The sequence below is a fragment of the Thalia democratica genome, chromosome 7 (assembly GCF_965202585.1).
Source record: "Thalia democratica chromosome 7, ktThaDemo2.hap1.1, whole genome shotgun sequence".
NCBI classification, from domain to species: domain Eukaryota; kingdom Metazoa; phylum Chordata; class Thaliacea; order Salpida; family Salpidae; genus Thalia; species Thalia democratica.
The window spans coordinates 41,872,226-42,016,404 of NC_139171.1; the positions used below are offsets into that span (position 1 = coordinate 41,872,226).

General features: G+C 25.6%; 3 protein-coding genes across 4 annotated transcripts; 1 reads left to right on the plus strand and 2 right to left on the minus strand.

Moving 5' to 3' along the window:
- Window positions 1-11,716: 11,716 nt before the first annotated feature.
- On the minus strand, window positions 11,717-76,996 carry LOC145841037 (sodium channel protein type 4 subunit alpha B-like). The gene is made up of 46 exons (XM_082948393.1): window positions 76,867-76,996; window positions 75,748-75,904; window positions 75,040-75,158; window positions 73,080-73,175; window positions 70,816-70,944; window positions 68,629-68,747; window positions 68,059-68,189; window positions 66,451-66,784; window positions 64,077-64,212; window positions 61,962-62,807; window positions 60,697-60,844; window positions 59,621-59,764; window positions 56,096-56,137; window positions 54,616-54,785; window positions 54,050-54,240; window positions 51,858-51,934; window positions 51,439-51,548; window positions 51,103-51,266; window positions 46,815-46,882; window positions 46,699-46,729; window positions 44,394-44,536; window positions 43,390-43,539; window positions 42,753-42,941; window positions 42,382-42,540; window positions 38,733-38,906; window positions 38,509-38,640; window positions 38,310-38,412; window positions 37,909-38,063; window positions 36,622-36,705; window positions 33,403-33,558; window positions 32,980-33,153; window positions 32,773-32,880; window positions 32,599-32,681; window positions 31,925-32,185; window positions 31,188-31,296; window positions 29,483-29,687; window positions 28,915-29,039; window positions 26,827-26,971; window positions 26,425-26,532; window positions 24,780-24,892; window positions 23,782-23,976; window positions 23,573-23,690; window positions 19,554-19,699; window positions 18,958-19,149; window positions 14,973-15,145; window positions 11,717-12,885 (listed from the first exon to the last, which is right to left on the minus strand). The coding sequence occupies exons 1-46, from the start codon at window positions 76,974-76,976 to the stop codon at window positions 12,771-12,773; spliced, it is 7,137 nt and encodes a 2,378-aa protein (XP_082804519.1). The 5' UTR covers window positions 76,977-76,996; the 3' UTR covers window positions 11,717-12,770.
- Window positions 76,997-102,494: 25,498 nt separating this feature from the next.
- LOC145840273 (vesicle transport protein SFT2B-like) lies at window positions 102,495-115,856 on the plus strand. Of its 2 annotated transcripts, none has more exons than XM_082947471.1 (5): window positions 102,495-102,589; window positions 108,720-108,821; window positions 113,710-113,871; window positions 114,521-114,556; window positions 114,767-115,856. In XM_082947471.1, exons 1-5 carry the CDS (start codon window positions 102,521-102,523, stop codon window positions 114,893-114,895), a joined length of 498 nt encoding a protein of 165 aa, XP_082803597.1. In that variant the 5' UTR covers window positions 102,495-102,520; the 3' UTR covers window positions 114,896-115,856. The 2 variants fall into 2 exon arrangements, with proteins under 2 accessions (XP_082803597.1, XP_082803598.1); XM_082947472.1 differs by lacking the exon at window positions 102,495-102,589 and adding an exon at window positions 103,331-103,420.
- A 6,356-nt stretch (window positions 115,857-122,212) lies between these two features.
- On the minus strand, window positions 122,213-137,896 carry LOC145840431 (protein FAM98A-like). Its single transcript, XM_082947692.1, has 11 exons — window positions 137,772-137,896; window positions 134,398-134,543; window positions 133,916-134,050; window positions 132,502-132,587; window positions 132,318-132,437; window positions 129,812-130,018; window positions 129,304-129,403; window positions 129,167-129,243; window positions 126,291-126,369; window positions 125,527-125,613; window positions 122,213-122,659 (listed from the first exon to the last, which is right to left on the minus strand). The coding sequence occupies exons 1-11, from the start codon at window positions 137,816-137,818 to the stop codon at window positions 122,442-122,444; spliced, it is 1,302 nt and encodes a 433-aa protein (XP_082803818.1). The 5' UTR covers window positions 137,819-137,896; the 3' UTR covers window positions 122,213-122,441.
- Window positions 137,897-144,179: the final 6,283 nt, after the last annotated feature.

Genomic DNA, 144,179 nt, shown 5'->3' on the forward strand with positions numbered 1-144,179 from the left:
GGACAAAAAGAAATTGAATTTGCTGGATTTACTATTACGAAATCTGAAATTAAGCCACAAGAAAAGTTCATAAATGCTATAAGGGATTTTCCTACACCCAAGTCAATAACAGATGTGCGGTCATGGTTTGGCTTAGTGCACCAAGTTTCACATTACAACCAATTGACATCTTTGATGACTGTGTTTAAGCCGTTATTAAGTCCTAAAACTAAGTTTTACTGGAATGATGAGCTAGATGATACATTTTACAAATCAAAAGAAGCTATAGTTGCTTGCAGCCATAAAAAAGGGAATACAAATTTTTGATTTGGGAAAGCCCACTTGTATACAGCCAGACTGGTCCACAATTGGTTACTTTTTGTCGCAGAAATATTGCTCTTGTAGCTCTCCTGTGCCAGGATGTTGTCAAACTGGATGGCGTATTGATTTAGCAGGCTCTCGCTTTCTTAGACCTTCAGAATCACGTTATGCTGTGGTATAGGGAGAAAGCCTTGCAATTGTATGGGCACTTGAGCAATCACGGTATTTTACACAAGGATGTGATAATTTGTTGGTACTGACTGATCACAAACCACTGGTGAAATTGTTTGGAGACAGAACACTTAATGAGATTGCAAACCCCCGCCTTTTCCGGTTAAAGCAGAGAAGTATTTTATGGCGATTCAAAATTCTACATAAACCTGGTAAACCACACCTTGCTCCAGATGCAATGTCACGTCATCCAATGGAAACCATTTATAAAACAAAAGATGAAGTTGAGATAAGTGCTTCAGAAATTTTAGCTGGGACACGTTTACCAGACAGTGAGTGTATCATTGCAAGTAATAAAGTAGGTGACAATTTTGAAGCTGTGACTTTTGACCGAGTTAAAGAAGAAACTTTGAAAGATAAACAAATGATGAAGCTTATATATTATATTCAAGCTGGTTTTCCAGAGACCAAAGACCACCTACCATTAGAATTGCATGAGTTTTGGATAGTTCGCTATTCTTTGTTTATGATGGATGGGGTTACCATGTGTGGTGATCGTAAACGAGAATTTGATCATTATAAGCTTCTATCACCTAGCAGTATATTTCAGGATGATGTGTGTAGAATTGTTATTCCTCCATCATTAAGAAAAGAGGTTCTTAGAGTGCTGCATTCTGCTCATCAAGGAGTCACTGCGATGAACGAGCGAGCAAAATCGATTGTCTATTGACTGGAAAACAAATGACATTTCAAGGTTGTCGGAAAAATTGCAATAGTTGTAACTTAATTGCACCAAGCAATCCTCGCCTACCTTCAATTGAACCATTGATTCCAAAAGTTCCTTTTAAATCAATTGCTTGTGATTATTTTCAGTTCAAAGAGTGATATTATTTTGTAGCTGCCGACAGACATTGAAAGGGCTACGTAAAGCTTTGCGTCGTATTTTTGTCACTTTTGGTGTTCCAGTTGAAATATCTTCTGATGGAGGTGCAGAGTTTTCTGCAAAAGTTACCAAAAATTTTCTGAAACGATGGGGAATACACCATCGTATGTCATCTGCATTTCATCCAGTGTCAAATGGTAGGGCGGAATTAGCAGTAAAGGCCTCTAAGCGATTATTAATGGAAAATTTTGGTTCAAATGGTGAAGTAAATAACGACAGAATTGTACAAGCTTTACTTACGCAGAGAAACACGCCTGATCCAGGATGCAAACTATCCCCTGCACAGATCCTTTTGAGATGAAATTTAAAGGATGCCTTACATCAGAAAGAGTGTTATGGCTTACAATAACCCGCAGATCTTAAACATTTAGCGTAACGCATGGAGTAAAAAGGAAGAAGCTCTTAGGTCTCGTTATGTTAAGTTTCTCTAAAGTTTAAGTGAGCACACAAGATCGTTGCCACCACTGAATTGCGGTGATCATGTTATAATACAGAATCAAGCAGGTAACTTCCCTAACAAGTGGGGGAAGAGTGGAATAATAGTTGAGCTAAAGGACTATTATCAATATGTTGTCAAGATTGATGGATCAGGTCGCTTTACTGTACGAAATCGCAAGTTTTAAAAAAAGTTTAATCCTCCTGTTTGCAAATCTCGAAGAAGTATCCTTTATCTGATAAAAGCAAACATACCACTGCAGAAGTTTGTCTTTTCTGGCGATGATGAGAAAAGAGATTTAAAGAGGAAAGTTTTGAAAAGCTGGAGATAACTTTGGCAAGATTTGCAAAACAAAACCAGCTACCTTCCTTTCACCTGAGGACTCAAATTGCCAATCCTCTACAAATTAGAAAAATGGTTTATTGTTTTGTTTGATCCTAATGATAAATCTAGGGTATCTGAAAGAAATTTTGTTGACGATTGAGTGTTTCCAGAAAACGAACTGCGTCGTTCCGGTCGTTTAAGAACCCGGAGAAGGATTTATGATGCCGAAAGTGGTACATATAAACCTGTTTAAACTGCTATCTAAATTAATGATTCTGTACAATTGTAACTTTCTTAATTGCAACATTTTAGTGGTTTCCGTTCTTTTTGAGTTTAATTTCGTTGATTTTAGCACAGAAAACTGTATTTAAGTTTGCAATTTTTGTAAATGATTTGATTTGTTAGCTAAATGTGTCGTATTGTTTAAACGTATTGTTTATCTCCTTTTATAAGTTAATTTAAAGTAATATATATTTTTTAGTTCTTATGTTACTAAACAAGATTCGAAATTATTAAACACAAAATTTAGTTAATTTTCGTTTAGTTTTATTTTCTTTCATTTTTCTTTTTGTTTAACTGATTATTTTATTACTAAAGATTTAAATATTTAAATGATAAAAAAAAACTATCTGTGATAGCTCGTAAGAAACTTTATAAGCACGTGGTGTACGACTCGATAACCGAAAGGTTCCTTTGTACACTAAGTCCTTAGACCAAACTTTTTGAGCGCTTTTTTTATCGTTCAATAAACAATAATTAATTCTAAATTGTAAAGGGACGGAAAGAATTTTAACTCTCTGCAAGGTTACAAGTTTTAGACATTATTATTTTCCGCACAATTGAAAAGTTAAAAAAGTCAATCATTTAGAATAAACTACATAATTTACATTTTCATTTAACAGAAAATAATTATGACCAAAACTAAAAGTTTTACCAAGACTTAGATCTGTTCAAATTTGAACCTTTTTAATATACGTTAAAAGAAGTCTTGCCAGAACGATGTTGTTTTAATTCGTTTAGGGATATTCTTCTGAACATTTATTCAAGCCAGAGCAGAGCCTTTATAAAATAAATTTTATTAACTCTAACTTCTTAAAAAACTTCTTCTTTATTTATCTAAAACCAGACAATTGACCTCTACGATCTAAATTTAATAAACTGTAGCATTCAGAACCGATAAATTTTCGGCATATTTATAGTTGCCAGTGTGGTGTACGACTCAATTACTGCGAGGTCTTTTCGTGTAGTAGCAACTATGTAGTGAGAAACGGAGACGTGTTAGTTTTGCACGAAGGGTCATTTTTTTACTAAGACACTTTTGCACGAAGGGTCATTTTTGCACAAAGACACTATGCAAGAAAAAAATTTTTGCATGAAGGGTCAATTTAGCACGGACGCTCAACTTTGCACGAGTGACATTTTGCACCTAGAGTAAAACAAAATAAAGTTTGAAAAAAAATCTTTTTTTTAAATAGTAAAAAAAATACCGATTACGGGTTATGGGTAACAAAGACAGTGAAAAATAAACAAAGATAAATAATAATAAATTAAAAAACTATAAAAAATTAATAACAAAAACAAATATCGACGAAGGGTAAGGGGTAACAGTGATAGTTAAATAAATATATCTTTCTTGGTTGAGTTTATTCACAAACTAATTACAAGAATGATAAAGTCTGTTATACAAAACATAATGAAAGCTAGGTAAATATTTGTACATCTCCCCCCAGATTTTATCTACAAAGGAGATAAAGCGATACATTTAACTAGCGAAATAAAATAATTTCAAAACAATTTGTAACAACTTAAACAAAGATTTTATGTCTAAAAATCATCGAAATTGAACTCAAGTTGAAAAAAACATTTAAAAGTTACGATTAACTTAGTTCACTGTTAAATAAAAATATTAAAAAAGACTACAATTTAAACGAACAAACTGTAAAAAAAAATTTGAGACTTAATCTTTACTTTTCTTCACTCAATTGCTGAATACAGGCATTCAAAAACTTAATTTCTTCACCGATTTGAATATTTCGAACGAAACTATATGCCATTCATCTAACCTTGAAACCTCACTCAATTCGCTGATAAACATCCCTATCATTATTTCAACTTCAAACTGAGTAGAAGGTGCATTAGTGATTGCGGTAAACACTGAAGAAATACTGCTACACGCGTTTTCCAAATACTCGATACTAACCAACAGTTCGACATTTTGAAAGTCAATCTCTGCGTCCTCATCCAGACGGCTGTTAGACAAGCCTGCTACAAAGTCAACTACAAACTTTATGACGTCACGATAGAACTGAAATTCATCAATTAGACCATAAAATATTATTTTACACGAATCTTTTGAAAAGCATCATAAAGTCATACACAGAAAAGCTGCGAATAATCCGATAATTTCACACACTCATCCCGGACACATTGTTGTTCGCAAAAAAACTTTAGTGGTCTGTTTGCTTTTATGTAGAAAATATAAGTCAAGAAAATATAGATCAAAGCAAATCCGAGCCATTCCAGTTCAACATCTATTTTGAAGAAAACCATAAGTACAGAGGCTTACACAATGCTTATGTAAATAGAATCTTCTTTCTGGGAGTACAGAACACCAAAACTTTTCATAAAATCATTTTTCTCAACTTTACCAGAAAAGACAAACTTCTACAGTGGTATGTTTGCTTTTATCAGATAAGGGATACTACTTCAAGATTTGCAAACAGGAGGATTAAATTTTCTTAAAAACTTGCGATTTCGTACAGTCAAGCGACCTAATCCATCAACTTTGAAAACACATTAATGGCAGTCCTTCACTTCCACCACCACTCCACTTTTCCCCCACTTGTTAGGAAAGTTACCTGTTCGATTTAGTATCACGACATGATCACCGCAGTTCAGTGGTGGCAACAATTTTGTGTTCTCACTTATATTTTCAAGAGACTTAACATAACGAATACTAAGAGATTCTTCCTTTTTACTCCATACGTCACGCCACATTTTTGAGAACTGCGGGTTATTGTAAGTCATAACACTCTTTCTGACGTAAGTTAATGACTTCTTAAAATTTCGTCCCAAAAGGATCTGTGCAGGGGATAGTTTGCATCCTGTGTGTAAAAGTACGTTTTTTTGTCCCTGTACCTCCTTTTTCTTCTTCGCGTTTTTCCGCTCGAACATATTTTTCCTACGACCTCGGCTGCAAAAGCCATCAAAGTTTTGTGTATACAATCCACCAAATAGAAGTGCATTTGACTCATCAACATAATTTTGGTGACTTTGATAAACTTTTTTACGGGACTTTATTCAGCATTGTTTTCAGGCAAACACTCAATATACCTCATATTTTTACTGCTCAAAACAAATTTATCAGTTGATTTATTACATATGCTACAAGTTATTTTACCACTTGGTTTTTCTGTGGTTTTCTCTAAGGATTTGTATAAATTTGGTGTATACAATCCACCAAATAGAAGTGCATTTGATTCATCAACATAATTTTGGTGACTTTGATAAACTTTTTTACGGGACTTTAACCAGCATTGTTAACAGGCAGAACACTCAATATACCTCATATTTTTACTGCTCCAAACAAATTTATCAGTTGATTTATTACATATGCCACAATTTATTTTACCACTTGGTTTTTGTGTGGTTTTCTTTGAGGATTTGTATGAGAAAACTGAGGCTGTAACAGCAGGTTTTGACATTGCATCACGTGCCATCTCTTTTCCTTTAATAAAACCGATTGTCTCATTGACATTTTTCTCATCTAGATTTTCCCATCCTAGCACCTCTGTTCGGATATCCTCATCGGCTAAACCTGTTACCATGACATCTTTTAGGATTATGTCTGTAAAATCTATCATTTGATTACAGCCATCCTTTGGCCATTTACATGTGTACCAGCATGTACTGGCTCTTCCCTTTAAACGGGCAGCAAATTATCTAGTATTTTTAGTCAAATCCTGTCTTGCACTAAGAAAGTCTGATCGTCGTACAACAACTGAAACAGGAATAACTGCAAGCTGCTTGATCATCCTTAAAAGCTCTTGCTCACTTAAATTTACTACATCTTCATGTCCCTTCAGAAATGCATCGCCTAGATTTTCCTCACAGCACTGGTACAGTTGACGGCGTTTTTCTACATCTGTCATCTCCATGCTATCTTTAAAAATAGTCCACTTTTGTACAAATATGTTCCAATCCTCTTCATTGCAGTCTCTCCCTATTCGAGGACGGTCCATCTTTGGAGGCTTTGATTTTGAAGAATTTGCATTAATGTGAACATTGTTGTGAATGATAAGCAAAGAGGCAGCTACAGAAGCATCGACGTCTGGTGTTTCATATGTGCAACTCTCAAGAGGGCATTTAATCACAGGAGTTGTTGATTCAATTCAGCTAGACCAGGGTTTCCCAAACTTTTTTTAAAATGGCCCCTTTAAAGAGTTTGATAAAGCAATGGCCCCCTTCAACATATAGGTTACTCATAAACTACGATAAAATACACATAAGACCTTTTTATTTTTCTTTTTTCTTTGCTCTTCATCTGCAACTCAAGAATATCTAGTGTAAGTTTCTAAACTACCATAAAATACACATAAGACTTTTTTTTTGCTCTTCATCTGCAACTCAAGAATATCTAGTGTAAGTTTCTAAACTACCATAAAATACACATAGACCTTTTTTTTGCTCTTCATCTGCAACTCAAGCATATCTAGTGTAAGTTTCAAGTTATGGCCTCATGGCCCCCCTGTTGCTCTTTTACTGCTCATGGCCCCCTGAGTATCTGTCATGGCCCCCTAGGGGGCCACTTGGCCCATTTTGGGAAACCCTGAGCTAGACTTTATCATAAATAAATATATCTATCTTGGTTGAGTTTATTCACAAACTAATTACAAGAATGATAAAGTCTGTAATACAAAACATAATGAAAGCTAGGTAAATACTTATACAATAGTAAATTAAAAAAAAAACAAAAAGAAAAAGAAAAAAAAAAAGTCACATGGTGGAGTTGTTTTTTGGTAGTAACACCTGTGGAAAAACTCCACCTTTTTCAATTAGGAATGCCTTTAATCTGGTAAAGTTTCTATCTTTACGGTCAGTACTTAAGGTATAGGCCCACATATCTTTGTTAGACCAAAACTGCCGAATTATCCAGTATTTTTCAGCTTCATTAAAAATGCTATGATCAGTCAAACGTTTCTCAAAATATAAAAATTGTTGTTTTGGATCTCCAATATCAAAGGTAAATCTTTCTAAATCTTTTAATATTTTATCTTTAAAATTTAAGTTTTGTACACCTTGTTGGTTTGTCAAGTAGAAGGTGCAATGTCGGTGTCCGGTCACCAACTGTAACTCTATTGGCCTGTCTTAAGTGATTACTTTTATATATAGATAGAGCCAAGTTACTTTTTATGGGAACGGTTCAAAATTGCACGAGGTTACTAAATTGCACGAGATCAAAATTGTACGGGTGCACAAAATTGCACGAGAAGATACTTTTGAACGAAGACAAATTTGTACGATGGCACAAAATTGAACTAAGACAATTTTGCACCAAGGGTCAATTTTGCACGAGAGTAAATTAAAAAAAATAAGAAAAAAAAAACTGAGAAAAACTTAAAGATAGATTTATTAAAAAGCAAAAAGAAAATAATAAGTTACTGACCGAGGGTAAGGGTTAGGGATAACAGTGATAGTAGAAATAAAAAAGTAACTAAAAATCAGTAAGAAAAATTAATTAAATAAAAAAAGCTACCGACCTAGGGTAAGGGTTAGGGGTAACAGTGATAGTAAAAAAAAATTAATTAAAAAAAAAGTTCAACTCGTGCAAAAATGTCTGCTCGTGCAAAAGTGTCTTCATGCAAAAGTATCTTCGTGCAATTTTGTACGTTCGTGTAATTTTGACAGCTACCCAATTTATATAGAATAAATACAAGAGCTACAGAGTTATAGATAGTTTGATGTTATTTTTTACATTAATAAAAGCAATAAAGAAATTTTTAGATACAGGTTGTCACTATCAAAGTTAGTGTAAAAAACAGCTTACAATAATAGTTCAATAAAAAGAAAAACATTAACGGCCAACACACAAAAATTGCTGAAAACTAAAACACAATTTAATAACAAAGGGCGAACTTGTTACAAAGTAACGCTGTGCGAAATTGACCCTTAGTGCTAAAGTGACGATGTGCAAAAGTGACCCACTGTGCTAAATGTGCTCCCACATCAACAAGGTACGCACTTTGAGAAGTAAGCATCCCGTAAGATACACACTTACTCTACAAAATGAGCTTGATCAGAAAAAAACTATGATGCTTTATTAAACGAACGAACACGTTATTCTATTATAGTTGATGCAAATATGTTGCATTTTTGAAATACAACTAAGAACTTGATAGTTTTAGTTTATTTAGCTAGCTTAACTGTTTAATAGCTTTATTTGTTTTAAAAATGTTTTATCTTATCATAACAGCTTACAAAGATTTCTTAAACTCGTATGTTAGTGCACTTTCACAAGTTTCTTAGACTTAGTTTAAAACTAATAATATATGCTAGTTTTATAACATAAAAGTAATGTTTAGACTATAAATGATGAAATATATTTTAACGTTTTAATTTAGTTATAACTGTTTGCCCGTATCGTGTGTAAGTGTAGTCTTAAGCAATAACTTAGATAAATTACTATTTGTTTTAAAATTTCTACAAAGACTCATGTGTAAATACTGTTATACGTTTTATTTTGTTAAGTTTATGTTTTACAATCTTATTCTGCCGTACAGCGTAAAAGTCATTTTTGTAAAATATATTTACTGATTCAGATTTTTTACTTTACAACTAAGTTGGTATTAACTTTTAAATGATTCATATTTGATACACACATAATAAAAAAGTTAGACTAAAGTTGTTCAAAATTATTTATATTCTTTTATTTTAAGTAGTATTAAGTTTAAAATATGGTTTAAAATTTTTTAATTTCATTCCAAACTAAAAAAAAATGTTTTACTTTTATTGTCAGCAGTTAAATTGTCTTTAAAAGTTATAATGTTTTCGGAATCTTTTTCAAACTTTTTTTTTTTAACAGCGTATAACTCAGTGTGGATATTCGGACCTGCTAGTATAAAAATAACAAATATCAAGGTAATATATAAAAGTCTGAAAAACCAAGAATGATACTAAATAATTTATTCCCTAAATCGTCCGTAACTTTTTTTATAAACTTAAATATGTACATTTTTATTCTACTTAAAATAACTTTCAATTAGCTTTTAGTTATATTTAGTTTTACTTTCATTTTATGTCAAACTTATTTTAAAATTTGTTTAAGTTTATTTTTACATTAATAGATATAATCGCATGAATTTTATTGCTCAAAATATATACTACTATACTAAATAAGTATTATTTTTGATTTTATTAAAACGTATTTTAAAATAATATTATTTCAACTGCTAGGTTTAAAAAAATCATAAAACTAATAACGAAAACAAACTTTAATGTTGTATTTCTTTATAAACACCACAGTCATTAAAGTTTATGAGTCTTAAGCTTACAAAGTTTTAAAGTTTATGCACTTCTCTTTAAATATTTAAATGATGAATAGCACATGTAAAATAATAATCATAAGGCTATTCAATTAAGAAAGTAACTTATTTTTTTCGTATATTTTTTACACAACGTTGTATCAGTTAGCTTTTTTATGAATGGCTCTAGGTTTTTAACTGGTTTTACAAAGGTAAGTTTATGATAATTTATACATTGAAAATAAAAATTCAATACAAAAGTTACCTGGTACCTGGAATTTTATAGTCAAATGTGAAACTGTTTTCGAAAAAATGTTGTAAATTAAGTTAATTTTATTCTAGCTGATTTAAAACATGTAATCTTAATTACTGTAGAAAGTACGCATGACAACTTAAAGTTACGAAAACATAATACCAGTTATCTCTAGATTTATACAAACATTAAACTATGGCATCTTTTTTGACAACGAATGATTTAACTATCGACCGAAAAGAGTTAATACTTATATTTACGCGCGATGCTGGTTATTATCTGACTCCGTGCGCGTTATATATATTATCGGTGATGTTATTTAAATGTTTAGATCTGACTTAGCTAAGTTATTTAGCTAAGTCGACTTAATGAATTGCGAACTAAACTTAGACTATCTTTTAAACTTAGTTTAATTAAATAGTTAGATTGTTAGAATGCTTAACTAATTGTATATAAGAAATCGAGTCTAGAAACACAAACTGTATTAGAATGAATATAAACTGCGATATCATGATAACAAAATATACAAATAAGCTACTCCAATTCACAAGTTAATATAAAAAACAGTCACCTTCGTACAAGAAGTACGAGGCGAACACAATCTTTTAAGACGATATGTTGTTAATACAAGATAAAAACTAGACTGCCCCAGAAACTCGCGTTTTACTCAACTTTAGCATTTTTTTTGAGAGAAAAGGAAGAAAGAACAACGCAAGTTGTTACAATGAGAACCATGAGCCACCCTGCTATGTTGTTTGTTCCGTTTTTGTGCTTAGCTTTTATTTTATAGTACAATGTTTTACTCTAAATCATTTATATTGAATAAGAAATAATGATACTTTTTAAACTAATAACATTTCCTTAAATTTTAAAGTTTAGTTAAAGGCTTTAAATCAGGGTTACCCAAAGTGGGCCATGACAGATACTCAGGGGGCAACGAGCAGCAAAGGGGGAAGAGGGGGGGGGGGGGGGGCATGAGCAGTAAAGGAGCCACAGGGGGGGCCATGAGGCCATAACCTTAAAACTTACACTAGATATTCTTGAGTTGCAGATGAAGAGCAAAAAAAAAAAGGTCTTTGGTGTTTTTTATCGTAGTTTATGAGTAATCTTGTTAAAGGGGGTCATTGCTTTTTCAATTTCTTTAAAGTGGCCATTTGCAAAAAAGTTTGGGAAATCCTGCTTTAAATCACTATATAATCTTATTAGTAATACTATTGAACAAAAATATTTTTTCAATTTCTGCAATTCTCGTTAAAAAATACTTAAACAAAAACATTGTTTCAATGTATTTTACGACTAAATGTTAAAACTTATTTAACAAAACTATTAAAATAATCAAGTGGCTTGTGGCGTGTGGGTCCTAATGACGAAATTTAAAACCGTTATGCTTGTAAGTTATATGAAGAAAACCTGCTAGTCACACACATAGTCATACACATAAAAAAAGAAAAAGTTTTACACTTAATTGTAAGAATATTTCGGTTTATTGTTCAATTAAAAGGAGTAACAGTTATTACACTGATGAAAAGTTTAAAACTAAAGAAGTGTATAAACAGCTCGAGAAAATGTAAAATTTAAAGTAAAATTTTAAAAACTACATAAAAGTAAGTCTTTGGTTTAGAAAAAGGTTGAAGCGTGAAATTTACTGGCCAAAATGTTGATAAGAGCAGAAAATTGTTAACTAGTTTTGTACTAAACAGTATTGTACTAAAAAAGGATTAAACAAATAATTCTCGTAAAAACATAATTTTACAAAAAAGATAGTAGGCTAAGCTTTATACTTATGCTTTTGAAAAAAGTTTAGAAAAAAGGTTAGAGCTTAAAGTAAAATAAGCTTAAAAGCTAAATTCAGTTTAAGTACAATAATAAAAAAAGAAAAAACTATGATAAGTAACAACTTTATAGCTAAAAACTAAATAAACATGGTATATAAAAAAACTTTTTGATTAGATTAAACTTAAAACAAGCTAATTTTAGATTTAGTAGACAAATTAATAATTTTTTTAATTTAATGAATAGTTGTTAGTTTGAAACACTTCAATAAAATTTAGTTGTAAAACTATCAGGGTTAAATGGTCAAGTCATCACGATTTCTTTCATAATTTCTTAAATTGAAAAAAACCTCATAAAACTTTATGGTTTACAATTAGAACCAAAACAATTTTTTTGTATGTAGTTTTTACTCTGTTTAGCTCGATGACAAACTTGATTTTTATTCTTAAGTTAAATTAAGTTCATTCTAGGTTTTCCGTTGTTATTGTCAAAAACCTTAGATGTATAAAGAGTAGCAACAAAAAAATTTAATATAATTAATTGAACAAAATTTTATGACGTTATGAAACTTGATCAATAATAGCTAGTACTAATTTGTAAAAGAAAACTTACTTATTAAGTTGGAATAGGTTAAAAAAGTAAGAAGTTAGTTTTAAGATGTGTGATTCTCTTTAGCAAACGCTTTATAGTTGATAAATAAGAGCTAAAATCTCTAAAAAAGTTTTCTTTTTGTGTTATTAAAGTTTTCAATTTATTATATTCCAAGTAAATTCCTTTTTAATATTCAACAAAAATTAAAGCACCTAAAAAAACTAGCCACTTATGAATAATTTAAACATAAAAAAGAACTTCTACTTCTACTACAGTCACTAATCTGAGGCTGTTCATTGCTTAACTTTATAAACCTTAATTTTCAATATAGTTGTGACACTTGGTACTTTAATTTAATAAAATCTTAATTAAAGCCATGAAAAAAAGTTATAACTTTAAAAACTATTGATCAAAAATGTTGTGGAAGTTTTGTTAAACTAATTAGAACGTACTTTGTGTTTACTCATTAATCATATTTATACTAAAAGAGTCCTTTTCAAAATAGTTATTTTCATCATCTTCTTCTTCAGAAACTTCATAATCTTCATCATAGTACTCATCTTCTAAGGCTTCACTGAAAAGACAACTTAAATAGTAACAAGTTGTGTAAGTTTTTATTGAAAAAAATTAAGTGATCCTTTTAAATAAGTGTCTTATCAATTTAATTATAAGTTAGTGTTTGTATATGTTTTTGTTCAGTACACAATATTGAAAGTTGAAAAAAATTGTTTTATATGAAAAAAAAAAGTTAGCTCGCCCGAACATAACGAGTTATGTTGAATAAATAAGAATTTGCTTAATTTCTTATCTATTTTAAAAGCTTAAAACTCGAAAAAAAAGCTATTAAAAGTAGTTTTATCGTTGTTATATAATATAACGTTATATAGCATGAACGAATAAAAACAATAGTAACACAAGTCAATGTTTTACCTTTTTAATTGCACTTAAGCAGTTATTATCTTACAACTGAAATTATTTTGTTTTATAATTTATACTGATATGAAATAGTTGTTAACCTTAAACATTTTTTTTATAAAATGGGACTTTGTTATAAAATTTAAAATTAAAATTTGAACATTTTTAAATACTACAGAGACATCAAAACGACAAACCTTATTAAACTATATTATCGTTTACAATAATGCATACATACTTTAATAATTTATAATTTTAACGATTATGTACCGAGCAGTTGTCTTATATCATTTAAGTAAGATAGTATTTTCAGTTTGCTACTTTTAGTGTGCCTAATTTACAATTGGAATTATAAAAATATTTTTTACGCAATTTTATAGCAATTTTTTGATTTTAATGATCTAGAACTTTCTACCAAAAATATAAACTTTTATTTAAAAAAAACTTCGTGATTGGTGGAGTGCAGGTATTTTTAAAATTAACTTTGTCTTACATACGTTGTATACGCGGGTTTAAGAACATGACTTAAAAGAATATATCACTCGTTTATAGGAACTGTTTATGTAACCATTAACTTCAGTTTAAAAAAAAAGCATTGTAGCTAAAACTTCTGGACAAAAGTTGTTTTCATTTAAGTAAATATTTAGAGCCTGATAAATTAACCCCTAGAAAGTAGCTTTTGGACAAATCAGTTTGAAACTAGAGTGTTGTTTCTCTTTTCTACTTTGAAAAACGACCAGAAACCTCTTTATGATTTAAACGAACTCAAGTGAATTAAGACTTTTACTAATGATCATTATATATTAACCAAAAATTAAGCACAAACCAATAGACCAAGATGTTGAACATTTTACGAAAGTACTGACAACACTAATGATTTCGATGGTTCAAAACATGATATATTTTTAATTGTACTCAACCCATATGATATTAAGTTTTTGTCACACATTTTAAAAATAAGTAATTAAAACTGCGTTTCCTATATACTCACTGTTCATCCTATGTACCAACTGTGAGTTAAGAGTTTGTAAGATCAAAAGTAGCATGCTCCTAACTTTCAATGTATACTATCAGCATAATTTACTGACCTGCATTAGATAAAGCTCTTCATTTTAAAGTTATTACTACACAAGTCACTTTAAATTTTAATAAATTATTATTGAAATCGGTCTTGTGCTTACAAACTTTGCAATTAATTGGAGAACTTAACGAATCGTGTTCATAGACGAATAGTAAATTGTTTAAATATTTTGTTCTTTATTTATAATCGATTTTCAACTTTTTCAACCTAACAGCTTAATATAGCTATACAACTTACTTATTTGTCACTGATGTACGACTCAATAACCGAAAGGTTCCTTTGTACACTAGGTCCTTACACCAAACTTTTTGAGCGCTTTTTTTAACGTTCAATAAACAATATACTTGTCTGATAGTCTTTTATAAACACTTTTAACGTGTGCTTCATTATACTTTGTTTAACTAAATTGCATATAATAAACAAATATAATGTAATAAAATAAGACGAGCTTTAAGCTTAAGATAAAGTTTCTGTAGTCCTACTTTTTGTAGCTTTGTAAATAGAAATATCTTATAACTTAGCTATATTATATCTATAAACTAAAATTTATAAATTAACTTTTAAATGTCAAGTAAAAGTAATAATCTTAAAACTAGATAATATTTCAAATACTTCAAAACCTAAGTAACCAAAAATAATAAACTTAAATTATATAAAAAACAGACCAGTATGATTTCCAAGCTCTTTGTATGGTTACGCAAGCATTCCACATTTTACAAAACTCTTCTGAATCTATCATTTCTTCTTGTTCAACTACGGTGTTTCCCTTTACTTTTTCTTCGAATCTCCCTTTCCAGCCTTCTTTTAGGGTACTCAATTCTGGAGAGTCTCCTAAAACCTGCAGTTAGATAAGTTTTGTTAATTGTTATCGTATATAAATTGCCATGTTCTTTTGCGGTTAAATGAAAATCAGTTTTCAAAATTAGGTTTGTATGTTAATAAGTAATGTTTAATATATTTTCTTATAGTATTTTTGTTGTAAAACCGCCTAAGACGATATTTTGTGAAATATTTATTGTAGGGTACTTATAAAAAGTGAGACCTTCTAGTTTCTAGACAGAAAAACTAACTACTTTATGAGATTATAATAAAAACATGTATTTTTTTATGGATAGTTTCAGGATACTTTTACGTAGGTAATCTCTGACTCTAAAAATGTTTACATCACTTAAAATGATCAACGTGCTAGAAATTTACGCACTTAATATCACAAAAAAAGTTTTTATATTGTACTATGCAGGGTCATACTTAATAATACTTAAAAATATTAAAAATTATGATTAGTAATTTACCGAATCCTAAGGTTCAGATCTGGACCCGGCCGGATCCTAAATTTTTGGACCCGGTAAATCACTTTAAGCTTTTTAAATTATAATCAATTATTTTTCAAAAAATATATCAAGTTTTAAAGTGTATGTAAGTATAACAAAATTAGATTTGAGTTGGACGTAAAACAAACAGGTTATAAAATAGCAAGCATTTTCAAGTTTGAAACAAATGTAAGTTACTATAATGTTAATAAAGCTATCTTTCCATTTGCGTACTTGTGTGTTTAACTTCGGTTTTTCTTTTTTGATTAGCGTTGAATCTAAGCTAAAAAGCTTACTTCAAACACACCTCCAAAAGTTATTTTTAGTTTTTGAGTTTTAACACGGTATACATTTATGCAAGTGATCGAAATTGGAACTATAAGATAGCAACTCATCAAAACGGTTGTCCCGATGTCTTTCGTATGTAGAAGATGATCTGGCCTACAGAGCAGGTATACTTGTTTATGACACTTGAGTGTAATTTTTCTGAATATTTGTTTTTGAACTTTATTTGTAATAATGCTGGTATTATTTTTGTTGGTGTTTTTTAAAAACAGACATAATTCGTTTTAAGTAACTTAACGAATAATTTCTTAGGTAGATAGGCAATATCATTGTAAAAATCCTCGTCAGTACCCTGTTTTATCTATACGTTTCAGCTATTCAATAAAGACTCATTGTTTGTGGACGATCGTATAAATTTGCTATTAGCAAAGGCACCAAACTTAGTTTGCTATTCAGCCATTCTTCTAAAGCGTGTGAAATTCTAAAAAAAGTCTGGATAGATTTTTACCACGAACTAACAATACAAAAAGCCTTGCGGCTTGTTCAAGATGTGGATACAAAGTGAAACTCAACTTATGTTATGATAAAGAGACTGGAAAAGCTAAAATCAAGTGTCCAGAATTATGTGGCTAAGTATAAACTCGATTCTCATTTGATTATTACAGCTGAAGAATGGAAACTGATTAGTCATATTACTCTACTGCTCGAATCTTTTTTATTGTAACAAAAAAGTGTCGTAAAAACAATGCACTGCTCTCAAGTGTGATACCGCATGCACGATCACTGACGAAGTTTGTTAACTTTTATGAAAATTTAGAAGAAGTATCAAATGTTTGTAATAATTAAGCCAAAAAAAAGAGAGGCTAGCGAAAGACGGTTTTATAACAATAAAAACAACTTAGACCTGAATGACAACAAATTACTGTTAGTCACAACAGCTGTTGATCCACAATATCGACTTTCCACTTTTCCTAATATCTTAAAAATAATGTTAACTAGCTGCTAAAATTAAATTTTAAAACTCATATCTGTTGTGAGGCTGATCAAACAGGTAATTCTCCTATATTGCCGTCAGAGAAACCAAAACCACAATCCTCTTCAGTTTTTGATTCGAAGAAGTTTTAAACTTACTACTCTTTGTTTAAAACAGAATTGAACACAGCTGCACAGGAGAACGAGCAACAGGGTTCTATTGATGAAGAAATTGAAGCAGAAACTAAGGGCCTTTTTGCTACAGAAAACTTAAAAGTGGAAACTAAGAGGCTAAAGTGTTAAATTGGTGGAACTTAAAACATAATTCCCATGTCTTGCCAGCTTTGCAAGAAAATATCTTTATGCGCGCACCATCATATTTTGTTTATTATAAAAGACTGTATTCTGAAGCTGGTAATTTGTACGAGCAAAAGCGTAATCGATTGCTTCGAAAGACTGGCGAAAAGCTTTTATCTCTCCATCACAACTTTTAAAAACTAGAATAGTTTTTTTTTGTAGTATAAGAGTGTAGAGACATCTTTTGCAATTGTAGTTCGTTTTATATTTTTAAACAGTTGCTTAAGTTAATTGGTATTTTTATTTGAGAATGGTAAAAGCGTAATCCTACGTGGAATTTAAAAACTTTTTATTACAATTTTAATTCCTATTCTTTTTTAGTCCTATACTATAGTTGATACTATATTTCAATTTATTACGGCTCCATGTTATTTTCAATTGTACTTTGTTTTATAATTATAAACACTTGCGAAGGTTAATGTTCTAATTCGTTTATGGTAACAATAAAAATTTAGTTTTTATGTTAAACGTAAAATACTTTAACTTTTTTTGTGATTTGTTGTCTGCTTTAAGCATCTATTAAAGTCGATAACTTATTTATTTTACATAAGACAAAAAAAAAAGAGTTAACAAAAAAGCTAATTGTTAATATTGCTAGAAGGCATATCAAAATATTTAAACTAAGTTTTTGTGTATATAGCTTGGTACTTTTGTTCTTTTTAGCAAGACGTTCGTTTTTTTTTGTTCGCTTATAAAATTAAATATTCTTACAATAAAAATGGATTTATTTATTAAACATGTTAAAATATGGTCCAAACTGTTGTAATAAATGAATAATAAGATAATACATTATTATAATTTGTAAACTTGTATGGTATTTACAATACAAGCAACTTAGATCTTTAGGTTTCCAATTATTAAAGTATACGAGTTCGAATTCTGCCGGATCAAAGTTTCAAAATGAGATTTGGGTTTGGATTTGGCCGGATCCTATTTAAAAAATTAGATTCGAATCCGGATCTGGCCAAATCCTAATTCAAAAATAAGATTCGGATTCGGGTCCAACCGGATCCAAAATTTTTGGATTCGGTAGATAACTATTATTATCAAACTTAGTAGCGTGTTATTTTTTAGTACATGTATGACGTCATAAGAAGAGAAAATACCTGATATAAAACCAAGTTAAAGTAAGCTTTTTTTTTTGAAAGGTAATATTTCTTAAATTTTTTGGAAACATTAGCCGTTTGTAAATTTAGTGCGTAAACTTTTATCCAGAGGTCATTTTATGTTTTCTTTAACAGAAAATCGAGCTTGCCTAAATGAAAAAATCTTTAAAACATCTAAAATTTTACACACGATTTTTGTGATATTTTCATAATGTATTTTTTTTCAACTCGAAAACTCGAAGGTTATATTTTTATAAGCACCTTAATAAACGGTTTAAAAACTTTACAGACATGTTTCATAAAGATTTCTGTTTTTTAAACTTATCTGATATTTTATTATTTTTTTTAAATATTTAATATATCTATCAGTTGGACATATAACAAGGTTTTTCTATTTTCATTACAAAGTAAATGTATTTTCATTATTATATGCATGTATCAATAAAAAGATCGACTAAGGTAAAACACAGTAGTTTAGTATAACTTCTACTTATTTGCCAAATAAACTTGAGTATATTTGTTAACTTTCAAACTTTTTGCTTTAATGTTGCTTAAAATAAATTATTGTATATTATTTATAGCTAAGAAAAAATTATCTACAAGAAAAGCGTAACTTTAACCTTTTTTACAAGGCTAACAATGACTTCAAGACAGTGCACTCTTCCATCTTTAGTAAACTGCATTCCTGATTTTGCAATAAAATGTAAATTTGGTATAGGTACTCGTAAAGGCGGATCTGTGCTGTGCAATAGCCTTTTTAGTTGATTAAAATGAACGTATTGTGTCATCCGATCGTCATATTTTTGCCATACCTGGTCAAAATATCACTAAGAAAACTATTTACTAAATATAGGATAAAAACAAATAAAACTTTGTAAGTGCTAGACTAAGACTTTTACAAAATATATAAAAGTCAGATGTTTACAAACAAAGGATATATTTTTTCTTAAAGGACAGCTAAGTTAATTTTGATAAATAAACGAAATGATCAAAAAAGCATTTAAAATATTAATCTGAGAGTCAAAATCTAAGAAGAAGAATTTGTCAGAAATTTATTTAAACTGTTTTCAAGAATGTGGTAATTAAAAAAAACGCATGACAACTTATTTTTAGAGTAATTTTGTTAATTCAGTTTCACTACAAATTCCAACTATTTTTTTTGTTTTTTTAGATTTCATAAAACATTTAATACTATAAAATATTTTAGTTTTAAAACCTCAAAAAATTGCTCAAAATCATCTGCAGTAAGTGGTTCAGTACTTTCTCTTGTTGCAACTTCAAAGTTTTCAAGAATAACAGCTATATACATATTGACAACGACAAGAAAAGTCACCATTACAAATGAAACGTAGTATATGCAAACTATAAAAAATTATATATTAGTTTTTAATTTCCAAAATTTGACAACAAATTTTTACAGTTGATAACTGAAACATGATACAAAGTTATTTCAAAATGACGTTGTTCAACACAAACTTTAAAACAGTTTAACAACGGTAATATTTTAGAACTACCTGTATTCATAAAAAAAAAACTTAAGTAAGCGTTTAAAATAAAAAAAAACTAGAATTAAACGTCTTAGCATCTATATAATTGGTTGTTTGATTGTTATCTACATATTTAATTCTATATACTTAAAGTATTTGATAACGTTGAATGTTAAAAATTTATATTGGTTAAATTAATAGGCTTAGTTATCGGAGTTATAAAATAAAATAAAATTAAAATTACCTCAAATATTTACATAGATAGTTTAGAATTTACTTTTTAGAATTAAGTGCTTTTCATATCTTGTGTTTAAATAACAATTTTAGCGTCTATTCGATTAATAATAAAAACAAACGTTAACTGATGTGTGCGAAAAAACACTTAAGTTAATTGCGTACTAACTACAATCTTTTACCAAAATAACTAGTCAAATGTTTTTACCATATAAAATAAATAAAGTTGTTTTGTTTATTATTTAAGACCTTAAACAGTTTTAAACAGCAAGCAACTGAATCCAATTGGCGTAAGGCTCGATAGGCGAAAGGTTTTTTCGTACACCAGATCATAGAACCAATAGTTTTAAGCATTTTTTTGTCTACTAATAAACATTCTTCTAATTAATCATCAGAACTTCTGTGTATATATCAATCATCAGAAACACTAAAAACTTCCAAACTTATAAGTATCATCACAACTTAACTAAAATTAAGTGTTAACCAGTGTTCATTACAACCATCATCAACAAAGTTGAGATGCTTCGCGCCATCAATAACAAATAATGAACTTTACCACACCATCATTAACAACAGTATCCGAGTATCTGATGAGTCCTAATAAGGACGAACCGGTCGTAGGTTGTCTCGGATACTGTTTTTGTTGGGCGTGTGGTAAAGTTTATTATTTACTAAAATTAAGTAGAAATATATTTTTACGTAGACTAGGGATCAACAACATAAATCATTGGCAGTAATATTTAGCTTTTTGATAACAAATAGGTTGAAACGGTTAGTATTTACTTTATGGTGATTTTTTACAATTTTTCTTTTATATTAAGTACACTTTTTCATAATAACACGGCCTGTTAAAGAGTTTTTTACCAAATCCGGCCACTAGAAAGATTTTTTTGTTAAATCTGGCCTACGGACTATAACAGGTGCCCAAATCTATCGTATATAATTGATTACTGTTAACGAGTTTGTTAAAGACTTATTTTTTTCTTTTTGCAGTTGAACAAAACTCAGTTGCTGTACTTAATTAAATAACATTACAAAAAGAGAACTAATGTTATCTTAAAGCTTTAAGTACTTCTAAATAGTGACTAGTGCTTTCATTGTCACTAGTGACTATATAAAATGAGGGTGGGTAACTTTTTTTGTCGCAGGATCAGATTAACTAGAACAATTTTTTTCGCGGTTCAAAATTGTTAAAAAACTCTTAGCGGGCCGCATAATTTTGAAAAACTGTACTATAGGTATCCAAAAATATCTAAAAAGTAATTTGCAATGAAATCAACATCAACCAATTAACTTCATTCTAAAAAATATGTGTCGGGCCATACGTTGCATAAGTAACTCTAACCAAGAGGCACCAAAGGCTTAAAATATAAATGCTTAAAGTCTTGCTTCTGCAAAGGTCTGGTTGATGATATGCTTAAAATTACAAAGAATCGAAAAGGTTTGTTCTAATCGCCAGTAGAAAAAACAGTAGAAGTTGACGAGAGTATTAGCGCTTGTACGACAAACTTTGCAAAACTTTCAAAACTGACAAACAAAGAAAAACAATTAAACCTGAATTCGGTAGTAACATATTGACTTGTAAAATTATTCACCAGTTATACGATCTTAGCTTATAAGACTGGTGTTGAACAGAGGTGTTTTTTATCCGTGTGGAAAATGTATGTTATAGAACCAAGGCGGAGAAAATGAAACGATTAAAAAAAGCAAAAAAAAATAATGATCAGATTGCAAAAACTACGGACTCTATGCGTCACTGTATAATAAGTATGATGAATGTTATGTTGGACAGAATTTTAAGTCTTTCACAAAGGTGATACTCTCACAGGCATAGCTCGAAAAATATTATTACCATAAAGGTAATAATCGAGCTGCACTTAAGTTGCACTATGCCAACAAACATCAAACATCGAGCAAAAACTTTGAAACTAAATTACTTTTCTCGACATAACAAAAAAATACAGTTTTAAGATATAGAATATAGAAAGCAAATGGTTGAAATACTTACAAAAAAGAAAACAATACAAATCTTTTATCAAAAATAATACCATTTTTTATACAATAATTTAAAACCTACTTTTTATATTAAGAAATTTTTTATTTTTAGTTGTGTTTTATAGTTTTGAAAAATTTCTTCCAATAAACTTATATAAAACTATTGTCTATTGCTTAATTGTTTATAATTATTAACAAAAATTAGTTACACAAAGTTTTGATTTTCTATGTCTTTAAACTATAGTATTTGTTCTTAGTTTTAGTTCAGTTAACTTTTTTTTTTAGATTTGAAGTTCTAAGTTTATTTATTCAGAAAACATACACAAAAGCAGTGTTACAAGAAATAAACGACTTTGAACATATAAGTAGTTATTAAAAGTTCTTTTTTATTTAAAATATAATGCTCGTGTAAATTTGGGCGATATGCTCTTCGCCAAAATAGAAACTATGCACGAAAGTGCTTATAAATTAAAAATAAGTGAAACTATTTTATAGAGTTTTCTAATAATATCTGCTGATAACTAACTGTTATTTTAAACTTAAGCTTTTCGATTAACATTTTAAATATCTACTATTTTGGTTCTGATTATCTTTATTATAAAATCAACTTATTCACTTGAATTAAATAAAATGTTCATAAAATATTATGTTTTCTTGAAATATTATTGAAAAATAACTTACAAACATAGATGCTTAAAAAAATTCTAATAAAAAGATCACTACTTTTAGTTCAACGCGATTTTGGCCCTTTATTACCTAAAACTATTTTCTCATTTCATTAAAGAATCCTACTCAGTAAACTCATTTCTAAACACATCTTTCTGGAGAGTTACAAATTTCAAGCAACACAACGGTAAGTATTATTCTATGGCCTTTCTACACGTGAGCTTTTTCCACATATTAAAGCTTTTAGTTTAAATTATAATATGAACTAATACTTTCTAATTTTGAAAAATTTTTTTTTTTTAAATTCTTATAAAAAGATCACTACTTTTAGTTCAACGTGATTTTGGCCCTTTATTACCTAAAACTATTTTCTCATTTCATTAAAGAATCTTACTCAGTAAACTCATTTCTAAACACATCTTTCTGGAGAGTTACAAATTTCAAGCAACACAACGGTAAGTATTATTCTATGGCCTTTCTACACGTGAGCTTTTTCCACATATTAAAGCTTTTAGTTTAAATTATAATATGAACTAATACTTTCTAATTTTGAAAAAAAAATTGTTTAAAAAAAGTAGTTATTTATATTATTCTAACAAGTAGTTATTAAGATGTTGTTTAATAAAGAAGAAAAAATCAAGTGATTTGCTTAATAATTCAAAAGTTAATTAATATTGCTTTTGCTTCTAAGTTTTTATAAACCTTTGTACTATCGTAACACCTAGTTAGACTCATATATCACTACTACTTTTGTAATGTCTAAAATTTAAATTAGATACAAAATTTTTTATCACCAAAAAATTTAACTAAATAAAAATATTTTTTAGGTTCAATTTGATAACTATGTACTTACACAGTACATATGTGATAGTGTCCAATTTGCTTTTGGTGCAACCGTTGTCGTCACAAGAAACTATATCTTGGCTAAGTGCTGGTCCTAAAAACTGATCCCAACCCTCAGAAGTAGAGAGCTATACAAAAATAAAATATAAAAACTTTATTCCATTAACTATAAATATCATTTGAAATAAAAATTTGCTACAATTTGCTAAAAAAAAATACTTGAAACAGCACAAGAAGCGAATTCCATATGGTTTTAAAATTCAGAACATCATCATAACCAGCTACATTTTCAATTTGCTGAAAGTTGCTCATACCAATAATCGCATAAATGAATATGACCAGAAAAAGAAGAAGTCCAATATTAAAAAGAGCGGGAAGCGACATCATCAAAGCAAAAAGTAATGTTCTTATTTTCTGTGTTAGCAGAATAACATATGCTGTTATATGTTTTATATTCAAAAGTTAAATTTTTTATATAATCATTTCGTTATTATAATATAAATTACTTGCTTGTACTTTTAATCAAAAAAAAAAAACGTACTTTGACAAGCAAAAAAAAACTAAGTATTATTTTTTTAAACTATATTATCAACATAAAAGATTGGTACATATTAGCGAAATAAAACTTAGAAAATGTCAACTAGTTTTCTTTTGAAGCTATATAAAAAAGATAAGTTGTACAAACCTATTTAATCTTGTTTTGAATTAACAGTACTAATGAAAATTCAAAAGATTAATACAAGTGTAATGGTAAGTAATACTTAAACTAATTATTTTGTACAATTTTTAAAGTTTATTTAACTTAAGAGCATAAAATTGAATACACTTTGTATATATTTTATTATGTACAAAAAAACAAAATTTGGACGTAGTTCTATATCAAAAATTATTTGTAAAGGGAACTAAAAAGTTTTTTTTTTTAAGAAATGTGTTATATCGTTGTTTTATTGTTATATTTAAGAATGATAAAATAATGTTTGGTTAAATACAACGTAATTAACTTTAAAACTAAAAAATATAAGTACCCAACTACTTTTTCTACCTTATTAAAATTTTGTGATTAGATTTTTAAAAATTATTACAATTTAAATTTCTATAATGCTTTTTTGGAAACTGAACTATCAATACTTAATTATTAAAAAAGGTAATTATTTACATAGTGTTTTTTTACAAAAAAAAATTAGATAGAGAAAATAGTTTATGTAGTTAAAAACTACTTTGGCTTCACGTATCAGTCTGAGAACTCTAGTAACTCTGAAAATTCTTATAACTCTGAGAATTGTCGGTTGAATATTGAAAGATTTCAGCAAGTCTTGTCCAAGTAAAGCAACTAATTGAAAAAATAAATTCATTTTTTAATTTAACTCTCATTAGGATAAATTTCGAAAACTTTTGAGTTTACAGTAAAAAATATACAAAGTTCTAATACAGAGATCGACAAACTGCTGCCTGCGAGTTACTTTTAAGCTAAAAACTATTTTGAAAAAAAAAAGTAAATTTTTTGAAGTAAAAAGTTACATTTTGTCTTAATTTGAAAATTACTTATTACTAATACTCTTTTATTACTAGTTTAATCATATCTTTAGTTAAAAATAGTATTTTATATTTATTATTTTTATCAATCTTTGAATTGCGACGTATTTCTAAGCTTGTACAAAACAAAAAGAACTGAGCGTTTTTACTTGGGTTTTGAAATGTATTCTTAAGTTATTTGAAGTATTTACTTAAGCTTGTTAAGATAATATTTATACCAAAGTTGCTTTTAGAAATATTTCTTAGTTTATATATATATATTTTTAAATTACATAATCCGCAAAGACGCAGTCAACAAATCTGGCCCGTGAAATAAATTTTAAGGTAAATCTAGTCAACTGACCAGAAATTTTGACCACCCCTCATACATAACAAAAAAAGTTAAAGTTTTTAAACTTTAATAAGTAATTAAAACACTTACAGCGGTAAACAATTGAACATTGCTTTAATTACGTTATATTACTATTTCCTTTTAAGTAGCATTTAAATTTTTTGTTTTACAGTTATGAGCTTAAAATATACTTTAGTTTTCACAAAACTAACTTAGAGTAATTAAGTAAAGATAAATTAACACTTACAAAAAACTCAGTACTTGATTAAATTCTCAAAATAGTTTTTTTGTACATTAAGATTCTCAAGTTATTTTATAAGCTGTCAAAAATAAAATTAAAGCTTAGTCTAAAAATCAGTGATCATAAACGAAAAAATAATCATTCTAAAAATAATTTAAAATCAACATACTAAAAAAAGTATAAATAATCTACAAAACATCTTTGAATAAATGAATATTAAAAACATTAAAGCTAAATTTATGGTTAAAAGTTAATTAAAAAGTTTAGTTTTTGTTTTAAAAGTTTTTGGAAAGTAACAAAGTTTTTCTATATTGTTTTTTGTGGCTCATTTAACGTACAATTGTTAACAATATTATAACTGGACTTATTTTATTTTCCGTAGGGCTTAATTAATACTTTAAAAAAAATTACTTTTTCTTAAGTTAAAATTTTGTCAAATAAGTAAAAGTTTTCAATATAAACATTTGAGTAACAAATCATTTTCGTTCAAATTATTTACTTAAAAACTGTATGTTTTTTTATAAAAAATGAAATTAAAAGCAAAGAATAAAATTTGATATTAAATCATTCTACTTTAATTTGTTTAAAACTTTTGAAGTAATAGTTTTAGTTTTTTTTTTTTAAACCGAATTTTTAAAAACGGTTGATTTTTAATTAACGGTGTTAAAAAGATAGTTTTTTATTAACAAAATAAAAATTCAAATAATACTTATTCCATTATTTAAACAGTTTCTGTACAAAAAAAAGTTTAAATTACCTATTAAAGATAGCAATACAACGATAAAATCAAAGTTGTTCCAGGAAGTTTTAAAATAATGCTGTCTCAATCCAATTAGCTTTAGTCCAGCTTCTACCATAAAGAATCCTAAATTGTGTACATACTTTGTTTTACTAAAACATGACTAGTGTTTTGATTGTTAGTTAGGACGGCAATACGGATTTTAGAAAGCTATTCAAGTATTTTAACTGCGCAAGTTTCTTGCCAAATTGATGAGGTTTAAGTTAATCAAATTTATATAAAAAAAATTGAATTAAATAAAGTTTCATTTATATTGTAAAAAATGTATAATACTATCTGTTCCGATGTTTTTTAACAACAGTTTTTTAAACCAAATTTGAAAAATTTACAAAAGCTTAACAAAATAATCTAATAGCTTACCAAGAAATACATAATTAGTACACTTTAGAGCTTCTTCTTTTAAATCATCCATTCCAGTGTGTTCAAGAGCCATAGTTACCATATTTAAAACTACCAAGACCATTACTCCCATTTCAAATCTTCTATCAGTCACTAAGTTGTAAATCTAAAAAACATTAGTTGTTTTTGCATTGCTAGTTTGCATTTGTGCATTTAATTACTATTTAGCGAATTTAAATTATTCAAAACAAGTTTTACTTTTTACATATATGTTTTTATTTTACTTTTATGTTATTGTTGTTTTTTTTTTTATTAATAAAAATCACAATAGTTAAAAAGTAAAGCTTAAGATTTATAGTGCGTAAGATTTAAAAAAAATAAAGTTTACCTAATGCCTGATAACTTCACTTTTGAACTTAAAAAATTATCAGAAGCCTAATAAAGTAAAAACCATTTAAACATTATAGTTGTGATTTAGAAAGTTATGATATTGATATAGTACGGTTACTATTTATAATTTGAGTCATATAAAATAAACTTCACACTTTCAAAAATAAAAGATCTATTTAGTTAAGCAGCTGATTAAACTAATTACGAGTTTTGCTATAAAATAATTTTCAGCAATGAAATGATAATAATCAAACTAATTTTTGGTAGTTTCTTAATTTAGTTTTCGTTATTCTCACAGCTATTTTTTTTACAAATATGTTTAGTATAAATACGGAAAAAATTAAATTGTATATTTGCTTAATTTGAAAAGGTTTAAATGTTTCTGATTTAATTAAATCCGTCGTTTTAATCTTTGGTTGTGGTAAAAATTTCACAGCGGAAATATTAACATATAACTTTTGAAATTAAATATTTATAAAACTATATAGCTTTTCTTAACAAAAACTGGAAATTGTTTTTTAAGTTGGAAACTATGAAAAATATTAAAAAAATAGTAAACTGACGATCGGAAAAAAAATCTTTATGTTTTAAACCTTTTATAACAAAAAATGTTTTTTAGGTTACAAACAGAATTTTTCAAAATAGAATCTAAATGAATAGTTTTGTTTAAGAGCAGATTTATTAAACACATGTTTGATTATTTTTTTAATACTAAGTAAATCACTTTTCAAAACATAAACAACAACAAAAAAATTAAAAAACTATAACAATTTATCACGTAAACTATGAAGTTATTTAGAAACAATTTTAAGTTTAAAGTTTTATTAATACATTTTTGTGTCCTAGTATGTTGCTATTAATTAGCCTAAAAAAATAATAAAATTAATAAAAAAATAAACTACGCTATTTCGAGTTATTCAGTGCAATTGTAGCTTAAAGCGTTGTTGAATTTAAAATAAAAGTTTTGTTATGATAAAGAAATAAAATGTGTAAATTTTTAATTAAAGTTTATAAAAAGTATTTACAAAAACGATTACGTAAAATCACTTTTCTTTAAAGTTAAAAAAAAAACATCTACATCTTTTTTTCTTCAAGTAAAAGTTAAAGCTTTCTGAGTATTACTCTAAAGTACAAAAATAAAATGTATATAAGGGTCTTTGAAACTTTTTTAACAAATGATAAAAGTCTGGTATAATGGCATAAGTAAGACTTATTAATGACGTTGAAAACTAAATATTTGTAAGATTGAAACCTGCTCCTAACAAATATGGAAAAAATAACCTATTTAAAGAAATTGTTGGTTTTTTATTTTTATGATTACTAAAAGCATTAGGAAGTATGATTCTCAAAATTACAAGTTCAAAACTTTAGTAATTAATTAGTTATTGAGATAAGAAAATTGTTATTCTTATAAGTTTTTGAATGAGAGATTTTATCAAAAAATAAGACAGTTGTTTTTTTTCAAAATTAGCAAAATCTAAAAACTAATTGTATAAAAACAAAAAAGGCATACAAAACTTTAAAATTTATGATTAGACAAATATATTTGTTTGCAAGTTAGCGCAATTGTTTGTAGATATTTTTTTAACAAAAGTTATTACAAATTTGATAGTTCCTTTTCCAGTCTAATTTTTTATAGCATTTCGTAAAAACAGATTTTTAAACTCAATTATGTCTATAAAAAAGTTGTACAAATAAAAAATGTAAAAATGAACTTACTTTGTTTGCAAACTGACTTTGAGGTCTTGGAACAGTCGTTTTAGGAGTTTTTGCCACCATTTGTTGCATTGCTTTTCTGTATGCAAGTTGTTTCTCAGTTAAGAAAACGCCAGCACTTTCATCACCTTAGTATTAGTTTACAATGTTAAAAACTATTAAAAAATTCTTAGTTTTTTTTAATTTTTTACCATTATAAACATTTCATAAAACAAATCTAAAATGTTGTTGGTGTAATATGTTAATAATATACAATATGCATTATCCACAAATGACTTTTATACGTTCAAAGCTTACAATTTTTTTTGTAAGAATCACATTTATAACATCAAATTACAAAAATATTATTTTTTAGTGATAGTTTTATTATTTAAAGTATCTAACTAAAAGTATTTATAGTAATACAGTTACACTTTATTAGTACAAAATTTTAAACACAAATGACCTGTACTACGGTATCAAAAATTAGTTGTGAAAAAAAACTCATTTTTTATTGTTTTAAACTTAATTTTGAAAAATTTACACAATTCAAACTCTTAGTATTGTAGAACAATTCTACCCAACTACTCACCTTCATTACCTTTGCCTTTTTGCTTGTTAAAGCTGTCTATAATTACTCCAATAAACAAGTTCAGTGAGAAAAAGCTCCCAAACACGACAAAGCACAGGAAGTATATGTAGCTAAACCAGTTCGCTTCAAAAGCTGGTTGTTCATTTATACCTCTAGCATCAACAGCACTTGCCATTATTTCAACCCATCCATTAAATGTTGCTACCTAGGTAACAAGTTGACTTGATAACTTTATTTGTAATATATAATATAATCTGATATAAAAACAAGCGAACCTATAACATAGCTAATTACTTCCTTACTTATTTAGTTGGGTTTACATATGCCTTACTTTCCTTACTATATTTGTTCGATAAAAAATTCAAACAATAAACCTAAAATAATTTAGAAAATAACCTGTTTAACATGAAATAACCAGTATCAGCTACATTTGAAAATTCAAATATTAGTTACAGTTTTATTATCAAACTTCCGAAAATACGATCATAGAAAACATCAGCAAAAGTCTAACAGAGCCGCCTAAGCCTGGACTTGCATGTGCCGTGAGACACACTAAAGATGACAAAAAGGCTTGATCATACTACTTATAATATCAGACCAAAAGTTCTAGGTATACTGAGCCAAGTAGATTATGCAGCTTTAAACATTGAACGGAAATTAGACAACGCTGATGTAACTGATCATACCAGCAAACAGTAATATCTAAAACAATTAAAGCCGTTTCTGCAAGTTATTTGGTTGCAGCTGACTGACAATTTTAAAAAACAAAAACCGGATCTCTGTTTACCGAGTAATTGTGGTCTGATAATTTAAGTAGTATGATCAAACCAATAATTTAACTTTACAAAAAAAAGTATAAAAGGAAATTAAAAGTAAAGTTTTTAAGGTATTCACTCTTTTTTGAAACATATTTAATAAACTTAATATGTTTAACAAAAGGGTTGATCAAACCAATTCGATCATCAGACCACAAGCTTTCGGTAAAGTGAGTTCGGTTTCGTCCTGATTAGGACTTATAAATTAGCTAAAACTGAGAAACTTGCATTTGCAAACTACAAACTATTTATATATGCAAGCATGAAGCAACCGTTTGCTAGCATTGATCAGTGACGTCAGCATTGTCTTTTGCCGTGCAACGTTCAATACATTGTCCGCTAGGCATGATAGATGGTACGCTCGTCTTAATTATACTCAACAAAACCATCGGCGAAAGTCTGCAGAGCAGATGCCTGGACTTTCGTATGCCGTGAGATAAGCTTAAGTTTAAGAAAAGGGTTGATCATACCAATTCGATCATCACACCACAAGCTTACGGTAGACTAACGTCACTGATCAATGCATGCAAAAGGTTGCTAAATGGTTGCATTTATAAACCGTTTGAAGATTGATGATTGTAAGTTTTTCGGTTGTGACTAACTAATGAGTCCTAGTCAGGACGAAACTGGTCTCAGTCTGTCGAAAGCTTGTGGTCTGATGATCGAATTGGATCAACCCTTTTCTTAAACTTTAGCTTGTCTCACGGCATACGAAAGTCCAGGCTTCTGCTCAGCAGACTTTCGCCGATGTCTTTGTTGATTGCTTAATATGCTTAAAAAGCTTTTGTTGCTTAATTGTTACCATAATTTTAACACCAATATTCGGAAAAAAAGTATTTAATCTTTAAAATAATTACAATAGTTTTAAATTAAACTAAGAAAACTTGTACTTGTAATAAAGCGATAAAGCCAATATACACGTTGTCAAAGTTTATAGACGGGGTATCCCATGTTATTAAGTCATCAATACTTCCTTTATTGACCATAGTTTTTTTCAACCTGAAATAAAATAAAAAGTATCATAAACCGCTATAAAAACAAGACTTAACTAATTTAATCTTAACCTAAAAGTGTAATTTTGACATTAAAAAATTGTAAGAAGTTAAAGTATTTTGTGATAAAACTTAAAATATTTTTTTTTAATACAAAACGTTATTAAAACACTTAAGGCGGGCAAACTTTCTGTATGACATGCTAGTGTTATCAGAAAAGGTATTCTGCGGGCTTGACTTCTAGAAAAAAGCTTTGCGGGCCACATATTATTTAAAAATTGTACTATAAAAGAAATAAAACTTTTAAAAGCTAAACTGTTAAAAGCAATAGATTAAAGAGCACTACTGTGTACTTAATCTAAAATTAAAACCACATTTAATGTTTTTACTGTAAAAACGCTCATTTTTGACAGATATTTAAAAAAAATTAAGCTGAGAGTATTTCGCTGGTCGGACGTTTTCCGCTAGCCGTTAATTGCCCACCCCTAGTTTAAATAAAGAAAAATATATACCTTTTATTTCTATATAGAGTTTTTCCTATTTTTAATTTTCATAGATTTTCGTTAATGTAAGCTCACTCAATAGAATTATAAAAAAAGTTATTATATTGATGTTTATATAAAAAAATAACTAACATATCTACACACTGTTGGCAAGTAACATTGTTAAATATTTTTGGCAAGAAGTTGTAGCCTTTTTCTTTAATTAAAGTTGGATAGTTTCTATAAAACAACTCGGGATTTTCTAAATATAAAGCAAAGTTTACATTTAACACTGCATTACATGTTACATTAACGTCTGACTCATTGAAAATATTAGCGTGAGGTAAAATGTGTTTTGCTTGTACTGCAACACATCTTCCAAAACGGCCTCCAAGCAAGTTTACACCAAGAATACTGTGAGTATTGAATTTATAAAAAAATGCTAATTGTATATTAAATTTTTTTAAAATAATTTAGACTTCAAAGCTTTTACTTGAATTAAAACATACTGGCAATGAAAAATAACATAGCTTAAGTTTAACCGTAAAAAATTAAAACAGGTTTTATGAAATAAAGAGTTTGATATTTAATTAATTAAGAATAGTTTTAAATTACCATAAAAGATTTCAATTTCTTAAGCTAGATTTTTTGTAAAACTACTATCGAACTAATTTTTTTAAATGCATGATGGTTTAAAATAAAATTGTTTATATTACAAAAAGTAACAAAGATCTTACTTAAGTAAAAAATTAAAACATTTATGTAATAGAAAAAAAAACATTCCTTTTTTGATTTAAAAAATCCAATAATTGTGAAAAAACATTTACCTGAAAATTAGCCAAAAAATAAGACAAACTAGCACAACTTGGGAAATTGACGGAATGGCCCGTACTAATGCATCAACTACAATCTAAAAACAAATTAAAAGTAATACTTATTCAAAAAAAAACGAAACTTTAGAAGCTGTATCTTTTAATGGATATGTTTAACTAGTTTCTTACTTTAATTTTTTCAAGTCTAGACATTGCTCTTAAAGGCCTAAGAGCTCTTAAAGTACGAAGCGATCGAAGTGTACTTTTTCCGTCACTAATCCAAGAAAAGATTGAAACCTAAATATAGTTATTAAAATAGTTTTGAATTTATTTAGACAATTATAAATAAGTAATTTATAATTTAATGTAAAGTTAAAAAGGTTAAACAAAACTGACGCAAACTAGTCCAAAGTCCAGAACACACCAAGGGTTTTTAAAGTATTTACTTAAACCCATTCCAAGCCACTTTGCTAACATTTCAATTATGAAAAAAACCATACAAATTTTATCAACAACTTTCATCACTTTCTGTCTTGTATCGTCTTGTCTTGCATGTACGTCGTCTAATGCCTTTTGTAAACAAGTATTAAGTTTTATGAAGAAAAAACAGGTTTTATTATAAATAAACTATATTACTTAACTTTTTATTAACAAATTTACTGAATTTAAACGTTTAAAATACTTATAATGTAAACTAATAAGAACTTTACAGCTAATTAAAATATAAAGTTTTATTCAACAAATTTTTTTTTATAACTTTTTTTTAGTGTTATTTTTATTTATCTATTTAAAATCTTTAAAAAATGATAACAAACTAACAAGCATTATACTACTGACAATGATAAAAAATACTACTAGATTTTCAAACCATGTAGTTTTTATCATTTTGTTAAAGTAAACTCTAGTTTTATACCACCTAGTTCCTGGAAGTTCATTTACAAAGCATATACAATTTTCTAGATTATTGTCTTCTTTCTAAAAATATTATTCTTAAAGTAAAATCACGATAAAAACTTACAAATGAAAAAAGAGCTTGATTATAACTGTTGATTAATAGTTCTTGCCATTAATAACACTTTTAATTAACAGTTGTAGTAAGTCAAGCTGTTACTAGTTATACAGCTTTTTTTCAAACTAAATGGGTCGTCATTAGTATAGTGCTAGAAAGTAATTGAATAAAAAAACATTGATGTTTAATAACTAGGTTTGAATAATCATTGTTTGAAAGGACTCTGCTTTAACGGGGATGATTGTAAGTTATAAGTATAAAACATTATATATTGAAACAATAAACTACTTAAAATACACAGAAACTTTTCTGTATAGTTTAAACTCATTTCCAATATAAATGTTTAAACTATAGTACTATATACTATAAAAACTATGTTGTATTTAATTGATGATTCGCTTATATTTTTTTTTAAATTTAAAAATTTTTAATACCTTCCTAGTTGCTGTCATTAGAAATGGAAATCTTAAACTAACTTTCATTAACTTAACTGTTACTGAGGTTAAACAATTTAAAAAGTGAATCTTAATATATATATTTTTTACTTCAATATTGTTTGTTGAACGCAGAATAAAAGGGTTCAAGAAGTTTTGTCTAAGGACCTGGTGTACGGAAGAAACTCTCGGTTATCGAGTCGTACACTACATGCTTTTATATTTTTTTGCGAATTAATAAAAGTTAATTCTTAGAATTTAAAGTTTTAAACTTCAACAATTAAAACAAACGATAAAAAGAAAGAAAAGAAAAGTAAACGAAAATTAACTAAGTAATAGATTTACTTGTAAAATTTGTAACCATGACGTAAACAAAAACTTGTTCAATTACTTAAAAATGAAAAAATATATATACACCTAAAGCTTTGAAAAAATATAGAATATAAGTATAAAACATTTTAATTAAAATTGCTTGACTTATAGAAATAACTTATATAACGAAATAAACAAGCCTAATAGCAAAATATGGGATTAAACTTCTTTAAAGATAGTAAAATATAATAAGCTGTAATATTTTAACTTTAAGTTTTATCAATATTTTATGCCAATAGTTTATTTTTTTTTTTGGTAATTTTATTGAATCAGTTAAGGAAATTTGTATTTAAATTATATTTTTCTTTGGTACTAATTAAAGATCATTAGAATATGTTCAATGACTATGATACTCAAATGTGTTATAAATATTTTAGACTGCTCTCTACTTTTTTATTTATTAATCAGACAAACCCAAAGTCTTTAAAAACTTAAAAAACAATTTTACTTGATCTTTGAGATACTTGTTATTTTGAACAGAATTATTTTTTGATACTATCCAGATGACATACATGTGTCAATTAAATACATCGTATAAGTTTTTAACATTGTTTAATTAAGACAGTTAATTTTAGCAACTAATACCTTAGTAGAAAAACTACAAATATATTATATATACTGCTCAGCGAAAATATATAAAAAATTATACGTAAAACAACTTATTTAATATTTTGTAATCGTTTTAATGTTAAAGAAACAATATCAGAAAAACAGATCTTATTCTTAAAAATGATGACTAATAATCTGCGGTTGTGCATCTAAGAAAAAAAAAATACAAAGAAAGTAAAGCTTTAAGCAACTACGTAAATACTGAAAACAATAATGACATTAGATTTAAATATTGTTGTAAATTTAAAAAATGCTCCATAAATACCGTTTATTTTTTAATTTAACAATTAAAAAGGCTTATAAAAAACTATTAGTTTTTAATGATTAAGTGTTTATAAAACATATAACTTTTTTAGTTTTAAGGCACATATATTGTTTATTAAACAACAAAAAAAGCGCTCAAAATATTTAGTTCTAGGACCTTTCGGTTAAAGAAAATCAATACGAGCTTTTATATTTTTTCATATAATACATATTACTAACTGTAAAATATGTACGCATGAAATGCTCATGAGTTGTATAGCTGACAATTTTTAACTAAAATTTTCGCACGTTTTGTAATTAACATAAAGTATCACTTCTGCAATTTCTAGTTTACCATTTAAATACTAATAAACAACAGGTAATATCTGAGTTTTTAAGTGAAATAAAAATATTAAAGTCTAAAACTAAGTGAGGAAATAATAAAAGTTAGCAAAAAAACTGTTACTTGAGATTAAAAAATTAAACAAAAGCTAAATCATAGAAGCTTCTGAAAAAAAAACTATTTAGATTCAATTTTATCTAACAAACAGAAAAATGTATAAATCTTAAAAATCTTTAAACCAGTCTTGTAAAAAGCCAAAGTTAGCTTGAGATTTTGTATAATTTTTAAATATCATGAGTTAATCTTACTACATACTTTAAAAGCTTTTTACTAATAAAAATTTATTTCTATTTATTAAAATACCATATGAGCTTTTAAAGCTAAATCTTACTAACAAATTTTTAAAATTGAAAAGTCAAACACTAATCCCTTATTATAAAATTTCAATACTAAATGGTAAAAAAGTCTCTATATACATCGGGTACTCTGACCATATTTTTGAGCGTCGATCTCTTTATTGTGTTCAATAAACTAAAATGATTGACAAGCGTTTTTATTTAAAAAAGTAAAAAACTTTTTTAATGTATATAAGCTAAAAGTGAATTTCTAATCATAATTTATCAAGTTTATCACTTTAATAAATAATATATAGTTTAAGTCTGTCAGTTAATCGATTGAACATTAAGAAACTATCTAAGTTGTAATTACAGTTTTGAAAGTCAGTAATTTTTAGCAATAGTAATACCCGATACAAAATTAAGGTCGTTTAATAGTTGTTTTACGTAATTTGTTTCACATGATATGGAATATTGAGTTTTAAAAAGTGTTTAAAGTTAAAGAAAAAAAAAAACGCACAATTGCTGATACTTATAAAAAAATTTTTTTTATTAAAAACAATTAGTTTCAATATACTAATTAATAATTCGTTTATAAATTAAGTTATTCGTCACTTCCTAACAATAGTGTTTTTAAGTTACTTTTAAGTTTAGAAAATATTTAAAATACATAAAAAAAAACTAAAATCTTACTTCGCATTCTGAAGTTGCTTCAATTTGAACACTTTCTTCTTTTTTTAATAAAGTTTCAGTAACATCAATAGCCATAGAGTCATCCTTAAAAATTAGTATCACAAATAAATTTATAGATTGAAAGTCTTTTAGCTCTTTAAATTTTGTTTTACCAAAAATATGAAGTACATTTAAAATTAATTTTAGAGTCAAGCAAAACCATAGTAAAACATTAAAAAATTTACGTTTAAATTTATTATGTGTATTTTGTGTTTAAATTTAAAATGTTTTAATTTATTAGTAAGCCTTCTAACTATTACGATTTAGAATAGCGTGAATCTTTTAAGTGTCATTGTGCCGTTTGTCTTGATATTTAGTACTTTTTTTTAATTCTTGTTAAAACTTACAACATTTTTAAATTAGTGTTATAACTTCTTTACAACAAAATTTTCTTATTACATTGTAACAAAGCGATCGTTAAACGTATCGGTTCGTTTATAAATCATTACGAAAGAGTTCATAGTTAAATTGGAAAAAATTACAAAAAAAATCTGCAACGTTGTATAGAGAAGAGAAAGTTAAGAAAAAGGAGCGTGTCGTATTTGTTAGAGTTTAGTTAAAGTATTTTTCCCGAGTACGGGTAGAGAAAGCAAAACGGATGGCGAAGCACGGTCGAAAATATCAAGGAGTTTTTTCTGGTTTAATGGGGGTAGCAAGGGAGCCAAAAACTAGGTCGTCGATTACAATATCTGTCCAGTCCACGTTAGTGTAATCAAATTAGAAGAGGTTCATGCACATCAATAAATTTAGTCTTTCAGTTAGTTTATTGAGCCTAAGAGACGTTCTACACAGTTGTTGGTAATATTTGTTGTCGCACATTTAACTTCAAATGTTAATTTATATATAAAATCATTTAGCACATATAGTATTTAATCTGTTTTAGTTGTTTTAAAATAAAATATTTAAGGTTTATCAGGCGTTCCATTTGTATATCTGTAATATTTATAATAAGTAATCATGATACCCAAGCACATCATTTATTGAGTAAACACCGAACCTAACAATCTTGTGGACGGTTATAACACTTTTTTAAAAAGATAGTTTTATTCATATACATCAAAATTTTTCGCTCATATTAAATTAATTATTAGTAACTGGTATATGTAAATTTTAAAGAGAAAAACTAACGAAGTTTTTTTTTCTAATCGGCAGCAAATTCTTTTACAAATACTCTTAATACAAAATGTATCAAAAATAAAAATAAAATTCAGTATAGGTTAAAACTTCTAAAGTTTAATTAACTCTTACATTAGTAAAAGTTTGGGAGTTTTTTTTATTTTTCATTTCTTTTACTGAATCGCTGAAACCACTATCAGCATGAGAACTGTGCACAGAACTTTCATTTGACCTTGTTGTTGAACTTTGAGGAATGCTGAATTGCTTCTCATGGTCTTTTTTGACTACTGTTTAAGTATGAGGATGTGTTACAGAACTAGTACAGCTTCATTATATAAAAATCATAATATCAATAAATAAAATACTTCTTTAAGTTAGAATAAAACGAAAAACATTAAAAAGTATTATAAAACTAACCAAGAATAGTTGTTCTCACTAAAAAGTGTTTTAAGAAACAATTTATTATATACAATAACTAAAAAATTTTAAGTACTCAAAATTTTAATAATTTATTGAAACCGTAAAAAACGAACTTGCTTGAGTACTTGAAGGTAGCAGAGTGTTTATTTCTTGCAATTCTATGACATTGGAACTTTTTTTTTGTTTATTTTTCTTCAAAAAGCTACAATTGAACAACTGAAAATATACTTTATTAAATTAACTGTTTAAAACTACTAAAACTTACAATTTTAAAACGTCTAATACAGTGTGTTAAATTAGAAAAAAAATAACTTTAATTGAGCGTGTTTTTTCTAGGATGTATTCTTTAACTTTTTGAAGTTCAGATTTTTCTACAGCGCTTGTATCTTCATCCATATCTTTGCTAAATGCATTCAAAAGAAGAGCAAGAAACAAGTTTAATATCTATAAAATTGACTTAATGTAAATACTTTATAACGAACAAACTTGGGCATAACAAAAATTAAAAACAATTTTTTTCAGATGTCAAAACAAACCACAAGGTTTCCAACGAAATAAGCAGCAATAAATAATGAAGTGCACAATGCAGGCTGTCCAGTTATCTTGTTGCACTCTAGCATATTTTCAACCCACTCTCCACACTGAATTCGAAATATTGTCAGAAATGCATGTGGAAAATCTTTGAAACTGTACGTGACGTCGATATCTTGCTGTAAAATTAAATATTGTAAAAAAAAAAAATTAAGAATAATTAACAACAAAAATATAATGAGTTACAAAGTAATTTATAAGGTTTATTTAGTTGTTTTTGTAAAATACTCTGTTAGAATTATAAAGAAAAATTTTTGATCTTAGCTTTATTAAGAGCTTAGCTTTAAAGTTTAAAAGATATAAAAAAAAGTTTTTGGTAAAACATTAGTTTAATAATAAAGTTTTGCATTTGTAAATCTTTAAAATAAACTTAGCAAAAATTGTATAAAAGAGTTCAACATAAAAAAAAACTTGTGACAGATAACATAGTTATGTTTACTTTTTTTTGTTAAGCAAATCATTGGTATTAAGTCATTTTGAAAAGCAGAAAATTTCCATAACGTCAGTTCGAACTATAAAAAAAAAATTCCTCTAAAAATGTTATACTATAAATTGAAAAGTTGATCTAAATCAGCGGTCCTAAAATTGCGGCCCGCGAGCATGCTTCGTTTTAAACTGGATGAGGCCTAAGAGCATGTAAATCTAACTTACTATACAAAAGATTTCGGCACATTTAGACTATTTTAAGTTAAATATGATCTTTATGTAATATTCCGTATCTTGATTACTTTCAGTTTAACTTCCTGGAAAGCATTTGACTTATTGAAAGTATTTATACTTCTTAGGCGTAAAAATGTTAAAAAAAAGTCAGTTTGGCTTTCTAACAGTAACTATTCTTAGTTGAGAGCATATAATCTTTTTAGTACTAGGTGTATTATCTATATGTTGTCTTAAGTCAATAAGTTATTAATGTAAGTCTTAACGAAATCATTGTAATTCGTAATGTATATAAAAGCAATGCACTATATAACAACTAAATAGTAAATTCTTTGCAAACTCGATTTAATTAAACATATTGTTTTTAACTAAGTTACTGTGTAGTCCTAGAGGGCCTGTGGTAGGAACTACCTTTAATTGGGGGAAGTCCCCTTTTTTGTGCTAAACGCTTTGAGCGTTTAGCTCTTAAGGCTTTTACTGAATTTACCTTACTCATTAGGTTTAACTTATTAATTAATAAGTATGTAATAAACTTATTATAAATAATTTCTTTAATGAAGTGAATTTATTGAATAAGTGATGTATATGTGAAAAATAGAATTAGAAGTGATAAAGCAGACAATTTATCAGTAGATTAAAACTGCGAAAACAAACACAACAAATAAACACAAAGTTCTACAAATAGAAATGTTCTTAAAGTGTTTGAAATCTTAAATACAAAAATAGTTCTTAATAATAAAAGTACTAATGATACAGAGTCTTAATATATATCGTGCTTCATGCACAACGATGGCTAAACTAAGCACAATATAATAAAATAGTGCAAATAAACATCAAGATCTTATATAATGAAAATAATAAAAAAGTTCTTATATCCAACTCGTGTGCCTCTCGCACGGTCTTATGGCTTAACTGAGCGTAATAACAAACATAATACAAAGTAAACATAAATAAAGAACAATAGAATAGAGCTGCGCATAGTGCGCGAGCTAAAGGCTAATGAGCAATTTCTTAACGTTATCAAGAAATAAGTACACAATCACGGCTGACTATAGCGCCAACTGGCGAAAAAGTTTAAAACAACGAAATCGAGAATCGACTTCGTTGCAACTGTTATTGTTACATTTTCACTGCATTTAGTATTTAGTTTTGTAAAAATAACGTACTTAAATACCATGAAAATATGCAATAAGATAAGTTATCTTACTAAATAGAACACATTTTTACTTCTTGCTAAGTTTTCGGTGCACAGTAGTTTAATTTCTAAGCACACTACTGTAAACAATTGCAGTTCTCATCTTGTTTATGTTTACATTATCGTCAAAAAAGTTTTATATTTAGCCACTTCTTTTGCGTTATTAGGTATATTAGGGTTATCATTTGAATAAAAAACTTAAAGTTATTTAAACTCTCACATAATTCAAAGTTTAATCTAATTGTGTGTTTTTTATTTAGTTTAACCCGATTTAATTTTAAGGAAATCTCTGAAACTTTTAACTTATATACATCAAACAAAGTGCTATTATCTGCTTATAGTTTCTAATTATCAAAAGTAAGATAAATTCGTTTAGAAAACTAGTTGATATGTTTTAGTCGTTAAAAAAAAACGTAAATATGTTGTTTTATTTTTGTTTGTATTGAGTAGTATGAATTGCGTATTATTGTTTGATTTTGTTTGAATTGCAACAGTTTTAATTTTCATTTGAATATACTCGTATTTTTAGTATTACTCGACAAAAGAACTTTTTAAACTTTTCAATTTTTGCTGACCGTTGAACAACTAAGGATTAATTAATATTATGTTACTGTTATAAGCAGGGGTTATTTATAAATGTTAAAGTTTAAACATAATTTAATAAACTTAGGTTTTTTATTAAAAAAAACAGTACAAATATGATCTATTATTTTAACTTTACTTTATAAAGCTAAAACTTAATTAATAAGATAAAGTAATTAAATTCTACAAAAACCGTATACCAGCTAGAATAGGGCTGGGAAACGTTTTTCAATCAACGAGCCGGATCCGGAAAAAATGTAGCCTTTTGCGGGCCGGAGAATTTCGAACTAGTGATTTACCGGATCCAGTATCCGTATCCAGCCGAATAATGACTCGGGTTCTAATCTAAATAAAAGTTTTGGAACCGGCCAGAATCTAATTTTATAGAAACAGTTAATCGCTTTTTTGAATCCTTAAACTTAACAAAATTTCTCAAGTCTGAGAACTTTAGATGTAGATGACATGTCAGATGTTTAAATAATGTCTACAAAATAGAACTGACATTTTAATTGACAAAGGTACGTATGTAAAGTATCGTAATTAAAAAACACTTTGCTTGGGGTGATTTAACAAAAAGGTACTCCAACTAAGTTAGATCAACAAAAAATATTAGGAGAAAATGTTGTAGTTGTTAGTACACATTAATTTATTAAGTAATTTTTTAGCATGTTTTTAAAGTTAGATTCTTATAGTTTTGTTTTGTAAAAATATGATACATAGTTTTATAAGTAAAAAACATATTGACCCTTTTCGGGCCTGTAACTTTGCTCGCGGGCCGGTTATTTTTGTTTGGGGGCCGGATTCCAATAAAATTTAAAAAACAGTCGGGGCCAGTCATTTTCACTCTGCGGGCAGGATCCGGCCCGCGGGTCGTACGTTGCCCACCCCTAAGCTAGAATGGGGAGGCATACGTATAGTAGTCAATGTTAATTAAGATCAAAATCATAGTTTAGCCCTCTATGTTTGACTAAAACTGTGACTTAAACTAAAATTTCAACAAACGAATTTTTATTTATGTATTTTAGCACGCGATTAATAAATGCCTGCCGACCCCTGATCTAAATTGCATAAAACTTAATTAACTTTTTTTTTAAATACTTTTGATTATTATAACACATAAAATTGAAGTTTTACTACGTTACAAAAACATTTAAACTTACATATTTTTTGCTGAAAAGTTGCATTCCTATCACTGCAAATATAAACAGAACTACCATAAAAACGAAAGTTAGCGGCCAGAGTCTAGATACGGTTTGGCCTATTACTACTAAAAGTTTATTCAAAGTAGGCCACCTTTTTGCAAGCTTTAGTATTCTCATCTTAAAAAATAAACGAAAAATTAACAATTGTAAAAAGTTACTAAAAATTAATACTATTAAAATAAAACTGTAAGCTAAATAAATTAAAACTTTATTAATAAGTTCATAAAAAGCCACACACATGAAATATACAACTTTAAGCTAATAAATAATAAATAAAAGTTAAATAAACTTTATATTAAAACATTCTACCAAGTAAAAGTCTAAATTACCAATCTGAACGCCCTTAAGACCGCCAAGTTCGAGTTGGCTGAGTCATCCGAAAGGCTTGCTATGAACTCTATAATACTTATAACCACAATAAGCATATCAAATCTGTTCCACATTGATTTTAAATATTCTGAAGGAGTAAGAGCTATAAGTTTCAATATCATTTCACCCGTAAAAATAAATGTAAAAACCTAAAAATACAACAACTAGTTTGTTAAAACATTTTTATAGTTTTGTATTTTATAAAATTATGTAAAAAAATTAAAAGTTCTGTTTTATTTATGAGTTTTAACTTGAATAAAGTTATAGTAAAAGAGTATTTGAAAATATGAAAAGTTTACAAAAGTTTTTACAAAAAATTGTTTTTAGTATCATATAATTAAAATTTAGAATCCATATTATAGTAGTTTTGGCTTTCAATAATGTTATTTGTTAATATAAAGCCATGTGTTTACAACATAAATTATACAGAACCTATACTTTTTAATAGTGTTAAACCAATTAAACGTTTTTTTTTTTCAAAGAATGGAGTTATTTTTACAAAAAATGATTATGTTTTTCTTATTATTATATTTTAAAGATAGGTTTAATAGGTTTTGACTTAAGAAGTATGTATTAAGTTATTGTTTTTAGTCTTACTAAATTTGCTTCGTCCAGTGTAGCTTTGTATGTATCTTCCATTGGGTACCTTTCAAACATCATAAAAACTGTGTTTGTTGCAATGCACAATGTTATTGTAAATTCAAAAAATGGGTTCATGGTAATCAGAGAAAACACTTTTTTAACATTCTGTAGTTGTTTTTGTAGTTTGAACATGTGAATTGTCAGTAGTAAAAATTGAGTTATAGCTTAAAATATTCAGCTAATTTAACAAAAACTTAAAAAAACATAAAAATTAATTTATATTAAAATTTTCCTAAGCTTTATTCAATATACTAAGAAAGATTAAAAAAAATTATTAGTCATCATTCTGTAACTTTATAAAACTTTTATACAAATTTATAGTTTTGAAAATTTTTAACTAGAAGTATAACTCTAAAACAAAATAAAAAAATAAAAAAGTTTGAAAAATAGATAAAATTTTAAAGGTTCAATAATCATAGTTAAACATTTTTACGTTGAATCACAAATATGTGATAGTTTCTAATGGACTTTGCTGTAATATACATAAGATGTAAGTATTTAGCTCGGAACTTTAAAAAAAAAGAAACTGAGTTCGATAAGTGTTTTATTCATGATAAATTTAAAACTATCTTTTGCAGTTAAACTTCACCGAACTCAAAAATTAAAAAATACATATACTATGTTAAGTTGAGTTTTTTTTTTTACAAATCTAAGCAATGTAGTTAAAGATTGTACATGCTTTTTAAAGTACCAAAACAATTTATTTTTTGACATAAACAGTATATCCATTATTTTATAAAATATGCTTAACATTAATTTAAATGAAAACAAAAACAGTTGTATAAATTACAATTAAAATAAGTAAAATATTTTTAAAAAAAATTACCGATTCTCTAAGTTTTCAAGAACTGTTTATTATGTTTTAATATTAGCACAACAAAACGAGTAAAAACTTACAGCAAAACTATGGTATTTATTAACTAAACTGAGATATTCAGGTTTGTTAAGTTTAAACTAACATCAAAGCATGGTGGACAACAAGCCCATTCACCAAAATAATGTTCAAATTTTGGCCAATATACTTTTCTTAATTGATTTACAGTAAACATTTCTTCAATATCATATTTAAAGTTCGTAAGTCTGTTTGGTACGTCCTGCAATCCTAAATTTATAAAACAATTTTTTATTTATTAAAAGTTTTGAAAGTTTTGTCTAAGACTTTTAGTATAGTTTTTTAGTATTATATAATAAGTTTAAACTTTAATATTGTGTTTATTATTAACTTTTAAAACATTTTAAAGGAAAATAACAGAAATTAGTGTTAGCTATCTAACAAAATACATTGACTAAATTGTTATTAAACAAAAGTAGCAAAAAAACAAACAAGTTCAGCATTAAAAAATATTTTACAGCTTAAAAAACTACCTTAGAATTTCTTTTAGAAGTAAATAACTTTTTCTGAACAACTTTTTGCGGAGTTAAACTGAGTTATAAGTACATTAATGCAGCAGTTTTTTACGACTGGGTCATTTAAAACTACTCTTTACTTTTATCTATTTTTAGTATTTTGAGACAATGTTCAAGTATTTTGGAATTAATAAGACTAGAAACCATTGTTATATATTTAAATAAACCTAATTTATGTAAAAGAAACAATTTTATTAGACTTTAGCCTTATCTAGTTAAAAGCCATTTTGTTTAATTTTCAGTTTTACTTATTTTGTTGATTACCCTCGAATTAAGTTAACATATTAATTAGTTTTATGTAATACATACTGTTTGTGTTTATCTTAGTTTGTTGTTTCAATTGTATTTTCCCTGATGAAAATTGATGAATATATCGAAAAATTCGAAAAGAAAGAATTTTAGTCATTTTATTTATTCAGTGAGTTTAAAAATAAAAGAATAAATGATGTTTAAGTTGTGAAAATACCAATTATTTTCTTATAAATAAAAGATTCCTAGCTCAATACTTCATCAAAGTCATACTACAGCTACCTTCCGTGTAACTTCGCATGTTTTACACATGCTAAAAGTGCGTAGACATAAGCTAGGTACAAAGAAGCTCCATGGCGTTAAACTAGGGTTTCCTTAAACTAAAACGCCAAATTTCCAGGTTAAGCAACAAAGTGGTGTTTGATCGAATGTATTTATAGCTAAGTATTACAAATGGAACTATATTTTGCATAGTTTATTTTTTTATAAGCTTCAGCGATAGTTCATTTTTAACTTCATAGGTTTATCACATAAGAAAAAAAAAATTTCGCTACTTGAAAAGCTTTAAAGTTTATTGAGGACCAGAAACAAGATTTAAAATAATTTTGAATAAAATGTAAATCTCCTAAAATTTTATTACCATTTTTTCTCCACACGAAAATATGCATATAAGGCTTTAATTTTAGATAGATTAGTTAAAACATAAAACCATAAAACTAACAATTTTGTTTTAATGCAATATATTTTAGCATTTAATTACTGTTAAAACTTTGCAAAATGACTACTTACAAAATTATATTGAATCATTTACAAAAACACTTACGACGTAGATATTTAGTTTATTATAAATATATTACTTTTAAAATCATTTTACAAACCAGTTTAAATTCCATTTAGCTGATTTATGTTCTTTGATGTAAAACCTATAGTTAAGCATTAAGACATTTTAACTTTAACTTTTTTTTAGAGATATCACGCTTTCAGACTTAGATTTTTTTTATAGTTTTTTTAGAGTACTTTTTCTTCTAAATTATACCTCAGAAAATTCACGCTGGTTAGTAAATTAAGATTTTGATAACATAAAAACATATACAAGTTTTCCTAGAAACCTCAAAATCTACCACACTACCCCATTTGCCTTTTTACTATGTATTACCGACTATTCAGCAGCTGAAATTGCCGAAACCCAGCTTTAAACAGTTGTTAAGTAGAATTTAAAAATAGTTAGTGCATATACAGTTTAAGTTGTCAAGTAGGCACTGAGAAAGAGTAATTTTAAAATTTAAACAAGAACTTTTGAATTTTATATTAGGAAATAGTAAACACTTTAAAATATTTATAAAAAATAGTTATATTAATTATAGATTAACATAAAATGTTTCCAAAATAACAAAAAATATTGATTTAGTTTACAAAAATATAAATATTAGTTAATAAACAAAATACATAATGCATATGTTTAAGGTACCTTTTTTAAGATAAAAATTATCAAATAACAAAACAACAAGTTTAAATATTTTTAAATCTAAGATTCTAGCACTGATAAACTTATAAAAGCTACAACTATCAATAAAAAAAAGATTATCTTAGCAATTTAAACTAACTTACTTTGTCCAAAAGAAGTATAACTTGGTCGTACCTAAAGAAATGTTAGAAATATTGTTTGTGTTTAAACAAGTTATAAATTATCATCATCGTAATTTGAATCTAATTTTTAGACTAACCGGTTTTCTTATCTTTTTTACGGGAGAATTTAAATCTCTAGCTTTTCTTCCAAATTGAGATTTAGACCCTTTGAAAAGTTATGTTTATTTGAGTTTATTAACATAAAAAAAGCTTTAAGTGTTTTGTGTTTTTATTTTTCACACTAAACCTATTGATAAGGTACAAAGTAAAGTAATTAATATCTATAATCTAATTAAAAAATAATTCAAATATGTTGAAACTAGTTAGTATAAAAATTTTAACATTAGTAATATTTGTAAAATCTACCTCATGCGGTTAATAAAAAAGCACGTTATTTGTGCTTGATTGTATAGAAAATCAATAAAGTTACGGTAAATAATTTTAAGAGTATAAAAACTATTTAATGTCAAAAAAACACAGTTTTTTTTTTAAATAATTCATGATCTTTTTTTATTACAAAAATACCATGTGCTTTATTTTTGTAAATATTGGGTAGCCGTACCATGCTTAAGTAAAAGGCTTCTGTGTCTTTAAAATATACACTTTTTTGTTTAATTTTTATTACTTATTTTCTGTAAAAACATAAATAAAACTACTCTAATTTTCTAAGCTTCAAATATTTTTAAAGATTTAAAATATATTTTCGAATCTGACACTCTGGTAATGTGCATCAAAAGTTCAAATAATGTTTTATTAAAATTCTAATACATACAAAAATTAGTTAGTTTTTTTAGAATCATAACACTACATAAGTATATAAATTTACATCTCTTTTGAATAGATAATCGCAGTTTTTTATGAATTTATGTTATAGTTTTAATAATAAGTTTAAAAACTTAGGATACTCGATGTAAAACAAAACAAAAAACAAAATGTTTTATAAAAGTTTCTTTTTTAGTTAATAGATCAACTTTGAAAATGTCTAGTCTCATCATATTACACATAAATTTAAAAATAATATTTGTGCAATATTTCCATGATTATTTTATGATTTCTTTCTGTTTATAACTAAATATATATTTTATTCTCTATTCTAGTCGATCGTAAATACATACTACTTTGTTGTAAAAAGTCCTGGACAAGACGTTGAAAGGTATCCGTGGTGTGCGACTAATCAACCAAAAGGTTTTTCGTGCACCAGGTCCTAAGATCAAACATTTCGAGCGTCTTGTTTTGTCGTTTAATAAACTTATACACGTATCACAAGTTGTTAAAGGTTTTAAAAACTAGTATATGCATATAGAAGTAACAAAAAGTTATAATCAAAAATTTACTAAAAAAAACATAATAAACAATTTATTGTACGTTTTTAATAAGTATATATATAGTTTTTATTAGGTTTATTTCTTTAGTTTTACTTTATTTTTCTGTATTTTTTTCAAGTTAAAAGTAAAATAGGTAACTTAACGTAACTCAGATACGTATTATCTTTGGAAATTAAAACTAACAGTGAAATTATTATTTCAATTCTCTTATAATCATCTAGAATAACCGTTTACTTGATTGGCAGTAAATAACAAAAAAAAAACTAAATAAAATTACGCTTTTTTTTTGTCTTAAGTAACTGAATAGAACTGTTTTGTAGTAAATATTTTTTAAATGAGAAATAGTTTAATTTCTTTTAGATTTCTACTTCAAAGTACATATCTAATTCGAAGGTCCAAATTATCAATAGCGTTGATTTCAAAAACTTTGTGTAAGAACAAACTATCTATCATTTATCTGGTTAATCTAGTTTTTGTAAATAATGTAACGTATAAAAGCAGACGTACTTTTCTGTCAGTCAACTATTGCTCGACGAAATAATCAAGCAAGGTTTATGTTGAAATTTTAAAGTTATGTTATGTAAAAGTATTAAAAAAAATCTATTTACAAAAGTTTTAACTGTACAGTTATTTTCCATTTGAATACGCACTTTGAAGACAGCCCAAAAGTGTGTACCTAAGAAGAACCAGTTTATTTGAAAACTTATTTTCTCACACAAAGTTTTTTATCTCAATAATTAGATTCAACAGGAAGTGGGTACTAAAAATGTAAGTCGCTGTATATTTTTTTGTTAAAAAAAAACAAGTTTTTAAGTTTACATAATTTAATGGATATTTCAACTGTAATTTATTCCTTAAATCACACCAAAAACATTATGCTAAGGAAAACCAAATAACAACTTAATAAACAGTTACAACATTCTATTTAACTTTTTTTTAACATTTAAATTAATTACTTACTTGAATGAAAAAAAACAACTTGGTTTAAAAAAACTAAAATGTTATCTAAGTTTACAAAAAAAAGATATATTTTAAAACTTTATTTTTATCCATTTTTTAACTTTTTAAGACGACTAAAATTTTTTTAAGTTTAGCTGATATTTATGTTTTAAATTTTTCAGGTAAGTTATTTGTTTAGTACTTGATATTTAATAAAAAGTTTAACGTTTATTTTCCTATTTAATTTCATTACAACCAAACTCAGACTAGATGCCTACAATAGTATTTTACACTTTTTTTGGTAGCCCGATATAACCTGTATATAAAAGCTATTCCTACTTATTTTTAACATTTTAAAAGTATTTTATGTTTATAATAGTAATGCAGTTGTTTAAATTTTGAAAAGATTATTTAATTTTTAAAGAATTGATTTTTGTAGATTTGTTTTATAGATATTTTGTAGAATGTAGTTCAAATTATTACAATAAAATAAAAACTAAATAAAAAATTTGAAAGCTAAAGTTTAATACTTAAAAAATAAAATTTATTAAAAACGTATTGTTCTGTTCGTTTATGTGCTGTTTATCTTGAAAAATTAAAATTAATGTGTTTGCACATCAAGTCCAGCAAGTATATCTTCAATACCTTTATTTAACATAATCAAAAATCACTTAACACTTACATAAAATACTTACACTATTTACTGCCAATATAAATTTTTATATAAATTGTATTTCTATAATAATACTTAGACTTTAATTTTTTGTTTGATCAAGTAAACATGAAGACTGTTTTGAAGTTATTTAATTAGCGGAAGAATTAAAAAAAATGTGCAAAACAAATTTATATTCAATAGTTCTTTGTTTATATTGAAGAAACTAGTTTATAAGATAGTAAAAGACTATCTAAAAAAAGTAACTTAAAATCGTAAAAACTTAGATATTAAAAAGAGTTACAATACAACATCATCTTGTAATAATTTTTTTTTTCAACCTTTTAGTTAACCTTATTCGTTAAGTTATACAAAATATATTTCATGCAAACTGCATTTTTGCGGAAATTTATAAAACTATAACTTGAAATAAAATGTTTAAAGTTTAAAAACTTATAAATAAAGTATACGAGCTATCATACTTTTTATTTTTTGTTAAGATTACGTGACATTACGTTGAATTTAATAACAAATAAATAGACAATAAAGTGACTCACATAAACAAAGAACTTAAATACAGTTAATCAAAACCTCTACTCGAATCAAACTCTATGTTAGTTTTTATTTCATCCCTTATTGCTTCAACAACTTTGTACATGCAATAGCTTTTTCTATGCTCTGATGTAAAACTTTTTTTATGATCTGACACTGATGAGACTATTGATGACTTTAAAGATGTTTTACGGTTGATGTAAGAACCGGAAGAGAGTAAAGATGAAAAATTTCGATTAGATATTGTCTAAAATTTTAAACGTACGTTAACACCTGAGTATTGTTCTTTATATTATTACAAGTATAGAGTGCTAATAATTAGAACTAGTTTTTATAGATCAGAAATTAAAATAAGATTGAGTAAAATAAGTGCACATGTAAGAATTGCTTTCTTACAAAGGTATTTTTTATCAATACTAACAACTGTTATTTTAATAAGCTTTACTCTTTGAAATATTAGTTTAACTTGTTATTTTGCTTATAACATTGTTAGCCAAATTATTTTTTTTTCTAAAACAATCATAGTATCCTAAAATTTAGCGTAAAACTTTATACATCAAAAACTAATTAAAAAAATTACTAACCGATCTACGAGACATTCTAGGTATACTATATTTCTCCATTTGAGGTATTTTTATTTTCGGTTTATAAACTGTAATGCAAATTAGCTTGTAGCTAAATAAGTTTAAAAAAATACTTATTTATTAGTATAAAGCTTTCTACAGTTTTAGATTGAACTACGTAAATATTAGTCGAAAAAGCTTAAAGCACATGTTTTAAAATTGTTGACCAAGTAAAGCTAAATTTTAGTTAAAAATTTTTTTTTAATTATATAAGTAAGCACAATACAAACTTTGTATATTGGTTAGACCTAAGTTAAAGCGAACAAGCGAAAGTTTAAAAAAAATAATAACCAACTTGAACGGCTTATACCTTCTTCTAGATTACTTACAACTTCATGAGAACATGAACGTCTACCTTTGGCACTTTTGAGTTTTCTATTTTTACCATGAAAATTTGAATCATAACAACTTTTTGACGGCAAACTCATCGTAGAAGTAGAATTTGGCTCCAAAAAATGTCTTTTTTATATTTAAAAGATTTTACGTGTTTTTGTTAGTTTCGTTTTTTTAAATTAAGTTCTATAAAATAGTTTAATTGACATCACTTAAATGATTTTAATTTTTTTATAAACTAATTTAAAAATTCGTTAGATTATTTATAAATAGTTTCAACAATTTTACAAGCAAAAACCCTAAGTTAGGTATTCCGGCTATTTCGTGATACTCGTATCCATTTTTTTCTTTAAACATGTTATGGGTAAAGTTGTTTTTTTGTTTTGAAGTACTTGCAATGTTATCTGTCTAAAAAGCATTTATCTGTTAATTTCTATGATGTTAAACCATTTATTTTTACAAAATTTTATATATTTTTAAATGACAATAAAAAAGCATTATGTTAAAATTAACTCTGTGTTTTTAATGTATTATAAGTTTTCAAAGTTGATATTTCTTCTTTTTTTTCGTTTAAAAATAACTAAGTTTTTTTAGGTTAAAAACTCCATAAAATTTATTTTATATTAGAAAAAGTAAAATATTCGTACTAGAACATTTAAAAAAACATATGGTAAATTTTTTTCAACTTCTTCTAAATATCAACAAAAAAAAACTAACATTTATATCATTATTATGGTTACTTTTTGTTAGGAGCTGATTTGGTGCTAAACAATTTTTTTTCCTAGTGTTAATTTCTGTAATTATATAACTAATGTTATTTAGTTTTCAATACTTGCAAACCAAACTAGACGTATTACTTATCCAATTGTTTTGTTTTAAGTCTGAGTTTTAGGTATTTTAGTTAAAATTTTAGCTTACATTATTTAAATTGATTTGCATTGCTAATAAAAAACATGTTTAAGCAAGTAGCTAGTTAATTTAATTTTAATTAAAAAAAAAATACCTTAAATTTATTATTATAGAAGATTTTATGCATGTGTAAAATTGATATGCTTTCAAAATCCACCCGATCAAAGTCTACCTGCGTTCAAAATTCACCCGATTTTTTTATATTTTCCTTATTAATTAATTTATTTTATATATTATATTTTTTTTCAGTATCACTGTTACCCCTAACCCTTATCCTCGATCGGTAAGCGGTTCTCGAATTTGACTGGGTGGATTTTGATCAGGTGGATATTGAACGCGGGTGGATTTTGATCGCGGGTGGTCTTCTAACGTGTCCCATAAAATTAAATACAAAAAAGTACTATTTTAAACTTAAGTAGTTATTTTACTTATTAAAGTGTTTCGTGTTCGACAAAAATAAAATATTTTTATTTTTTGTTTATTTTCGGTTTTTTTAAGTTTGTTTTTTATAATACCAAAATAAAAAATATTACCTTTCGGTTTAATCAATCGTCGAAGTAACTTTTAAGTAAAACTATTAGTATACCGTTTTGATCTAAATAAACTTTGTGTAACCAAAAAACAAAGCCTAAATCAGGGTAATCGCCACCTTTTTGAAAACTATAAAAATAATTTAGTTTCATTACTTGTATAAAAAATTTTATTACTAACTCTAGAATATTCAAAGTAAGTTTCTAATCTTCCGTAAATTTTCCCTCAACTTTTTTATTATTTTTACTCAAACCCTAGAAATATCTAGTGTAAGTTAAATGTTGCCTCTTAACAATTATCACCTCCTTAGTGCCTAAAATTTAAAAATCGCCCCCCTTTGTCAACTTACTATGTATTGCCTACGACTTACTAAAGTCGCTCAAAAAGTGGTGATACTGCCAACTTTAGGAAACACTGATCTAATTTCTAATAAACACTACAGCAATATTTTTTGTTAAAACTTTATAAATTTACAAGTATATGTAAAATAATTATCGATCTATTTAAAACAAGTCTACACAGTTTAGAGGGTCGGCTGCAGTTGTGAAGTTTTAGAAATGTTTTCTTTCATAAAATTATGCAAATGAGATAAAGTTATAATACAAAAGAATAATAAGAACATCTATACCTTTATCCCTAACCGACCTTACCCAAGTATATAAAAAATATACTGAAAAAAAGAAGTCTTTCTTACTTAAAACTTTAAATAAAAACCAGTAAAATATTACCCAATCAGAAGCGACCTTAGAACTGCCGCCGACACCAGTTAAGACGATTTAATAATACAAAAGTTTTTTAACACTATTTAGTTTAAGTACAGTTAATTATTTTTGCTTTGAAGTATTAGAATAACTTACTTTTTAAAACTAATGATAAAACAAGGTTTTAACAGAAATTACTTTAATTTAAACCACAAATATTCTTAAATACTATTACGTACACAAAAAATAACTATGTTTATTTTTTAAATGCATTTAATGTGTAACACTACAAAAGTATAAAAGTTGTTTTCTTTATACTTTTTTTTAAATAATTTTCATAAATAATACAAAAGTGTTACCTAAATATTTAGTTTTCTTTTTTTGTGGTAGAAGTTAAAATTTTAAAATTTATATAATTACTGTTAATATATATACTTCTAAATTAGTGCTTGCTGGTTTTAAAGTTTTAAATTGTTTGGTGTGTACTAGTGTTTTTAAAATATTGTTTAACTTTACGTTTTCTTTTTTATTTATATCTAATAGATTAAGGCAGTAATGAAAATTCTAAGTAACCTTTGATTAATAAATAGATAGCTAAAATAAGCTATACAAATGAAAGAAGAAGAATTTTGAAAACATTAAGGTTATCCTATATAACTTATATTAGTTATAAATTATATAACAAAGTTTAAAAAATTTAGTTAACTTATTATTATTAGTTAGTTTTTGATACTTTATTCTATGTGAATGGTGTAACTTTTTAGATACCTTCAGGAAACTCAGGTACATGTAACTTTTTTTGATTTTGAACTGGTGTAGGAGGAAATATTTTTACAAGAGGTGTTTTAGCAACAGGTATGCTTTTTCGTTTTTTTAGAGACTTGCCTATTGTATTTATTTCGACTTCTACTTTAGAAATTTCGTCTGCAGAATGTGACAATTTGCGTGATTTTTGGTTTCTGGGATAGGATAAAAGTTTATTGTAGTAAACAAAAAAAGCAACCAATTTAAAAAATAAGACATTTTTGTGTTATTTTAGTTTAGCTTTTAACTATAATAATTTTTGTTCAATAAAAAACTATGTAGATCAACAACGTACAATTTTTAACAAGTAATTTAAAAAAATTAAACCAACTCAAACTCTATGTTCATTAAAAATTATTCTTTAGTAGCTGTTAATTTTTTTTTAGTTTTAGTGCATTTGAAATACATCAGTTTGAAAACAAAATAGTTACTTTTTTTCAAAAGTAGAATTTTTACAATTAAGTTTTAAGCATCTTTTTTTTTTTTCAAATGTTTTTTCAATCGAAATAATGGTAGATAATGATATTAACGTGTCGTTGTCTGGTTGCTTTTCAATGGGCTTTATATTTAAAGAAGTTGTTATATTAGGATAGCTTTGGGCTTCCTGCTGTTTGGTTTTTTTTCTAACTGCCCTCCTCTTTGTAATTTGACGTCGTTTAGTGGGTGATTCTTTGCTTCCAAAACTTGATGGTAAGGGGATCTATAAAAAATAAGTTTAACAAAAAACGATCTTTTTTAATTCAACTAAAAGAAAATTTAGTTAAAAATTACGCTTTTGTAAGTACATACTTGTCTTTAAAAAAAAACCATTAGCTGAGACAGTCTACTGCAACTCAACATGCATTTTATACTGAAAAACTAGTATCTTTAATAAAAATTAATCTTCAAGATAATTTGTTTTAGACTATTAAATTTTTGTAATAAAGTTTAAACTTATTAATCTGTGCTAGTACTACTGTATGAATCTTTTAATATTTGATAAAAGATAACAATTGGTATCTTTTTTATTGAAAGTAAAAGAAATTGTTTTTAATATTCTATGTTATTTTAATACTCTTTTAAATCTTTTTTACAAAACTATTTATTTTAATTATTATTTATTGGTTTTTTGAAAAACAATACATTAAGCGGGTAGGTGTTAAAAATGCACGAAGGGACAATTTAGAACGAAGGGTCACTTTTGCACGGTTTAAAACTTTTTTTATTTAGATTGTTTTTATTTAGTTGTTAACTTATTTTTCTTTTATTTTTTTATTATTCCTTTTATCCCTAATTCTTACCCTTAGTCGGTAACTTTTATTTTGTTATTAACGTTTTATCTTTTTTTTTAACTATCACGGTTACCTTAACTCTTACCCTTGGTCGGTACTTTAATTCTATTGTTTTTTTATTAGTTTATACTTTTTATTTTTTGATGCAAAATTGACACTCCGTGCAAAAATGACCCTTCGTGTAAAAGTGTTTTTGTACAAAAATAACTCTTTGTCTCCATTTTAAGCGTACTATTTTTTACCAAACAAGTATTTAACTAACAGTTTTTTATTCATAGAATTAAAAATTAGAAGTTGTAGACATAAGGGCAAGTTTTAAAAAATTCCGGGAAAATTTTTTCAAACACTTACCTAAATAAAAACTAATAAAACAAAACTTTATTTCTGTAACACAAAGCTTTTGTATTTAAACTTACTCTAACTTAGCTTTCTTAAACGGAACGTATACTGAATTACACCTGCTTTTTAGAAGTAAAACATTTAAACATGAAGGCAAATTTTTTGTACCCTCTTTTATACTTTATTTCTTAAAACTAATTTTACTAAACATTTTAACTAACTCTTAACAGTTTAAATCACAAAAAAAGTGTTTGCCTTAAAAACTATTAATAAACTTTTTTTTTGATGTTATAACATTTTTTAATTAGAAAAGTGGTTGTAGTGTATAATTAAACCTTTTTATTTTAATAGTTTATGATTAAATGAGCTAGAAGAGATATTGAAATTAAAGCAAACTAACTTTATTACGCTTTTTCGGACTAATATCATTCCCTTTCGCTTTCTGTTTGGATAAAGAAGAGTATATTAAGTTTGATGTACCATTTAACTTTAACTACTTATTGTAGTTTTTCTATTATAATAATAAATTAGATTTAACTTATTCATAGATTTAACTAAAAACAATAAACAATCAAAACATTAGTTAATTTCGTGACTAGTATATAAAAACTAGTTTAAACTGTTTTTATATACTGTTATAAACTGTACATTATCATAAATTTTCTTAAAAAAGAATAAATTTGAGAGATACAGTAAGCCTAGCTAAAAAAAAACTAAATCAAACATATGCTAAACGTATTAACTCTAAATAATTAACTAGAACTGATAGTAGTTTAGACATGAGTATAAATATATTCTGATGCAGTTCCAACTACAGTTTTATGCTAAGATTATTAAAATTTTAAATCTTTAAATAGTTATAATTTTAGTTTATTTTGTAGTTCTTATCAAAGTACATAACAAATTAAGTTGTAAAATTTTACAGTATAACTGAATCATTTTAGTTTGTTTGATACTTGTAGTTTAGTGTTAGTTTATATATAAAACAGATATAACAATTGAAAACAATAGTAGACTTAAAAACTACTAAACACATGAAAAACCAATGGTATAAAAGTCCTTGCAACAGCTTTTTGTAGATTGAGACTACTTAAAGTACTATTTGAGCAGGTGAAACTTGTACTAATTTTGATGTAATTTAGTTTTACGAAAACTGTCAAGCAAAAATAGTTATTAAAAGTTAATTAAGTTTAAAAGGTTAATTAATTAATTTGTAACTCTATCTTGCGTTCTTTAACTTAATAAATGTTATTAACAAACTAAAAGTAAGCTTATTTATAGTACTTATTATTTATTCTATAAGAAAAATTTCATAAAAAATTGTTGTGTAAGTAAACAGAAATATTTTTTGTATTTTTCGATAATCTTGACTTTGTTTTAAAAGTATATGTACAACACACATAAAATTTTAGTAAAAAAATTCAAACTTAGTTAAAAGATAGTAGAAGCAAAAACATATGGCAATTCGATAAGAAAATTTAAAAAGTTTGAATTTCGGCTCATGCTATTTAATTATAGTCAGAACTCTTTAAATTACTGTATTGCTGTGGACAAAAAATAGGCTTTAATTAATTAAAATAACAAAATTTTGTTGTATACTAGTGTTAGTCAAAACCCAAAGTTAAACTTTAATATCAAAAAGCACAAGTCTAATTTAAAAGCCAAAATCAAAAAAGAAATTATATGTAAGCACAAAGTATCGTTTCGAAAATACTTAAATGACCAAGACAAACTTTGAAAACTACCAACAAATTACTGAAATATAAGAAATAAGGTCATTATGAAGTGAAGCTGAAAATACTAAAGGCACTAGTTTACTATATATTTGTAAATCTAAAAAAGTTAATAGCATAAAATTTAAAGGAATAAAATAAAAAATTAAGTATAGACTTTACAAAGTCATTATTGCCAAAAAAACAAAATAACTCTCTAAAATAAGAAAATAAAATATTTTGTTTATTGTATTTAGTTTATCGAGGAATAAATTTTTTTGAATAGTTACTAATAATATGTTATTTCATAATTATTATACTTTTTGTATGTATTAAATTTTTTTATTTAATAAAAAAATAATTTTTTATTATCTTTCTCATTTTTTACAACAAACGAAAAAAAAGAGTTAAATAAGATGGAATATAGTTTGTGTACCAAGCTATCAAAAATATCATATATTGCTCTATATATTATTTTCTTTTTTTTTCATCTATAAAAAATATTAATTTTTTTTAGTTTGTTTTATAAATTACCTATTTGTGTTATTCAATGAAACCCAACAATTAGTAAAAAGCTTAGTAAGTTTTTGTTTCAAAAATATTGTTGTTATCCTTAGTATAATTTTTTTTTTTCTCAAATACAAAGGGTAGTTAGGCAGAGTATCAAATCATTATTATAATGATTAGTTATACCACCATCTGTAAATTTCGTTTGTATACTACCGTTTCTAACTCAAATTTTTAAACTCGACAACATTTTGACATTATGTTGAAACTTACAATGTTTTATAGACTATTAATTTTTAAACTTTCGTTTTCATTTTAGAAAACTTGTAATTTGTGCACAGTAAAGGTAATTTTAATTTGGTTTTTTAACTATATCTCACGAAAAACAATTAGGTTTTTTGGACAATGATATTTTTGTTTTAAAGAACTTTATTTTGAAAGCTATTAGTTAAACGACCCGGTGTCAATATTTTTTTTAGCACTAATTACTTAGATCGAAAGTACTTTTATACATTCAACGAAATGCCTTTAAATAATAAATAATCTTATTTTAATCGGTACTATAGTTTTATTAGAAAAAAATTGAATTAAATAAGTAGATAAAGTGAAAAGAATGGCATACATGCTGCTCAATGTCAAAAATGTAATGTGTTGTATGTAGGTCACACCAAAAACAGTTTGAATATAAGATGGATTGCCCACAAAAATATGTTCAATGAATTTCAAAGAAAACTTTAATTAGATTATTAAGGTGAAAAATACGCATCTTAAATGTAAAAGTCGGGTATACTTTGTAGTCGGCGGGTCAGATTTGTTTTAAAAACATTTTTGCAGTCCAGTAACTTTTTTCTTACAAGAACTATCAGTAGACCAGTGATTTTAGAAAATTATGTTATAAAAGCTTAAGAAAAATTAAGTAAAACTAAAACTAAAAATTGCTTAATAAGCACTGATATGTAGCAAAAAAAATATATTGCGAATTTCTTTATATTAATAAACTTAAAATAGTTTCGCTTTCAAAAAGTATTTTTAACATTTTAAATAAAGTTAATGTGTAGTGAACCCTATGAATGTTAATTTTTTATTATTCCTTCTTGCTGTAGTAATAATATTCTATAAGATAGACTTTTTTAACGACTTTTTTATTTGGGATTTCCAGTATAGTCAATGTTGAATAAGAAATAGTTTCCTCGATAACCATATACTATTTCAAAACTTAATAATAATTTTAAATAGTCTTTTAATATTGTTCTCTTATATAATAAAAGTTTTATGGTTTTCTGCATAAGGAATTTCAAAATTATGGTTTGTTTAATTATTTTTTCTGGACTTTAAGTAATTTAGAAATTTTAAAATTTCATATAACAACTTGAGTATTTTTTCAAATTTGTTTAAACAGTTTTAGTAGTAGTCGAGGTATATTCATTTTTGCAATTCATCATTTTTTATGAGTTAAAATGCATTTTGTTTAATTTTTATTTTAGGAAACATTTTTTCGTAAGTTTCAACTGTAGTAAATAGCTCGCATACTTTGAAAACAACTACGTTGTTATAATAAAAGTCTAAGTTTAATAATGATTTATCTATTTAAAATTCAGTATACATAAAACTTATCCTTAAGTCATCAACTGCATACAGTTTTCATAAAACGTTAAAATAACTAAGTTTATTGTTAAAATATATATAAAATTTTGTGCAAAACATACACTTTTGTCTTGTTCAACTTTAACTAGTTGTTCTTCGTAGGCTTCGTACACAACTGCCAAAATTAAGTTTACTAAGTAGTATGATCCTAACAAGACAATCACTACATAAAAAATAGAGTACGCTGGTCCTGAAGTATGAATTGTCTGAAAAAAGTGTTCACCAAAAAAAAGTTATCAAAAATATTACATGGAAAAAAAATAATTAGGTATATCAAGAACCTGGCTTAGCAATAAAAACTAATTAATTTAAATTAGCGATTTTTTTATTTATTTGAAAATAGTTCAAAAACTAGTTTGTTTTTATGTATAGCTATTAAACTTGCTTTTTGTTTATACAAGCATAAGTGGCGAACGTTTTACATTAAAAATTTAGCTTCGCTTAAAATACGCAAATTTAGCATAAGTAAAATGAATTTAGAATTTGAAATGTTATTCTTTTTAGTGTGCTACTTAGTAGATACTTTTGAAAAATAACAGTTAATAGAACAAAAAATAAGCGCTCATAAAAATTGGTCCAAGGACCTGGTGTACAAAAATCTTTTGGTTATCGAGTCGTACACTATTTGGATACAGTTTAACATCTTGTCAAGGATAAAAAATGTTAGCTAGTTAATAATAAATAGTATTATGCTTAGTAAATTCAAAAACATAACTTAGTTATGAAAATTATTTAATTAAGCAAGCACATTAAAGAACTCTTTTTGTTGGAAAAACTTTAAAATTATTATGTAATTTGATAATAAACAAAACAACAGTATTTAAAAAAAAATTAAATGTATTAAAAGCTCACAACTAATAATGCTTTAAAGAAAGCAAAGTTTTAAAACTTATTGTCAGATTAAAACAATTAAATATGTTAACTTATGTAAGTTATTACGCTCTCACTTAGAAAATTGATATTTTTTAAAATAAAACAAACTATTTTTTGTTTAAACTAGATCTAGTAAGAAAAAAATGTTGGTGTTTTGCGTCTTTATTTTAAAACATTTTCGTTATTTTAAGTGCTCAAGTGAACACAAAATGTAAAAGTTTAAAATTTCCATACATTTTATAAAGTTTACAGGTAAAAAACTAACTAAGTAAAAATTTCTATTCCAAGCGTCAAGTGTAACTAATCGAAAAGCATTCAAAAAAGAAAACTCAAAATTATCAAAACTTGTGTATGAATAATCTGGATTTTCTCCAGTTTGCACGCACATGTAGCCTGGTGGTGTTGTGTCCGGCCTAATTTTTTTGTATTTATTAAAATTTTAAATTTTATTTTAACTTTTAAAGTAAATTTTATACTCTTTTTTAAATATTTTAAAATGTTTATTTTTCATACCTATAAATTTTTGGTTAGCTTTATTATACAATAAAGCTAAGGTATAAAGCTAAAAACCGAAAAAAATAGAGCAAAAGTTAAAAGTAAGAAGATAAATTACAAGAACTCCATGTTGTATAAGAAGATTAAATACTAAGTTAAACTATTATTTTTGTTTGTCACGTACAGTATAAATTTATCATGATAAATTTTTTGTGGTAAATCAAAACCCACTAAAATTTTAAAAGAATAAGACTATTTTATTAATCTTTACTTTTCGATTTATTAAAGTAATTTCAATTTTTGACATACTTTTGTTTTCATACAAGGTGGGGCAGAAGTCATTTTAGAGCTTAAACATGTTGTTAGTTTGAAAAACTGAGCTGATATTTATTTTCTGACTATATTTTATTAAAACCGTTGGATAATATTACGGAAATACCCTGCACTTAATAAAATCAAATCATTCTTTCAATATCGTGCTTCAATTACGCATTATTTAACGAGCATATAGTTACAGTGAAAATGAGTCTAGTAACAACGCTACAAGGAGCATAGATCATCAGCTTAAGCAACAAGATGCTATAACCAATCTTCCAAGAAGTGGAAGACCTCAAAATTATGAAATAAAAAAATGTTGGTATTGTAAAAATATCCAATCGAAGAGGCTTGAATAAACTTTAATGTATATGGCAACGTTTAAAACATGCTTTTTTGTTCTTATTTCAAACCAAACCAAATAAATTGCTAATTTCACTTACTGGAATTGATTCATAACCATAAATAGAAAAACAAATTAGTCTTCAAGTTTTATATCTTTGGGTGATTTTTGCCCTACCTTGCGTTATTTTGAGAAAAGTTTTAACGGTTGTATAGTATGCTTGTTGAAAATACAACTTTGATTGTTTAATGAATGACTTTAAATTTTAAGTACAAGTTATTTTAAATACTGTGAAAGTAGTTCATAAAACAGATATAATTTCTTCTACCTATTACAACTTTTAGCTTAAAAAAACTCCTACTTTAGTAAGATCTAACCTCCCCATCCTGCAATAGATTTGATCTTTCTTAAGTCTGTCTGTTGCGTTTAGATGAAAATGCAAACCCATTGAAGGCTCCTGTTTAGCTCTGTTTTCTTCTAGTTCAAACCACTCGCTTTTTGTTTTTTCATCCATTTCATTCACGCTTTTTGCAATAAAAAGTGTAAAGAGTGTGTTTGATGGTGAAGTTTTGTTTTTTAAATTTACATATAATCGAAAGTTTGCTACTATTCCGTTTAACCATTTTTTCCCTCTTATAAACTTTTCTTCCAAACTAGCATTACTTAAGCAGTTCAGTAAATCATCAGCTGAAGTATTAAAATAGCTTTCACAGTTTTCGTGTAGATTTAATTTTGTTCTGTTTGTGCAAATTTTTTCAATAAAACTCTTATTGTCATCGCTTATATTAAGAACATCATTTAATGTTTCATTTGAACTAATCTTGATCCATTGTTCTAACTTTGTTTGCAAGTACTGGAAACTAATATTGAGGTTTGCATATGAAGTGTTAGTTAAATTATCACTTTCTCCATTAAAAATACTGTTAACGTTTTCTTTTAACTTATTTTCATTAATGTCGCATTTAGCACTTCTCAAGCTACAGATTTTTCTTACTTCTTTGTCTGTATGGTGCGTAAAATTATTACAGTTATAAAAATCGACCTTTAATCGAATTTTGCCTTGTGGGACGTTAGTTTGGAAACAATGCTCATTTTTTTTAAGTTCTTTTACCATATTACCATAGTAACTACCATTGAAAACAGTGATACAATTCTTATCTCCTTCGTCAAGTTCGTAATTGCAATTTTGTCTTAACTTGTACTTACACTTTCTGTATATATACCTGTTTAAAATAACTTTAATTTTTAAACTATATTGCATTGCATAGTTTTATTTTAACAAAATAGTTATAAAATTAGTTAAGTGTTAACATTTTAACAGAGTCATTAATGAGTAAATTATATCAACTATTTTCTACAAAAAAATTACTAAAAGAAAATATTTATTAAAAGATATTAATAACAGTTATTATTTACTAACAGATATTTTAATATAAAATCAATCATTTTTTTAGTTGTTTGTTTACATTTTTTAAAATACTGTATTCATACTGAAACTCTTTAGGATTGCTTATATTTCTAGCTTACTACCACAGTTAACAGTTTAAAATTGATTTTTTTTATTTTGAATCAGTAGCTTTAATAAACTTAACACTATATTTTTGTAAAAAAAAACTGTACACAAGTAAGCAAACATTTAAGATAAAACTCATATATTTATTAATTTTATACTATTTGTTTTTGTTAGCTTTTTGTTATGCATTTTTTAGAGTTTTTTTCTTAGAAACAAAAAAAAAAAAAAGATTTACAAAGTTTATGAGTATTCTTAAAATCCCATTTTGTTGATTTGATCTAAAATACAGTTTTTTTATTGTTAAAGGGAAACGTGGTCTTTGCTTACTCGAACTTATTTTTAAAGAACTAACATTAGTTACTTTTGTTTTTGTTTTAAATAAAGTTTTACTAGTGTATGCTTGTTTACATTTTAAAATCAAATTTACTAATTGAACGATTGGTATTTTCAAGTTTTTAGTTTTTTGGATAAATTAAGTTTTTTTTATTAATATCAAACTATTTTAATTTAAATGTTTACAGCTATTTTATAAAAAAAAAGTTTTTGAACAATTAATAATCAAAAATTAATTTTTAGGTTACTATAACTTTAAGTTTAAATGCAATATTAGCCTTAGGTAATGTTTTTTTCTTGTTTCTTTTTTATTTTACAACACAACAGAACTTTTGAAATATGCTTTTAAAAGTTAAGATAAATATACTCTTTTAATGCTCTTTTAATCTATTAATTTAAAACGCTTTAAATATTAAAATTTGTTACCTGAATTTAAAGAATCAAAGTACAGAAAAGTATAAACTTACTGAAGGTTTAATTTTAATGTTATAAAACAAAAAAGATGTAAAAATAGTTTACTACATTTTTTTATTAAATATAAATTGATGAACACAAAACTATAAAAATTGACTAAAAAAAAAGTTTTAATCTTAGAGAAGCAACTTAGACTGTATAAATAAATTACAATTAAAAACTTAATAACGACCTGCATTTTCGATAGTCTCCTAAACAAGTTTTGTTTTTTATAACAACCGTACTTAAAGGCTGTAAAATTTCAGTAATGGAAACTAAAGCAGACTCTTTCCAAGAATCTATAGCATCAATATTAATTGTTGTTTTACCTGTTGAGTTTGTTATAATTTACGATAAAAGTTATTTATATTAACAAAAAAATAAAACTATATGCAATATATAAACAAAAAGAAATAGAGTTTTGTATAAAAATATCACAGACATTATGTTTAAAATTTATCCTAATTATTTTCTTCATTTTCAAAGAAGTGAACAAATTTTCTTTACTCATGGTTGTTATTAGCTTTTCAGACCTTTTTATAAGTTAATGTTTCTTGTTGTAATCACTATATGTAAAAAAATAATGCTTAACAATTAATTATTTATTTTAAGTTTTATTTCATGTTTGAGGTTGCTAAACTATTTTTCGGACAAAATCAATAGCTTGATTTTCTACTCTTAGTAGTTTATATGTTTTGTTTTTTGTTTTCATCCTTTTTGACTTTTTTTCTAAGTCATTATTGTAGAAACTATATTTTATACTTAATTTTCATAAACTAATAATTATTTTTGAGTTGAGTAAAAATCAAAAAAATTTTATTAGATAAAATATGTTAAGTTAAAATGATTAGTTTGTAACTAAAAATTTTAGTTGTTTGTTTAAGTTTATATTAAAGTAATTTTAACTTTAAAATATTTGTTTAACTGTTATAGTTTTAAACAATCTCCAATTCTATATTAGTCAACTGTTAACATAGTATAGATTAAGATATTTTTCACTGAACGACAAAAAAGAGCGCTCAAAATATTTGGTCCTAGGACTTTGTGCACGAAAAAACTTTTCGGTTATCGAGTCGTATACCAATTGAATACCTTTTAACGTCATGTCCGGACAGAACTTGTTAAGAACAGAAAACTCTATAATAAAAATAACAATAGTGTTTGAACTTTGCATAGAGATTTCAAGTATTTAAATATCATATTAGTACAAAGTTTATACTCAACTGAATCTTTATTTAGAAAACATTTATAATTATTCAATTTTTTTAACAGAAATAAGCTCATTAAAAAAGTATTAGTCTTGTTTAGTGTTTCTCTTTAATAAATATAATAATGAAGTTCAGTTTTTTTTTCATATTTATTTAAGAATTTTGTGTTTTTTCTAACATACAAAACACACAAACTTAGAAAACTATTTTTTAAGCTGTAATAATAGATATTGTTTAATTTAACATTTAAGTTGTTTTAATTTTGAGCTATTTAAGATATTCTATAATGTAGTGATAGGAAAAAAGTTATACACTTTTAAACTTTAAAATACTAATACTTAATTACCATGAAATTTCAAAGATAAAAGGTTAGACAACAATCACTAAAATTACTTTGTTAGTTTAAAGCTGAATTTTACTAGTTTTTGACTCGTAAAAATACATAATTTTTTTAAGTTTCAAAAGTTGAATCTTATAAAAGTTATAAAAACTAAAAGAAATATGTTTCATCTTAATTTTATCAGAAAGTTTATACGTAAATCACTCATTTTGAAAGTTGAAAAATTTTATTTAAAACTTTTGTTTAGCTTTCGTCAGAATAAAGTTGCTAAAATCAACTTACAAAGTATAGCAAAAAAAAAATTATATTATAAAATTATAAAATTTAATTAAAATATTTGCGTCATAACGAGTCAATTGTAAAGCAAGTCAAGTCTTCTTATGTATTTTAATTTTGAATTAAGTTGTTATTTGCAAATTTAAATTCAACTTTAAGATATATTTAATAAAATAAAGGCTAACAATGTAAAAGATTTAATTAGATTAAAACTTTAAAGACTATATAAAACTGACAAAAATAAAAACACCAAAAACACAGTAATTATATAGTTTTAAGTTATACACATGTCGTTGTTGAAAGGTTTTTGTTTTGCGAGTTCTAACGAACAATGATTCTAAAACTATGAAGTGTTAACACATCGTTAACAACTAGGGTTGTTTTGGATGTATTCGTGGTTGAATAATTGTTTACATTTGGGCTGTTTATAGTCATTAAAAAAATCTAGCTTAAGAACCACATAGATAGTACATTAAAAACTTTATATAAAGCGAGAAACCACTTCTCAGTTCTAGAATCACTACTTGTTAGAACTGGCAAGGCGAAAATTTGTAAGCAATAAGATATCAATAACTTAAAAATATATAATTGAAGATTTTTAGTGTTTTTTATTGTCTATTTTTAGTAATCTTTTCCTTCTATCAAACTTTTAAATAAACTTTTTAACAAAAGCTTTCTCATAAGTAATAGACCTAAGACAAAACTTTCAAGGAACTTAATTTTAATATAAGTTGATGTCTTACCTGTAAAATTTTTTTGTGGTAGATTTTGAACAATCGCATTAGCAATTTGTCTGTCCCATTTGTTCCACCTTAATATATTGTGTCCAAAAGCCGAAGGCTTCTGTAAAATTAAATGGCTTTCGTAGTCTACAGTATGTATAACATCTCCGTTTGGCCATTTGTCCAAAAAAATCAAAGACTTATAACTTTCATTGTTAAGCTTTATGGAACTGTTTATGTTCATTTTTATTTTGTTGGTCCAATCTGATGAATTTCCATTCCATAAATCTTTTGAGACAAATAAAGTATTATATGGAGGAGGTAATGAATAGTCGCTTGAATTTCTTGCGGATATCTTAGAAAAAAATATATTTAAAGTATTTACTTATAGTTTTAGATTTAGTGTTCAAAAAATTATTTAAAAAATTATTTCCACTAAAATTCCTTTTTGTAAAACTAATTGTACTATCAAAATTAAACAGTACAAATAACTTTAAATTTTTACCGAAACAAAAAACAAAGTTTTTGTTTTAGAATTTTTGACTACGGATCATAAAACAAAAAAACTTAATAAAAAATTAATTGGTAACTGTTTTCAAAAAAACTGTAAAAATGTGAATGAAAATACAAATTCATTATATTTAGCGTTAATTTTCTTTTTAATTTTAATACTGCTTAAGTAAATTCTTTCAGCATTTAATGTTAAAAGTATTCAATGTTTTGCTAATCAAATATGAAATTCAGTTTTAAAACGTTTTTATTTTATAGTAAGCACAAGTTTTTTATTTGTATGATTTATAAGAGAAAAAAGGAAATTCTTAGTTTAATTAAAACTAAAAGTTTCAATTCGAACTATTATATTAAAAATAGGTAATATATTTTTATTTGATTATTTAAGGATAATTTATACAGTCGATAAATAAAAGAATACGCCTTTAAATTGTATTTTTTACGACTCTTTTATTTTATTTCTAAAAAGTAGCTTTAATTTGTTTTTTTTAATGAATATACTTTTTCTGTAAAATCTTGTAAGTCCATATAATTAATAAAGTGTTATAAGTCTAAAAAAATAAATAAAATATGTCTGTGACGTTTTCAGTCGTTAATTAGAAAAAAATTACGAAAGTTTCTAAAAAATTATCATTTTTTAATGTTAAATCTATTTATAAATTTACATTTAATAAACACTTTAAGTGTTTTTCAATGATTACAAATAGGTTAGCACATTGGTTTCGGACAAAACTACTACTTTCTGAGTGAAAAAAATTAATAGTGATTCTTCAAGTTAAATAAAATTGAAGTTTTTAAGTCAGATCTAAATGTTATTTGGTATATCTTTATGTTTTTTATAAGACCTAAAATTTTTTAAAAAAGCTAAAGATTAGAACCATTATAAAGTGCTACTTTAAAATAGCTTTAGGTATATCAAGTAATCAAGTTGACTGTATTTTTTTAATGGTAATAAGTTTATGATGTTTGATATGTTACAAAGTTGTAAAAAATATTAGAAAGTATAATAAAAAGTTTTATAACTACTTCTGTAAATCTATTAATATATTTTATTTCTAATTTTTTTTTTTTTTAAAGTATTATCATTATGTTGAAAGAGCAAAATATTTTAGTTTTTACCTGATTTAATGTTCCTCCAAAAAGCTGAAATCCAATTAATGCAAAAACTGCTACACAAAATATAGTAAGAAAGATAGCATCAATTAGCGCGTGGATTGAACGTAGAAGAGCACTTACAATACTTTTCAAACCTAGAGAAAACAAAGATGTTTATAAAAAATCTAGTTCTGTCGAATACTGCATTAGAAATAAAAATATGGACACAAGTCTATTCACAAATGTTGTAAATTACAAATTAGCCATTGTACTGTTTATTGAACGATAAAAAAGCGCTCAAAATAATTGGTCCTTAGACCTGGTGTACGAAAAAACCTTTCGGTTATCGAGTCGTACACGACATGGATACCTTTTAATGTATTGTCTACCAATCTATCTTGTAAACCAAATAGTATTATAGTTCTAAATATTTTTTAGCTTTTGTCTTTTATCAGTAGTTAAAAAAATCTTAAAGGTTCTATTTTCAATTTATTTTGATTTTTGTTCTAACATTAAAAGTTTATTTTAAAAAAATATTATTATTATAAATTAATAAAAAAAATTACATCAGGTTGATAAAACTTTAAACAAAACCTGGAATTACAGACATAGTTTTTAGTGCTCTTAAAACCCTAAAAGCTCGTAATGCATCCATTCCAGGTATGGTTTCCATATTACCTGAACTAACGGCTTCCATGATTGTTGAAATAGTGCTAAATTTTTTTAAATATTTATGAACAACAACTAAAGGATGGTAAACTTTTGTATAAATAATAAAAATAATGAGATCAATTTTTATACTTTTAAATCAACATAACACTATGATTTAGTAAAATGTTTGTAGACTATTCCGCTTAATGATTTACAGGGTTGTTACTTTCTCTAAAAACCTGTTTATCATGCAACTAAAAAAGTCTTTAATTTGTATATATATATATATATATATATATATATATATATATATATATTTATTTATTTATATATAAAACAAGGTGATTATTCAAACTTGAACACCTTCTACAAGAGCCCACTTGAAGGGTTTTTAAATTGAACTAGCTGATGATCAAAGTATTTAGATTTATGAAACATATGTACTAGAATTTTTAAAATTGTATTTTTCTTATAAACTATATTTATATATATTTATTTATTTATTTATTTATATTTATATTTGTATATATATTTATATATATATTTGTATAAAATAAGGTTATTATTCAAACTTGAACACCTTCTACAGTGCCCACTTGAAGGGCTTTTAAACAATTTATTCGAAAAGTACGATTTTAAAGATACTGGTACATATGTTTCATAAAGCTTTAATTTTTTATAAAGCTCTAATCATCAGCCAGTTCAATTCAAAAAAAAAGCACTGTACTAAACATAGATGCAAAAGTTATGCAAAAAAACAAAAAACAATAGATTAAAATACAATAAATTTTGAAGTATTTTATAGTGATTTAACTGTTGTCTTTGTGACTTTTAGTTGTTTGATTAGTTAGATGGAAGATCGATTTTTGTACTTAATTTTTGTAATGCACAATATTACGCCATACTGTTTTTTGTTTTTTTGCATAACTTTTGCATCTATGTTTAGTACAGTGCTTTTTATTTTGAATTTAACTGGCTGATGATCAAAGCTTTATGAAAAATTAAAGCTTTGTGAAACATATGTTCCAGAATTTTTAAAATCGCCATTTGAATAAATTATTTAAAAGCCCTTCAAGTGGGCTCAGTTGAAAGTGTTTACGTTTAAACATTTACCTTATTTTATATATATATATATATATATATATATATATTATTTATATATATACATATATATATATTCGAGAGCAGTGAAACGCCGTTAGTCGGAATAAAGTTTTAATATAAAAACATCTGTGGTATATTTATATATATAGTTTATTGGACAACAAAAATTACAAAACATTTCATCATAGGACCTGGTGCACGAAAAAACCTTTCGGTTATCGAGTCGCACATCACAGATACCTTTTAACGTCTTGCCCAGGACAAGTTATTGGTAGTTGTCTAAACCTGAATCTAAGTTTTTCCTTTTAATAACCTATATAAACTCAAGACTTAAGTTTAATGTAAAAAGTATCTAAACTAAATTTTATTAGAAAGTTTAATTTAATTATTTATTTACTTGATAATAATGTTTTGTAGTTGTGCGATAAAGTTTCAAATTACAGAATAACCGTACTTTTTTTCAAACTTTGTGCTTAAATTAACTTTAGGTTTTGAAGTTTAATGTTTAACTTAAGAAAAAAAATTAAAAGTAAAAAGTTTAAAAAACATAACCATATCTAAAATCTAAAACTTTTTTGTTACGGAAAAACCCTACAGAAAATATATTTAAAGTACTAATATATTTATATATTCAGTAAGTCTATTTATATTTTATATATTATATAATACTATATTGTACAAAGTTTATATATATAATATATATAATATACTTATCCTGGGCATGACGTTAAACTGTTCTGGTGTATGACTCGATAACCGAAAGGTTTTTTGTACACCAGGTCCTTGGACCAAACCTTTTGAGCGTATTTTTTTGTCGTTCAATAAACAATATTTATATTTTGCAAGTTTTACAATCAATCGTTTTTATACAATTTATAGTATTCTGTATAAAAATTCAGCAGTAAAAAGTATATAAAAAAAGTTAAATTTAAAAACTTTAATCAAGTCAAAATAAAATTTACAAAAAATTTTTGAACAGTTTAATAAGATGCATTTACTTTTTATTTTGTATATAAATTAACTTACGCAGTAAAAACAACAAGAAAGTCAAGCCAATTCCAATAATCACGTAAATATGAAAGCGGGTGCATGAAAAAACCAAACGAAATAATTTTTATTACCGCTTCAAACAAATAAATGCCAAAGAATACATACCTGTTGAAACAAGAGTCTGTCATCTATTATGTTTCTTTTATTTATAAGTTATACGTAATAAACTAAAATTTACAAGGTTGAAATTTAGAAGAAAAAATTTCATTAAAAGAAGTACTTTAAAAAGTTTTATCAATACGTTCCATGTATATTGACGATAAAAAATTAAATTTTGAAATTCATTAATTATAAGTTCAAGAGGTTAAATAACCTTTAAGTTTATTTTTTTGGTAAATAATATTTTTTTTGTAAAAGCCTTATTGAATTAGCTTTTATAAAATTTAAAATGTTAAACGCTTTTAATCTATAAATGTTTTATAATATATAAACTTTGTTTTCCTCGGTTTTTTTTTTTTTGTAAAATTACTTACATTTTATAGACAATAAGATACACAAGACAAAAAATTTTAATAAAACCAGATATATTTCAAGCTATTCTCATTAATAGTGTACATAGCTAACAAGAGATAAGATTTCACAAACTTATATCGTAACCATTAATCATAAAGTAATCAAAAGATTAATAAAGGACAAAAGCAATTAGTAACAATTTAAGCCATTTATGTTTACTTACGTTATGATTAATCTACAGTAAAACTAAACATCAGTATAATGAAAACAACACTTATAAGTCTTACGAAAATAAAGAAACAGTATAGTAAAAATATTTTTGCTTACATAAAGCCGGTTTCCTTAACAAAATACAAATAGCTTCTAACCTAATAAAATCAAAAACACTTCTACAGGTTTTAATAATTTAATAGTAATTTTAAATTTATTTAGACTATAACTGTTTGCACATGTTGAATTATTAACCAAATTTTCTGCAATGGATAAACGTTTAGATGCATTTAAAACCTTGACCCGTATATCATTTTTCTTATCTAAAAAGAAAAAATTCTCTACACTTTTTGGGACATGCTCTTTTATCCTATTCCTTAGATGTCTTGTTGTTAGGTTGCTTAGATAGGTTCCTTAGATAGGTTGCTTTACTACAGGAGCTGTATTGGTAAATTACCATGTTGAAATAAGTGAATCTAATCAGAACTCTGTGTCAACGTGCCCATTAAAATTTGGTCCCCAGAGTTGTTCAAAAAGTAAAATCAAACAGATAAAGATACTGTTAATCAAAAATCAGGTAGCCACAAGAGTTATTTAACAAAGCAGTTCATTTACATTTGAAAATTTGGATAAAATAAAGACATTAGAACCTAGAAAATGAGTAGTTACTGTAAAAATTCCATTCATTCTTAGAAACGTTAGAAAAGAAAATTTGACAGTTGATAAGAAATACTTATTATGCAGCAAACCCTAGAATCGTCTTCACCTCTAAACCACTATTAACACCAGGTGGAAAGGATCCATTACCAAACTTAAATAAAAGTATGGTAATTAACCAATACTGCTGATGTTGTAAAGCAAACTGTCTTAGATTAACAACAAGACATCTAAGGAATAGAATAAAAGAGCATGTCCCAAAGAGTGTAGAGAGTTTTTGCTATTCAGATCAGAAAGATGATATACCGGTCAAGGTTTTAAATGCATCTAAACGTTCATCCATTGCAGAAAATTTGGTTAATAATTCAACATGTGCAAACAGTTATAGTCCAAATAGATTTAAAACTATTATTAAGTTATTAAAACTTGAAGATTTTTTTTTTGATTTTATTAGGTTAGAAGCTATTTGTATTTTGTAAAGGAAACCGGCTTTAAGTAAGCAAAAATATTTTTACTATACTGTTTCTTTATTTTCGTAAGACTTTATAAGTGTTGTTTTCATTATATTGATGTTTAGTTTTACTGTAGATTAATCATAACGTAAGTAAACTTAAATGATTTTAATTGTTACTAATTACTTTTATCCTTTATTAATCTTTTTATTACTTTATGATTACTTGGTTACTATATAAGTTTGAAAATTTTATCTCTTGTTAGCTTAGTACTCTACTGATAAAATTGCTTGAAATATATCTAGTTTTATTAAAATTTGGTGTTTTGTTTATCTTATTGTAATATCAATAAGTTGTTCTTTTCGATAGCTGAACTTTGTGCTAAAAATAAGTCTTAAGAAAAAAAAAATCAAAGATAAATTTGACAAAGAAAAACATTAACTAAATAGTGTGGAATTATAAACTAACTCTACTTTTTCCAAAATTCCAACTTCATTTTGAACATTAAATGCCATACATACACAATTAACGAAAATTACGAGAGTAATAAACCTTATGAACCATCTGTTTTATTTTTTTTATGAAGCTTCAAGTGTTCGTAAAAACATACAAAAATTTAGTATAAAAAGACTTCAACAGTTATAAATGATTATTAGTCTACTGAATTAAGACATTTTAATATAAAACTACTTACTTTGTAAAAAGTTTCGACAACATAGCTACTTTTGGAACAATTTTAAAAGTTATTTAATCGATAAATTGCTCAAAAGTTTCAAGTCAAATCTTACGATTAAAACAAATTAAAACTAAAATGGATTCAAACATGTGATAATCCATATTATTTAAAAATGAAAATTTAATATATAATATATTAAACTATTGTTCGAAATTATTTAAAACTAATCATAATTTGTTGTATATTTTAGAAAAGTGTTCATAAAACTTAATACAACAAGTTTATTACATTACAAGTGTAATACAAATTAATTTTATTACAACAAGTTTTACGAAAACTATGTTTGAATTTTTCAAAGCTTGAACTTCTCTTAAATTATTACCTTTTTTTTGACCACAATCGTATGTTAATAACTTTTTAATATTCAATACATGTGTATTTAAATTTAATTTTTGTTAAAGTTAGCGTGTGAAATGAGAGTTTCTTTTATTCTATTGTGTTTATTTTATTGTATTTATTTTTATTGATTTTTTTAAAGGTTCAATTAAACCAGAAGTTTTAAACTTTGTTTCATACTTTACCCTTTTATAGAAGGTAGTTATCATATTTACCACTAATAAACAAATTCTAATTAGTTTTGAAAAAAAAAAAATTTTTGTAATCTTAGGCTTATTAATCATATAAAAATGTAAAAAAAAATATAACTTTACTTAGTTAAAAATATATTATAGTTAAAAACTAATTTTTAAATAAAATGACAATTAATAAACACTAATCTATACTACTTATATTTAAGAAAGTTTACCCCCTAAAACAAGGGAATTTACCCCAGGTTAAAAGTCGCTGAATTAAACATTCACATTTTTTGAAAATATAACAATTTTGTGACTAATACTTTATTATAAAGCTTATATTTTACATACATGTAAGCAATATTCTATAAGTTTTCTATTTTTGAGAAAGTTTGAGCATTTAAGATTTAATCTACAGTTTTGCGTCACATAAATTTAATAATAGTTTAACATAATCATTGTTAGAAATCCGTTTGAATTTTTTTTTTTTGAAATATATAATATTTTAAATATTGTTCCACTTAATAAATTTAAAACTTGAAGTGCAGTAAAATCGTACCATTACTTAACATGAAGTAAAGTCGTTAATCAAAAATTTGAATTTCAAATATATTATCTATATATTACTAGAATACAAGATGCTTCATTGCGCCTTGAACTTTTATATACATAGGATTATGGTTTTTTTTTTATCTTGATTAGTGTAATATAATATAACTTTCCATAAAGCTTACTTTTTTTTATTAATTTAATATAAACCTTATTCTTTTTTAGCCTTATATATTTTAAAAATTTTACAAAACGTTACTAATATTTTATTTTACTAATGTATTATTGATATAAAAAAATATATCTCTTATGAAAACATTTAATGCGTGAGTTGATTAAATCGAGCTACTTCAATAGCAAAACTCTAAAACTGTCTCTGTTAACGAAACAAAAAAATATTTTTAATAGCACTTTTGGCTAATACTGTCTCAAAATAATAAATAGATAAGATAAAATCAGTTTTTAGTTACATTTTCTAAAAAACATACATGCATGCATCTACAGTTTTTAAAGTGTGCATTAAAAAACTACTTAAATGTTATAAAAAAGCGATTTAAACTGATAGCTTTAGTAAATTTCATTATTGTATGTAAAAAACTTTATGAACAAAACAATTATTACTTAGCATAACCTGTTCATCATTATTTTAATAGACGTTTTTCTAACTGGATGATTTTTATCAAAATAAAACAGTGATTTTGCTGAACTAAATCTCCAAAATTTACCACTTTGATCTACTACTACATAGCTCTGTTTTTGAATTTAAAAGCTGTTTAAAAAGATTTAGAATAACAACAGTAATTATATAAAAGTATAAATAGACATATGGTTTCATTACTAAATCTTACATAATCAAATATGATTTAGTATGTGGTAATTAAAAATTTTATAAACTTTTTCATTTGTTTGTATATAATATCTATCATCTTGTTTATTTTCCAACCACAATACAACAACTTAAGTTGTATTTTTTATTCAAAAATTTTGTTTAAGTTATCTTTGTGTTTTCATGAGGTATGACAATAAGCTATATAAAACATATAGTTTTTTAAAAAGTATTTAAAAACGTTTAGCGTACAGAAAATGCTAATCAAAATGAAAGTTCAGGAACTAAAGGAAGTATATCAGAGGACCTTTTTGATTTGTTCTACGTATTTTTCCTTTGTTTAGTTAAATAAAACAATTATAAATGTATAGATCATTTAGAACAAACAATAGCTTAGAATAAGTATAAAAACTTTAAAAAAAGTTTTAAACGTAGTTAAAATCGTTAATATTCTTCAATTAAGGTTAATTACTTTTTTTAAATAATAAAATCTTGACTATAAAAAAAACTAACACCATGCTTTATTCGTTTTCTAAAGTTTTTGTTTATGTTTACCATCAAGTTTTTGGCTTCGAAAAATTTTTCTACTCCATGCCACTTTCTTCTCTTTTTACCAAACTTTCTTTTTGGATGATCGTCCGAAGAATTATCTTCAATATGAGATCTACTTCTAACAAAAGTATTTTTGTAAAAAATCTCCATAGTCTTTTTAAAACATTTTTCAATAGAACCTTAGAAGAATGATTTTTTTTAAGTTAAAAAAGCTACATTGAATTCTAAACTGGGTTTTAATTTTCATACAACTTTTGTTCACGTTCTACTATTACTATTTAAAAACACAGTATAAATACGAAAGCTTAGCTGCCAAAAATAACCTCACGCGGAGAAAGTTTTAATCAGATTTTTTTCATGAGTAAAACTTTGCACTAGTATTTACAATTTATTTTTATACCTAAGATTTAGTTTGTTCCATAACTTTTATATACGTAAACTATAAACATAGTTTCGTTTAGGTTCTCAGCCTAGTTAGATACTCATATATCTACCCCATTAAAGAAAAAAGTATATTCTGAACTTTTACTCCGCTCATTAAAAGATTAAAATGAATTACTACTTTAAGGTAGTTTTTTTATGAAGTAGATTGCGAATAAAAGTATAAAAAAGTAATAAAAGAACACTTTGAGTATACGCCTCTTATAAAAAACTTAATAACTGTATTTCATAATAAAATTTTAACACTAGATTTTTTTAATGGGAAAGTAATGTACCATATTTTGTATAAGCTCATTTTTGAAATAGATTTGTTTCATGGGCAAAACTTTGCTCTAAACTTTTTGATGGGCAAAATTTTGTACTGGAGATTTTTCATAGGGTAAAAGATCTTTTCGACTTTCTATATTTATAAGAATATGTTTTAACAAAAAAAAAGTTATCTTCTCCATACTTTGTTTTAGTAATTCAGAAAACTTTTTTTTAATTGATTTTACTTTAAGTTACACTTTAGTATTCATATTTTTTCATGTCCAAAATTTTTCATTAAATTTTTTTAAGAAAAAATTTTGCTTTTGCCCCAATACGACTGTTACAACTTACGCTATTGATTATTAGTTGGTAAATGAAGTACAAACTAACATGTAATGGGACGTTGTTGGTTCATCGCTACTTAAAACATCTTCTGAGTTGAATCTTCGTCTTCTAAGCACATAACTATCTTCTTTTTCTTCACTCTGTGCCCGATTCATTTTTGTTACTTTAAATGTTTCTTTTTAGTTATACTAAAAAGTTATTTTAACTAATTAACTGATAGGCTACTTAAGTATGTAAATGAAAAATGATATATTTTTGTCTTTTTTACAAAGTAAAAAATAAACTTGTGTTAAAGTTTTATTCTAAAACGATTTTAAAATTTAGCTCAGCATTCGTACAGTTTTTTAAGATCATCAGTTTTTACTTAAATTTACAGCTTATTATATTTTTTTTTTCAAATAACTAAATTGTATATATTGGTTCACATAATTTAGTAGTTTATTGGCATAAAAGATATCGGCGATTATAAGTTTGGTCAAAAGACTTGGTGTATAAAAAGACATCTCGTTCATCTACCAACATAACATACTTAAACTGATATTTCTAAGCTACAGTATATATTTTTTATTAATAAACTTTAACCCCAAGGAAATTAAAAAAACTCTGCTGAAAAATAAAAAAAAACTACGATGCTTAGTTTACTTATAACTTTAAGTTAAATAATTGTATTTGAAAAATGAATATAAGTTTAACTAAAAGTACTCAGGCATGTAGCTTTTTATGATCTGCAAAGAAATAGAGATTTTGAAATAATGAAATCTACTCAATTTAATTGTATTTACACTTTAAAAATAGTGATTTTTTTCAAATAGTAAGCTTTTATTTATAAGTATGCAAAGTTTCAAAAAAACTTACATCAAGTACTAATAATAAAGTTCAAGGAAAATCTAAAAGGAGCTCTCAATTTAATAAATTCAAATCAAACTATATCGAACTAAATAATTTTACAATTTGAGCTTTGAACTATCTAACAACTAGAATCAAATAAAGTCTTAGAAAGTTATACATTATATATACGCAAAAATTTTAAGTTTAGACTTATATTAAAAAACAGCTCATTAATATTTTTGTCAAAGTAGCATCGCTTATGTGTATATTTATATACATACATACATGTAGAAACGAAAAAAAAAACAGGTAATGATTTTTAAATCACTTTAATCTCTACTAATGTAAATACAAAATGTACTATATTGGTTTTTGCTTACTTTAGATTACCTTGACCGTTTATATGTAAAGCGTATTAGAAAGTAAGTACCTAATCTATACACCTTATCTGACTGTACAAACCAGCAAACTTAATCGATAAGACAACACAAAATCTTTTACTAGTGACTTTAATATTTCATCTTGACTCGCAATAAAAATACGCTGTAACACTTTTAGTTTGTATAACTTTACGAATAGAGAAAACTTGCAACGGCTTCTTTTGTAATTTTTGTTAAGACATCTGTCTTTGACGCCTTTTAAATTTTAGTTTTGTTATGCTGATAAGATAAGATAAACAGTACATAAATAAATATTGTAACCCAATGTACTATTTTATATGTCAACTTATCTTGTTTTAAAACTACGTTTTTATGTGAACTTCAGTTTTTAAGTAGATTAATTTTTTCTTTGAACTTCGAAAAGTTTAAATTTTTTAGCTTTAAAAGTTTTGTCAGATTACCTTATTCATTATTAAATAAAAGTTTTAGCTAATTCATGAAACAGTGATCCATTTTGAAAATAAATAAACAAAATATAAACCCTTCCTTATTTATAAACCTTTTTATATAGAGACTCAAACCATTTTACTAGGTTTTTTAAAATGTTTAGTTATATATTGTTTCTTTTAGTGTTAACATTTTCAAATTATTTTTCTTCTAATTACATTGACAAACTCTTTGAACTTTTTTTTCTAGATTTAAATTCAATAACAATTTATTAAAATTTTGAAGTTTTACACTTTTAGTTAACCGTATTTATTTTTTTTATAGGTTTAATTAAATATAAACTTAGCATACCTTAGTAAAAAATTTTCAAAAGCAATTTTAAAGATAGAATTTTCAATAATAAATATCTTTGAATAAATATTAATTTGAAAATATTAAGTTTAGAAAGATGAAGACTTTTTAATTTATGTATTTTACGAAACTATAATTTATAGATATTTTTAGTTGTAGTCACAAACTTTTCTTTTAGTTTAAAAAAAATTTTAAACAATTAAAAAAAACTATTTATCAAACATTTATTTGAAACTAATGCGTTAAATAATTTTTTTAATTAAGTTTTTTTTTTTTTTTGAACACTATATACATAAATATTATTTTAAACATTCACATTACAGTTTTCAAGAAATTTGAGTTAGTTTTTACTTTTAAGCTGACTTTGTTCATAAGTTTTTGTTTTATTAGTAGGTATTTCTTAAGGAAAAAAATCTTTTAGCAGGCTTTTAAAACTTGAACAAGAATATGCTCAAAAAAAAAACAACAAAAACCTTTAAACTTCACTAAAAATTCTCTTCTAAATTAATTTCATACTAAAACTAAACTACAGATTTATTCATATCATATCTTAAAGGCTTAAAAATTACATGGTTAGTTCTTAGTTATGTTGAAATTACTTAAAATTTTAAGTGCTCATTGAAGCTAAAGTTCTTTTCGGTTTACAAAATTTTAGTGTATTAAAAAAACAGTTGACTGAATATTTCTTGTATTTTTTATATTCGTTTAACTATAAGATAATTTTTTTGAACAAAATGTTATGTACAAAAAATACTACCCCTATTTTTTCTCTAATTATTTTAGTTCAACGGTAAATAATCTGTAGTTTCGCAAAACAAACTACTAACATTTAAATATTGTATAACATTGCAAAAAGACGATTTGCTAACTACCTGTAAAAAAAAAAAATTTGAACTACTTACTTTTTTATATTAAAAACATACAACTAAATAAGCTTGTGGTAGTGTTTTAAATTTATTGCTTTTTACAAAATGAATAAACATATTTTTAAATTACAACTGCTCTTTAGTAGATAAAACTTTAAAGGTATACTTTTAAAAGACTTAAGGCTAGTATTTTTAGGTAAAATATTTACGTTATTAAACCTAATATTGAAATAAAAGTTAAAGACTTTGGTTTTTTTTTTGAAAATCAGCTTAATAATGTTTTTAATTAGCATTAAAAATGTGTATACAAAACGTTTAAAATTAAATTAGAACAAAACTAATTTAATTAAATGTAACAAATTAATTAAATTAAACGTTTAGTTAACCTAGTTTTTATAACGTAAATATTCCTCTTGATTAGGGCCCTTAAATAAATACCAATAAGTCATTTGATTATTAAATAGTACACTACCGTTTTAAAATTATCTATGAAGACTTCGAAGTACTCATTTAGTACATGATAGTATTGTTGTTTAACACAGTTAAGCAGTTAAATTTTTATTTCATCTTTTCAATTTTAGTTCATTGAGTTGTTTCAAAGTAGCACTATTGAAATTTTAATATTAGTAAAAAGCATGAACAGTGATTTACTTGAAAAAAAGCCAAAAAAATACCTAAATACACCCATTAGAAGCGCATGAAATATAGTTTAAAAACTTTGTAACAGTAAATCACTTAATTTCCTTCTATGAACATTATACAGTCACAACTTAAGTTTGTTTTATTGATGTATATAACTCATTTAACAACAAGACTAAAAGTTTTTGTTTTTATCCATTTTAACAATTAATTTTTTACTTTGTACTTATATAAACAACTATTTATACTTAATTACAACTTTAAATTTTAAATATATATATTTAACCTGTGATAACTACCGATATAATATTTTAAACAATGTTTAGTGCTAAATATACTATGACATGTATACTTTTAAATAGAATATTCTTTGTTAATAAAAAAGTATTTACTTATATATGTTATTTTTAGTTTTGGTAAAACTTAACAAAAAATATGTTTTATTTGTTAACCAATTTAGTTTGCAGTTAATATTAACTCTAAACTGTTTCATCTTACTAATGTTTTTCACTTATATTTTAAAAATTTGTCTTGTTCGAGTATTTTTTTATATTATCAAATAAATCAACAGTTTGTTTAAATACGTTTATTACATATTTAAAAAAGAGTTTTAAAAACGTTTATGTTTTTAATGTGTATTTTATTTTACGGTTTTAAAGATAGCTCGAAGTCTAGAACTCTAGGAGTTCTATCACAAAAAACACTGAATGTTTTGAGAAAATAAGAAAATTTTATGGTTAAATTAACAAGTTAAATTTTTCACCAACTTGTTACATAAAAGACTAAATTTATAGAACTTATATTTAAAAGAAATTTACGAGCAAATAGGTCAAAATATTATTAATTCGTTTGTATTTAAAAACTTACTTTCTAATAAGCTTTTTTGCACATACTAAGTATTAACTTAGAATAACAACTTAGTTTATGTTGTTCTGTTTTGTAAATGAATTTCATAAAACGTGTGTAGTTTCAAAGTAACATTAATATTGAAATTATAGCTTTTCATTTCGTAAAAGTATAAACTATTTTTCAAAATATATTGCTTGAAACAAATTACATTAACCCTATTTAAATTACGTTTTTGGCAAGTATTTACTAGCTTTATAAGATTTATAATAAAATGACAAATATTAAGATTTTCAAAATATAATTTTAATTTAATAAATAAATTCAACATAAAATTTAACTAATTGAAAAAATTTCAAAAATACTTATAAAAATTTCTATTTTTGTACACTATTATGTTGTTTATTTTAACTAGTGTTTAAGCATGAACTAAACAAAACTTATAAGCTGAAAAAAAACGGTCTATACTAAAAAACCTATAAATAAAACCAATCATACTTCTAAAACAATAAAAGTAAACATTTCAGTTTTGAATTGCTAAATATGTTAAAAGTAGTGACATAACCTAACTTTTATGACTTATTTAATATCTATCTAATTTGCTTTTTTTAAGTAAACTATATATGCTTCAAAAAGTTTCGTTTAAAAAGAAAAAAAACTCTCTCTAAGTTTGATTTGAATAAAAGTGAAAAAATGTTAATATTAAAAGTCTAAAAAAACGAACGAAGTAAATATTATACATACCTAATTTAAAACAAAATTAAATAAAGCGCTGCTTATAGTAGTTTTTGTACGAAAAACAATTGGACAAAGAACTTTGATAACAACTTGCAGTAATTTATAAATACGTGTTGTTTTCAATTTATAAACAACTTAAATAGATTAAGTTTTGATCACTGATCTGAAGTATTTTTGTCGCTTAAAATATGCTTAAATTTTTTTATGATAGCATTAAATATTCAAATCAACTCGGTGTTTTTTTTTAACTTGAAAAGCTAAATAAGAGGAAATAAAAGATAGCCATTGCTGAATGTCTTAAGGCGAAATATAAAACCAAGAAAACCAAACACCTATCAATCTTAAGTGATGAATTATCACTGACCTCTTATGCTTTTGTTCAATAAATAAACAAATAGGTTCATTACAATAATACACTTTCCAGTTTTTTTTTCAACTAAAACGATATTGGGATACATAAACAATACTGACTGTCTCAAAGCAAAGATACATAAACTAAAACTGTTTTAGACAAATGCATTCTGACTGACCGCATTCACGTTTAATGAAACTATATTTCTTAAAAATATTTAGATTGGTAAAGAAGTTGTTTTTTTATAATTTTTAATCAAGCTTATATAAAACTTAAGCATCAAAAAGGTTAGAAAAATATTTTCCAAACGCCATGAAATCATATATAAGTGCACTATTATATAGAGAAAATTGGATGGTTTAATTCGGTTTCAAACTTCTATTAACCCATTTGATCAAACTTGAAATTCGACTTCATTGTATGTCTTAATCAAAACAAAAGCTCGTCGGCTTTCAATTTTAGAAGGTAGTTTATATAATTTTTTTAATATAATGTTACGTTAAAACATATAAAGAAGGTCCTACTTTTTTTTTAACAAGATTTCTTTTTAAATTAATTAAATAAAATTGCGTTAAACTTAGAAGCTTAAATTAATTTTTATCCTTATACAATTTTACGTATCTATTTCTAAAACTTTAATACTTGTTTTATCTATTAGATATTACAAGTAGTAAGTGATTACTACTATTTACTACTTAATAGATACTTACATATAGCATGTTTACTTATAGTCTTAAGTTTTTTTTTTCCAGATTAAAACTAAAAACAAAGTTTTAAAAATCATTTAACATTTTAGTTACTACATCTTGTTTAAATCATTTTTTATTTAAGCTAATAAGTATCATTTCAAGTAATTTTGCATTAAAAACTTTTTAGTGATATTTACTGACGAATTTTTTTTTTCCATAACACCTAAGGACTTTATTTATAATAGAACAGTAGTTATTAACAAACATATATAAAAAAGTAGTAAGCTAAAATTTTGATGTATTTAACTGTTTTTGTATTTTTACCACTTTAAAACTTTTTTACATTTAATTTATAAAAAAAAATTATAAAAGTAGTAATTAAAATAAAACTTTTAAAGTTAAAAGTTGTTATTTGGTAACTAAAAAATATTAGTGTTATTTTACATACTAATGCAAAAAAAAATTTGTCTAAAAAAATATACTTTAAATTCTCGTCCTTAACACAGTTTTTAATTTTATTAACCGTTTTTTCCATTTAAAAAGTCCGTAGAAGCTATTTTTATTATTTAACAATATTTTTAAGAAAGTACTAATGTATAATGTAAGAAAGTACTAATGTTAGAAAAACTAATGTATTCTTTGAAAGTTATTGTGCACACTTAACTAACTCTTTGATAAAACATCGTTAACTTTGCTTGTTATGCGTTGAGTATTAAAAAATTGTGCTTATTAAAGATTTCTAAGTTCTGGTTTAACGTTGTTACGAAATTTTTCAGTGCTATATATAAGTATACTGCTTGAAAAACGGTTATTAAAAAAAACTTTTGTTGGTTCTTATATTACTCAAAATAATATAAAAGACTGTTCAGAATTCTTGACTAAAGTTTATTAATAAAGTAAAAAATAGCGTAAATTAAATGAACAAAACTGTTTTTTTTTTATGTTTTGATTTTTTTATAAGGAAAACTTTAATTATTCTGGTTAAAAAACGTTTCTAACAAAACTTATAAAAAAGCACAAGTATAACAAAAGAATAAACGAACTAATTACTTACAAAATGCTTTTTTAAGGTTTGTACATAAATTTCAAACACTTCCTGTAGATATACATTGTTTGAATACGATAGTAGATAATATTCTGGAATACGTCCGATGCAATCGCCTTCTCTTTAGTTTTAATTAAACAAAACACAACGAAGGCGTAAAAGTTTTCTCTCTTGCATTGTACACCGAACAGGTTAACTAAAACACTGTGGCGAAATTGAAATTGATTTAAATTTGCAGCTACAGTGTCTTAGCCAACAAATATAAACAAGAAGTAATCAGCAATTCGGGACACGCAAACCGTGCCTCAAGTGCGAGCGACTTTCTACAACTTTCGTGCAACATTTTTGCTCTCTTGGCCAAATGCTTACAGGATATACAACAAGCTTATCTAATCGATTGATTTGCTTCGTATATCTTCACTATAAGTTTTATAAGTGCTCTTTAAATCTATTTGCGGTAGGCCTGATTGAGTTTGAAAAATTAAAGTACGTTTATTTTAAAACAATAAAGCTTATTTTAGTTTCATAAGTTGTTTATGTATAACTAACATTGAACTTTTTGTGATGTAAATATTTCTAAAAATTATTAACTTTTAATAGCGCGTTCAATTGTCTCCGTAAGACTTCCGTTCAACTTAAGTTTTTAAATGAAACTTGTTAAAAAAAAAGTATTTGTAACAATTCTACTGGTCTGTATGTCTTAATGTTTATGTGCTTATGTATATAAATTTATATAATTAAGCTTATAAAAACTGTTTATGTTTTCTTCTAAAGTGTTGCAAATTTAGTTTTAAACCAAAAGAATAATTTAATACAATAATGTATTACCTTTTATAAACAATAAATGATAAAGAACATGAAGTTAAAAAAAAGCGATAAAAATATAATGAACTCATTAACGTTGAAAAAAGTATACTTATGTTTCAATATAGTCGCCATTGTTTAAGTAATAAAATGTTTCAAAGTCATAAAACTTCTGTTAATTGAAAACAGGTTATCAATGTTTTTTAACTTTGATTGATACTAATTGTAGATAAACATTAATCTATTTTGAACTTATTAAAGTTGAATTAAAGGAAAATAGTTTTTGAATATTCTATCAACACATTTGTTTTATTAAAGTCAAAACTTTTACATGTATAAAATATTGTTATTTTTGCCCCTTTTACGTGATCAATTTTACATTATCTTATAGTCTTTGTCTAGTAAAAACTTCTTAGCAAATCTAATTTATTAATTAGTAAGTTACTTCAAACTAGATAATATCAGTTTAGTTGCTATCTAGTAAATTTTAGTAATATTTTAACAAATTTTAGACTTTTGGTTGGACACAACAAAATTTTCGTACATAGTTAAGTAACTGTAGTCAATCAAACTATAGTTAGAGATAAAAATTAAAATTAAATATTTTCTATATAACATTTAAATTTTACAAATATATTTTTGATAAAAATATTATTTTTTTTGAATATTTTATAAATACCAGAGGTTTTAAGCTATGTTACGTTTTTATGATAATTATGTAGCTATAAACTTCAAAAACATGATATTTTTTTGTCTATGTATTTAGGTGTTGTTGCTCGTAAACTTTTTTTAAACCTAATAAGTAAGTTGTATAAAAATATTTCGATCAATCTATGTAAATTCAAAATATTTTAATTTATTTTCTTCATGATCGGTGAACTGTGTAAGTAATTAATAGAGTTATTTTTTAGAAATAGTATTTACATAATAACAATTTAACTGTTTGCTTTACTAATTGAAAATTTTCAAGTGAATAGTTTAAACATACAACGATGGCTTTCTAAAAGTTTTCCAATTGACAAGTTTAAATGAATATTTAAAACTATTTTTTTTGTTTCAAATTATCTTTAAGTATTGTATACTACAAGTTTAAAAAATACTTTAAAATTACGTTTCTTTATAGAAAACTAGCTAATAAAAATGTTATGATAATTTTTATATTTTTATACATATTTATATAGATTGCAAGTTATTTTTTAAGTAGTAAAATATTTAAAGTTTTTAATTGTAAAATCTAATGAGTTGTTGAGATCAAAATAACATACTTTTGTGGTAAATACTAAAATTTGTTATTTAAAACTCAGTTAAAGAGAAAATTTCATGTTTGATTTTTTAATTTTATCTGAAAAAAAAACTTATAACTAAAAAAAATCTATAATCAATTAATAAACCTTTAAAGTTGAACCGTCATCTGATGTGTAGTAGTAAATTGGATCAGGTAAAATTTTTCCAATACATTCTGGGAAGCCATAAACTTTTTTATCTAGGTAGTTTGGAAGCTTTTTTCCAGCTTTGAAATCTTTACAAACTTTTGATTTCTTAAACATATCTATTGTAAAGTTTTAAATTAAATAGGCTCGTACAAATGCATACAGGAATGTTGCACCTATTTTGATATATCGAAATTAAGCTAAAAGGTATGCTGGGTAGCTAACGGGCTATTTTTTACAGTTATATTAATAGTATGCTTTTCTGCACTAAAAAAATAGTAAGTAAATATTAACAGTTTAATGTTCGTAACATAAACATTTGATTAATTTCTTTTGGTCAACAATAGAAATTATTAGTTATTATGATTTTTATTTTTATTATATCGTTTATTGTGCAGTGTTGAACTCAGGCATCAAAACCTGAGCCACTTAAACAGGACACACAAGAAGAAAAGTGAAAATAAAATAAATTAATTTTCAACAAACTTAAACATAAACAAAAAATTAAACAAAGTTAAAATTATAAAGAACTTATTAATATGTTTAAACTTATTTGTTTTTTATAAGAGGCGATAACTTAGTACATACAAAAATGAAATAGTAAATGCGGATCCATAAAAAAGTATAAATTTTCTCAATTATTTTTTATAAAATATAAACGTTTGTAGTTCAAAGCGTAAATCATTGGTTGGTATCTGATAAGTTATAGTCTTTAGTTTTTTTTTCTTGTAGAATAATTGATAGACCTTAGTTAAAATGTTTTTATAAACTTCTAAAAACACTTTATAAGTTTATCTATCGTCTATTTAACGAACTCTACAAAATGATTATGTTTATGCTAAACAAATCAGGTATTTTAAATTTTTCTTCAACAAAATAAACCTAAATAAAAAAACTTTTATCGTATTAACCCATTTGAAGTGCTTTGTAGTCATTTATTTTGAGTTTTTTTAAACACAAAAAAAAATTACTCATTTAGTGTAACAGCTTTTTTGAAATACTTATTCTTTTATCAATGAAATATATAAAGTCTATGCAATAACCTCAACAACAATAAAACAAATGCTAAAACTCTTTTTTTTCTCTATTTAAATATTTTTTATAAACAAAATGCTACCGTTTATAAGGCAATACCTACTTAAAATAGTGACACACGTTTATGTTTCTTAAAGAAGCCCGTTTAATGATTTACATGCTTCTGTAGTATTGATTGTTTTATTCAAATTTTTACATTTTGCTTTTATTTTATAACTTAATAACTTTATTAGGTTTTAGTAAAAGTTTGTATCATTAAGTAATAATATTTAAACTGAAAGAAACTAAAAACAAACATGGTATTAATAAACACTAAACCAAATTTCAAATTTAAAAAATATTTTTTGTTAGTTGGATGTTTAAACAAAAAATACACAACACTTGAAGATTATTGTTAAAAGATTTTTAAATACTGAAAGGTTTGATGAAAGCTAATTTTTAACCTTTTTTAACCCTTAGTTTTAAAACTTATTTCTTAAAACACATACAAGTTTTTACACAAAGAATTTAAAGAATTTAAGTATATAAAAGTATTTGGGACATGCAAAAATTTATAAATTCACAAAGAACTGGTTCTTTTCTTGATAGCTGCAACTACTACTGTAAAAGAATTGGTTTTTGTTTTCATTTCTACTTTTTAATTCTCTCTAAAGTTTGGTAATATGATAACTACTCAATTTTGCAGTTACATTTACAATAAAAAATGAATTTAAAGAATAACTTATTAGAGTATAATACATGATTCTAGAGTTATAACCACGTTATAGATATCTCGTCAAAAAAAATCTAATTTTATTTATTTATAAATTTTTGTAACAGAATTTTTTAAAGTACTTTATTTATTAGAATTAATGACGTTGGTTTTAGAAATATTTTTTAGCTTAAAATTTAAACTACATCCCGTAAAACATTAAACATAAAGTCATAGTAAATTGTTTTTGTTTTTTTTTTGGTAGTTTTTATAATGTTTTGTCTTATCACATATTGTTTTTAACTTGAATATTTTTAATTTTTATGACTAATTATTAATGTTTGTGTAAGCTATTACACTTTCATAGTATTTTTATTAACTCCTCGTAAGTAGTGTATATAGCTTTTTTTCATTACAGACTTTTTTTTGTGATTTGATACTTTGTATAAGAAATCTGTTTATTATATTTTAGTTAAGATACTTTAATATGTATATACCTATTTTATATGTTAATTGTTATAGTTGTAAAACACAAACCTCCACAAAACTTCTTAATATCTTTTATTTCATATAATACTTTTAAACTTTTCGAACTCCGTCGAATTGTGTTATAAATAAAATAAATAAAAATTTTCTTTGTTTTAATAAATCAATTACTTTATTTTATTTTTTTGTTATAGTTCTACAACGACTAAATTTTGTCTGTTCTTGCATTTAAAAATATCACTAATAACTTTTATTTCAAACATTTAAAGTTTTTGTTGTCACTTTTATTTATTGTTGTTAAGTATAAATTTATAAAAAGCAATTATATTTTTCATAGATGCGTAGAAGTATTTTAAACTATATAAAAACTTAAGAAAGTATTGCAACATAATATTAGTTAAATTTTTAAAAGAAGTTTTATTTGTAAACAAAAAAAAAATAATTATAAATGTTGTGAAAATTACTAAATAACAATATGTTACTAATAACTAATAAAAAATGGATTTTTTTAGAAATTAGTTTTTAATATTTTTTATGATTTTATAAATAATTTTGTACAAAAGTTAGTAACTTGCTAGAGTTTAATTTAAAACTTTAGTAAACTGAAGTTCTTTAGATATTCAAAATCGGATATTTTGAACACTTTTTGCCCAATTTTAACTTAATTTATTACTTTTATAATAATTTGAAACTACTTGTTTTGTTTCGCAGATATCACATTTTTTACTTATAACAAACACATTTTTATGACTTTAAAGTCCAAATTTTTTTTCACGTGTTTATTCTTTATAAAAATGAACCGCTTTTCAATAAACTTAACGGAGCTTACAGTTTTTTTTATTCAAACGAAAAAAATCTTAAACAATGTCTTTGGCTTTTTATAAGTCACACTTTTTATTTAGATTAAACAAACTTAAAAAAACATATATATAACCTAAAGTCTAAGTAAGTTTTTACTTGTTTATCATTTAAATAAACACGTTTCTAATAAATTTAATGACGCTTAAAATTCTGAATCAATTTAAAAACAACGTTTTTAACGACTTCTCTTGCTTTGTAGTTATTACAATTTTTTATCTAAATTAAAAATACACCAAAAAAATCTAATGATACTTTAAAGTCGAAAAAACTTTTTACTTGTTTATTCTATTTAAAGGTTTACACGTTCCAAAAAAAGTTAATTGAGCTTACGGTTCATATTTGAATCAAACTAAATTTATTTTAAACGGTTTATCTTGTTTTAAAAATATCAGATTTTTATTTGGATTTTAAATAATCACAAAAAAAATTATAACCTTGAAATCTTAGTAACTGTTTATATATTTATTCTTTATGAAAGTAAGTTCGTTTCCAGAAAGTTTAGTGAAGCTTACAAAAATATTTTTTCTTTAAACAAAAATCATTATAAAGTATTTTTCTTACTTTGTAAGTATAACATTTTTTATTTTGATTAAAAATTTTAAGAAATTATTTATAACTTTGAAGTCCTAGTAACTTTTAACGTGTTTATTCTTTATAAAAGTAAGCGTGTTTAAAAAATTTAAATATTTTATAACAATTTTTTTTAATTTAAACAAAAAACATTTAAAACGGTTTCTCTTGCTTTGTAGATATTACATTCTTTATTTAGATCTAAAAAATCGTTAAAAAATATTTGTATGCCTTAAGTGTCCTAGTAATTGTTTACGTTTTTATTTTTTATAAATTTTTTACAAGTTTTCAATCGATAAGCTACCACTGTGTTAAATAATAAGGTTATTTATATTCAAGTGATTACTGTGCGTATACCTGTGATCATTTTACAGGCATAATCATTTTAAGAAACTTCAATATCTGAAGTCAGTTTATTCCTGTCAAAGTTTTAAAAAAAATCTACTTTTCTAAAAGCATGTATTTTTAAAGCAAATTATTATTTTTTATTTATTTTTGATTTTCTACATATTTTTTCAGCAAGCTTAATGCTTTTTAAGCTAATATGTTACTTCAGTTTATTCACTAGTACCAAGAAAAGATACTAGTTTTTTGCTGTTTTTTAATACATAATCTAGAAAACGGGCTTGTATTTGGGTGGCAAACAAACTTAAGACCTTTTTTAAACGAAAATTATTATCAATATTTTTAATGTTTTGGAATACTCATAAAAAAATTAAAAAGTCATGGAAGAATAACAGTCCTTTTTTTATTGCACAGCTTTTTGCAAGATAAAAGATAAGCAGTATTTTAAAGGTTTTTATCATTGTAAAATAAAAATAAGCGCTTATTTCTGCGTAACATAGTGTCCAGCCGTTTACAAAGGTTTGTTCTACTATGACTCAGTAAAGTGAAGTGATCGCTTGTTTGTTGTCGCGAAGGACAAGTTGTCTAAAAAATAAATTTAAAGTCTGACCAACAAATTATGCAGCCTCATCGAAGTATTTTAATTAAGAAAATTAATAGAGAAAGACTAACTTAAAAGTATATATTTTATAATTAAGTATTTGAAATCATTAGATTGTTGTTTAAATAACAAGATAGTTTTTTTTTGAGTGACTTTGTAATAAAGTACTTGTTGAGAAAATACATGTCGAATTTTAAAAACATGTTTGTTTTTATATTAAAAGATTGGTTAAGCGTTAGGTTATTCGGGAAAACTATTTTGAAAACTATGTATTCTAATTTTACTCACGATTAACATAAGTTAAACTTTATAAAAGGAGTAAAAAGTAGTTTAAGAAAAAAGTTTAAAAAAGTAAATTTTATTTAAATTTCTTTTATTTAAGACAAGGAGAAAAAGTTTCCTATACAACTAAGTTTTGTCAAGTTTCAGCAGAACGTCAAACACTTGAGACTGTTAGTAAGTAAAAATAGATTAATAAAATATTTATATAGAACTTAATAGTTTACATTGTAAAAACGATAGAATTGTTTTATTTTGGAACTTTTAACAACTAACAAATTATATAAAGTTTCTAAAACAAAGAAAGCCTCCGTCAAACTGAAATAAAGCTTTTTGTTTTTGTTTTTTCTGATAATTTCAAATTTTAGATAGTTTTTGTTTTTAGTGCTGTTATTAAACAAGTATTTGGAAGTATAAAGTGGCTCAAACATTAGAAAGAAAATTTTATTAAAATTGAACAACCAATGGAAAAAAAGTTGTGACATTTATGTCGGTGAGGATAAACTATCTGACATTTTAAGTAAACAAGAATTTTTTTACCTTTAACTAAATATAAAAACTCTATGCAGGTAGCTATAGATTTACAAAGTTTCTTTTCAAAATTACCTAATAATGAAATAAAATTAAGCAACAATCATATAAAAAATAGCTAAAACTGAAACCTGTATTTTAATAGCTAGAAAATTGTTGCAGTTAAAGAAGTACTAAAGAAGTAAAATACAATAATAGTACTTTTATTTCACTTAGATCAAAAAATAAACTAAACAAAGAAGCAAGAAAAGAAGAATATATCACTAAGTGTATTTTATAAGTTTGAAGACTCTTATTTTTTTGATTAAAACAAAATTTTAGTTTACAACTTATTTAAACATGTTTGATTAGTTTTATGAAAATTTGATATTTGCAAAGCAGGATAAACAATTATACTTATTCTTAACTCTTTAAGTATTGTAGGCTCTACTAAATTTGTTTAAAACGAGTCTATTTAATAAAGAATAAAAAACTACTACATACATACAACATACTTTTAAAAATATAAAAATATTTTTCTGTTTTTCATCTAAATCAAAAAGTAGAATCTACTTAGTAAGCAGAATCATTATATTTTTTGATGAAATGAAAAATTTAAACTCAATTTTTTTTTTTACTATTATAAAAAGTAAAAGTTACTAGAAACTTTTCATTAAAAAATAAATGTTGGTGAGTTTTTCAATCTAAATAAAAAAATTTGATATCTAAAACCAAAAAATATTTTTTTTAATGATTTTTGTTAACAAGAATTGAAAGCTCTACTAATTTACTTAGAAGGTTTTTAGTTTTATAAAAAATAAATACTAAAAAAACTACTCCTACCCTTAAATAAAAATAATGTTTTTTGAGGTATTTTTGATTAAAACTAAAGTTGTGATAATCACAAAGCATAATAAATCATATCAGATGTTTTTCGTTAAAATCGAAAGATAAATTAAAGTATATTAGGTTAAGTTAAATTGAATAAATTTGTGAAAATGTGTTCAAAATATGCTAATGTTTGAGTTTGAAAATTAGCGAAACTCCACATTCTGTAAAATTTTTAATTAACCACATGGCACATACTACTTTACTGGTTTAAATATCGGTATACTATCAAAATCCACCCGCGTTCAAAATCCATCCGATTTTTTTACATTTTTATTTACATTTATTTTATATATTTTTTGCAATTTTTTTTTTATTTTATTTTTTTTTTCACTATCACTGTTACCCCTAAACCTTACCCTCGATCGGTAAGCGGTTCTCGAATTTGACTGGGTGGATTTTGATCGGGTGGATTTTGATCGCGGTTGGATTTTGAACGTGTCCCTAAATATCAACTGTAGCAGTTGTAAAAAAATGACCATTTCTGTTTTTAAGGCAACAAACCATGTTTTTATCTTAACATGAATTTTTTTTTGTTGTTTATCATGTCATTATAAACAATTTTTTTTTACTTGTACTTTAAGTTTTTTTACAAAAAACTATTCCAAATACAAAATTCTTAAACACATTTTTTTCGTACTAATTTACTTGCAAGCGAACTATTTTAGTCTGCTTTAATATTTGCTTTTAATTATTTTCGCCTAAATCTTTACCCAAAGCAGAAAGGTTCAAATGTAGTTCACTTTTATTTAGCTGTTTAAGAAATTCACAGCTTTATTTAACTTAAAAAATTTCAAAAATAACACAAAATAAATTTGAATAGTATGAAAACGTATTTAATAATTTTGGAAAAATTTGCAAATAACATTTTTGTCTATTTACTGTAAATATATTTATATGCTGTATATTTAAATATTTTTCCATGCTAAAATATAGTACAGTAACCCCTCGCATATTTACGCACATTGTGTCCACAGAAAAACTGCGTAAAGGTACGAGAGATCGTAAAGATACGAGAGGTACCAAATGTACTTACTATAATGGCTATTTTTTGATATTGCTTCTAGTTAAAAGCAGACTGGGGACTTTCCTATTTTCAACAATTTGTTTACTTTATTTATAAATATGAAAAAAAAATACAAACCTACACATATATCAAAAAAAAAAGTATATTGAAAATTAGTGATATGTTTATTAAAAAGTCAATTGAGATTTGGGTTAAGTGTAAGCTCTCATAATTTATTCTGTATCAATGCTACTTTTTGCTAGGAAGTTTCATTAGATTTATTTTAGATGTTTATTCATATATAGAGCAAGAATGCTGTATTAATTATTTGTGTTTTAAACTCTCATTATTTCATTAGACTTTCATTATTTAACACAGTCATATTTCTTTAAAAATTTAAATTTTATCTTTTATTGTTAACAAAATATCTGATATACTGAGGTATAACTAAATGTTTATCAATTAATCAAGGAACATAAGTTTACAAAGTCTATAGATATAGAACGGTGAGTTAGCATTTAAAAACATATTTTAAATTAAAAATATAAATTTAACCTAATTGGTGAAATATAATTTTTTTTCTTAATTTTTTTAAAGTTCTAAAATGCGTAACTAAACGAGAGTGCGTAACGTCACAAGTGCGTAAAGATGCGAGAGGTTACTGTAGTGTTTTTAATTTTGAAAAGGTTTAACGATAAACATTTATTCAAAGATTTAATGTCCTGGACAAGACGTTAAAAGGTATCCGTGGTGTGCGACTCGATGACCGAAAGGTTCTTTGTGCACCAGGTCCTAGGACTAAATATTTTGAGCGTCTTTTTTTGTTGTTCAATAAACTATAATGATACAATGTAGTTTGATAAAAGTTATATACAGTAACCTCTCGCATCTTTACGCACTCGTGACGTTACGCACTCTCGTTTAGTTACGCATTTTAGAATTCTAAAAAATTCAAAAATTAAAAATTTAAATTTTTTAATGTTGCACAAATTAGGTTTAATGTATATTTTCAATTTAAAATATGTTTTTGAACGCTAACTAACCTCTCTATATCTTTAGACTTTGTAAACTTATGTTCCTTGACTAATTGATGAACATTTAGAAATACCTCAGTATATCAGATATTTTATTAACAATATTTTATTCAAACATTTTTCTTATATTTTATATATTTTTCTTTAAATAAAGAATTTCATTACAGCAACAATTGCATTTTTTTTTAAAGGCTATAGAATCCAGTTTTAATATAAACACCACACCATTTCTTAATTTTGAACAAATGCTTAATTATAAATTAAGTTTGCTAAGTAAAATAGAATACAAATGTTAAGTATCAAATAAGTCACATATAAACAAAGATAAAATCTACTCATTATTAAAATTAGTAAAACTTTTTACAAGTATTACTATTTTATAAAAGTTTAAATCCTTTTTATTTAGTATATGTATTTTTTTTTATTTTGTTTTCATGTTTATAACCAAAAGTAAAAAAATTGTTAAAAAAGGAAAAGTCTGCTTTTAACAATATCAAAAGCAATATCAAAAAACAGCCACTATAGTAAGTATATTTGGTACCTCTCGTATCTTTACGCATTTTTTCTGTGGGCACAATGTGCGTACAGAGGTTACTGTATTACTATTTGTAACATTTATTTTTATTTGCAAATACTTAGTTGACTTGAGGCTTTTTGCTTATCGTAAAATATAAACATATTACTTAGCTCTACAGAGTCAAGTGTCTTTTAAATACATATAAATGAAGTTTATCCTTTTTAGCAATTTGTAAAAGAACTTCAATGTTTATTTCTTTTATGTTTAATTTCCAGTTTTTATTTTTTGACATTTACAGTAATGATGCAAGTTAGATATTATAAAAAGTAAAAAACTGACCAATACTTCCTAGTCCTTACTTGGCTGGAAGCCGTCCTTCTCGCTTTGTCATGGACATGACTTTAAACTGTATCCTGGTGTATGACTCGGAAGGTTTTTTCGTACACCAAGTCCTAGAACCAAATATTTGAGCGCTTCTAAAAGACAGCTCTAGTTAACATCCTTCGGGGGTATTTTCTGCTATTTGTGGTACAAAATTGACTAAACTATTTACATTAGTACAGCAGGTGGAGCCTTAATAATTGTTAAATTCTTGTTCATATCAACCCATTCAAATTCCGAAGAAGGTTTTTAGGTGCTACATCTCTAACAGTAGCTTCGATTATTACAATGTACTAAAATACAGTAATATAATCAGTTAAAAATCTTTTTTTTTTTTTGAAATTAAATAAAAGAACTACTTGAAATCAGTAATACAAAAATAATATACTTTCTTTGCCCAGGATTGTCACACACACAGGCTATTTAGAGTAACTAAGGCTAGTTTAAACCTTTAGAAAAACTCAAGCTTGTATTTTTTTCTAAAACTCAGCATATTTTATATGTTTTTTCCAATTATCAAGCTAACTTTTACAACTTTAAAATTTTTTTTTGAGAACTAGTTGTTATTCAGCCATTTTGTTTTTATTTTAATGTTTTTAGGTATTTAACCATATGTACTTTTAGTTTATTCAGGGTTGCCAACTAACCTGGATTCCTGGAAAAACCTGGAATTTCTAGTGTAGAATTAAAACAATTTGTTGCCTCTCTAACAAGGTATTCTGCTGATTTTTCTGCTTGTTCATTAATTGACCATGTGTACCTTTAACCTTGATTGTAAAATTCTGAATGTTGGTGTGGTGAACTATAATGTTTGTCGCAAGATGTTATAAGGTATCCATGGTGTACAACTCAATAACCGAAAAGTTTTTAGTGCACCAGGTCCTAGAATCCAAATATTTCTAGTGAACTTTTTGTCGTTTGTTGTTAATAATGTCTCCAATCATATGCAGAGTTGCCACAAGGTCAGGAAAAGTCAGGAAAAACTAAAAAAATGACAAAAGTCAGGAAAAAATAGGGTTTTTTGAAAAAAAGTTGGGAAATTTGACAAAATTAAAAAAAAAAGTCAGATTTTTTCAGTTTGAATTTACAAAGTTCTTTATTTTCCAAAGCTTTCAAATAGTAAAAAAAATAATTAAAAATCCTTTTTAGTCAGACTAGCATTGTAAAGTTTTCCTATAAATTTACAAAATTGTTTTATCGTAATGCCTTCATGTGATATAACTTAATAAAATATCATTTATAAAACTGCATAGTTTTTCTATTTACATATTGAACAATTACACTACTCGAACAAGCAGTTTTTGTAAATTTTTTAGTATTGATTATCTGAGGCAAGGACACTATAGTGAAACTGTGATATATACACAAAAGTTTATCTAACATAATTTTAGAATCGAAGTGTTTTTTGTTTAAGTAAATAATTGAGGCAGCAAAATTGGAGGTAAAAATAAATGAGTGCAAAAAGAAAAGTAATGAAGCTCACAAATTTTGGCTAGATTTAGAGAAAAGATTCTCTTCAACAAGTGTAGGGGCAGCAGATGAGAACGATTTAAACAAAATAAGGCAAATGGTTTTAACTGCCAAGAAAATGAAGTGGGATGCAGACCAGATGAAGGAAACCATATCCTCATTAGATGAAGAGGTTGAAGTGCTAACAAAGAAGCGGAGAAAATAAATTTTTGTACACATAATAAAAAAGAACAGTGTTTGATTAAGTTCTTTATTCTTTTAAGGTTTTAATTGAAAAAGTTTGTTACTATTTTAAGGTTTTAGTTATGAAAGTTTGTTATTATTTTAAGGCTTTAATTGTAAAAGTTTACAATATGTTGTTTTGTTTTTTTAGATACATTTATGTTAGGAACTGCTAAAAAATTGTGTCTTTTTTCAGACAAGCTGTGTTTATAAGGTAATAATACAAGTATTTTGCTGATAGAGCTGTTTACTGCAAATATATCAATCATACACAGATAGTTCAAGTGATGTAATGGAAGTTTGATGATTGAATTCAGCAAAAAAAAATGTTGTTTTAACCTGTAATAAAATTAGATTGAAAGCTTGATACAGTTTCAAGTGTTAGATTATGTTTTTAGAATAAGTTTCAATTAAGAGTTTGATTTAGAAAGGTCAGGAAAATCTTAGTAAGAAGTCAGGAAATTTTTCTCAGCTTGATCTGTGGCAACCATGCATATTCCTGTTGTGTGCAAAATTATTTGTGAAAAAACTAAAGCTGAGACTTTAAACCAGAAATCTGTTCAACATTTTAGTACATTTGATGCTGGGGTCTTTTTAAATAGCAATAGAATGAAATTGCAAAATATGAAGTTGTATGCAGAATGTTGTGCAGGTGTGAATAAATTCTTGGATGAGTTTGAAGCTATTTTTAATGGAACAGGTTATCATCATGCTCCAATTAAAGTATTAAATAAGTAAAAAGAAAATTAAAAGCTAAACCGTGGTTAACAGACGGTATAATTAATTCAACTAATAATAAAACCTTAATGTTCAAATTTGCAATAAAAGACAAACAATTTATTTTTTTGTTTTATTTTAAAAATGTAGAAATTTACTTAGTTATTTTAAGTTATAGAACTAGCCTAAAAGATTTTATTTTAAACAAATAGTAAAGTATAATAAAGGTAACAGTAAAAAATTATGGAAAATTGTAAATAATATTGTCTCCACTAAATCTACTTAAGCTGTAAAATAATAGGTGTGCTTGAGGAGAGTGGTAAGATTGTGAGTGACCTGAAAAGAGTAACTGATTTAATGAATAAAATTTTGTTTATATAACTGACAAGTTATTAAATGAAAGGAAGGTTGCTTTTCATAATAATCGTGAGTTTGTTTTAATTCAGTATGTAATGGTTTTAATTGTTTTGAAATTGAGATGTACATTAGAAATATGAGACCAAATAAAAGTGTGCAATCTGATGTGCCAAGTGTTCGATTTGTAAAACTAAATGCAAAAGTTATTGCTCCTTATTTATGTAACTGTTTGAAATATGTTTATAGTATGGTGTGTTTCCTGAGTCATTTAAATATGCTGAAGTGGTACCAATTTCAAGTCTAGTAAAAAAAGTGATATTAATAACTATAGACCTATTTCCCTTTTATCTCCTTTTTCAAAAGTTTTTGAGTTCTTAGTGTGTGAGAGGTTGAATATTTTAAATATTTTTTGTCAAATGATGTTTTGCATAAAAAGCAGTATAGTTTTAGGAAAAATGGTACAACTGAGCTGGCTGTGAATGAGTTGACTGAGGCTGGTGAGAAAAAGTTAGTTAATTGTTCTGTCATTTAGATTTAGCAAAAGCATTTAATAAGATCAATCATAAGATACTGTTGTAAAAATTAAAAGGTTATAATGTTAAAGGATCTATGTTAAATTTACTATAAAGCTATTTAAATTTGAGGAGCCGATCAACTGTTACAAATAATCTTGTGTCTGAGCGTGAAAATGTGAATGTTGGAATACTGCAAAGTTCTTGTTTGGGTCATTTGTCATTTCTTGTGTATATAAATGATATTTTTTCCTGTACTGAGATTAGTATGAGATTGTTTGCTGATGATGCCTTAAGCTACCAACATAGTGATCCTGTTTGTGTGAACAGTGTTATTATTGAAGAGCTGAGAAAAATTGATGTATGGTTGTGTGCTAATAAACTTTTTATTAACTATTCTAAAACAAAAAATTTTGCTTTTTAACAATATGTCTAAAAATGTGATTATAAAGTATATTGGATTTAATATTAAACTGAGTGAAAGTATAAAATATTTAGGTGTGGTTTTGGATGAAAAACTGAATTGGAGGGCTCACTTAAGATCTCTCAAATCAAAGCTGCCTCTAAGTTGTTGTTATTATTGAGGTACTATTTGGATGTGAGTACACTTAAAATGGTGCATTATAGTTTGTTTTATCTGCATATTCAATACTGTATATCTGCTTGGGGTGGTGCTGCTGAATGTTATTTGAAACAAATTGTTAGTATGCAAAGAAGAATAGTGAGGTATATTTGCCGTGTGCTTGCTTTGACCCCAACAAACCCACTGTTTGTGAAAGCTTGTCTGTTGAAATTAAATGATGTGTTTAAATTGCAAGTTTGTGAATTGTTGCAGAAAAGTATGACTGGATTTGATGTTGAGCATAAAAGTTTTACTCTTGCTAGTTCTCTTCACTCACACAATACAAGGTTTTCCAAAAAGTTAAATTTCATAACTGAAAGACCTAGAATAAGACTTGGTCTAAACTCATTTAGATATTTGGGTCCAACGTTTTGGTCTAATGTCCCAGAAAATTAAAACAAAAAGATGAATTTAAATGCTGTTTAAAAAGTTTTCTATTAACTTGCTACAAGAAGTAAAACTGGGAGTGCTTTTCAAATGTCTGAGTATATTGTTTTATTGTCTTATACTTTTGTGCATTTGTGTAGAAACTAGAGTAATTGTATATTTTGTTTCTTTTTTGATTTATGTATAAATTTAAGTTTGAATATTTATGTTATTTGTCTTATTTTTGTTATATAAGAGAATGTTTCTGTTAAGATGTTGTATTTTTGTTAATAAGACTTTTTTATGAGAGAAATCATTTGTCAAGTTTCTAAATATTGATCAAGATTTGTGTTAACTTATTGCTAGCAATAAATTACATTAGTTTTTATTTTAGAAGAAGTTTGTTTTTTGTAGTTGTTTGTTTATTTTATAATTTTTTTTTTCTTGATAAATTTAAAGATAGGTCAGGTGGAATGACACATGATGAGCTCAACTGACTTGCCTGACTCCAAAAATGTTTATCGTTGCAGAAGGGAGAGTGAGTTCTGATGTTTTCAGGGTTGCCACTTTACCTGGAATCCTGGAAAAATCTGGAATTTGACAATTTAGGCAAAAATAACCTGGAAAAACCTGGAATTTAAGAATTTTTGAAAAAAAACTGTAAAAACCTGGAATTTTTAAGAATTTTTACATGTTCAGTAGTAAAATTTTGGTTTGACTCAAAAAATTTATTATATAGATAAAACAATTAAGTCATCACTAAAATTTTTTATTAAAAAGCACATTTTAAGTAGCTTTACAGTATCTTTTCAATCTTTTTATACTGTTTAACACTGTTTCTTACCTTAAATTTAACTTTAAACTAAAAATAAACCCAAAAATGTGTACTTTTAAAAACCTAGAAGAAATTGGAAAAATCTGGAAAAAAAATTGAAAAAACGAGTGGCAACCCTGTGTTTTTCTACCTTGAAAAAAATTAAAAAAAATTGACAATTTTTTTAGTGGTAGAAAAACATCACACTCACTCTTCCCTATAAAAAATAATGTTTTTTGAAAGTCAAGCAAGTAATTTGTTATCACCTGCAATTCTACCTCCCCTTTTAAAGTTAACACTAAACTAACCAAAAAAAAATTAGGCTAAAAAACCTAGAATTTAAGTAATTCTGGAAAAAAACCTGGAATTTTGAACAAAAATCACTAAGAAACCTGGAATTTTAAACAATTTTTACATAAGTAGTAAAATTTTGAATTGACACAAAAAATCTGTTGTATAAGTAATTTTTTTATGTCATTTTCAAAATTTTTTTTATTATACAGCACATTTAAAGAAGCTTTAGGATATATCTTCAATGTTGTTATAGTATTTAACAGTTTTTTACCTTAAACCTAGTTTTAAACTAAAAATAGACCCAAAGCGTGTAATTTTTAAAATCTGGAATAAATTTCTAAAACCTAGAGAAAATATGTCAAAAATAATTGGCAACCTTGTTTATTTTAAGAATAACAATCAAAGTTATCAACTTGTCCGAGGAGAAAATTACAATTCTTTTTTGATAAAAAAATCAATGCAACTTAGGATCTCCTTCTTCATATTTATTGAGTAAAACATTGTTTCATGATTAAGTTTTTTGAATCAATAAATTTGTATTTAAACTTTATTAATTTTTTTAAAGTTTTTAGATTATATTTTTGTATTAACTAAACTGATTTAGATCTTTGCCTAAAAGATTGGCAAACCTGTGTTAACAAAAACAAGTAAATTGGTATAGAATTAATAAAACAGTTTACTTTTATTAAAGTTGTTTCAATCTATTCATCTATACATTTAGTTTCCAGATTAAAGATTATCTGGGGGGAAAACTCCTAAAATTTTAAAGCAATTATTTTTCAACTTTTTAGGTCTAATCATAACTAAATAACAATAATATTCTTATTGTTGAGTTTTTAAGTGAAACTTTCAACACTTTTTATGTTTGTTTTGGTCATAAAATTCTATTATTATTTGTTATTTCATTTTCTTAGAATGCAAGCTCTTCTTGTACTATTTATTGAAATTTTGAAGTTTAACACTATAAAAACTAATTACAAGATAGATTTGTTATTAAGTTGTTCAAAAGTTAAAAAAATTTACCAATAAGAAAATTACTTCGCATAAGTTTGGATCTGAAACATTTTACTTTCTTGGCTACATTTCTAAAGATAATTAACATTTGTTGATCTATTGAAAGTATTTGTGAAAGTAAATAGATTTAAACAAAGTTAGTAAAAAATGAAGTCTTAAAGCCATAGTGCATCGTTTTATTGCTTATAAGTTTACTGATCATGGCCCCCTGAATTTCTATAATGGTCCCAAGGGGGCAACTTTGCCCAGTTTGGGAAACCCTGATTTATGTATTAAAACTTATAAGCCACAGGGGGGCCACAAGGCCATAATTTGAAACTTACACTAGATATTCTGGAATTGGTGATAAAGAGCAAAATAAATAAAAAAGTCTTAGGCGGTTTTAATGGTAGTATTTTGAGAAATGTTGCTGGTAGGGGATGTAGCTTTTTTTAATTTCTCCAAAGGGGGCCTTTTGAAAAAAAGTCTGGGAAACTCTGACCTAAATTATTAAAACCTTATAACTTTAAAACTGAGTAGTCATATCTACAATTAAAAATTGTTTTAAGCATAAATTATTTATATTTAAAAAGAAAAGTTCCTCTGAGCTTATTGTAGATATTTCTGATTTCAGAATATGTACAAAATTAGTTTTGAGTATGTACTATTATGTTGTGTTTTATTCTTAGTCTATGATATAAATATTTACAATTATGGACCAGCTAAGAAAGGTTTTTAATGGTCAAGAAGCTGATGGTGGAGAATCTGGACTTATGTCTGAAGTAATACTTTTATAAATTTTATACAATATAAATTTCAATTTAAAAGACAAGTTAAGTATAAACAAGTAAAGAATTTAAATAACTTAACTGTTTTCTACATTTTTATTTTTTTAATTGGGCTATAAAGTTTAATTCTATGTTAAAATAAAAGTTATTTCAACTGTAGTTAAAAATGTTATTACTAAAAAGTTTTTGTATCAGTAGCCTGTATTAAATTAAAGCTCTTCAAATAGTTAATATACCTAAAAATAGATTTTACATTTTTTGAAACCTAATCTTAATTTGTAAAAGAATTTGTTGCAAAGTTTTGTAGTTGTATTTTGTAGTAATTTATTAAGTACTCAATATAAAAAATGTATAATTCAATAAAACTATATAACAAAAGTGTTGCATAATGGCGTCATAGTTTTTGGTAGCACTATCAGTTACCTAACTTTTTGTATTACAGTGTATGTTAAAGTTTCTAAAACATTTAGACACAAAAACTTAAGTAGTAGAGATAACTATTAAATAACAACTAGATTTGTTTTTATTAAATGAAAAACAAAGATTATTCTTTTAAGTGAGTTTTAAGTGTTTAAAAGCTTTATTATTGCCAATACGAGTTTACTTTTAAACAGTTTAGGAAAAAATTTATTGAGAATTTTTGATATCCTAGAACTAAGGTTTTTAAACCAGACAAAGTTTTTTTGTAATTACTAAAGAAAAAGTATTCGAAAATTTAACAAGTAAGTTATTCACAGTAAATAAACTAAATTTTATATTATGGATTCTTTGAGAAAAGTATTAAGTGGAGAAGAGAGAGGTGAAGAAAGTGGTCTTATTTCTAATGTTAGTAAATATTTCTAGGAAGTTTGTTTAGCTAGTAAAATATTATATTGTTCACGATTTTAAAACTGAATTACATTCTAATTTTTTAGTTTAGAATATGTCAAAACGAAATAAACTGAAAAGTTGTTTAATTGTGTCTAGAAATACCTCAAGTATTTTAGTTTGTTATATTTGCTTTTGATTACATTTAATATTAAACTTAATTTTCTGCTACAGGTGTATATGTAATTAGTACAATTGACTTTATTAAATTTTTATGTGCCTAGCTTTTTTAAGTTTACTACAAGGTTGTCACTAACTTAGTTTTTTTATTTTAGAAACACTCTGACCAGAAATGCTAAAGTTTTAATTTAAACTTAACCAATAAAAAGTATGAATTTAGACTGCATTATTATAATTACTAATTGACAACTGATTTTTTTTTACATAAATTTAAAATGAAGATTATTGAGCACTATACAGGGTTGCCACTTTACCTGGAAAAACCTGGAATTTGACAATTTAGGCTAAAATAACCTGGAAAAACCTGGAAGTTTGATCGAAAAACCTGGAATTTTTAATAACTTTAACATTTTCAGTTGTAAAATTTTGATTTGACACAAAAAATCTATCATATAATTAAGATTTTTTGTCATCATCAAAAATTTTTTTATTAAAATACACATTTAAAGTAACTTTACAGTATCTTTTCAATGCTTTTATTCTATTTAACACAGTTTCTTTAATAGAAATTAACTTAAAACTAATATTAGACCCAAAAATGTGTACTTTTAAAAATCTGGAAGAAATTTGGAAAACCTGGAAAAAAAAATTTAAAAAATGAAGGCAACCCTGACTATAGCACTATTTTAGATTGTTTGTTTAGTTAGTTACTAAAAGTTCAAGTTTTATTTAGTGTCAATAGAGAACAAACTTATTAAAACTATTTATTATAATACCAATAGTTTAGTAAAAATTATTTAATCTGTGACATAAAAAAAAAATATCTATCTATACTTAATCTCAGTTTAAATTTTAAGATATGTTTTCAAGCTACTTATAAGATTGAAATTGAATTTTTTACCTTGTATAATGGAAAAGAAAATAAGTTGATTGTTAGATAGATTAAAAAGTTTAGATAATTGATTGTATTTTTCTATAATAAGCTGAAATTAAACTTTTATATACAAAAATTTGAATTAAAAGATGAAGATTAACTTCTCTAGCAACTATATAAATTTTTAAAAGTAATTTAGTAAATAGCATTTAATGATATCCACTATACCACACTATAAATAAATCTAGTCTAGCTTTCTAAAGTTGTGATGAAGAAAAAAAGTTTTTTGCTGTTCTTTGGAAGCCATCATTTTTGCTTTTGCTCGTACAAATTACAACCTTTAGAAAGTGACCTTTCAGAATAAACAGAAGATAGATAAAGGTGCAGAAAGATATTTTCTTGAGATTGCAAACCTGGCAAGATGTGGATATATTTTTTTGTTTGACTTCCACCAAAATACGACTATAGCTTATTTAATTTGTTAAATTAAATTTTCTTCAGCTGAAAAACCTTAATTTCAGTCTGAATCTCTTGATCAACTGAATCTTGTTGCTTGTTTTTTTGAATGGCTGTACTTGTTTCTGTTTCTAATGTGCAATAGAAAGACAAAAATCATTGGTAACATCATTTGTAGATAGTTAAGTTTTAGGATTATTAGACTGTACTAGAAGAAAAGTGACTACTTTGACCAGTCTCACGACAACTATGCTTTTTTTTTACTTTTAATTTCAGCAGCCTTTAAATCTCCTGTTTGAGATTAGGAGGAAAAAAGTTAAGTCAATACCGTTGATCAACAGGTGTTATGACTAACAACCAGCTGTTATCATGAAAGTCTAAGTGTGTGCTGTTATTTGTAATATACAACCTTATTTATAGATATCTTTATTGATAGATAGAATATCTTGATAGTCTGCCAAGGTTGCTAAAGTTGTAGAATCACTGACCTGATAAACTATTTTCTTCAAGATAAAAAAATTCAGTATTTTGCATGCAAAAATACAATTGGCAGCAGTGTATTGTTTCTACTACACTGCTGCGTTACTGTAACTTGTTTAAAAAGGTTAAAGCAGTTCAAATATGTGACTAACAAGTTGCCATTTTTCAGCTATAATAGAACATATAATTAGAATCAAACTTATTGTTAGCCACATAGTACTGGACACTTTCTTTTATATGTCTTTTCTAAGCTGTTTTCTTGTAAATAAAATCAGCAGTTAAAAGATTTTAAATTTCTTAATTTCAATAATATTCTTAATACTATTTTTTTACATAAATCCTTGAAAAATATTTTAATTTTATGTATGCATTCTTCTTTGAAATAAAGCTTATAATTAACTAATTGTGAAACAGTTGAAAACAATTTGTTAATAAGCTAAAAGATGTAAAGATTTCTTTTTAAAAAGTTTCCTAAGCAAAAATACAATCAACTAAGTATAAAACTTTAAGAAGCTTATCATGGAAAGCAAAGTCTTTCCAATATACGAATCTGGCCAAATATCAGCTAGGACCCAGCAGAATCCAGATTTTTTTTGAAATTTAGATCCAACTGGATTTAAGCAAAAAACAACCAGACCTGGCCGGATCCAGATCTTAGATCATGTAGATTACAAACAGTTTTTTTTGTATGGTTTATGAAGTATTAAAGGAATAAGTACAAATAAAATAGTTGAAGTAAATCAGGTTAAATCTTTGACTGTGGTAGTAGTGAAATCAGTTTTGTTTTCAATTTTTGTTTTTTGAGTCATTTGTGTTCCAACTCCCTGTTCTTCAGCTTCGTCAAAATAACTTGTGATGTAATCTGAGCTTGTATTATCTGTTAATTTTTATTAGCTTGTAATGAATTGTGAAATCATGTGGTGTAAAAAGATTTAGACAAAACTTTTTGAATGCTTTCATTTCGTGATTCAATAAACAATACTGTTACTAAGGTGTAATACAAACTTAATGTGTTTTTTTAGCACATTTGCATTTGTAGCATAATATACCACTTATTTAACACATTGACTCTTTTAATACAAAATTAGAACTTTAAATGTTAAAAAAATAATAGCCTCTAATTTTTTTATTACACTTTACTTTTTGTTTGTTTTGGTTACTAGATTTGATTTTTTTAGATGCCTTTACAAAATACTTCTTATATGTTACTATTAAAATGTATAATATAACATATTATATATATTAAAATAAATAATTAAAATCACTAATATATTAAAATGTATAAAAAACCTTATAAAAACCAATGACCAGCGTAATATTACAATGTGTGGATACTTATACTTTTAATCGTATAAGATTATATATGTTATTTATTTTTTTAAGTAATAAAACCATTTTGTATTTTGTTATTCTTAGAACAACAGGATTTTTAGTCTCATTAACACTTAGTTATTTACAAGTTAAACTTCTGTTGTAAGGTTTTTTAAAGTTTATTTTATTATAAAAACCTTTTGAAATTTATATTATTGTTAAACCCTATAGTCAGGAAGAACAAAAAGTTACAAGTCAAAAAAATGGGGGTTTTCGAAAAAAAAGTCAGGAATTTTAATATAAACATGTTTTCAATGAGAAAGTTAATTGTTTTTAAAAACTGCATTTTGCTAATGTCATTTTTGAAAAAGTTTTGCTTTTGCAATTCTTTTTTTTTCAGGGTCTTAATTGAATTTTTTGAATATATTAAAAAATTTTATGATCTCTAGTGTGTTGTGTATTTACTATGTGGTATAGAGAGTGAGTACATTTTTTGTTTTAAGGTGTTAAATCAGCATTTGGACTTGGACCACATATCCAAAACACCTTGGTGGAAGCAATATAAACATCTAGGTGGTACAATCTAGGCATGTGCAGTTAAGTAGCCACAGGGGGCGGTGAGGTCATAATTGGAAACTTACACTAGATATTCTTGAGTTTTTGATGAAGAGCAAAAAAAGGTCTTAGGTGTTTCTAATGGTAGTTTTTTGAGTAATCTTGTTGAAGGGGGCCATAGCTTTTTGATTTTCTTTAAAGGGGGCCATTTGAAAAAAAATTTGGGAAACCCTTATGTAAAGTAACAAAATTTTGATTAGATACGAAAATCTATAATATTTTTTTTTAAATTTGTATCAACATTTATTTTTCATTAATAAACATATAATGTATTTTTAGAAATTCAGAAAACCCAGAAGAAATTTACAAAAATATACTGACTTCCCTACTGACAGCAGATGTTACTGAATTATCGGTGAATTAGCGGCTGATGACATTTTTTTAGTGAAAATGCATTTTTTCAATTATGTGGCATCTCTCATTCAACCTTTTATGACATAGTACCAAAGTACCCAGCCTATTGCTGCCTTTATGCAACTTTTAATATCTTGTTCTTGATGATCAAATTGCTGTGCATTGTTATGAAAGACAAGCTGGTTTGAATTGTCAAACTTCCCTGAAACCTGTCCTTGAGTTTGGTTGTGCTACAACCAATTTGCTTGCAAGTTTAAGGATAAAGGACCTAGTTGATGAAGATAAAGTGTTCAATTTCAACAAAGATTGTAGAATATGTGTTGTAAATGTGGTAGAATATCTCTGGAGCAAAATAAGTATTGGGAGTACATTTGTAATAAGTATATCATGCTTAAATCTGCATAGCCTTGTAAAATTGGGAGTCTCAATTGTTGCTGAGCCTTTTGCAAACATTTTGCAGTCCTTAACAAGGCAAAACATTTGCTCTAACTCTGAAGGTGATGCTAGCATTGGATAATTTAGAACTTCATAAGTTGTCTAATGAATGCATTAAAGTTCAAGAGCTTTGAGCAAAGTGAAGATTGTTTTGGCTAATTCTATTTTGAAGCTCCTGCCCAATCTTCCCTTAGAAAGTTGTGGCAAACATTGTTTGTGTTTCACAATGGCTAGGCTGACGTCAAACAAAGGTTCAATATTAAACTTAATAACTACTCCTTAAAAACAACATGAAAAAAGAAATCATAGCATCTAGAAGATGAATCAAAGATTATACGTATGCAAAAAAACTAGAACCTTATAAAATCAGTTTTAATTTAAAAATTATTTTAGAAAAGTCCGAAAATTTTGTTTAGCTTGTTCTGTAGAAACCCTGCTATAGTTATTTGTAGAAGTATATAAAGTTTTTATTTTTTTACCTTTTTACTAAAAAAATATTATTTTGTATATCTAACAACCATTTGCTGTTTAAAACTTAACTTTAAAAGCAGCAAAATATTATACTTTTATAAACGTTAATTACAAGTAAAATACTGTAGAAATTTTTTTTAGGTTACTGGAAATGGTGATAGTTGTTGTCCATCACTAAGCTGGGAAACTAGAATTAAAGGATTTATTGCTTGTTGCGTTATCGGGATCTTTTTATCTATATTTGTTAGTTTGTAATTGTACTATTGATGAATATATTTATGACTGATCAACTGATTCTTTCAGCAAAAATTTTAAAACCAGCAAAATATTATTGTTCTTCTAAAAATATCGTTCATTTTTTCTTAATAAAACTAAATGTATTAAAACAAGACCCTATTCTACAGAAAAGATACATACAAAAATATAAACTTAAGTTTAAAACATCGTAAACTTTATTACATTTATATTTAAATTACAATATGCCAAGTTAAAAATTAAAAATTGTAAATAAATTTTTAAACCTAAGATTTATGTTAAAAAGTTCAAAGTTTTGTAGGTCCGAAGTTTCACAGCAAAGTACTGTTTTTTTGGCAGAATGCATTTACCTCAAGAATTTTTCTAAGTTTAGATATTACCAAAGGTTTCAATACACCCACTTTTATTACAATTTTTTTAAGTTAATTATTTATATTTAAAAATATAATGTAGCACAATAAATAGTCTGTAATAAGAATATATATTTTATAATTTAAACTCAATTGAAAATTATTAGTAAAGGTGGTTGTTACAAACATATAAAGGGTATATAGCGTGTTTTTTTTTGCAGACTCAGCTATAATATTTGCCTTTTATTATCGAATTGTTGTCAGTATGTTAGTATTATTATGTAAACAATTAGGCCAAGAGAGAGTGTTGAGTAACTTATTGCATTTTATTGATTGATGTATTTTAGTTAAAATACATAACTTTATACTAATACCCATTAATTTTTTCTTCTAAGTCTTATACTAAACAAAGTGTTTTAAGTTTTACTTGAATTATAGCTTTTATGTAATATTCATAGCATTGCATTGATTCAGATTTTTACTGTAAAACTGTGAATCAGATTTCTAGTAATATGGAAAAAAAGAACTAAGCTATTTCCAGCTAAAGCTGTAAAATAAACGTTTTGCGTAATCTTTATTTTAAAATAGTTTTTGAATTGTGTAACATTTTTAAGTTGCTTTGTATTTAATGATAAAGTTTAACATACTTAACAACAATAAGTTTTACACAATTTTGTTAATTAAAAGTAATAAATTAAAATTTATAAATACAAAAAAAAATATTTTAGTAGTTTTATATTTATACTTTTTATCCAATTATTATTCCAAATGTTTACTAAAAAAGGAATAAAATTCGTTTATTTATATTTAAAAGTTTGTTTATTCATTTTTAACTTAAAAATTAAGCAATGTTGCTGTCAAGAAAGTTTAATTGAATTCATTTTAAAAGATACTAAAATGTTTTTACCTGCTAGTAGAGCTAGTTTAAATCATTTATGATCAACCAATATTTACAAAGGCTTGTAAAAATACAGCTATGACTGTCACTAAAACTAATCAAGTTATTCATATTACTAAATTGGTTCATAAAAATTAATATGCATTATGCTCACAACATCAAGCCTAAAGAAGTGAGTACCAGTACTGAAATAATTACTTTTAAAAACTGGATTGACTTTAACTTATTTTCAGCCACATGGTTTTATACAATGTCATTAGTCTTTTTTTAATGTACCTTAAGTTAAAATAGTTAAAGTCATAGAGAGAAAAATACTTTTATTAACAAAACTTTTATAAACTTTAAAACAAATTGGTTTATTTTCTTTACAATGTAATAATTTTCTTATAATATGTAGTAAATTTTGTAAAAGATTTTCGACTCAAATAACAAAATTTATAATATGAGTTTATTTACTTTCTTACCCACACTTAAATATTTCATTAACATTTTTTTCTTTTTTAACAATTTATTATTTTCTAACAATCAAAACTCCCAAAAAATGTCATCATTTCTAAATGATCACTTTTTATTTTAATTACAGAAGTTTCTGCATGTAATTTATTGATAATTTTGTAAAATGTATGTAAAATTTAAAGATGGTCAGTTAAAATGTAGAAGAAGGTTATGAATTAGTTTTTATTTTTTGCTATTTTAGTGTGCACCTTCCATACAAAATCTACTTAACTTACTAACTAACTCAGGGTTCGTGCTCGTCAGGCTAAATCAGGCTAAGTCAGTCTAAATCAGTTTTTTTGAAAAAAGTTGGAAAACGTCAGGCTAAATCAGTTTTTTATTTAAAAGTTTGAGAATCTCAGTTTTTCTCAGTTCAACTGCTTGAAAATTTCTGATAAAAAATGATAAATCTCTTTAAGATCAAATTGAGATGTGAATTTTCTAAATAAAGATTTAGTTTTTAAAGACAAAATCAGTCAGTATTTGTAAAAATAAATGCTTAAAACCTTTTGTTGAATCTCTAACATTTTTTAAGAAACTTCGTTATTTTGTTTTGAGTACATTGTATACGTCATAATTATGAAAATTCATAAAAAATACAGTTTAAACATTACAGTTTAGTTCAACAACTTAGCTGTTTGTTTGAATTTTAATCCTTGTTTTAATAATACACGACAATGCACGTCGTTTTATTACAAATCTTCTGGTTATAATATTTTTATAGTGCTTAATTAAATTGAACAATTGTGTTTAGTAACATGTATTAAAATTTTACACTAGTATTAAATTATATATAGCACTTATTTTAAAACTTATCACTGAATTTGTTATATAAGGGGCATAAGAGGGGCAGGGGTCAATCACCTTTTTCACAATTTAGTCTTATTTTATCGAGTTGTAACTAAGCTATGAGTTGCTTTTTGCTTATTTTTAAAGCTCAAAATATTTTTGAGTTAAAGCTGGTTGAAGTCGGAGACTACAATAGTGCTAATCAAGACCCCCCAATACCTAAAATGACTTCTAAAGGGGATTTTCTTTAATTTAAAAAAATGTCAGGCTAAATTGGTCTCAGTCAGGCTAAATGAAAAAAATTTCGCGCACGAACCCTGCTAACTTTAATCCTTTTTATTTCAAAAACTCCTTTGAATTTTGTTGATCTGCAAAATGTGTATGATAACATTAAATTTCATCAAATAAAGTCCAATTTAAAATAAAAACTAAGATGGAACCCCGTATATTATGTTTCTCTGTGATTATAATGAATATATTTGATATCCATAAATTTCGAGATATTTTTAATGAGAAAAAATTTAAAAGAAAATATTTTAAAGAGTTAAGCTTTAATTGGTTAATGTATACAGATTGATTGTTTTTTCTGAAAACAGTCATCCGGGTCAAAAAGTATACAACATTTTTATCAGTAGCTAATTAAAGTAATTTTCAAAAGTTCTCTTAATCCAAAGGTGTAATAAAGATATATAGATAACAGTTTTATCATTTTTAAGGATAAATAGTGTATAAACCAATTAAAAAACCTTATTTACCTCTAAATAACTTAAAAGTACATAAATTAGTTAAACATCAGTATACTTGATAGAACATGTTCAGAAAATTGATAAGATTTAGTTTTATACCCAGTCTAAACAGAAAACAAAAATGTGCTCTAACTTTGTTCCGTGATATTTGTTTTGTTTTATAATTTAAGTGTCTTATTATAGTGAACCTATTAAAAGGTCAACAAAAAATATATAAAGTTAATTGTTTAGACTAAATTATACATTAATAATTTAGTAAAACAATATACTAATATATACTAACAATACAGTAAAAATGTTACAAGTATAGTTACACTAATTATAGTTTTGTTAGCGGTTTTCGCTATTGTTTTTGTAACAGAAAAACTTTTGTATTTTTTAATTTTGTCCAACTTGACTAAATGAAAAAGAAATATTTTGGTTTAATTTTAAGAAATATTATCATTGTGTCACATATGTGCAATGTAAATATTGTGTTTATAATTCAGATAGAATGATTTGTGTAAAAATAAGAAAGTCCACTAGTAAATTCAGAATTTATTTCAAACGAAAAATAAGTATTTTGTCAACTAACTTTATTAAAAGTACCTAATTTAAGCTTTAGATTTGAAAATTAAATATATTATTTATGACAATTAAAAGTCTAAAATTTAAGTTAAGTTTTTCTTCACAGTTGTTTTAGCAACTTTTTTTTTGTTATTTCATAAAACAGTTCTTCTTTTTTTTAGAACTGGTGTTGCATACATTTAAAACAGTTTAAGTTTTCCTTGATAATCACTTACGATTGTAAATGTATATATTTGCTTTAAAACCGGTTTTAAGAGAGTGAGTTTAAAATTTTTTACATAATTAGTTATTGTAATTGTTTATAAGAATATATAAGATGTAACCAAAACTATCAAACTCGTTTAGTTTTAAAAAACTCAAGTTCTGAAACTGCAGAATAAGAACGTTTTCCAATTTATTTTTTTATTTTACCTAGATCATAATTTTGGACAAATAACGAAAGGTAAGTAAAACAAAGTGCAAGCGGAAATAAGTTTTTTAAAGTTATTGTTCCTTTAAATATTTACCAAATTTAAAAATCAGTAGGTTTGTTTTGATAGAAAAAATTTGCACAGAGTTTTTCGTTGTTAAAATAAATATAGTTCAATAGAGAAAAGTTCCGTGCAAATTGATTTTATTAAGTCCAGTGAAGTTGCTTCGCTAGGATCTGTTTTAATTAAACCATTAGCTTGCAGTTTTGAATATAAGTTTGTTTTATTAATTCTACATGACAATATTTAACTGTTATGATATTCAACTTTATATTGTTAATAATTAATTACATTTATAGTATTTTTTTGTAAGTATTAGATTTAATTGATATATATCAGAAACATATTTGTTCTTATATTTATAGAACTCACTTTTGTGCACAACTTGAATAATACGTTTTGAAGTAACTATATTTTTACGTTGAACCGTGTTACTAAAATAACATAGATAATCTTTATATATAATAATTTGCTTTTAATTTGTTTTAAATTAATATTTCAAAGTTTAAGCATTTTTTTTTCTAATTTTGCTTTATTTTTATATACCAACAAATACTTAAGGGAGTTGTTTGGGTATTCTTCGGAAATTATGTTGGATTCGGGTTGCTGTATTCCCTTGGAACGCTTGTAACTTTATGTGGAACAGGCTTTTTGAGAGGACCGCAATCTCAATTTAAAGCGATGTTTAAAGACACTAGAATTGTTGCTACAATTGTAATGCTGGTATGAGTAGTTTTTACTTTGTTTTAGTTTGAAGGCTCGTTTGTTTTATTTAAATTTTTGACCAGAGAATTGAATATATTGTTATTATCTAACGAAATATTCATATCAAGGGTATTTATTTTAATCTTAGTTTGTATGTTACTTTAAGAAATAAAAGTCTGCAAAATAGTATATAACACAATAAAAACATCTGTTTTAAAAAAAAATATTAAGCTTTTTTTTGTTTGTTTTAAAATCACTTGATAATAGTTTTTTTTTTTAACATTTAGAGATAAACAAGTTTTTCAATACTTGTTTTTTTTATTATTTTTGTTTCACTAGTTTTGTTAGTATATTTCTCTAATTTGTTGTGCGTTGATTTAAATTATTTAATCTACGTTTAATAGAATGTTACTCTTATTTTAATAACTTCATCATTGTGGATATCTATAATACAAGTATTTTAAAGTAACATTTTTACAAACTTCTTATCAGTGATAATTTTTGATGTTTTATATATATACCAAAGAAAATTGACAATATACTTTTATAGAACAGTAAAATCCTTTTACATGTCAATATTTTTTCATAATTTTGTGTATAAATAGTGTATGTAGTAAGCTATTTATTTGCTTTAAATAAAATGTTGATTTACTTTTGTTTTTTACAGATTTCAGTTATATTGACAATGGTGGCTGCGTTTGCTGTGAGTTTCAATGTTTTACTCTTTGAAGTTTTACTTGCTGTTTAACTTATTTTAAAGCTTATCAAATGCAATTACAATATGACTGAATTTTCTTATGAATTGCAGTTATTTAATTTTAAACAGTTTTTCGAGAAAGCGAAACTTATAGGAACACTGTTAGTTTTGTAAATTTTAATAAAACAGCTCCAGTTAACGAGAGTTTTTTTACAGTGGAAGAGCGGTGTTCTGTGCATACTTTTCTGTCTCATTCAGTTCCTTGCTTTCACTTGGTACTCGATATCATATATTCCTTTTGCAAGAAAAGCTGTAAAAGGATGTGTTGAATCATGTTTGGGTTAAGACTCTTCAAACTCATCTTATAATATTGTTTTATTTCCGTTTACAATTAAAACATTTAAGAAATATTCCCTCTTTACTAAAACAAAGTTAAAAAGTTTTAACTACTATAACAGTTACGATTTAACAACGTGTAATCAGTTTAGTTTATATAATACATTTTTTTAGAGATTCAGTTTTTTACTTATGTTCAGTTTTTATAAAATAGATTCTTAAGTTTTCAAAACGGACATTTGAATGTTTTTAGAGCCGTATCCTTAGAATGATTATCTGGTTTTTCAGTTAAGTGTGTCAAAATTTATTTCATCTTAAGAAAATTTGTTTATTTTGCAAATTTCCATTTTTGCTGTTAAAACATCAAAATTAAAAAAAGTTTTATTAGTTTTAACTTTAAAAACTTACTTAGTAATTTTCTTGTTGTTTTGAAATTTTTACATTTGTTAATTAGAAGTCTTGATATTTGTCGTTCGTAAAATTGCTTGCCTAAATTTTAATTAAGGCCTTAAAATCAAAAAGCCAGTTTTCTATAGAACAATATAATCAATCCAACAAATTTTGTTGATAAGGCTAAAGCTCTTTTTATATTCTTTGTGTTCTTATTGCAATGTAACACTAAAAACTTCTTAGTAAAATATTTTATTTGATCTACATTTCTTTTCAAAGTACTACATATTTTTTTTATGTAACATCTTTTTTATGTAATATTAGATGTTGTTAAATTAATCACTTAATTTACATATGATTTAACAGATTTCATTGTATAATGTTTTGGCATGTTTCGTGATAAATTTGCCTATTTACAGGCTCAATAATCAATTAACTGTAGTTAATTAATTACTTAACTTTTCAAAAGTCTTTTTTTATTAAAAACAGAGTTTTTTTTTAAGCTGGAGTTTGACAATTTAGAGAAGGAAAAAAAACCTGAAATTTGAGAAACTCTGAAAAAAAATTTGAATTTTGAACATAATCACTGAAAAGTCTGTAGTTAAAAAAATTAATGTAAAATTATAAACATTTGATAAAATAAAAAAAAATCTATCACGCAAATTAATTTTTATTTTTACTGTTTAGAATTTCTTTTAAAGTAGCGTTACAGTATATTTACAACATTTTTGTACTATTTAGGACAGATGTTTACCTTAAACTTAACTTGTAGTAAAAATGGACAAATAAAAACTTGTATTTAAAAACCTTAGAGAAAATTTCGAAAAACTATTGGTAACAATTTAAGAATTTCATTTGAATTTTGTTATTAAGATTTGTTAATACCTTTAATAAATTGAAAATAGTAAACAGTTAGAACAAGGGTCGGCAAACTGCGGCCCGCGTGCATGTAAATGTGGCCTGCTGAACAAAAACATATTAAAAGTTGATTTTTTTTCGGTGATTTGTTTTCATTTGATTAAATTAGTTTTACGTCCCTGTTTAACATTTTGAAACCATTAATATTTTCACTGCTTAAACTTAAAACTTTGAAAAAACAGATTAGCATTCTAGAAATGTTTTTTCTCTGTTTAGATATTTTTTTTTTACAATAGCAACTGGTAAACAAACAAAGTTTTAAAAATACTCATAAAAGTTAGTTATGTAATTCATATTTATTAAAAAGATAAACTAAGTGCAAATTTATATCATTGTTTAAAAATTTATTGCACAGTAATAAACTAATATATCGTTTCTTTTTAATTTTGTTTATATTTGAGTGTGCACAAAAATATTTGAAAAATAACATGACATAAGATAAGGTAGTTTCTGTTCAAGCACATTTTCACTATTAAAATTAAACTACTGTGCAACTTAAATTAATATCTATGTACACAGATTTTCACGTATTTTACTTAATATAGATTAAACAGCATAGTTTTTAACTATAATTGTTTTTCACTTTTTGTTTATTTTAGTGTGTAAAAACCCAATATAAACAAAATAAGAAAAAGACATAATGAAAACAATTTACGAATTCAGAATACATATTAAATTATAAAAAAAAAAGTTGTGTGGAAACTAAATTAATTTTAATACACACTAATGTAGAATTTTTATTCGGAATACATCTTTGATTTTTTTAAATTTTAGTGCACTTTAATATACGTACCCTAATGCTCATTTTGAAAACATTTTTAACTATTACCAGTGTTGCCACACCCTAAGGAAACTCAGGATATTACGAATATCTAAAAAACCTTATGATGACTCAGGCCAGTTTAGTTTTTTTTTATGAAATGCTCAGGATAGTTTTAAGACTTCTAAACATCTCAGACCAGTTGTTTTGTCAAACAAATTTCATTTAAGAACCTGATTTTATAGATATTGTTAAACAATAATAAGTTTAATAATTGAAAATAAAGATGACTTTAGACATTTTAAGATCACTTGGAACAGTTTTTTTAAGTTGAATAGTAGCAACCCTGTAATATTTAAGTTAGATTAAGCGTAATTTAAGCACAATTTCTTTTTACAGTTGTTCCTTCATAAAATATTTAAACGTGTACAAATACAGTGAAAACAATATATGACTTAATTATTTTTTTTCAGTATACATTGTGGGTGCACGACTATTTGAATTCTAACAATTCAAATTCTTATATTTTTTTAAGGGCTGTGACTCTAAAAGTAATGTATTACAAATGAAATTTTTAAAAACTTATACAGATCTTATTAATATCTACAAGTTGTTTTTTTCGTTTTGCAAAGTATCTACTATTTTTTTAGATAAATTTTACTCCTAAGTACGTAGTTGTTAAGTATAAAATACACTTATTCCCTTGTGAAAAAAGTATTTACAAACCTTTTTGCATTATACTTACTTTTTAATATTTTTTTTTCTGTTTAGTATTTAAAGTTTTGATTCTTACAGTTTACAAAAACTTAATATGAGAATTTAGCTACTGGATCAAAATATTGTAACACTTCAATAGTGTTCTTCTCAGTCGAAAGCGGTTTTCTTACTTTGTTTTCTCTCAAACTATTCAAACCAATTAAATTCTGTAACGCGTTTGTTTTGGGGACTTAGTTTTAGTGACTTTAGTCAAGCACGCGTCTATTGCGTGTGAGTTGTTAATTTTCCATCGTTACGCTTTGTAACGATGACGTCTATTTTTTATATGAGCTAGTTGTATTTTTTATCGCATTTTTTATACATTGTAAATATACCTTTGTTTCTAAGACTCGATTTCTTTACATACAATTAGTTTAACATTCTAACAATCTTACTAATCAGTTAGGCTAAGCTTAAATCATAGTCCAAGTTAATTTGCGCTTCATAAGTCGACTTAGCTGAATAACTTAGCTAAGTAAATTCTAAATATTATAGTAACCGTCACCGATATTGTTATAACGCGTTAAGTCAGTTAATATCCAGGTTCGCGTAAATATAAGTAACAATTTTACATCGGTCGATCGGCAAAATATAAACGTAATGACAGTTTAATATTTTCTTTAAACTGGCATAAAACTTGAATACCTTTTGTTATTTTATGTTTTTAAATATTTTAATACAATCAATGCTAGAATCAGTAATTTTTAAATATTTATATCAATTATTTTTTAACTAAATGAACTTTATTTTTAAGTTTTATGCATGAGTTAATATAACTAACTTATACCTATTATTTTTTAAGTGTTATCTCTAACTTACTTAAGATTTCGTCTGTTTTAAAGTTCAATCAACAATTAATACCTACTAACACTATCTACAAATTTATCATATACAAGTAAAAATTCAAGTAAGCCGTAAATTCGGGGTCAGAACAAAGCTTTGCGAATAAATAGTTTGGTTGGTATTTCTAAGCTATATAGCCTTTCTGATATTATATATAAGTTTATTAAAACTTGGTATATTTTATATTGTAGTTTTATCCAATAGTTCTTGTCTACAGACAATATCTTTTAGCCTAATTGACTTATATATTTTTACATAGTTATTTGTTTATTCTAATAAAGTTCTTAAACGAGATACTGTTTATAGTGATTGATAAAGTAAAAGTTTTAGTATTAATAAAGGACAAAAAAAATATAAATATTTTTATATCTAAATTCGGAAACGGGTCAGAAAAGCACGGCGTCAGTTCAGCATAGTGTGACACTTTAGCACGGTGTGACACTTTAGCACGGAGTGACACTTTAGCACAGAGTGTCACTTTAGCACGGTGTGACACTTTAGCACATAATCTATTTTGAAATGTTTATTTTCTACACTAGAATTTGTACTTTTATTGTTTAAAAGCCTTAATCGAACTATTCAACATTTAATTAAAAGTTTACAAACTTTTAATGTTTTAAACGTTTAAATTTTAATAAAAACTAAAATAAAAGTAAATTTACAACCTTTATGAACTTATTTTACAATATGATTTTTAATGAAAAAATTTTGATACTTTTTGTTTTATATGTTATGTTATGGTATTTATATTATAAAAATTATGATGTAATATAAAAATTTATGTGGTGTACGACTCGATAACCGAAAGGTTCCTTTGTACACCAGGTCTTTAGACCAAACTTTTTGAGCGCTTTTTTTTATCGTTCAATATACAATATACGAACTACTACAAGGGTAAATAAAATTAGTTCAACAATTTTTCTATCTATTTAGCTTTTTTATTACTTTTATTGTTTTGAAACTTTAATTTACAGCTTAATCTAAAATTCTACTAGTAAATATTTATTTAAAAAATTTTAAATACGGTACTTTTAGAAGTGTTAGAACTAATTTTAACATTTAATTGTTAACTTACCAATTATTTAAAAATTGATCATCATAAACTAATATTTTAAAAGACCTAAATTATTCTGTGCTAAAATGTCACGCCATGCTAAAGTGACGCCGTGCCAAAAGGTCTCTTCGTGATAAAGTGTTACTCCGTGCTAAAGTGACGCTGTGCTTTTCTGAGACCTAACCCTAAATTCACACACATAATTATTTGGACTTTTAATTTTATTTTTTGTAGTTGTAATAGTAAAATTTATTTTGAAGTAAGAATATTTTTTTTGAATGTCAACGTGTAAGTTGTTATCAATTAATATAAATCAATATAAACAAACATAAGTTTCTAGATAAAGTTTTAGTAGCAGAGTTAAAAAAAAATTTGACTTTTATTCTAACAAATTACAAATAACTTTAAAAAATAAAAAGACAGCTTCAAATGAGCACATCAAATGAGTTATTTTTTTATGATATAAACAAAGGTGTAGCTTAAAACTAATCAAATTAATTCATTTTTTACTACTGACAAACAAAAGAGTATTAAAAAACAACAACTTTAAGTTAATTTAGATAGAAAAAATATATTTAAACTAAATTAGATACTTATTGTTTTCTATATTTAAACATATTACCTAGTTAAGTAACCAATAAGTCTTAATTTTTACTTTAAAGAACTAAAAAAAATACTAATAAATTATTGTTGTATAAACAATCGTATAGAAAAAATTTATTGCAATCTACTTCTAAAAATAGTTTTATCTAAAAATTTAGTAATTTGTGAGTTTTGTACTGATGAAAAAAAATCAATTAGAAATAAAGAGATAGTTGTAAATAAGGTAGTTAGATTGAAAAAAACTCTTTATAAGATTTTAGCTGAGCTGCTTGACTTGATATGGGTTTTAAATTAATTCTATAACTATATCTTAACGAAGAAAATAGGAGAAAAAATAGTTAGATTTACGATAGTAGTTTCTCCACATACAACTATCTTTTTTATTCAATTTTTGGTTTTACACTTATCGAAACTTATTTATATTGAAACATTAAGTTTTTTATCTAAACTGTACGACTTTAATTTATAAAATATTGCGAATATAAAATAATTATTTTTTTTCTTAAGCAGGATAACTACAACTTTCGCTGTGAAATTATTAGTTTGTAAACAAGGATGTTCTTTTTTATAAACCTATTATTTCTATAAGAATTGCTCTATACTATCAGAGTTAGTGAAACACAATCTTTTTTACAGATAGATATCAAAAAATATTGCTCACATTTTATATACATAGCGACTTTTGAACATTTTAAAAACCTTGACGTCCATTGTCAAAAGCAATGTAAGTGTGTACTTGTTAAAGGATTTTTAGAAGCAAAACTAAAAACAACAGCAATACAGGTTTCAATCTTTATAAAACAACTTAGTTTTGTTTTTACTTATGGTTATATTTAAAGTCATCACCTTTTTCTATCTTATATTACTATAATTTTAGCTACTTTTATATTTTTACACAAAAAAAAAATCGTCATTAAGATTTTAAAGACGCTTTGTTCTGGAACTTATATCAGATTGGCAAGAATATATATTAATATTAGTTACACAAATGCGCTTTACTTAATATTGTTAAGGTCGGGTTCGCTTTTTTTTTTTTTGCTAACATTTTTAACAGTAAGTTATCAAATGTAAAATTACTGCAAATAACAAATTTTCTTAAAACAAAAAAATCACTTTCTTATTTTAATCTACTGATTTGGTTAAAATTGAACAAACCGTTTAATACAACTAAGCTCACTTATGTGGTACATAGAACAAAATTTTAAAACTATTCTTAGCAACTACATTTGAATCTATATTATATTAAGACTTACGTGTTGTTAGTTATATTAAAAGTAAAATCTTAAATGCTAGTTTAATCAAGTATAAAACCACAAACAACTAAAATGATAAATTTAAGAAATTAATTAAAAATTGAGTTGTTTTTTTTTTCTTTGTCAGCTGCAGTTGTAAAGTTATGGAGATTTTTTCATTCATAACATTATGCAATTGAGGTCAAGTAATAATACAGCAGTACATTTATGACATCTAAACCTCTATCCTTGATCATTTTTACCCAAAATTTTAAATTTATACCCTCAACCTTAACTCACCTTACCTAACTTTATAAAAACTAAATCAAAAAAAACTTACTAACAAGATTTAAAAGATAAATAAGTAAAATATTAGCTAATCAGAAGCGCCTTAAATTTGCAGCCGATGCTTTTCTATTGTTTCAAAAAAAAGTTATTTTATTTATAAAGTTTTACTTAAAAAATCATTTAACTCATTATTATGTCTGTAGTACTATAAAAACTTCGTCAGCCTACCAGGACGATTTAAGAAACTTATATATTATATAATTATTACTGTAAATTTGTTGAAATGGTAGCATTTCAAGGAATAACTTTGTAAAATGCTTATTAAGTGATGCATAAATTTATCTTGATGGTTTTTTCATCTAAGAATTTCTTAGACTTAACAGTCAGTAACACTTTTAACACAGACACACTTGGTAGGACTTTACATAAAACTCATTTTAAATGATTAACGACTAATGTATTTTGGATGCAAAACATTTTGCACTCATGAATTTTTATTACACGTAAGTACAATCTAAAAAAAATACTTTGAAAATTTTTGTTAATAAAAAAGGCAATACGACATTACAAAAAATAAATTATTTCATAAAAAAGGGTTTTAAAATAAAAAATGTTTACGTTTTATTAACTAACTAAGTGCTACATAGAAAAAATATGTTCTACAAATAAAACATGAACCTAAATGCTATAAAACATTCTAATATTTATTATTTAACTAGTAAAATTTCTCTGGCTGTTAAAGCCACCGCTGCCATACTGTTGACCACCCTGACCAAACATTTGGTTGAAAGAACCATTTCCTCTGCCAAAACCACCTCTATCACCTCCACGTCCCCGACTCCACCTGCTTCCACGATTGTTGTATCCTGCACCTCGAATTCCACGATTGTTGCTTCCCGCACCTCGATTGCCTCCTTGGCGATTGTTTCCTACACAAGCTATTGCTTATCAAACAAAAACAAAGACTTCTGTTACTTACAATTAAAGTAAATTTAAGATTTTTTTATTATACATTATCATTACATTAGTTTTATTCCTCAATTAAGTATTGACACTGGTGAAAATCGAGGAAATACTAAGAAAACTAGTAGAACAACTAACGCTACCTAAATACAGTTCCGTGATTTTTTAATTTTAATTTTTTTATATAATCAACAATATTTTTTTGTACTAAGAAGTAATCTTAGCATTATGATTTGACAGGTTGTTTTGGTACGATCGTAAAATAAACGCTCTCCAATGTATATCGTAAAATAATATTTTGTAAAATTACTGTTAATGTATGGAAGATAGAAATTAAGTTTTGAAGAATAGCATATGTAACGATTTGAAGTCCGCCGTTATTATTAATAATAACAAATTGCATCACACCTGTTTGCAACAAGGGTGTCACATTTTCTCCACGGCTCTTTTATCTTATTCTTAGTATATTATGGAAACGAGTAATTCTTGTTTATAGTTTTACGATATCAGGAAGAGTTGAGTTACCCTAGGTGACCTCAAAATTTGTAACACCACTAAATAAGATTCGGAACCGTAGGTGTAGATATCAAAGTAAGCCCGGCTCTCTATAAATGTATTCCCATGATCCTCAACTTTCCGTAAAAAAAATCAAAACAGGGAAACAGTAACTATTTCAATATTGTTAACCATGGTATAATAAAAAATTAAAAGAAGCACGTTGTTCTTTTCCTAAATTTTTACATTTCTTTTCAATTACAAACCTTGAAACTCTCCGTTTAATTTTCTACCTGCAAACTTTATCAAATCCTTTGCCTCTTGAAGGTAGTGAATACCCTCAACTTTCAATTTTAAGGTGATTAGTACATTAGTGCTGACGATTGCATAGTTTTATCTTAGTTCTTCGCAGAAATAGTTTATCGACTAAACAGTTGTGTTTTGAACTAGTTACAAATTTTCTTAGAAATCAATGGCAATTATCCATCAGAGCGTAGTTAAAGACACTATGGATCTGTTTTGCCAAGGCCTTTTTAAAATCTTTCCTGCACAACACCATACTGGTCTATGAAATTGCCTTCTATAGCTCATCTTTCTTTAAACTTTTCACACAGTATTCTTAACGCGACATTAAATAGAAATATCAAACAAAGCTTACGCGGAAAAACCTTAGGGTAAGATCAAATAAAATACCTTTTTTTTTATCAAACTTAAACGTAGGCTGTTCAGTCTAACCCAGCGTTAAAAAAGGTTAAGAAAGTAGACTTGCTGATTGTAAAAGTAATTTAGCTTTCTCTTATTATCATTTTGATAACTAATTCAGCATTATTATGTGTCACTTTGTATATAGCAGAATTATTGAGAAATATATATTCGAAATGTGTAATCAAATACCCTTTTTTAGCTAGAATTGACCAGTTTTTTAAATTCATTATTTAATCTTACTTACAAATTCAAAATACAAATAACAAAGTATTTTTTATTTTCAGTTATACATATAAGAATAGAATAAAAATTTGTTTGAATACCTCAGAGTTTATTTTACTAAAACTACACTAAGAGCGTTAATTCAAATGTAAAAATCTAGGTAACTAAGGTAAAATTAAAATAAAAAAGATGGGTTGCTGTCAAATTTGCACGAGCGTTTGCACGAGAGCACAAAACTGCACGAAGATACTTACGCACGAAGATAAAATTGCACCAAGACACTTTTGCACTAAAGGTCACTTTTGCACGAGCAGACACTTTTGCACGGGTTGATTTTTTTTTACTATCACTATTACCCCTAATCCTTACCCTCGGTCAGTAACTTATATTTTTTTTTTTTTTTAATTTTTCTTTTTTTTCTGTGTATTCCCTACTCTCGTGCAAAATTGACCCTTAGTCAAAAATTGTCTTCATGCAATTTTGTCCCCTCATGGAAATATGTTATCGTGCAAAAGTATTTTCGTGCAATTGTGTACCCTCAAGCAAATTTGTCTTCGTGCAATTTAGTCCCTCGTGCAATTTAATAACCTCGTGCGATTTTGTCTTCGTGCAATTTTCACCCGTTCCCAAAAAAAATAAATAAAGTTCATATGATCAGCTCATTTAAATTCTGAAAAAATAACAATAATTTCAACTATAAGTCCTATATTTTGGCATTTAATTAGCATCATAGTTAAAGTAAGAAAAAGAAAATAGTTAAAGATAAATCGCTTTTATCATAACTTTATGCAATCTAACAGTTTATCAACAATTTAAAGTAATAATACAATAAAAGGGTTGATCATACCAATTCAATTACCAGACCACAAGCCTTCGGTAGACTGAGACCGGTTTCGTCCTGATTAGGGCTCATCAGTCAGTCACAGCCGATAAACTTGCATAAATGCATGTTTTTTATATGTGGTTTATACATGCAAGCATGAAGCAACCGCTTTCTAAAAGTAATCAGTGACGTCAGCATTGTCTTTCGCCGTGCAACATTGTCCACTAGGCAAGACAGCTGGTACGCTCGCGTTAATTACAATCAACAAAACATCGGCGAAAGTATGCAGTGCAGAAGCCTGGACTTTTGAATGCCGTGAGCCAAGCTCTACTTTAACAACTTGCAGTCATCGTTTGTGACTGACTGATGATCGAATTGGTATGATCAACCCTTTTGTTAAACTCTTTAGCTTGGTTAACGGCATACCAAAGTCCAGGCTTCAGCTCTGCAGACTTTCGCTAATGTTTTTTATTAAATATCTAAAGGAAAAACTTAGTTACAGTAAACAGTGTTTTACTAGAGTCAATCATTTTTTTTTTTTTTTTTTAACTTAAAACAAATGAAAAAGAAATGTCTAAAAGTATTCACCTGAGTAAGGTCGTTGATTGTTTTGATTCTGACTACGATTACTTCCATTATGACTGTTTGAATAGTTACCACGACCTCTGCCTCGATCTACAAAAATGTATACTTCATTAACATTGGTGGGTGTTTCAAAATCTTTAACTTTTATTATACCTTATGTTTAGCAAGCACAAAAAAAAAGAACAAAATTTTCCAAATTTATAGCCGAAAAAGTTACCAACAAGTTTTACTTATCGTAGAAGATCTTTGTTGACTTATATTAGTGCTTAAAATTTTTTAAGCGAGTATTTAAAGTTTTGCTTGCTTTACTGCTAGTCTTTCTGTTTTTACTTGCTTACCTTATATTTCATCACTAAAAATTTTAATTAGCAGAAAGTCAACTTAAACGCAAATTTTCGTAAACCTACCTTGATAATATAAAAATAGTAGCTAACATAAATGTCCCTCCTAACAACCAACTTTTATTTTTAACTTTTCTCGGGAGAAAATATTACTTTGTTAATACCCATAATAGACCAATAGTTAATCAATTCTACTATTCGGTTAAAATATTTAACTAAATATAATTATTTTTTTTGTTCTACTAGATTAAAAAACATTTATTTTTTATTTTTTACTAAGATTAAAAAAAGTTATCATTTTACTTATTTTAAATCGTTGGAACTACATAAAAACCACATAAGTTGATTTAAAGTTGAACTGCATAAGCTTGCCAATACAAACACAACTACTAGAATTTTAAATAAAACAGTTTTGACTATACTGACCTGACTCCCTTTTCTTCCAACTTGGCATTTCAGGAGGTGGAGCGTCACCTTCGTTGCACCTTCCACCTCTATCAGGTACCTGTCAGTGATTATTTATGTTTTTCCAATTAATCATAACTATTTAAAAACATTTAACGTAGTCTGGGTGTGATACTTAAGTTATGTTGTATCAAGAAAAGTACTTATTGAATCTTGGTAAATAAAATCAAAGAGACATCGGCAAATTCTACAGAGCCTAAGTCTGGACTTTCGTATGCCGAGAGACAAGCTCAAAGTTAACATTATGTTTGATCATAACAATTTGATCGTCAGACCACAAGCCTTCGGTAGACAGAGACCCGGGTTTCGTTCTTATTGAAACTCGTCAGTCAGCCGCAACCGAAAAACTTGCAATCGTCAATCTAAATACGGTCTTTGATGTTTTACCACGAAAGTCTAGGCTTAGGCTCTGCAGACTTTCGTCGACGTTTTTTTTGATGGTATTCAATAGGTGCGTACCAGCTGGCTTGCATAGTGATCAATATATTAAACGTTGCGCGGCAAAAGACAATGCTGACGTCTCTGATCAAAACAAGCAAACGGTTGCTTCATGGTAAAACATGATAAACCGTTTGTAGATGGCAGACTACAAGTTTTTTGGGTGCGGCAGACTGACAAGTTTAAACCAGAACGTAACCTGGGTCTCAGTCTACCGAAAGGCTTATGGTCTAATAATAAAATTTGTTTAATTAAACTTTTATTGATGGATAAAAAAAGTTTATTTGGAATACCATGTACCACTAAAAATAATAACTTTTTATAACTGTCTGGCCTACGTGTTTTTTTCTATATTCTTTAACGGAACCATATTTTGTACAATTAAGCTTGTATTAAAGTAAATTATAAAATTTGGTCAAAATTTATCTTGAGACTTGATATGTTAATTTTAACTTATCGATTCATTAAAAAACGTTTTTGAATTTTTGAAAATGTTGGCAATAAGAAATACTTATTAATTGACTTTATTTGCAATTAATAAAAACTGGACTGCACTGTATGTCAATCAACAACAATAATCCATGCGACATTTTGTGACTTGGTTTCTTCCTAAATAGGACTCATCAGGCAGACATAGTCACGACAAACTGTTGTATCAGTCTAACCAAGCGGGCTTTTTATATGATAGGGAAATCATCTCAGCATAGCTTACGATAGCCGAAGTATTGCTAATAGTACAATAATTACTTCAAGTTTCAGAGTGTGTTAAAATTTTCAAGCAAAGTATACCTTTGATATTAGTATAAGAGATAATGCTAAATTATACAATGAAAAAATGGAAGGCGTCACAACAAATAATAATAAAAATAATTTCATTATTTAAATCAAATCTAAGAACCTTTTTGTCAATAAAAACTAAATACTGCTAAGCAATACAATCGCCTAAAACTGAAAATTTTAGTTTAAGTATTAAAAAAATTATAAATCTAACTTTAAATAAAACTTACTTTTTAACTCTATCAGATATACGAGAAGTTTATAACATTTAAATATAAGTAGCTATAAACAAATTAACTTTATTTGACTTTTATAATATGTTGTTTTAGAGTAAGTTTTCCAAAAGAGGGCGATAACGAGATAATAAGGGATGACTTTGGATATGAGGGGGCAATAACTAGTGAAACGGCGAAAAGTTTAATGGGTATATAACTAATTAAGGGGCAATGTCTAATATAAGAGGGCAATTATATGCTTTTAATTAGTGAGTGTGATTAATAAAAAATGGTTCGGAAAACTCTGTTTGTGAGTTTAAAAAACGTAACAAATATTAAATTATTAAATAAAAGTAACTATAAATACCACGTAGAAAAACTAAATATTAATGTCATAAAAAAATATTGAAAAGCGTTATTTACATTAACTTGAATTGTTATAAATCCCCAAAAACCATGAACTCAACCAAGCTTACAATGCATAACAGTATTAAATAATAAATGTTTAAGTGCGCTGAAAAATTATTGAAATCTCTGAAAACACTATTTTTAGTAATATAGTTTGGATTTAAAATAACTTGTAAAATAAACTAGACATTTGAAGCTTGTGTTTTTTTTTAATTAGAACTTGTTTTAGATCACTGCAACAACTAAAAAAATCTCATTAAGAAATTCTTCACATTGATTACTAAAAGGTCATCTTGAGTTTCAAGTAATCTAATAGTAAATTAAAAACACTACAAGGCTATCAAAAGACAAAATAAAAAATCGTATTTTATAAATGATTTAGTTGGCTTGGAAACGTTGGGTAATTAGAAACTTTGAAGAGTTTCACTTACCATCAAATTCATATTTAGTTTTTGAAACTGCTGTATTTGCTTATTTTATAAAATGTTGTAAAACAGATTTATCAATTATACATTATCGAAATCGCTTAACTTTTTTATTTTCTTCTTTAAAATACAACGTTCTTATTTTTTTTAAACAAATGATAATATTTAATTTGTATTTAACAGTCTGAATGAAACAATGAGAATTTTAAATTGTATAACTAACAAAAAGAGTCAAAGTAGATAGATATCATTTCTTTATGTCATCGCTTAAATGTAAATAAACTTCATTATTTATTCAAATAAAGTAAAGAAAAACTATCTTATTTGTATAAACTAGTAAAATACAAACAGAACCCAACAAAAAGCAAACTAAGCAATCATAAGAAACAATTTAACTAATTTTTGTCATCGTGAGACGGGAATTTTAACCATTGAAAAAATATATTGGATTAACTTTACGACTAATGCATTACAAATATTGTTACTATTTAACTTTATTTCAATAACTTAATAATTTTTTCAAATAAATGAGCTTTTTATACAAAAAATTAAAAAAACTATTGTTAGTACTAACCGCCCCCATTTGAACTTTGTTAATTTTACAAGAATGGCGTGTTTTTCCTGAAGCTGTTTTGTATATTTGTGACAAGTCTGCAAAATAATTTCCTTATAGAAAAAAAAGTACGAGTTTTATTTTTTTAATTCATATACCTTCTCTTGCTGCTAAGAGGTGAGCAACACTTACACTTGATTCCGAGCTCATGCATTGTCTCTTGTTTTGATAGTTTTGTGCTATTTCCTCATATTTAGTCTGTTATCAAATTGTAATAAGCAACGTTTTGTAAGATCAAAAAAGTAGAATCTGAACACAACATAAATCTACAAACAGATTTTTTTTTCATTTTACTAATAAGTACACCTTTTAATTTTAAATAATGTATATAGTGAGCTTCAGCAAAGTATAGTTTTATTTTTATTTTTCTACAAAATTAAATTTTTTCTTTTAATAACTAACTCTTTAAAACGTTATTTTTTTTTCACTAAATAAAATGTTTTTTTTTTGGTTTAGTATTTTTACCTTTTGTGTTTTATAACTTTTTTTCTTTGCGTTTTAATAAATTTAAGTATTCAAATTTAGTGAAATAAGTACTTAATTTTGTAAAATACTACAAAATTATTTTTTATTAAAAATACTTAAGTCAACAAATAGACTAAATACTTTAGCACGTTCGGACCATCCAAAGGAATCAATTGTAACATCAAGTCTTTTCAATAACATGCTTTTTCGAATGGAATACTGCTGAGTAAATACATCATTTATCGCTTTAATTTTCTTCCAGTAAACATGATCCAACTGTTTACTGACTATTGGTTTGCTAAGAACATCATCACTTTCAGCAGTTAATTTTTTTACAGCTGATCCAAGCTTAAAAAAATTTTAATTAATGCACTTCAAACTTTACTTTTGCTTACAACCCAAAAAAGCACCTTTAAAATTAACCTTTCATCAAACAATACTTATATATACAATTCCTTTTTTAACTTGAGGTATATAACTTACATATATTTGATTTAAATTTTGATAACATAAACGTTCAAAAGAAACTAAAATAAATAGGTCATTTTTTTTTTGAAGATTTTTTTGAAGTAAGAAAATAATTACAACTCTTCAATTTTGCTTGTTAAAATAATTTTAATTACTTAAAACTAAATTAACTTAACTTATATGAAAAACTAAAAATAAGCTTATCTAGCTAGTATCAAAATAGCTACATTTTTGTCTTATATATCAAAAGTCAAACAAATTTGAAGTTTTTTTTTGCAAATATTTTTTATATCAAAACTGATCATAAATTTTAATTAATACCAACTTTATTAGTTTTAATCAAAAGTCTAACAAATAAAAATATTAAACACATTTATAATTTCAATTGTATTTACAAAAATTTACGAATAACAAGAGCTGATAACAGTTTTAATGGTATAAATTTATAAGGAAAAGTTAAGTCTAGACTTAATATACCAGAGACAGTATAAGTTACTGTATTTTACAAATTATTACATTTATTCAATCGATACCAAAATAAATTCTGACTATTCATAGAAAGTTTAATTTGGTAGTTAACCAAAATGTAATGAATTGAAAATAATAAAATGATTAAATAAAAAATGTATATATAAATAAACATAAAAAGTTAGGACTCTTTTCGCAAGAGATTTAGTCTAAAATATAATATAAAACTTTGAATTTTGTAAGCTTGTTTTTTAATGAATTTATATTACTGCTGAATATTGAACTCAATTTTCAATATTTACAAAATTTATTGTGGCAAAACTCTTATTTTATACTTTTAAGCTTCTATGTTAGTTATGGAAAAGACATTTAATTTTATCCAAGTTTTCAAGAGAAGCTTAAACTACAAGATAGTTTAAATAAAGTTATTCATAATTTAAGCATATTTATTTTCTTATAAGTACACATAAACTAAGAAAGAAAACTCTAATTGAAAATTAGCTTTACGCTTTTACTTAATAAACATTAAGTTTTTTAAAAGTCATTAAAGATGAAATTTTATAGAACTCACTAACAAAAACTATTTTTTTAATTTGTCCTTGAGGTTTAAAGAAACAAATATTTTAATTTTTGATCCTTGTTTTAAAATTAATTATTAAAAAATTCATTGTTTAAAATGTTTGTGAGCAAACTATAAGAATTTATCAATACTATAAATAAATAAACAAGAACTATAAATCAGACTAAATGTAAAATGACTGTCTTCATAATGACTGTCTTTACTCAGGGTTGAAAAATAACTTTCTAGGTTTTAGTAATGTTTGAAGGTTTTTGTAAGTAGAAGTTTTTTTTTGTCAATTTTTAGTAAAATATTAAATTAGGGTAAAAAACAGTCTCAAGTACTATAAAAATAATGAAAAAATACTGTAATACTACTTTAAAAGCGTTTCATAACAAACAAAATTATTAATGATACAGAAACATTGTTTGTATCTTATCTAAATTTCGTTATTTTTCATGTGAAAATTGTTTTAAGTTTCAGGTTTTTCAAGGTTTTATGGCAAACCTGCTTATTGTAAATGTCACTTTTTGTTGGCTAAAAACAATTTTATCTGATAGTTGAACTAGCACTTGTTTACTTTAAATTATTTTATTTTGTATCCTAATAGCTATATAGATAAATTCGGTTGATTAATTCTTATTAATAAAGTAAAAACATCAAATATAAAATAAAATAAATTTTAAGTAATATACTGGTATATAAGCAATATTATTTTCATAAAATAGTAAAAATATTTATTTTGCCAACTAATAAATATCTGTATAACTAAGTTTGATCTCTAATAATTATACATTTTATTATATATTCAAGTTTTTAGCTAAACTTTCAATTGTCTTTCGAAGATAACATTTATTAACTTGTGTTTTCTGTCATATTGCTCCTGTAGTTTTTTTATAACAGTGACACTGTTTAAAAAAAACTGAATCTGCTAACCTACAGACTGGTTTGCAGTTTTTAGAAGTTAATTTGTACAACTTTTAGTCGTTTTTCTAAGTAAACGTTTCACTTTTTTTCTTTTTGATATATTAAATGCTTTCATTGAAAAACTTAACTGTTAAAGTTCAATACAAAGAAAAGTTAACATCAGTAAGGTGTTATTTTAAACTAGTGTTAGTATTTTTATTAGGAAATTATACAGACAATTGGTACCTTCTGCTCAAGGCAATTGAAATACATCTGTGTTGAGACATTTGCTGGAGGTGAGTCCATTTTTAAGCTCTGCCTTATTAAATCAAGTTCTCTAAATGATTTACATCCATCATGCACTTCCTGTATTGAAAATCTATTAGTATTAGAAATCATTTTTATATAACTTCTACAGTTATCAACTTACTTTTTGAGAAGCTTTTTTATGTATTGAGGCTGCTGAATTTGATGAAAAATGTAGCTTGGCTGCTTGCAGTTCAGACAACAGAAAAACTGTAATATAATTAACTTAAGTTTTGTCTAGTGATAACATTATTTTATAAGAGTGGACACTGGTTTTTGAAAAAATTTTCTCCAGGTTTTTAAATTTTATTCCAGGTTTTTAAATTTTATTCCAGGTTTTTCAGAATTTCTTGCAGGTTTTTCAGAATTTCTTGCAGGTTTTCAGAATTTCTATGTTTTTAAAAGTAATTTTTTTGACTTTTTTTAATAGTAAACTAATCTTAAGTAAAAAAGTTGCTTTTTAGTAAATTTTAAACTACTTAAACCACACATTATTACTATCATGTTTGTACATGGCCAAATGTTTTTGGGAAATTTAGTTTAGGTTTTCTGAATTTCTTCCAGGTTTTTAAAAGTACTTGATTTCGGTCTATTATTAGTTTAAAATTAAGTTTTAAGGTATAAGACTGTGTTTAATAGTATAAAAATTTAAAAATACTGTTAACATACTTTAAAAATGTTTTTTTGAATTTGACAATAATAAAAAAGTTTATCCATATGATAAATATTTTGTGTGGTATCAACATTTCACTTTTTAATATGTAAAAATTGCAGGTTTTTCAGTGACTTTTTAGCCAAAATTGTCAAATTCCAAGTTTTTCTAGGATTCCAGTGGCCACCCTGGAATCCTTTCTAGGAATTTAACAGTTAAAGTACAATAAATAAAATAGTAATATAAAAAAAATATTGAAATATTCGTATTGAAAAAATACCTTAATTTTATTTTTATACTTTTACTTTTGTTACAATTTATTTTTAACTATAGAAATATCTCATAATTTAGATTCACTGCCGCTAATTACATTTTAGTTTATTTTAATTGATTTTAAGAAAAATATATTATAGCAAATAATTTATTTTCAACTCACCTTCCATGCATAAAACTTAATAGAAAAAATAACAGGGTTGCCACTCTTTGAGTCAAAAATCTGTCTTAAGTGACTTTTAACTGTTTTAAGTCATTCAAAGTTTTTTCAATCCTTTTTTTTTACTTTTCAAAATTAATAAAAATCAAGTTCTTGAACAAAGTTGGTTATAAAACAACAAAGTATTGATATTAAATCAACTAAATCTCAATCAAAACCTAAAAAAAATATGTCATGAGATTATTAGAAAAAAACTTATAAATATATTGAGTTTTTTATTAGAAAATATCCTGAGCTGTCCTGATTCATCCTGAGATTTTCAAAAACTTTAAAAAGTTTAGAGTCTTCTAAGTGTGTGGAAACCCTGAAACTTTACAAAAAATATTGTTTTTTTAAACTAAGGTTTTAATATCAGTATAACAGAGATTAGAGTAATATAATACACAAACTAACATAGCAATTTACAACGATTTCCTTCATTAGACAATCTTTGACTTATATCTCCATCAGTTAAACTAGAATAAGGACACCCATACTCTTGTAAAAAGCTACTAACTTCAAAAATAAAAGCTTCATAGTTCTCCAAATCTTTAAAAACATTTTTTCTTGTATTCTAATTATTCTAAAAACTTGAATTTTTTAAATAGGGAAGAATAAATAGTTCAAATACTATATAATAAAATCTGACATGTTAAAAAAAGACTTTAAGTTTTTTTGAACCTGAAGTTTTTGTATTTTTTATAATTAAAGCATAAAAATAAAATTTACCTTTAACTACACTACAGTTTGTTTTATAAAAAACATAATGTTACCAAACTAAAACTTGCTTTTTTTATGACTTCAAAACCTACAACTAAATAGATAACAGAAAAAATATTAAAGCAAAAGTTTTTAAAAAAGTTATAAGTAATATCTTGTAAGTTAAAATCACATACTATTAATAGGATTTATGGACTCATCAAGCCCATAAAACTTTGAGAGTTGGTGTGAAATATCTGAAACTATCTTGCAATACTCCAACTTATTATTTTCAGAAATACAGTCTTCAATTGAAGTTTTAAACTCCTGATGTCCATTAATACTGAAAATAAATTATTGAGTATTGATGTTTTGTCATAAATATTTAAAAATTATTATTACCAACTATAAATTCATATTTTTAGTTTCATCCAAACTAGTCATACATTAATTATAGTTTTAGATGAGTAACAAAGTTTAGCATATACACAATACATAACAAGGTTGCTGTTATTTAAAGAAAAAATTGTTTAATAAAAACTAATTTACAAAAAATATGATAATATTACTTTTGATTTTTAAATAGTGTATATACTATTGGTCTGCTAAATAAAACTAATAGTTTGTGAATAAATTATCAATATACTAAAACTAAATTTTACTTTCTTAAAGTGTTACTCAACTAAGGGCATAAATAAGTAAGGCATGTTTTTTATCTGTTGATCTTATCTTAAAGATGTTTAACTTAGCTAATAATTGCTTTTTACCACTTTTTATAAAGAAATTTAGTTTTTGAGATATGAGAGGACTAAGTTTGAAAGTTCAATCGATCCTTATGCAGGGTTGCCAAATGTTTTTGGCAAAATTTTTCCAGGTTTTCAGAATTTCTTCCAGGTTTTTAAAATGACACGTTTTAGGGTCTTTTTAGTTTAAAATTAAGCTCAAGGTGAAAAACTGTGTTAAGTAGTATAACAACAATGAAAAGATACTGTAAAGCTACTTTAAATGTGTTTTTTAATAACGAATAAATTTGATGATGACAAAAATTTTATATATACAGTTTTAATTTTTGTGTCAAATTCAAATTTTACTACATAACATATAAAAGTTGTTTAAAATTTCAGGTTTTTTTCAAAAATTTTCAAATTCCAGGTTTTTCAGGGTTTGTGCGCATCAGGCTAAATCAGTTTTTTTGCTTGGAAATATTAGAATTTCATTTATGTCATTTAATTGGCTTGAGAACTTCTGAATTAAAAAAAATGAGAATATTTTTTATTTTTTCTGAGTAAATCTTACTAAGGTGTGAATTTATTTCTAGATATAATTTTAGTTGTTAAACGCAAAATCAGTTAAGTTTTTATAAATACTTAAAATCAATATAAATGCTTGAAACTTTTTGTCAAATTTCTAAAAGAGTTTTAAGAATCTTTATTATTTTGTTTTGAGTAGATTATATACGTCATAATTATGAATAATCATAAAAAAGAATACAGTTTAAACATTACAGTTTAATTCAACAACTTAGCTGTTTGCTTGAATTTGTTTATATCAGCTATGTTTTTCAAAGCTTAGTTGATTTAGCAATTTTAATTTCTAATTTAGAAGCCTAATGCCAAATATTTTTTTTAGTAAAACTCTAAGCAGTTTATTCATATACTTTACTGCATGTTTATTTAAAGTTATTAGAGATATTCACAAGACTAAAAGTTAGCTTTAAGATATACGTTTCTATCCATATATTCATAGTAGAACTATATTTTACAAGTTATGATTTGATAGTAATTTTTATTTTTTTTTAATATTTTAGTTTATAATAACACTTAGACAGTTTTAATTAGCAAAATGAAGCTTATTTTAAAATAAAGTTTATTGAACTACCAAAAGTATGCTCAAATATTTCGTCCTAGAACTTGGTACACAAAAAAACCTTTTGGTTATGAGTTAAAATTTATAGTTTTTTATTTGAGAAGTTCAATATAAGTGATAAAACAATGTATTTTAAATACAAGTTTATAATAAACTTATTTTTAACAGTTTATATTTTTCAGATTTAGTTAATTTACTATAATTAGTTAAGTTATAGCATTATGTCAAAGTTATGGGATTAACTTATTTCAACGATAGTTGGTTGATAAATAAAGAGTATTCTGCCTTGATAAAAAAAAGTGAATATTTTTATTTGGTAAATTTACTAATTATGACCCTCCAATACCCAAAATGACTTCTAAAGGGGATTTTTTTTACTTTGAAAAATATCAGGCTAATTTGGTTAAAATCAGGCTAAATTCACGCACAAACCCTGTGTTTTAGCAACTCTGCTTATGGAAGGGTCAGTGAAAGGGCAAAAAAAATATTCTATTAAAAATCTATGTTCTCCTACAGTTTTATGTTATCTTTCTCAAATTTTCTCAGTTTAATCTTACCTTAATAATAAATAATCCTAAAGTTGAAATTTTAAAACTTTGAGTCTTTATTTTTTCTTTTAAAAATAAACCACTATCTACTTCTGTTATCGTCAACAATAAATATTGAACTTTACCACAAGATCAACAACAATAGCTTACAAGACAACCTACGACCGGTTTCGTCCTAAATACGACTTATCAGGCAGGCAGAGTCACAAGAAACAGCTATTGAGATCAAACCAAGCAGGCGTACTTTTTGTTGTTCAATATATTATATAACTTCAAGTACAAAGTACTCAAGCTACTGTTTGTGGGTAAAGTTAAAAAAATTGACACAGCCAAACCATTAACAGCTCAATGTATTAGACAAATATTGCAAAGAACATTTCCAGAAAATTTAAGGTAATTATTACCTAAAAAATTCAGGAATAGTTTTAAATAATTTCTACATATTCAGTGTTTTAGTTGTCCTTTCCCATAAGGAAGCTTTTGTAATCTTGGACATTAACTAACTGTACACAGGGTTGCCACATGTTTCTGGCAAATTTTCCCTAGGTTTATAAAACTACACATTTTTAGGTCTATTTTTAGCTTTAAGTTAAGTTTAAGGTAAAAAACTGTGTTTAATAGTATGAAAACATGAAAAAGATACTGTAAAGCTACTTAAAATGTGTTTTTAAATAAAAAAAACTTTGACAATGACAATTTTTTTTTTCTATATGATACATTTTTTGTGTCAAATTGAAATTTTACTACTTATTTTTATTCAAAATTCCAGGTCTTTTAACCTATTTGTCAAATTCCAGGTTTTGAGGTTTTTTAGTAACGCTGTAATACATCAAAAACTAGTTTGGTTATCAAAAATATGTAAAAAGCAATTTCTAGCTTAGTTAAAACTCTACAAAACAAGACCAAGTTTAAAAAATAATAACTTTTTGTTGAGATTTCATGCATACCCTACATGATGTGTAATGCCTCTTAAAATGTCTTAATAACAAACCATATCTTTATTTATATATTTAACTTAATTTCAAGGTTTTGTATACTTTATAGAGCAATTGAGATTACATCTACAGAAACAGGTTTGTCTTAACTATCCCCAGATAAGATTTAAAATATTTTAGCTATAAATAACAATGAAACTGTAAGAAAAATTATAAACAGACCTATTTTTAAGGTTTTTAAGTAAACCCTTAGTTTGTGCTAGCATCATATTAGTGATTACTTTACTTCAAAAATGTACCAGAAAGTTATGAATGAGTAAAATAACTTCCTGAGTTGCAGAACAACAACAATTGATATAAGAAATAATTAATATTTCAATTGCAACATGATTAGTCTAAATTCCCTAAGTTAAAACTTAAAATTTTGTTATTAAATTTTTAACAAATCAATAGATCAGGGGTCACCAAACTGCGGCCCGCAGGCCAACTAGAGCGGGTGCACGACTATTCAAATTCTGACAACTCAAATTCCGACAATTCAAATTCGGACAATTCAAATTCTGACAACTCAAATTTGGACAATTCAAATTCCGACAACTCAAATTCGGACAATTAAAATTCCGACAACTCAAATTCAGACAATTCAAATTCAGACAATTCAAATTCGGACAATTCAAATTCCGATAAGTTGTCGGAATTTGAATTGTCCGAATTTGAATTGTCGGAATTTGAGTTGTCAAAATTTGAATAGTCGTGCACCCAAATTTGAGTTGTCGGAATTCGAATTGTCTGAATTTGAGTTGTCGGAATTTGAGTTGTCCAAATTTGAGTTGTCGGAATTTGAATTGTCAGAATTTGAATTCCGACAACTCAAATTTGGACAATTCAAATTCCGACAACTCAAATTCAGACAATTAAAATTCCGACAACTCAAATTCAGACAATTCAAATTCTGACAACTCAAATTTGGACAATTCAAATTCCGACAACTCCAATTCAGACAATTCGAATTCTGACAACAATTTGGGTGCACGACAATTCAAATTCTGACAACTCAAATTCCGACAATTCAATTCGGACAATTAAAATTCCGACAACTCAAATTCAGACAATTCAAATTCCGAAAACTCAAATTTGGACAATTCAAATTCCGACAACTCAAATTCGGACAATTCAAATTCCGACAACTCAAATTCGGACAATTCAAACTCCGACAACTCAAACTCGACAATTCAAATACTGACAACACAAATTCGGACAATTCGAATTCCGACAACTCAAATTTGAACAATTCAAACTACGACAACTAAAATTCGGATAATTTAAACTAAGACAACTCAAATTGGGATAATTTAAACTACGACAATTGAACTATTTAAATAAGACGACTAAAATGTACACATGTGTTACAATAAATTATGTAATGAAAATTATAAATTTTATCAAATGTTGCTTTTTAGATTTGAGATTTTAAAGTTTTTATAGAATTATTTTTTTACCTAAAAAAAATATTTAAGATTTTCTAAAAAAAATAATAAACAAACAATTAGAAATAATATTATGTAATAGAAAAAAATATCTATATAGATGTTATTTAAAAATTTTTGAATAACTTTAAACATAAAAATTAAGTAATTATAAAAAATATGTATAGTTTTTTTGTAATTAAATAAATTATCATTGTTAATATTGTTTATTGAACGATAAAAAAAGCGCTCAATAAGTTTGGTCTAAAGACCTGGGGTACAAAGGAACTTTTTGGTTATCAAGTTGTACACTATATACTTATAGAGTTTTTTACGAGCTATTACACATACTTTTTTATTACTTAAATATCTAATTCTTTAGTAATAAAACAATTAATTAAACGAAATGAAAGAAAAGCAAGCTAAAAGAATATTAACTGAACTTTTTGTTTAAAAAAGTACTTAAAGACTTGTTTAGTTAGTTACATAAGAACTAATAAGCTTATATAACTTTAAATTAATTTATAAAAGGAGACCAACAATACTAATAGCAAGCATGTGCTTATTTGAATGATAAATAACAACCTCTATAGTAAAAAGTAAAAATGTAAAACGCTGAAACACTTTAACGTTTAATTTTATCAGTATTTTGTGCTAAAAGTCTAATTTTTATTTTATTTAATAATTTTACCTGAACAGTAAAAAAAATATTTACATTTGAATAGATAAATAAACTTTTGTATAGTTCTATAATAATTTTAAAGAAGTAAATTCTACCATAACTGAACTTAACTTTTATAAATAAAAATATAAAGAAAAATACTGTAAAATTTTAGCTTTTGATAAGCAAAAGTAATAAATAAATAAAAACAATATTAATACTAACAACATTAGCATAAACAGATTAAAAAAACAATATTAAGTTTTTGTGTAGTAATATAAAGTAAATGTACTATTTGTAAAGCGTAATTCTATAATTTAATTTATTTAGATTAGATATCATTAAAACAAAAATTGGTTATTACTGTTTTATAATAAGCTAAAATTTTAAAATTATATTGAACATCATTAAAACATTACTTAACAAGAAACTGCTTAACCTCTTTTCAAATAAATATAAAATACAAATAAGAAATAAACTGATTACATATAATATTTCGATAGTCTAACTAGACTTATGCATTATAGTCAATAATAAGAAGTTGAGAACCGAGTCACGGTGACAAGACCAAGACCCGACTTCTGATTGCAAAAATTAAAACGAGTATTACAATACAGTGTTTTGATGTCTTATAGCTGAAATTGATAAAACTTTTTTACCATATCATTATTATTTTATTTTCTTATGCTAACATAATTAGATAATAAAATTTAAATAAGTATCTTTATCAACATTATAAACTGAAAATGTTTGTATTCTTTAATGATATACAACTTTATAGTCAAACTTTTCTTAAAGTAAGCATTATATTTCATAATTATTTATTTCAAAATTTAATGTTTATAAACTTTTGGGAATACGTTTTTAGTACTTTTTTATAGTGGTTATGCTTATGGTGATATCAATTTGATTTAGTTATGTAATTAAAAAGTATTGTTTCGTTATAAAACAACTATTCAAATCAGTCTAAGTCGAACAATTATTGTTTATATTAAAAAAAGCACAGTTACTTGATAACTTATTACTTTTTTATTAACACAAATTTAGGGATATTAAATTTAGTCGTTGTAAGTAATAATAGAATAGGTAATTTTTAGTTTTAAAAACATTATTATTTTTAAGTAATACGAAATATTATTGATTTTAGTGTAATGCTTTTTTTCATAAAAATTTTAAAATTCTAAAATGTCTTACGACACAATATTAATCCATAATATTTCTTTTTTTCTACGCTTCGGCTGTTAAGCCGAAGTGTTTCTTGTCGAACTATTTTGTTAGTACAATTTGTTGTAGTTTATCGCACATTTATTCATTGTAAATACAGTCTAAACTTATAGAATCGATTTCATTTTACAAGTCGTTTAAGCTTTCTAACAATCTTATAAACCTACTTCAATAAGTTGTAGATTAAGTAAAACTGCTTTGTAAAACTATTGCAATAAACAGAAGCTTAGGTTTAATCAACACTTATAACCTATTAGATAATAGTATTAGTCCAATTAATATTTTATATACTTACTTTATTGATTAACGAGATTAATCTAAAAAGTATCGTAGAACTACCTAAAGATATCATTTTATTAGCGCGTTATAGTCAGTAACCGCCAGGACCGCTTATATATAACCAAGCACGTCTCTTAGATTGGTTTAATATAAGGAAAAATATTACCTCTGATTTTAATTTAAACAAAATATAACGACAAAAATGGTGTTTTTATCACTGTACATAAAATAAAATTATATTTTCAAAATATGTTTCTTTCAAGTCAAATTTATACAGTTTTTTTATGTGTAAAACTATGATACAAAGTGTATTAAAAGTTTTGTAATGTTGACTTTAATGGGCCGGTCATTTTTACTCTGAGGGCCGGATCCGGCCCGCGGGCCGTACGTTGCCAAACCCTACTCTATAACAAAAGGAGATTAATAGCCAACATAACATCTTGAAGACTAAAAAACAAAACTTAACAAATTTCAAAACACATCGCTTAAAAACGACAAGTATGGAGGTATACAACCAAAAGTTGAAATAAAAATAAATTCTTATTGTTAAACTTTTTATAAAATATAATTTTACTTTGATTATCTTTTGTATTTATTTTTAAATTAAAATTTATTATTTAAGATAATAACAAATTAAACAATCAATGCTTTTAAAGCTTTTATAGCAAAAACTAACACGAGGTTACCTGATATAATAATAAATAAATCTTAAAACTTTATTTTATAATGTTGGTTTTGTTTATCGGAGCTTTAGTTGTCGGCATTTGAATTGTTAAAATTAAAATTATCAGGTTTGAAATGTCGGAGTTTAAGTTGCTGGAATTTGAATTGTTCGAATTTTAGTTGTCCGAATTTAGATTATCGAAATATAAATTGCCACAATTGAGTTTAAAAATTTGAAATGTTAGAGTTTGGATGGTAAGAATTCGAATTGTCGGAATTTAAGTTGTCCGAATTTGAATTGTCGTACTTTGAATTGTCCGAGTTTGAGTTGTCGTAGTTTGAATTGTCCGAGTTTGAGTTATCGGAATTTGAATTGTCCGAAATTGAGTTATCGAAATTTGAATTTTCCGAGTTTGAGTTGTCGGAATTTGAATTGTCCGAATTTAAAATGTCCGAATTTAAATTGTCCGAGTTTGAATTGTCGTAGTTTGAATTGTCGGAGTTTGAGTTGTCGGAATTTTAATTGTCGGAATTTGAGTTGTCGGAATTTGAATTGTCGTATTTGAGTTGTCGGAATTTAAATTGACGGAATTTGAGTTGTCGGAATTTGAATTGTCAGAATTTGAATAGTCATGTAACCAACTAGAGCCCGCGAACGGTAAATCTACAGCCCGCAAGCAAGTTTTTATTTTAAATAGAATGCAGCCCGAGAAAGAAAATCTGCGACCCGCGACCATGTAAATGTGGTCCGAACAAAACTATTTTCTAAGTCGATTTTTTTTGGTAAAATTATATAATTGATTATTTTTTCTTTTAATTCACTGAAAAATGTTTAAAACCCATCAAAAAATTATACTGTTTAGGCTTAAATGTGTGAGAAGGACGGATTGTCTTTTTGCAGTGTTTTTTCTTAGTTTAGATAAAAACTTCTTTTTTTTCAACAGCAACTGGTAAACTAAAAAAAGGTTTTAAAAGTACTTGGATTCAGTAAGTTATTTATGAAACACATGTTAAATAGATTAATTAAATGCGATTGTTTTCTTTTTTGTACAAAAGTCATGCCAAGTAATGAACTTAAACTAGATTTCTTTAAAACTTAGTTGTGTTGTTTAGTACGTAATTTAAACCTAAGTTTTTATAATAGAATTTTCCACTATGTATTACATTTAAGTGTACATAGAAACATTTAAAACATCATAATAAAAAGATATAAGGTAAAATTGTTCGTTTTTGATTTTGAATCGTATTAATATTTTACATATGTCTTCTGTACACTTTAAACAAATTCTTATGTGTACACTAAGGTGCTTATAAAAACGATGCAGTGACCTTTGAGTTTTTATCTATTGTTTTTAGTGGTAAGTACCACAAATACACCCTGTGTAAATTTCAGATGATTTGAAAAAAAATTCATTTTGGCGGAATTCGATTTTTTAAAATCCACCTAGATGTAAACTATATGGGACCCAAAAAATGCGACTTTTGAGTTTTTAGTTGGATTTTTCTTTTACATGTGGAAACTATCACATGAACACTTGTGTCCAATTTAAGACAACTAAGAAAAATAATTATGGTGGCAGTTTTTGATAAAAAAAAATCATTTAAATTAATAAAAGAATAAAAGTTAGACCTTGAATAAAACTGAAACAATGCTTACTGTACGTGACTAAAACTAAAACCTAAAGATTATTAAAACGTAACTAAAACTAAAACTGCAGCCCGCGAAGAATTTTAAAGTTGATATATAGCCCGCGAGCATCTATTGCCTGCCGACCCCTGCAACAGATGATAACAAATCAATAGGGTTGCATGAGAATTTGAATTCGGACAATTCAAACTTCGACAAATCAAACTCTATATAGAAACTTTAAGAGACTTTACTTTAAAAAGCAATATATACATAATATAGAAAATAAATAAGTTCTTGATATTAATAATGTCTACAAGCCATTTTTATTTTTTGAAACTTTTAAATTATTTTTGAGATTTTTATAAGCTACTAAAAGTAAATATATTTTGAAGCTTGTTATATCAATATATCAAAAAATATTTTTAAAATTACCTTTTCATAAAAAAAATGGCTCGTAATAATATTTAAGACCTACAGACCTATTTTTTTATTTTTTCATATATATTACTTTTTGAGATCTAGTATCTTGAATATTTTTTTAAGAATTTCAATAGTCGGAATTTGAATTGTCCAAACTTGTATAGTCGTGCACCCTTGTCAGCTGCAAATTCTAAACGTTTCTGATTAGCTTAAACTTTAAAAAGCTTTTTTTTCAACTTTGTCTTTTTTTTTTATTTGATTGTAATTTGTTTAATAGAGGTGAGTTA

What these genes read in the sequence shown, in the direction of transcription:
- LOC145841037 (XM_082948393.1), bottom strand. Translation starts at nt 76,976, where the DNA reads ATGAATCGGGCACAGAGTGAAGAAAAAGAAGATAGTTATGTGCTTAGA. An exon ending in CACTGGACGAAGCAAATTTA is followed by an intron (nt 42,942 to 43,389) that starts GTAAGACTAAAA and finishes TTGTATTTTTAG; the next exon opens with GTTTTTACATTTATTTTTAC. An exon ending in TGTATTGCTATCTTTAATAG is followed by an intron (nt 24,893 to 26,424) that starts GTAATTTAAACT and finishes TTTTTCAATTAG; the next exon opens with TTGCTTTACTTGGACAAGAC.
- LOC145840273 (XM_082947471.1), top strand. Translation starts at nt 102,521, where the DNA reads ATGGACCAGCTAAGAAAGGTTTTTAATGGTCAAGAAGCTGATGGTGGA. An exon ending in TTGCTACAATTGTAATGCTG is followed by an intron (nt 113,872 to 114,520) that starts GTATGAGTAGTT and finishes TGTTTTTTACAG; the next exon opens with ATTTCAGTTATATTGACAAT. An exon ending in CAATGGTGGCTGCGTTTGCT is followed by an intron (nt 114,557 to 114,766) that starts GTGAGTTTCAAT and finishes GTTTTTTTACAG; the next exon opens with TGGAAGAGCGGTGTTCTGTG.
- LOC145840431 (XM_082947692.1), bottom strand. Translation starts at nt 137,818, where the DNA reads ATGATGCTAGCACAAACTAAGGGTTTACTTAAAAACCTTAAAAATAG. An exon ending in CCTCTTAGCAGCAAGAGAAG is followed by an intron (nt 129,244 to 129,303) that starts GTATATGAATTA and finishes ATTATTTTGCAG; the next exon opens with ACTTGTCACAAATATACAAA. An exon ending in TTGGAAGAAAAGGGAGTCAG is followed by an intron (nt 125,614 to 126,290) that starts GTCAGTATAGTC and finishes ACATTTTTGTAG; the next exon opens with ATCGAGGCAGAGGTCGTGGT.